A 126,227-nucleotide genomic window follows, 5' to 3' on the forward strand; every position below is an offset into this window, starting at 1 on the left:
TGGTTCAGCTATGAAACCAGCTGCCAGTTTTAAAAAGCAGGGATCAAGAAGATCGGGACATGCAGGCTTTCTCTGATCTAAGGATTTCAGGGCTTTATGTACCTCCTGCACTGAGAATGGCAAAAAGCTCAAAGTTTGACCAGCTCTCACTGGTTCCTCCACACAGGGTTGTACAGAGACAGAGGATACTGAATCAAACAGCCTACCAGATTATACAAAGTGCTCATATGCCTACCTTCAGTCTGTATAATGAGTTTACACACTCAGTTCAATGTGTTTCCATATACCAGTTACTGAAAAGAGACATTTGCACAGAAAGTCACACACAACTTCTCAGGGATACAGAAAAATTATGCAACCCTTCCTACCCATTCTAGATCATGTGTAAAACCTAAGGTAAGTCTCACGTTTCAGTAACATACAGGTTTTGTCACTGAACCCACTGCTTGTTTGTGTTGGGGATTAAAGTCTGTAGTCGGCCCTGGCAGCTACCTCACTGACCTGGAACCAGATTTAAGCCCAATGCAAACACAAAATGCTAATGTTCTCAGAGAAAAGTTTCAAAACAAGGCAAGATTACATTAGACATTTCTCTTTGGTTTAGCTCACAGGCTACCTGTACATCAGCGTACACAGCCATGAGGAATCGGCCCCAAAGTGTCCCTCTTCCGGGTGGCCGGAATTTATTGAATTGGCCCGGAATCGAGTGTCTGACTCGGCCTGGAATCAAAATGAATGACTGCCCAGAATCGGACCAAGTACATCGGGCCGTTTCCGTCTACATCGGGCCGTTTCCGTCTACCGGAATTCAGCCGACTTTGCCGGCATCTTACTAGAACCCCCCCAGAAGCGGCCCGATGCAAATTTAAATAAATGTATACAAATTGTCAAATGTTTGTAATTTTAAATATTACTATTATACCCATCCACAAAAAAATAGTTTTGTGTCAGAGGAAACACCATACAGTCGTGGCCAAAAGTTTTGAGAATGACACAAATATTAATTTCCACAAAGTTTGCTGCTTCAGTGTCTTTAGATATTTTTGTCAGATGTTACTATGGAATACTGAAGTATAATTACAAGCATTTCATAAGTGTCAAAGGCTTTTATTGACAATTACATGAAGCTGATGCAAAGAGTCAATATTTGCAGTGTTGACCCTTCTTTTTCAAGACCTCTGCAATCCACCCTGGCATGCTGTCAATTAACTTCTGGGCCACATCCTGACTGATGGCAACCCATTCTTGCATAATCAATGCTTAGAGTTTGTCAGAATTTGTGGGTTTTTGTTTGTCTACACGCCTCTTGAGGATTGACCACAAGTTCTCAATGGGATTAAGGTCTGGGGAGTTTCCTGGCCATGGACCCAAAATATTGATGTTTTGTTCCCCGAGCCACTTAGTTATCACTTTTGCCTTATGGCAAGGTGCTCCATCATGCTGGAAAAGGCATTGTTCGTCACCAAACTGTTCCTGGATGGTTGGGAGAAGTTGCTCTCTGAGGATGTGTTGGTACCGTTCTTTATTCACGGCTGTGTTCTTAGACAAAATTGTGAGTGAGCCCACTCCTTTGGCTGAGAAGCAACCCCACACATGAATGGTCTCAGGATGCTTTACTGTTGGCATGACACAGGACTGATGGTAGCACTCACCTTGTCTTCTCTGGACAAGCTTTTTTCCGGATGCCCCAAACAATCGGAAAGGGGACTTTACCCCAGTCCTCAGCAGTCTAATCCCTGTACCTTTTGCACAATATCAGTCTGTCCCTGATGTTTTTCCTGGAGAGAAGTACCTTGTTTCCTGCCCTTCTTGACACCAGGCCATCCTCCAAAACTCTTCACTTCACTGTGCGTGCAGATGCACTCACACCTGCCTGCTGCCATTCCTGAGCAAGCTCTGTACTGGTGATGCACCGATCCCACAGCTGAATCAACTTTAGGAGATGGTCCTGGCGCTTGCTGGACTTTCTTGGACGCCCTGAAGCCTTCTTCACTCGGGAGGCTCCATCCACAAAGTTTTTAATGCTTATCATTTGTCTTGCACAATGTATCAAAATACTAAAATACTACACAGGACTCTTAAAGAATTTAATTTAAATGTTAATTGTATTTTTTCACAGAAACAATGAGAAAATATGGAAAAAATAATAAAGAAATGTTAATTATACAAAGCAGCCCATGTAATCATCTGCCAGAGAGTAGTCTCAATCTGCCCGAGCCCCAAGTAATACATTTGGGCCAGATAACTCACACCGGTATCGGCCCGAGCTCAATCCCCGCATCCTAGCCATAAGTAATACTGCCGGAAGCGGCCAAGTCTCGGGCCACATGACGTCGGCTGAGTCTGATTCTCAGCCAAATCCCCCGTCTCTCAGCCGAAATCGCCCCAGATCCACTGTGCTAGCTGGGAGGAGATGCTGTTATGTTAGCTCACAGGCTACCTGTACATCAGCGTAAACAGGAGAGGCTGTTATGTTAGCTCACAGGCTACCTGTACATCAGCGTAAACAGGAGAGGCTGTTATGTTAGCTCACAGGCTACCTGTACATCAGCGCAAACAGGAGAGGCTGTTATGTTAGCTCACAGGCTACCTGTACATCAGCGTACACAGGAGAGGCTGTTATGTTAGCTCACAGGCTACCTGTACATCAGCGCAAACAGGAGAGGCTGTTATGTTAGCTCACAGGCTACCTGTACATCAGCGTACACAGGAGAGGCTGTTATGTTAGCTCACAGGCTACCTGTACATCAGCGTACACAGGAGAGGCTGTTATGTTAGCTCACAGGCTACCTGTACATCAGCGTACACAGGAGAGGCTGTTATGTTAGCTCACAGGCTACCTGTACATCAGCGTACACAGGAGAGGCTGTCATGTAATACGGTAGCATGTTAGTGTTAGCATGTAGCCTAGCAGAGATATCTGGCTGAACAGGCTCTCTGTATCCTGTGTGTGTGTCTCTCTCTCGCTCCGCCCCGCCTATACAACGGTAGGGGAAACATTGAGTGAACCTGTGGTTCATTGTCTGTCTGTGTTCCTACAGGACGCATGAGAAGGGCTTCTGCCAGCCCTACCTGGGCATCGCTTGTGCCCGCTTCATCGGCAACCGCAGCATCTACGTGGAATCTCTGCAGATGCAAGGAGAGAGTGAGAACCGCATCACAGGTGAGATCACACCCCCTCGACCACCGTTATGCTCTGGGGGGAAAGTTCCCACTAGGTACAGATCTAGGATCAGCTTCCCCTCCCCAAATGCTAACCTTCACTATTGGCGGGGGAAACTTCAAATCTGAACCAAGATCAGGGCCATCTAGGGGCAAATTCAGTACACTGTGTTTTGTCTCTATTACTACCAGAGAGATACAATGTTGTGTTGTCTTATTTTGATTTAAATCATAGTGCATTGATCAAGAATACCCTGACGACATCCATAATGTTGCATTCCAAGGCTAGTCCATTATTAGACAATAATGCATGCATTTATTAGCCATAATGTAAATGTTCCATATTTAGTTCAACACCTAGAATTGAAAAGCCGGACACTGGAATAAAAATGATCCCATGTCATTCAGATTTGACTTTGTCTGCTTGGTCGGTTTAGTAGTGATGTGCCTTGAATTTATCTCTCAATCATTTATTGTTCGCCAATTTGCTGCCGACTTATATTAATTATCATGTTCTGACCCACCGTACAGCGCTTCTTTATTTTCACTGTGACTCATATGTCCTGGGTATGGTTCCAGAATTCCAGGAACTTTCAATAAATTCCCTGGTTTTTCCTAAATTCCAGAGGGAATAAGAAGGAAATCCGGATTCCTCCGACCAAGATTTCGGTTTAAACCAGGGAATTTGTTGAAAGTTCCTGGAATTTTGCAACCCTAGACCCGGGAATGCCGATGAGAAGGTATGTCCCTGGGCAGCCCGTGGGGAGGCACGTCCCTGGGGCTGCCCGTGGGGAGGCACGTCCCCGGGGCTGCCCGTGGGGAGGCACGTCCCGGGGCTGCCCGTGGGAAGGCACGTCCCCGGGGCTGCCCGTGGGGAGGCACGTCCCCGGGGCTGCCCGTGGGGAGGCACGTCCCGGGGCTGCCCGTGGGGAGGCACGTCCCGGGGCTGCCCGTGGGGAGGCACGTCCCGGGGCTGCCCGTGGGGAGGCACGTCCCCGGGGCTGCCCGTGGGGAGGCACGTCCCGGGGCTGCCCGTGGGAAGGCACGTCCCCGGGGCTGCCCGTGGGGAGGCACGTCCCCGGGGCTGCCCGTGGGGAGGCACGTCCCGGGGCTGCCCGTGGGGAGGCACGTCCCTGGGCTGCCCGTGGGGAGGCACGTCCCGGGGCTGCCCGTGGGGAGGCACGTCCCCGGGGCTGCCCGTGGGGAGGTATGCCAAAATACAGAGTCACAAGCTCTGCTGGAGTAAAACACTGTCTGTTTCTCTCGCTCTCTTGCTTATTCACACCCGCACACAAAAATGCATAATCACTTCGCACAGGCATGATGTGTGTTTTGAACGTTTCCATGTTTTCCACGTGATGTAGATGAAGGGTCGTTTTGTAGGATGCATAAGGAAAGGATTGTTTTTACTTGAGTTGTGTATAGATCTGGAGGCTATTAAAGTATGTATGGCAACCAAATCTGACTGGTGAAAATTGCCCTGGCAGATCGTGGTACATATCAGATCTGTAAAATTGGGGGTTCTGGGGGGGGGGGGGGGGCATTTTAAACCTTCGGAATGCACGGGTTTTTACACAAAACAGATGCCAAGTACAGTTACCCAACTCGAGTTTAAGATACCATAAGGACATAGAAAATATGACTAAGAAGTATAATCTTATCGTTAAGCCCCTCAAATGAAATACATTTGAAGCAATAACTCTGTCGGAGAAGATATTGCCCCATGATTCCTCTGTCCCAAACTCGGCCTGCATCACAAACGGCACCCTATTCCCTTTTGACCATAGGGCTCTGGTCAAAAGTAGTGCCCTACATGAGGAATAGGGGGTGCCGTTTTTAGGACGTACCCTGTTCTGTTTGGCATGGGTTCTCTCAGGAAATGAGGGTATTTTCTTTCATTACTTTCACTCCTCTATGTAATAATATCTTATAGTGAGGACATGGTGTCCCTACCTCAAGTAGAAGACCAACCCCCCCAAAACAGAAAAAGGCTTATGGGAAGAGTTTCCCGTTCACTTTGCTTACTTTGCATTGATGGCATACCAAAGTTGATATAAAGACAATAGTGCTTCAGAATGGACCCCAGGAAGAGTAGATGCTACCTGTGCTGCAGCTAATGGAGATCCTAATGAAAGGCTAAATACTAGAATCAGAATATACTCTTTGAATGGCATCTCTAAATTTGGCCAAACTCATCACCATCATATATTCTTGCGAATTCATGGGGCAGTTTGACCAGGGCCCATATTCAATCAAATGTCTCAGAGTAGCAGTGCTGATCTAGTCAATTCTGCCTTTTAGGTCATAATGAATAAGATTTACATAGACAGTGGGCACCTAATCCTGAATCAGCACTCTTACTCTGAGACACATAATGGATAGGAGCCCGGAACAATCAGGGTCCATTAAGAGTTCTGAACCTCTTGATGAGGTCACTAGGTGTTGAACTCAAGTCTCTATAATGACTCACTGCTCGTGCTCTCCCCCCACAGCTGCGTTCACCATGATCGGCACTTCCACGCAGCTCTCGGACCAGTGCTCCAAGTTCGCCATCCCCTCCTTCTGCCACTACGTGTTCCCGCTGTGCGACGAGGGGGCTCGGGGCCCGCGGCGCCGCCAGCTGTGCCGTGATGAGTGCGAGGCACTAGAGAACGAGTTGTGCTACTCCGAGTACACCATCGCCCGCTCCAACCCTCTCATCCTTATGCAGCTGGAACTGCCCAGCTGCCACCTGCTGCCCCACCCGAGCTCGCCCGACGCTGCCAACTGCATGAGGATCGGGGTGCCCCTGGACAAGCTGGGCACATGTAAGTGGACAATAGACATAGACACATAGACATGAACATGTAAGACAAGGACATGTAGGTGGACACCTGAACACAAGCATGCAGGCAGAGGTGGACAGACGGATAGACAGACACACGTTGTCGCCTATATTTTGTAATATGCACATTTTTGAATTACATTTCATTACATCATCAGGTCAAGGAACTATGGTTGTTTGTATTGTGTATCTAGGGGGCCCTCTTGTGGCATTTCTGGAAATTGTTACTTTGGCACATTTAGGTAGGGAGAACAACATTTGAAGAAACTCAACACAACTTCAAACTTCCTTCTTCTTCCTTATTTGATTTCCTGGCAGTTATAATTCAAACATTGTAAAAACATAGATGAAGTCATCCAAAACTAACTTTTAATCTTCGTGAAAGATTCGCCAACAGATCACAGCTGCTACAATGGCAGCGGAGCCAACTACAAGGGCACGGTGAGCGTCTCCAAGTCGGGCTACCCCTGCCAGTCGTGGAGTGCCCAGTACCCCCACAGCCACCACCTGTCCCCTGTGGAGTATCCTGAGCTGCGAGGGGGCCACAACTTCTGCCGTAACCCCGGGGGCCAGATGGAGGGTCCCTGGTGCTTCACCCTTGACCAGCAGGTCAGAGTGGACCTGTGCGACGTCCGCCCCTGCAGTGAGTACTGAACCCTCATGGCTGGCCATTGATTTCCATGGAAAATACTCCTGGGCTACAGCACCCAAATACTTATTTACTAAACTTAATAAGAGCTGAGCATGTCTTTTTAGAATTTTGTCACCGATTTGCCCCCCCCCCCCCCCCCCCCCCACACACACACACACTTCACATAAAAGGTGTGAGATCTAAGAGTCCCAGTCTGGTGGAAAATGTTAGGATGAGTAGTAAAAAAGTAATGTGTTTGTTTGTGATGCCAGTGGTACCATATGTGCATAATGATAGTGTTACCTTTTACTACATGCCATGCCATTCCTCTTACATGAGTACACTTGGACGTTTCTACATTGCATTATATGTACACACATAATAGGCCGGTTTTTCCGGACCCAGATAAAACCTTTAATGAACTAAAATCTAGGCTCAGTTAAGAATCTCCATTGAAAGTGCTTTTCAGTCCAAGAATCTGAATCTGGAAAATCTGCATTTAATCAATAAAAACACTAAAGTAGTTAGGCCCAGTTCAAGGTAGAGTCAGCAATGCACAAAGTAAAACCGCAATATTGGGTCAATTTCCAAACAAATAAATTCCTCTGTTTTGGTCCCATAGCTACCACATTGCAGCGTGAAGTGTGTCTGTGTAGATGTGCAGATACACTGTGTGAGAGCAAAGTCTTTCAACGTGTTCACTACCTATATGTGTGAGGTGCTGCTTGCGGCGACATTATACTGCTGACTGTCAGTTTAAGGCTGACTAAAGACATACCCTGTTTGACCTTTGCCCTCCAGCACCGCCAGAGAACCTGAAGAAGGAGATCCTGTACATCTTGATCCCCAGCATCGCCATCCCACTGGTCATCGCCTGCCTTTTCTTCCTGGTCTGCATGTGCCGCAACAAGCAGAAGGAGCCCACTGACACTCCCCCTCGCCGTCAGCTCACTGCCTCACCCAGCCAGGACATGGAGCTGCCACTGCTCAACCAGCACAAGCACCAGGTGGGCTAACTACTGTAATGTATGCTAACTACTGTCATATGGGGCTAGCTACCGTCATATGGGGTTGGCTAGCTACTGTCATATGGGGTTGGCTAGCTACTGTCATATGGGCTAGCTACTGTCATATGGGCTAGCTACTGTCATATGGTGTTGGCTAGCTACTGTCATATGGTGTTGGCTAGCTACTGTCATATGGGGTTGGCTAGCTACTGTCATATGGGGTTGGCTAGCTACTGTCATATGGGGTTGGCTAGCTACTGTCATGGTGTTGGCTAGCTACTGTCATATGGTGTTGGCTAGCTACTGTCACATGGGGTTAACTACTGTCATATGGGGTTAACTACTGTCAAATGGGCTAGCTACTGTCAAGGGGTTGGTTAGCTACTGTCATATAGGCTAGCTACTGTCATATGGGCTAGCTACTGTCAAGGGGTTGGCTAGCTACTGTCATATGGGGTAGCTACTGTCATGGGGTTGGCTAGCTACTGTCATATGGGGTTGGCTAGCTACTGTCATATGGGGTTGGCTAGCTACTGTCATATGGGGTTGGCTAGCTACTGTCATATGGGGCTAGCTACCGTCATATAGGGCTAGCTACTGTCATATGGGGTTGGCTAGCTACTGTCATATGGGCTAGCTACTGTCTTGGGGTTGGCTAGCTATTGTCATATGGTGTTGGCTAGCTACTGTCACATGGGGTTAACTACTGTCATATGGGGTTAACTAGTGTCACATGGGGGTAACTACTGTCACATGGGGTTAACTACTGTCGTATGGGGGTAACTACTGTCGTATGGGGGTAACTACTGTCATATGGGGGTAACTACTGTCGTATGGGGGTAACTACTGTTGTATGGGGGCAACTAGTGCCATATGGGGGCAACTAGTGCCATATGGGGGCAACTAGTGCCATATGGGGGCAACTAGTGCCATATGGGGTTAACTAGTGCCATATGGGGTTAACTAGTGCCATATGGGGTTAACTAGTGTCATATGGGGTTAACTGGTGTCATATGGGGTTAACTGGTGTCATATGGGCTAGATAGTGAACTCTAATGACCTTATCCTTTGCAGCAGAGTTAACTCTGATCTTCCTTTCCTGTGGTGGTCCTCATACCATCATATTGGTTTTTGTGACTGCACTTGTTCCAGATTGACTGACTGTCATGTCTTAAAGTAGTGATGGACTGTCATTTCTCTTTGCTTATTTGAGCTGTTCTTGCCATGATATGGACTTGGTCTTTTACCAAATAGTGCTATCTTCTGTATACCACCCCTTCCTTGTAACACAACTGATTGGCTCAAATGCATTAAGAAGGAAAGATATTCCACAAATTAACTTTTAAGTTAATTAACTTTTAAGTCACACCTGTTAATTGAAATGCATTCCAGGTGACTACCTCATGAAGCTGGTTGAGAGAATGCCAAGAGTGTGAAAAGCTGTCATCAAGGCAAATGGTGGTTACTTTGAAGAATCAAAAATGTTACATATATTTTGATTGTTTACCACTTTTGGTTACTACATGATTACATATGTCTTTTTTCATAGTTTTGATGTCTTCACTATTATTCTACAATGTAGAAAATACTAAAAACAAAGAAAAACCCTTGAATGAGTAGGTGTGTCCAAACTTTTGACTGTTATTGTATGTGTTATTTTAACATCAGCATGAATCAGTGTCAGTTTAAAAAAAAACTCTAATTCTCTCTCTGTTTTCCCCTTGTGACCCAGGCAAAGCTGCGGGAGATCAACCTCTCAGCAGTGCGCTTCATGGAGGAGCTGGGCGAGGACCGCTTCGGCAAGGTCTACAAGGGCCACCTATACGGCACGGCGCCCGGCGAGCAGACCCAGGTGGTGGCCATCAAGACGGTCAAGGACAAGGACGAGGGCACTCTCCGCGAGGAGTTCCGCCACGAGGCCATGTTGCGCTCGCGCCTCCAGCACCCCAACATCGTGTGCCTGCTGGGCGTGGTGACCAAAGAGCAACCCATCAGCATGATCTTCAGCTACTCGGGCCTGGGCGATCTACACGAGTTTCTGGTCATGCGCTCGCCACACTCAGATGTGGGCAGCTCGGATGACGACAAGACGGTGAAGTCCACGCTGGAGCAGGCCGACTTCCTGCACGTGGTGACACAGGTGGCCGCCGGCATGGAGTATCTGTCCAGCCACCACGTGGTACACAAGGATCTGGCTACCCGCAACATCTTGGTCTGCGACAAGCTCAACGTCAAGATCCTGGACCTGGGCCTCTTCCGGGAGGTCTACTCAGCCGACTACTACAAGCTGATGGGCACCAGCCCCTTCCCCATCCGCTGGATGTCCCCGGAGGCAATCATGTACGGGAAGTTTTCTACCGACTCGGACATCTGGTCCTACGGTGTGGTGCTGTGGGAGATCTTCAGCTACGGCCTGCAGCCCTACTGCGGCTACTCCAACCAGGACGTCATCGAGATGGTGCGCAACCGTCAGGTGCTGGCCTGTCCCGACGACTGCCCCGCCTGGATCTACACACTCATGCTAGAGTGCTGGAGCGAGTTCCCGGCACGCCGCCCACGCTTTAAGGACATCCACACTCGCCTGCGCACCTGGGAGAGCCTGTCCAACTACAACAGCTCGGCTCAGACCTCGGGCACCAGCAACACCACCCAGACCAGCTCCCTGAGCACCAGCCCCATCAGTAACATCAGCATGAGTGCAACCAATGCCGCGCGCTACGCCAACCCCAAGAAGAACTCGCCCTTCCCCCAGCCCCAGTTCATGCCCATGAAGGGCCAGATGCACCGGCCCATGCTGCAGCAGCACCCGCAGCAGCTCTACATCCCGGTCAACGGCTATCAGCCCATGCCCGCGTACCCATACATGCAGAACTTCTACCCCATGCAGATGTCCATGCACCAAATGGCGCACCAGCAGATGGCGCACCACCCGCCGCAGATGGTGGCCAAGGCAGGATCGCACCACAGCGGCAGCGGCTCCACCTCCACGGGTTACGTCACCACGGCGCCCTCCAACGCCTCAGGTACGGAGCGAGCTGCCTTGCTCAGCGATAGCCCCAAGGCAAACATGGAGGACATGGCGGACGGTGCGTCCCAGAATGGGCTGGGGCATGGAGAGGACACAACAGTCCCCGAAACTGAATTACTGGGTGATAATGACCTGCCACAGACTGACGACATGGAGATGCACTCGGAGGCATAGGGGGACCGAAAGTCTGGAGGACTGGGGAACAAACTAGAGCTGAAATGCTCTGTGAACTTAATTTGTTTGAGTTCAATTGAGCGCCATGAATAAGTGAAGGGAACGCATTGGAAAAACAGTGACTGAATGTTATTTATGGGTTGTTTAGTTGTCACTGGTGCATCCGAATGATATCAGTGATCTCAGGTTCTTCCCTGCAGGACCCCTTTAGCGAAGTGTCATAAAACGAACCCTGAACCCTGAAAGCCGCTCGACAGAAAACGTCAATGAAGAGAACCATTTTCACCATTTGGGCTGCGGGTGCGACCGGCATGGACAGTGTTCTCACTTTGTTGCAAAGCCATTCAGAAGAATTTAGGTTCTTACTGTTTCTGTGCAACACAAAGTCTTTTCTTTTCGACAAAGGATTCCTGAAGTTGCCTTGTGTTAATGTTTTCAAAATGTTCAATTGTATAGTAGTAGGCCTACTCCAGAGACGATTTTTACTGTGGTTTTACGTGAGACAGGAGTGTGTCAATTTGGCAGAATGTATGATGATGAATGGACAGAAACATTTATTGGGAGTTTACAGGGCAATTCCACCACTTTTCAACCTCCATTTTCATTGTCTTAATATGTCTATATATATGTTAAAATGGCACATGACATCATCAAAAGTTCAAATGTTTAAAAAGTGATTTTTAGAAACTCGTTGCCGATTTTGAAAATCGACGTCTTACTTTTAATCAAAAAAAAAAATCGTACTTTTAATCCATACCATGTTATGTCACAGAGAAGCATTTGTTAGGACCACAGATCATAGAAATGCATGCAGTATGGAGATACTGGTAATGTGCTGGATATAATGAATATGAGGTTGAAAAGTGGCAGAATTTCCCTATTAAAACCTTCCTTAGATACAGTATTTTGGAATAAAACTTTATCAAATAATTGTTATACTCAGTAGATTGATATTGCTCATGGAACATGGATGTGTCACTACTCAACATACATCATGTGATAAGACAAGAAAGAACTGTACATGATAAGTATATTAGCGTGGGAATTGTTGATGTTTAGCCTTATTCCGTTTGAGCCTTATGCTCATATTCTCTTTCTTATGGGCTTGTATGTTACACGTTGCTCAACTTCAACTTTGATACCCTGTTTTACAGATTTGTAATTTATGTAATTATTATTTTTTTTAAACACAATTTTTGTTTTATCATGCGTTGTTGGCAAAAAAGGTGTTTAGTCTTGAGGTTAATACTTAAATGTCATTGCAACCAGATATTAGCTTTTTTTTTTTTTTTTCTCCATAAAGGTGTAATAACAAATGTTAACCATATATTGTATACATCCAGCCACATGGAGTAGCCAATAAAGTGATACATTATAAAGACATCAGCCTTGTTCCTCTCTTTATTAAAGCCCACACTTTGCATGTTTGTTGCCTAAGTTTTAGGCCTAGTGCTTATTTGATTCATTATAATTCCCTTCCTTGGTCATTACCTCCAACACCTGTTTTTGCAGAGCCATAGTTCCCTTGGTCATTGTGAGGTTTGTACCAAAAGACTTATGATGGATTTTCATGGATTTTCACATAGTTCTATAGAAGCTGATATACAGAGCATTATGGGTAATGTAGACATTATTACGTTTCCTAACTGGCCTAATTAAGTAGTATGCATTGTGACATTAGGGTTACAGACGTGCCAAAAACACAAAAACCTGAAAAAAACACATACCAAACACTGAGCGGCCTGTGGCATCTTCTTTTGAGCCTAAAATGAAAATCTGTATAAAACTAGGAGCAAGTTTGTGGTATTACAATATAGATGTACACTTGATCCTCCAAACTCCTACGGTGCATCCAAGATGGTACCCTATTCCATATATAGCGCACTTCTTTGGCCCAGAGCCCTTTAAACTTGTCCCAGGGCCGTTGAGGACCCTGTTAACCAAACCAGACCAAACTAGTTGTAACACTGCAGAGCTGTTGACAAACACAGGTAATGATTGACTATCACACACTTGCACAGGCTACGTGTGTGTGTGGGTTACAGTGGGGCAAAAAAGTATTTAGTCAGCCACCAATTGTGCAAGTTCTCCCACTTAAAAAGATGAGAGGCCTGTAACACGGACTTTCAACTCCCTCCAAAGATTTTCTATGGGGTTGAGATCTGGAGACTGGCTAGGCCACTCCAGGACCTTGAAATGCTTCTTACGAAGCCACTCCTTCGTTGCCCGGGCAGTGTGTTTGGGATCATTGTCATGCTGAAAGACCCAGCCACGTTTCATCTTCAATGCCCTTGCTGATGGAAGGAGATTTTCACTCAAAATCTCACGATACATGTCCCTATTCATTCTTTCCTTTACACGGATCAGTTGTCCTGGTCCCTTTGCAGAAAAACAGTCCCAAAGCATGATGTTTGCACCCCCATGCTTCACAGTAGGTATGGTGTTCTTTGGATGCAACTTTCTTTGTCCTCCAAACACGACGAGTTGAGTTTTTACCAAAAATTTCTAGTTTGGTTTCATCTGACCATATGACATTCTCCCAACCTTCTTCTGGATCATCCAAATGCTCTCTAGCAAACTTCAGACAGGCCTGGACATGTACTGGCTGAAGCAGGGGGACACGTCTGGCACTGCAGGATTTGAGTCCCTGGCGGCGTAGTGTGTTACTGATGGTAGGCTTTGTTACTTTACTCCCAGCTCTCTGCAGGTCATTCACGTGTGGTTCTGGGATTTTTGCCCACCGTTCTTGTGATCATTTTGACCCCACGGGGTGAGATCTTGCATGGAGCCCCAGATCGAGGGAGATTATCAGTGGTCTTGTATGTCTTCCATTTCCTAATACTTGCTCCCAGAGTTGATTTCTTCAAACCAAGCTGCTTACCTATTGCAGATTCAGTCTTCCCAGCCTGGTGCAGGTCTACAATTTTGTTTCTGGTGTCCTTTGACAGCTCTTTGGTCTTGGCCATAGTGGAGTTTGGAGTGTGACTGTTTTGAGGTTGTGGACAGGTGTCTTTTATACTGATAACAAGTTCAAACAGGTGACATTAATACAGGTAACAAGTGGAGGACAGAGGAGCCTCTTAAAAGAAGTCACAGGTCTGTGAGAGCCAGAAATCTTGCTTGTTTGTAGGTGACCAAATACTTATTTTCCACCATAATTTGCAAATAAATTCATTAAAAATCCTACAATGTGATTTTATGGAGAAAAAAAATTCTCATTTTGTCTGTCATAGTTGAAGTGTACCTAAGATGAAAATTACAGGCCTCTCTCATCTTTTTAAGTGGGAGTACTTGCACAATTGGTGGCTGACTAAATACTTTTTTGCCCCACTGTATTTGCACCTGAATATGTATGTGTGCATATAAGGGTGATAGATATTCAGAGACTACCTCCTGTTCCATTAGAAATGTGTGTTTGTGATATGAAGATGCAAGTCTTTGTTGTTCCTCTGCTACTGCTCACTCTGTCTGGGGTAGAGGTCACGAGAGATCAACGTGAACAGTTCACTAAAGCTAAATGTGTAGAGTTCGAGACAAGAAAGGAGGTCAAAACGTCAACAGACAGACATCCGCCGAGCCGAACATCTGGGCTGAGAGCACTGGGGACCATGGTGGTGGAGCTGGGGACATGGTACCCCCAGCTCTCCATCTCATTCCCCCCAGCTCCCCATCCCATTCCCACCTCAGCACACCATCCCATTACCCCAGCTCCCCATCTCATTCCCCCCCAGCACCCCATACCATTCTCCCCAGGTCCCCATCCCATTCCCCCCCAGCACCCCATCCCATTCCCCCCAGCTCCCCATCCCATTCCCCCCAGCTCCCCATCCCATAACCCCCAGGTGTAGAGTTCGAGACAGAATATAGGTCAACAGACGGACAGACATCTGGGCTGAGCTGAGAGCACTGAGAAACATGGTTATGGATCTGGGGACCATGGTGGTGGAGCTGGGGAAATGGTACCCCCAGCTCTCCATCCCATTAACCCCAGCCGAACATCACCCCCAACTCCACATCCCATTCCCCCCAGCCCAATAGCACTCCCAATTCACCATCCCATCATCAACCTGCCCAATATCACCCCCAACACCCCATCCCATTCACCCCCAGCCAAACATCACCTCCCAACTCCACAACTCCCCATTCCATTCCCCCCATCCCAACTTGTCCATCCAAGTTGGAATGCAGGTGGAAGAGCTGAAGAGAATGCAGGTGGAAGTGCTGAGTGGAATGCAGGTGGAAGAGCTGAATGGAATGCAGGTGGAAGAGCTGAATGGAATGCAGGTGGAAGAGCTGAAGAGAATGCAGGTGGAAGAGCTGAATGGAATGCAGGTGGAAGAGCTGAAGAGAATGCAGGTGGAAGTGCTGAGTGGAATGCAGGTGGAAGAGCTGAATGGAATGCAGGTGGAAGAGCTGAATGGAATGTAGGTGGAAGAGCTGAAGAGAATGCAGGTGATGACACAGTAAACAAAATATTTTGGCAATTTTTTGGTGAATTGGATAACCTACCAATATTTTGTTACTTGTTACTTCAATCAATCAATGGTTAAACTCACTGGTTCCAGCCCAAGCCCTGGAGCTGAGGACTCTTGATGTCTGCTCCAACCACACCAAGAACCTCTTGATGTCTGCTCCAACCACTCTGAGAACCTCTTGATGTCTGCTCCAACCACACTGAGGACTCTTGATGTCTGCTCCAACCACACTGAGGACTCTTGATGTCTGCTCCAACCACGCTGAGAACCTCTTGATGTCTGCTCTAACCACACTGAGAACCTCTTGATGTCTGCTCCAACCACACTGAGAACCTCTTGATGTCTGCTCCAACCACACCGAGAACCTCTTGATGTCTGCTCCAACCACACTGAGGACTCTTGATGTCTGCTCCAACCACACTGAGGACTCTTGATGTCTGCTCCAACCACGCTGAGAACCTCTTGATGTCTGCTCTAACCACACTGAGAACCTCTTGATGTCTGCTCCAACCACACCGAGAATCTCTTGATGTCTGCTCCGACCACGCTGAGAACCTCTTGATGTCTGCTCCAACCACACTGAGAACCAGGTGGAACTCCAGGAGACTGAGGTGGAGAAGCTGAAGATAGAGAACACAGGTGAGACAAAGGTAGACTGGTCTTAGTTTACAATACGGTCTTGAGATACACCTATATAACTGGAACTGCCACATTAATCAACAACAAAATCACTTTTCTGGGTGGATCAGGCCTCTGGTAGGTATCGTTTGATTTCGAGTCTGATTTTGTGTGTGTGTGTGTGTTTCCTCTTACAGAATGGAAGGTGGCATTCCCTGTTACTTTGGGGACCAGTGGTTACCATGGATTACTTTGGGGGCTAGTAGTTACCATGGATTACTTTGGGGGACTAGTAGTTACTATGGATTACTTTGGGGGACTAGTAGTTACTATGGATTACTTTGGGGGACTAGTGGTTACCATGGATTACTTTGGGGGACTAGTAGTTACTATGGATTACTTTGGGGACTAGTAGTTACTATGGATTACTTTGGGGGACTAGTAGTTACTATGGATTACTTTGGGGACTAGTAGTTACTATGGATTACTTTTGGGGGACTAGTGGTTACCATGGATTACTTTGGGGGACTAGTAGTTACTATGGATTACTTTGGGGGACTAGTAGTTACTATGGATTACTTTTGGGGGACTAGTGGTTACCATGGATTACTTTGGGGACTAGTGGTTACCATGGATTACTTTGGGGGACTAGTGGTTACTATGGATTGCTTTGGGGGACTAGTGGTTACTATGGATTACTTTGGGGACTAGTAGTTACTATGGATTACTTTGGGGGACTAGTGGTTACTATGGATTACTTTGGGGGACTAGTAGTTACAATGGATTACTTTGGGGGACTAGTGGTTACTATGGATTACTTTGGGGACTAGTAGTTACTATGGATTACTTTGGGGGACTAGTAGTTACTATGGATTACTTTGGGGGACTAGTGGTTACCATGGATTACTTTGGGGGACTAGTGGTTACAATGGATTACTTTGGGGACTAGTGGTTACCATGGATTACTTTGGGGGACTAGTAGTTACTATGGATTACTTTGGGGGACTAGTGGTTACTATGGATTACTTTGGGGACTAGTAGTTACAATGGATTACTTTGGGGGACTAGTGGTTACTATGGATTACTTTGGGGGACTAGTGGTTACTATGGATTACTTTGGGGACTAGTAGTTACTATGGATTACTTTGGGGGACTAGTGGTTACTATGGATTACTTTGGGGGACTAGTGGTTACTATGGATTACTTTGGGGACTAGTAGTTACTATGGATTATTTTGGGGGCTAGTAGTTACTATGGATTACTTTGGGGGACTAGTAGTTACTATGGATTACTTTGGGGACTAGTGGTTACTATGGATTACTTTGGGGGACTAGTGGTTACTATGGATTACTTTGGGGGACTAGTGGTTACTATGGATTACTTTGGGGACTAGTAGTTACTATGGATTATTTTGGGGGCTAGTAGTTACTATGGATTACTTTGGGGGACTAGTAGTTACTATGGATTACTTTGGGGACTAGTGGTTACTATGGATTACTTTGGGGGACTAGTGGTTACTATGGATTACTTTGGGGGCTAGTGGTTACCATGGATTACTTTGTGGGACTAGTGGTTACTATGGATTACTTTGGGGGCTAGTGGTTACCATGGATTACTTTGGGGGACTAGTGGTTACTATGGATTACTTTGGGGGACTAGTGGTTACTATGGATTACTTTGGGGACTAGTAGTTACAATGGATTACTTTGGGGGACTAGTGGTTACTATGGATTACTTTGGGGGACTAGTGGTTACTATGGATTACTTTGGGGGACTAGTGGTTACCATGGATTACTTTGTGGGACTAGTGGTTACTATGGATTACTTTGGGGGCTAGTGGTTACTATGGATTACTTTGGGGGCTAGTGGTTACCATGGATTACTTTGTGGGACTAGTGGTTACTATGGATTACTTTGGGGACTAGTGGTTACTATGGATTACTTTGGGGCCTAGTGGTTACTATGGATTACTTTGGGGGCTAGTGGTTACTATGGACCCTTCAACAAATATAATACCCTGGTCGACAAAAACATTCTCACTATCAACAAAGGGTGAATTGTAATGTATCCTTCACTGCAGTTTTATATTTTGAGGTGGGGGGGGGGGGGGGGGGGGGGGGGGGGTGTATATGTGTTCTTATGTCTTTTCAAAGTTTTCAATGTTTCTTCACTGCACCAGTAGGGGGGTTATATGACTTCAGAATCATATTGTTTGGAGTCCTGAAAACCAGCGGCATACATTGCAATATTTGCACAAATGGCATTATATCCATGGAGGCAGGTACACTATATATACAAAAGTATGTGGACACCCCTTCAAATTAGTGGATTCGGCTATTTCAGCCACACACATTGCTGACAGGTGTATAAAAATCGAGCACACAGCCATGCAATCTCCACAGATAAACATTGGCAGTAGAATGGCCTGACTGAAGAGCTCAGTGAGTTTCAACATGGCACCGTAATAGGATGCCACCTTTCCAACAAGTCAGTTGTCAAATTTCTGCCCTGCTAGAGCTGCCCCGGTCAACTGTAAGTGCTGTTATTTTGAAGTGGAAACATCTAGGAGCATCAGCGGCTCAGCCGCTAAGTGGTAGGCCACACAAGCTCACAGAACGGGGCAGTGATGTGCTGAAGCGCATAGCATAACTTTGGGTCTTCCTTTCCTGTGGCGTCCTCATGAGAGGCAGTTTCTTCATAGCGCTTGATGGTTCTTGAAATTTTCCAGATTGACTGACCTTCATGTCTTAAAGTAATGATGGACTCCAACCACACTGAGAACCTCTTGATGTCTGCTCCAACCACACTGAGGACTCTTGATGTCTGCTCCAACCACACTGAGAACCTCTTGATGTCTGCTCCAACCACACTGAGGACTCTTGATGTCTGCTCCAACCACGCTGAGAACCTCTTGATGTCTGCTCCAACCACACTGAGAACCTCTTGATGTCTGCTCCAACCACACTGAGAACCTCTTGATGTCTGCTCCAACCACACTGAGGACTCTTGATGTCTGCTCCAACCACACTGAGAACCTCTTGATGTCTGCTCCAACCATACTGAGAACATCTTGATGTCTGCTCAAACCACACTGAGAACCTCTTGAGTGAGTTTTCGAGACCTAGTATTTGTTGTTTCCCCAGTGTTACTGTGATCCTCCTGTTATCGTTTTTCAGTCAAGTATTTACGTTTATCCTAAACCACTGATTCCTCCTCTGGTCTCTTCTCGGCTCCTGGGTGCAACCTCATCACATCACAGTTCTTGCCATAATATGGACTTGGTCTTTTACCAAATAGGGCTATCTGCTGTATACCAAACCCTACCTTGTCACAACACAACTGATTGGCTCAAATGCATTAAGAAGGAAAGAAATTCCACAAATGAACTTTTAACGAGGCACACCTGTTAATTGAAATGCATTCCAGATGACTACCTCATAAAGCTGGTTGAGAGAATGCCAAAAGTGTGCAAAGCTGTCATCACGGCAAACTGTGGCTACTTTGAAGAATATTTTTGTTTAACACATGTTTTGGTTACTATATGATTCCATGTGTGTTATTTCATAGTTTTGATGTCTTCACTATTATTCTACAATGTAGAAAGTAGTAAAAATAAAGAAAAACCCTTGGAAGTAGTAGGTGTGTCCAAACTTTTGACTGATACTGTATAAAAAACTATTTTTGCTTTGTCATTATGGGGTATTGTTTGTGGACAGGGGGGGGGGGGGGGGGGGGGGGACGATTGAATAATTTTTAGAAAAACGCTGTAATGTAACAAAATGTAAAAGGGGTCTGAATACGTTCTCGAATGCACTGTATATGTTCCCTTTAAGTTTCAACTGATCAGAGTAAACCTGAAAATAAAAGTCAAACAAAACTATTTATTATTTTTCATCATTCCACGGGAGTGTAACTGAATATGTATAATTCAATGAATACAGTGCCCTCCATAATTATTGGGACAGAGAAGCATTGTTTCTACAATTGGCAATGACTAGGAGGTTAAATTGCTGTCAGAACTTTAATTTGAGGGTATTTTCATCCATATCTGTAAGGTTCAGTATTTATATTCTTAGTCAACCTTGTGTTCTGTTTCTTTGTGTTCTTGAACGTAGCCCTGTCTTTCATTTTTGTTCATTGATTTCACCTGTGTTAGTTACTCACCTGGTCTCATCAGCTCCTTATATTAAGTTCATTGTGTTTGTGCCTTTGAGGTATTGTTCGTTTTGACTCTATTAAGCATTTTCCTATCTCGTTTGTGAGAACCAGTTATTGCCTTCAGTCCTAGTTTTTGATTCACCTGCTTGTTTGCCTGCCTGTGACCACGATTCCTGCCTTCTGCGAAGGCGAAATAAACACCTGCCGCGCTCTGCGCGTGAATCTATACCTTTTTCACTACAATATCGGGTGAACCGTTTAGACATTACAGCACTTTTTTTTTTGTACACAGTACACCCATTTTAGGGGACCAAGAGTATTGGGACAAATTCACTTATATATGTATTAAAGTAGTAACAGGTTAAGTATTTGGTCCCATATGCATAGCACGCAATGACTACATCAAACGGTTCACTCAATATGGACGAAAATACCTTCAAATTAAAGCTGACAGTCTGCTCTTTAACCTCCTAGTCATTGTTTGATTTCAAATCCAAATTTCTGGAGTATAGAGCCAAAAGAAGAAGAAATGCGTCACTGTACTAATAATTACGGAGGGTACTATATATATATATATATATATATATATTGTATGTGTTATTTATATCCACTTGAATTATTTTGTTGATAAATATCCTCTGCTGATATTGTTCTCCAAAGAAAAAAGGGGAGAAGGTCCTTTTACATAACCTTTACCATCAAAAGACAAAATATATAAATGCATTACAATGAACATAAAATCGTATTAAAGTAAGAATATTTTAAAAATATATATAATAATCTTTGCAGTGAACATACAAATTGAGTGGTTTTGATATCTCTCCCGTGCTGGCATCCCATTTTACGTTTTTGAAATGGGGGGGGGGGGGGGGGTAATGGCCTTGGTTCGGCTCAAAACGTCAAGCGCTGTTAAATGCTGCATTGTGATTAACAAAAGTGCACGAGCTGCCCGATGCTGGGCTGGCGCGTAAAAACATAACAGATACAGCTTCACTCGATTTATCCTTGTGGTTTTGCAAAGTGTAGGCGTGCCTCACTGATCCAACTGACAATGACAGCATCCTCGAATGTCACTCTGAATTCACTTAAAAGGCATGCACATAGATGGACCTCGAAGTTGTGGCCTACAGAATGGACGTTGCCCGTGCACAGAAAAAAGGTTGGATTTACGCACATAATTTATGGCAAAACAATGGATAAGTGTAGGTGGGATGCAGACTAGCCAAGATACATCGCTTTATCCAAAAGTGATGTCCACGACCACCATGTTGTCCTCTCCTTCTCAGGAGTCTGGTGACAACACCAGCAGCCCTGTGCGTCTTTACGCAAATTCCGTTTTGGGATTAAATTCGACCTTTAGTCCTAAAGGGAGACTACGAGTGCGCAGAAAGAGAGAGTTCATACCCGAGGAGCAAAAAGATGGCAATTATTGGTTCAAAAGGAAAAGAAACAACGAGGCAGCGAAAATGTCAAGGCAGCGTCGGAGAATGGAAGGGATTCTGTTAGAGGGGCGAGCAAATGAACTTCTCAGAGAGAACGAAAAACTAAGAGCGACCCTTTCAGCCGTCCAATATCGCGCCATTGGAGTGGACGGTGGTCGTGATAAACCCGTTGATGAACAACACTTCTCAACACATTGTTTTCATCCGGCCTCAACTAGTGTCCCTCGTGCGGCTCCTTGGATGCTGCCACCTGATGTGTCATTTGGCACAACGTTTAATGTTTCAAAAGATGTGTCGGACAATACATTTACTTCTGGATTCACCCATAACCCAGATTTCCCCAATGTTGGCACCTGTCGAAGAACCCATCTTAACTGTTCAGATGTTTCTCACCAATTCCATTTCCCGGACAAGGAATGTTTCTCCGGAGCTGGAGTACCCGATTCTTATCCACCTGTGCCAATTTTGAATGACTATCAGTGCTACAGAAATGTTGGTATTGCATGCAATGTTGGACATTATCCTTCTCATATATTTGAATCACCATCCAGATATAGCGCCTCTCCAAATGTCGGCATATCATACTCAGTGATTCGGACAAGCGCTCAATACTCCAATGCACGTGCGCACCATGCACGAGATGCCAACATTGAAGATTTTGCAAATGGAAACACACCTGTGGATCTCGACCGCGCAAATAAAGTAATCTCAACTGACGGTCAGAGTCACCGTACAGAACCGTGCTCTTCGGAAATAACTGAAAGTGGCGCACAAGCCCATGACAGAACAACCACCGAAGCATCTGACGGTGGGACAATGTACCTTTTACCTCACAAATTGAGGTTCAAAGCTAACAAACCTCTAAAAGAACAAACGAATTTGTTGAACAGAGCTTCTACAGATAACGACAATGAAATAAAGAACAGTGGTCAACTGTGCATCTACAATGGGACTAGGCCTATGCGCCATATGGATGAGCAAGAATTTATACAATGGGATTGCGAAAAAGAAAGTAAGCCTAATTCAAGTAGGTCTAACGTTCAACCTGAAAAAGACAAGTTGCCGCAATATTTTGCCAGCTCTTGCAGTAAACTGTTAGTGTCAAAAGAAGCAACGACGCCAGAAATAATGACAAGTTCACCTGCTACAATCGTCTCAGGTGAAATTATTGAGAATGGACATTTAAGGCATCAGTTGGCGTCGCTATGTGCCGAGGTGAAAAACCTAAAGCAAATAATTTTGTCAAAATCGCACAGATTTTTGGATTGAATCCCCATTGACTGTTCTAACCTTCTTCTTTTTTTCTTTTTTTTTATATTTTGCTGCTGTGTTGCCCTTCCAAAATCTGTTTTGGCTTAAAACTATTGAAGCCTATTATAAAATGTAAGTTAACGGTATGTTATGATTAAAATTCCCTAAATGACAATGGTCCTATTGTATGCCTAGTTCGTTTATTATTCAAACATACGTTGAACAGTAAATTACATGAGACTTTGCCGCCAGGTGATGTCGCACTTTCTTTATAAAGAGCATGAGTCTGTAAACCCTACCTACACATTAGTACTGCTCATACTAATTCGTTTTTCATCCTTCATCCCATAATTTAGCAATTTGGATAACTGATCTTACTTGTGTTAATAAGTTAGTCTAGTCATTGTTGAGGGCAGGTGTAAATAGTCATTGTTGAGGGCAGGTGTAAAATAAATAGGCACGGTTATATGCTCATGTTCCATTACTCCAAGTCTTTTTCTTGAGTAGCCTAGAAACTAAACTGCACAATTCGATTCATATTAACTTGGCCTAAGTTATGGTCATTAAAAAAAAAAATATATATATATATATATATATATATATATATATATATATATATATATATATATATATATATATATATATATATATATATATATATATTGTAACCAAAATTATTTAAACGGCCTCTAAATATGGCATCAAATATGGCATCATATCTAGTTTTGATATATTTTAGTCAATAGAGGACACTCTTGTTTTGCAGGGTCACGTCATTGTTATAAATGTACAATATATGGTGGTGTATGTTAGCTCACTAAAGAGTTGACTTTGATTACTTTAATGCAAAAATCTTTAACATTAATGTTTTTTTTTTCTAGAATCATATTTGTACTCGAAATGTTTCCATCTAATTAAAATATTAAAAATGGCCATCAATCAAAATTCACAATGTTTTAAATTCTTCCATTGATATGAATATCTCATTGTTACTGTGTTCCCCGAAAAAGATTTGCGACTTCAGGAGCATCAGACTTGATATGTCTACTGGAATAAAGAATCATTGGCTCAAAACAGAAAATGCTGGGTTTCAATTGGCTGCGTGGGCTTTCACTCACTGCACGCCGCCAATACACTTCTCCACTGACCTACTAACACAAATTCACGAGGCAGCGGTCACTTCGATTACTGTTCTCCTGGCAACAGGATATTATGCTCGAAGCACGATTGCAGATTTTTTTTTTTTCCTAAGTAGGGTTGGGAATATTCAGTAGGGTCTGTAGAATCTATATATGGGTTTTGTTTTGTGGGTTTTGTGGTCTAAACACCCAGCATCACTTTCTACTCCACCCATTCCATTGGTCCAATTCCAACACACTGTAGGGCCTATCAATTACATATTGGCTTATAGAGAAATACAATTGGCTAAAGTGTTATATTTTTTTTTTATTACCTCATTTTTTTCTTTATAAGCCAATGTGTTATTTATAGGCATTACAGTGAATGGAATGGTTGGAGTATATACTGCTGCTGGGTATATAGACCTAAGTATCCCCCAAAACACCATCTATAGATTCTACAGAGCCTATTGAGTACACCCAACCACACTTTAACAAAAGGCATATAGAATCGTTTTTTCTCTATAAGCCAATATGTAATGTATAGGCCCTACAGTGCATTGCATTGGGACCAATGGAATGGGTGGAGTGGAAAGCCCAATATTGTGAACATTGTCTGAACATTGTATTTTTTCGATATGGTTGTCTTAAAAAATGTTTTTAGAAGCATATGTGTAATTGTTTCCATAAAGTCCTTATTTCATTCGCTTCTAATCACAATAACATGTCCATTGATTAAAATCTAATATCTTAAATGAATTAGTTAACCACATTGCAATGTTTTGAAATGCGGGCTTTTATTTTGAAGAATTCTTCATTAGCATACGTCACTGTTTGTGCTGTTGGCAGAATACTAGTGTCACTCCGAAAGGAAAAGCGAAGCAGACAAGGAACGTTTCTCCAAATTTACTGGATTTTTACCTCCGGCAAAACTATTTGTTTTTGTAAATCAGAAACTCAGCCTATACTCTTTTACACGGTATACATCGGAAAACAATACTTTTTTTATCAACCTGATGCTTGAAAAGGTAATTTTTTATTTTAGTTAAGCGTTGGAAAGCCAGCCATACTGGTGGAAATTATGTTTACGCAGTCTAGTTGGCCGCCCTAACTATTTAGTCTCTATAGACAAAATCTCTAGCTATTGTATTGCACCATATTCATTCATTTTAAAAGTTTACCTGTTATTTTTTTAAAAAACGTATTACATTAACTCATAACAAGTGTATTACTGTGTAATTAGCTAGTCGGATAGCTGTGGTATCACGCATGATGTAACGTATGAGGTTCGCCTGCTTGGTTAGCTGTAACCGCTGGAGACTTCACATGTTGCTACAGGAGCGAGCGTGCGGGTTAGTTTGATATTTTGTATCATTTTAGGCTCGATAACTACCAGTAAACATTACGCGCAGACGGAACATGGCACAGTGACCTGGAATTCGATGTGGGTGGATTTGCTGCTGTCTCTCTGCGGATGGAAATAAGTACAAAAATGTTTAAAAAAATCTTATATATATAATAGCCTAATATGCCCGTGTTGGTAGCTGATCCAAGTACTGCTTTACATCACACCGTTGCAGTTTAAAATGGGCATTAGCCTACATACCCATACAGCAAGCAAAACATGCATGGGACTACCTATGTGTGATGCTTTCCATTGAGGAAATAGGCTTGGATAATGTACTTCAAGTAGACATGTATTTGTTCTTAGTGTTAGATAGTTTTTCTTTAAACCAATTTATCAGTCCTGTATAGGCTAACATTGCATAACCTCCTCAGCCTCAGAATTTGCTGGGGAGGGATGGAGTTGATCGCGCTTATTTTATAATCCTGACACAATGAAGTAATCAGGGGCAATGGGACATGACGGTGAACGAGCACCTCATTCTTTCGGGTCCTGTTCTGACTGACAATCAGAACATTCCGTCTCTGTTTAACGATTGAGGAACTTTGCACGCTACACCTATAGACTGTCTAGAGTTGTTGCCCATAGGCTAAAATGACTCACAAATCGAGCATGGTATCAAAAAAAGAGCGGGGAATCAATATTTGCGGAGTGTATTGTTCAATTTGGTACGCGTTTGGCGACATTGTAAGCAACCGTAGTATAAAACGTTATTGTACCGTTGTTGCCTACACTATTGCCGCGATATTGACTCAAGTTCATTCCAAAAAACAACTCCATTATAAATATATAGAAAAACATCGCAGACTCATTCGCACGTGTTTCGGGCCTTTAGTTAGCATAGTGTCAATTGTGAGAGTCTGACGTCATTGTTCCCTGATTTTGTTTTTATTTTGTTGTTTCTGTCCGACCACGTGTGATGATTATGACTGGACGCATTCCTTTGTTCCTTGTTTTTGGGAGTTATAGGAGCACGGTGTAGGCTTCAATATAGGAACACAATGTAACTACAGTATAGCTGTGTAGTTTTTTTTATTCCATTGCTGCTTAATCTGACTATAAGCCTAGGCGGTGGTTACTAAAGGACCACGCCTTTTGTAAAGCCCACGCATTTGGCTCCGAGTTGTTTATCTCATTCGATTTGAACGCACCGCCGAGTTTGACCATTGAAGGTCATTGTCAGGCAGTCTCTCAGCTCTTTTACGACTGGAGCTAAACATCTATGTTTAGGGTAGTGGGTTTACGGCACTAATAGATCTTGCTGTTCAACTGACTTGCCGCAAGAAAATAGCAAATAGCTTTTCCTCCTAGACTGTTTTGAAACGGGCATTGTTTCAGTGTGCATGACTTAATGCTTAGACCTCTGGCGATGACATCATTTGTAGAGCCTGAATGGGGTCGTGCGCGCTCAAAAATCGCATAATTTTCGTCACTCTCTGACCAATGGATTTCGCAGTTGTGTCATCCTATAATGTCAGAGTAGTCTTGTCCTCCATTCGTCCTGGAAAACGTTGTACTTGTTACACGCATCTACTTTGTCTGTAGATACAGATGGACAGTCTAATGTATTTATGATCATGTTTTTACCTAATTCCTACACTGTACTTTTAGAAGGAGAAAGAGAGAGAGGGAGAGAAAGAGATCAAGAAAGACTTGCTTTGGCCATGTAAACATGTTTCCCATGCCAATAAACCCATTTGAATTAGAATTTGAGAGGGAGAGAGAGAATGGGACCCAACTAATGGTAATAGTTAATAAAACATTGAATCCACTGTAATACATTTTCTCTAGTGAAGAATGAAGATAGGGCATCTGATTGGTCTGTTATAATAGGGAAATGGAGACCTGATTCAGCAAGCATATCCCTCTTGATATTGTGATCTCAAGAGGTTGCAAAGTTTAACAGTTTATGTCCCCTCTTAGGATGAGTATCATCAATCAATCAAATGTATTTATAAAGTCTTTTTTAACATCAGCAGATGTCACAAAGTGCTTATACAGAAATACAGCCTAAAAACCCCAAACACCAAGAAATGCAGATGTAGAAGCACAGTGGCTAAAGAAAAACTCCCTAGAAAGGAGAGGACCTAGGAAGAAACCTAGAGAGGAACCAGGCTCTGAGGGGTGGCCAGTCCTCTTCTGGCTGTGCTGGATGGAGATTATAAGAGTAGATGGCCATTGAGGCAAGATTGTTCTTCAAGATGTTCAAACGTTCATAGATGACCAGCAGGCTCAGAATTGTAAGATGTGTGGCCAAGGGCCACCCTCAGTGGTGTAACCTGCTCACAGGCACCCTGTCAGTAAACAATACAGAATTAAGCAATAAGGCCCGAGGGGGTGTGGTATATTGCCATTATATCACAGCTAAAAACTTTTCTTACGCATGAGCCTGGATACAGCAATATTGGCCAAATACCACAAGCCCCTGAGGTGCCTTATTGCTATTATAAACTGGTTGCCAACATAATTAGAGCAATACAAATAAAGGTTTTTGTCATACCCATGGTATACGGTATCTGATATACCACAGCTGTCAGCCAATCAGTATTCAGGGTTCGAACCACCCAGTGTATAATAAAGAATGATACATACCTATACCTAAACAGTGTATTGGACATGGACTGGTGTAAATCTACTGTTAAGCAGGAGGTGAATGTTAAAAGACATTACATAAGCTTACTATGCAGACATTCCGTCATTTGTTACAAAGCTCAACTGAGCTCAGACATTAATTTTCCTCTGCTGTAAAAGTCGCTTTACATTATGGTGTAATAATACAAGATGTCCAAAGTCTAGATTACAAAATGGGTTTTAAATAATGGCGTGGAGGATATTTCACATCTCAAAACCGCTGAGGATTTCAGCTACTTTGAGAGTCAGTTATACTAAACGTTATGAGATTATTATGGCATCACGAACTCCAGATCCAGTTTTTCAAGTTCATCCACCTATGAGCTATAAGTTTGAAGACAAAACCATATTATGGTGCCTGGCTACTCCTTTTCGGGTATATATGATATGTTCTGCACAAAAAAATCCCCGTCAAACACAATACGTGCCCTTTATTACGCAGTATGTAGAAAAGGTCAGCGTGCACATAATCTTCAAGAATGTGTTTCTTACAGTACTCTATGAGTACTAAGCAACATCTATGTTTACTCAGCCGAAAGATTCATGTGATAGTGATGTACACTGTGACCAAGCACATGAAATGGAAGCCAAAGACAAATGTGAAAAGCCATCTGATCTTAAACTTTGATATCTAAAACTTCCCTTTTTCTTTTCTCAACAGCTTTGGTGAATTCTAAAGGACCATTCCCCTGTTGGAACTACCATTGTTGGACACAAATGTCATTGGTACCTTTTGGTTTAAGATAACGAGATGTCCAGTCAAAAGGACTAAGGACCTATGAGTTTCTTGAACACAAATATCCCAATCGTTGAAATATGCAGACCATCAAGAGTGAGCCACTGTCAAATGGCTCCTACAGCGGAGAGGACGCCCTGGTTCTGGCTGTGGCCCTTCAAGGGGCCGACAGGGATCTGATGGACCACAAGCTCTCCACCATGCCCTTCAAGGCCAAAGGCACCTCCTGCCGCAGGAAACGGGAGTTCATCCCCGACGAGAAGAAAGACAATCTCTACTGGGAGAGGCGACGCAAGAACAACGAGGCGGCCAAGCGTTCGCGGGAGAAGCGGCGCCTCAACGACATGGTGCTGGAGAACAAGCTGCTGGCCCTGGGCGAGGAGAACGCTTCCCTCAAAGGAGAGCTGCTGGCCCTGAAACTCAAATTCGGCCTGGTCAGCTCTGCGGCCTACACGCAGGAAGTGCAGAAGATCTCTGTTACAACGGCCGCCCTCTACCACGACTTTGTCTCGCCGGGCGAAGCCCGAGGCTCTTGCATCAGGGACCTAGAGTCCCCTCACCTGGGCAGCAGCTGCATATCGGTCATCAAGCACTCCCCTCACAGCACGCTGTCTGACATGGCCGAAATCTCTGCAGCGACCAAGGGTAGCATGTGCAGGACCCCCGAGATCATCAAGCAAGAGCCAGCGGAGCACAGAAGCTACGTGCGTGAGAGGAGCAGTCCATACGAACTGTACAGGAACTACATTACCAGCCCTTTCCCCGGGGTTTACTCCCAACCCTCCCCGTTCCTGCCGCTCACCAGGTCGATCAGCAACTCCCCGAGGACCTCGGACGACGGGGCCGTGAGTAAGTCCTCGGACGGCGAGGATGAGCAGCAGGTCCCCAAAGGCCCCATGCCACATGCCGCTGACCCGAAGAGCGTCATCGTATCCCGCCTCAAAGTGCCAGATGCTTGTTCGTCGGCTCTGCCCCACAAACTGCGGCTCAAGAACAGGGCCATTCCAATCAAAGTGGAGGCCATCGACCCCGACTACGACTCTTCTGGAAAGTCCTCCTCTCCCATCGACATGTCGGCCAGAGAAGACTACCAGAGGGGCCAGGGTGCTGTGGCAGACTACATGCAGTCGCCCCTCAGCCCCTTGTCACTCCAAGTGACCAACATCCGGGATTGGACCCACCGACCAGAGCACTGGCACAAAGACAGCTCAGAGAAGCCACAAAATGGCTACCAGAACAGGCTCTCCCCGGTCCCTGTCTCCAAAAAACTCACTCTGGACCTTGAAGACGGCTCCTACGCCCACTCAGACTCTGAGAACTTGTACTTAAAACGAGGCATAGCTGACCTGTCTGCAGAAGTTTTGTCTCTGAAAAGACTGATAACATCGAGGCAAGGGTCCGTGATAGAATCAACCAAAAGCACTACTGATCATGAGTCATTATCGAAAGGATGTTACTCAAAATGAGTTCTGTTTGCACAATGCCTTGTTTTCCACTGTATTTACTATTGCACTGTGCGGTTGATATGGTGTATAAACGCAGTACATTTAAAATGAATGGTGTGTTGTGCACTTGCTGTTGTAGTTCGGCGTATCTTCTCCATAACTCCACCTGTAACCCAAAGCCAAATGTCAGGCTGAGGCTACTGTACATGCACATTTTATGTCAACTTTTGAACGTTTTGTTGTAAATGGTGACTTTTTTTGTTGACAATAAATATGTGTAAGCACTGAACCGTGTGCGTGTGTGTCTTTTAGCAGTGTTATTTTCAGTTGATCTGTTAAGTATTTCAACAAACAGTTCACGACAAGGATGCAAATAAATCGTTGTCTCTGACACTGGTAGGATTAATGCAATACACTCATCGGAAACGGTTCATGTCCATTACAATCTCTGAAGAGTTTAGCAGGGGAAGCAGGGGAAAAACTACAGGTGAGACATGTACATGAAGGGAGCTCTGCAGATGCCCGCTTTTGTGTTCCCAACCCAGACAAGTTAAAGAAACACTACGTGAGTTAAATTGCTTATTGTTTACATACAATTTTGGATAGACTCTTTGCTGATTGGTTCCTAGTCATATACATTTATGATAATTATCAATTTCTTACAGTATATCATGAAACCAGACAAAGTATTAGGCCAACAATAGCCTATATGCTTTTTGCTGATAAGTGTGGGGAGGTGTTGCCCTTTCTATCCATTGAGGTCATTTATGGGCAATATTTCTGTCCATTTAAGGGGACCCTTTTTGGCCCAAGAGCACCCCTAAGCAAAACAATAGTCTTTTTAACCATGAAAATCAGCTGACTAACATACAACTAACTATACAACCTTACCTTGAAATTAGAACATTACATTTACATATACAGTAAATTAATAATTATGAATAAATTAGTGCCATCTGAAGCCAACAAATATATCCCATTGAGAACTTGTTTTCTCACAGCAACCAGCCTAACTTGCATTTTGTCAATTATTTTTTTTTTGATTTCGGTCACATGGCCACAACTATAACAAAGTAAAGCATTGAAGACCATGTTGGCTCTGTCCCCAGTATCTTGGTCAAATCAAATAATCAAATCACATTTTATTAGTCACATGTGCGGAATACAACAGGTGTAGCCCTTACAGTGAAATGCTTACTTACGAGCCCCTAACCAAAAAAGCAGTACAAATAAGAATAAGAAATAAAAGTAACAAGTAATTAAAGAGCAGCAGTAAAATAACAATAGTGAGACTATATACAGGGGTGTACCAGCGCAGAGTCAATGTGCGGGGGCACCGGTTAGTGGAGGTAATTTGGGTAATATGTACAAGTAGAGTTATTAAAGTGACTATGCATAGATGATAACAACAGAGAGTAGCAGCGGTGTAAAAGAGGTGTGTGTGTGGGGGGGGCGGGGGCAATGCAAATAGTCTGGGTAGCCATTTGATTAGATGTTCAGGAGTCTTATGGCTTGTGGGTAGAAGCTGTTAAGAAGCCTCTTGGACCTAGACTTGGTGCTCCGGTACCGCTTGCCGTGCGGTAGCAGAGAGAACAGTCTATGACTAGGGCGGCTGGAGTCTTTGAAATGTTTTGGGCCTTCCTCTGATACCGCCTGGTGTAGAGGTCCTGGATGGCAGGAAGCTGTGCCCCAGTGATGTACTGGGCCGTACGCACTACTCTCTGTAGTGCCTTATGGTTGGGGGCCGAGCAGTTGTCATACCAGGCGATGCAACCAGATACCATGCAACCAGATGCTCTCGATGGTGCAGCTGTAGAACCTTTTCTAGATCTGAGGACCCACCTGAGGAACCATGCCAAATATTTTCAGTCTCCTCAATTACATTATAAGATAATGCCTGGGATGTAAGTCTACAGACACGTAATAATAACAATATCTCATTAAATCTGGGTCAGTAATCCAGCCTCATCACAGCAAAAACTACTATACAGTCGGCATTCCTTCACTGGCTGACTAAGGTACTACTGAAATTATTGGTTTAAAGACTACAGTCTCAGTCATTTAAATTATTGAAATACCACATCATTTTCATGAATAGCCTACCTTAATGAGATTAATACAACTGTCTTTCTTAATCCATTATAACCATAAAACTAAGCCACAGGAGAACAATGGTGTCATGCAAAGTCATGTTTGCTAATAGCAAACTGCTTAATTTCATTGAATGTCATTCCTTGAGTACTGCACACAGGATCAAAGGGCAGTTACGATGTAAAGAGATACAGCACACTGCAGTGTTTACATTTTGTTGGTGGTTTCACTCTTTGATGGACAACCTGAGACCAATGCATCTTGAGTGCAGGCAACAATTCAAGTTGCTTCGTTTTTGTCCCATCTAATGCATGTTTGGTCAAAAAATGCGTTTGTGCCATAGCTCAGAATTTCACTGTAGTGTTTATTACGGCCTCGACGAAGATACACAGGTCAAAGTGATGGATTTCGATGGCGAGTTTTTTGTTTGTTTAAACAATTATGGAGAGAGCATTGTTTTATGGCTGTAACTAGCAGAGGGAATCCTATTCTGCGGCTGGTCACGTGGTCAACCCCACGTCACACTCGGTTCAAAGTTGAAAGTCAAAACAACACTGCAGCACGACAGTATGGCGGTTCTTGTGGGTTGCCGAGTACTTCTGCAAGCTATTCGACCCCAAACGGGTACCATCGAGGGAGTGCGCAGATTGCAGGAGCATACGAAGTCTTTGCACAATGTCCTCAACAACAAACTACAGTACATTCGTCCGACAAGCAATGGAGCGACCCGTCATTACAGCTCCGATATTAAGGATGACTTGAGCATTAGATATCTGGACGGAGAAGATTCAGGTAGCTAGCCATTGCCATTAGTGTATAAAACAATCCCAAATCGTGTTGTTGGTGTAAGACGACTTTGTTTCAGGAAGTGTGTTGCCAAATCAAAAAGCTATAACAACTCAACGCGACACGCTTGAGTTGCCTGCAGATAAAGCTGCTCTGTTAGCTGCTACGCTATCTATCGCTCAACGTCTTAACTGTCAAAAACAATGTTGCAGTGACTAATCCTTGAAAGAGAAACATTGTTTCTTAAAATATGTTACAATGTCCTATGCTAATTACCAAACGTTGAAAGAAAACGTATAGAACGAATCCTATTTCACTAGTGTAGACTGTAAAGTGAATGCTGTGGTGAAACCACTAATCATATCACTTGGTCCAAGCTTCCTGACATCTAGGCTCTTTATACCAGCCGGTGTCAGAGGAAGGCCCCCATAAATGGTCAGGTTACCCTAGTCCTAGACTGTTCTCTCTGCTACCGCACGGCAAGCGGTACCGGAGCGCCAAGTCTAGGACCAAAAAGCTCCAAAAACAGCTTCTACCCTAAAGCTAGAAGACTGAACAATTCATAAAATCGCCAACCGGACAGTTTACATTGACCCCCCCTCCATTTTGTACACTGCTACTACTCTCTGTTTGTTTGTTACCTATGCATAGTCACTTCACCCCCAACTACATGTACAGATTACCTCACCTAGAACAACTAATCAAATGGCCACCCGCCTTTGTTTTTACACTGCTGTTACAAGCTGTTTGTTATCTATGCAAAGTCACTTTACAAATTACCTCGACTAACTTGTATCCCGCACATTGACTCGGTACCGGTACCCGCTCTCTATAGCCTCGTTATTGTTATGTCCTTTTCTTGGTACTTGTTAATTTAATTTAATTATTTTACCTTAGTTTATTTCTTGAACTGCATTGTTGGTTAAGGGCTTGTAAGTAAGCATTTCACGGTAAGGTGTCTACCTACGCCTGTTGTACATGACCTATTGCCTACATAGCGGATTTGAATGACTGACACATAACACTAAAGAAAGCTTAAATTGCCAATATTTTCTTTATTTTAGTATTTTTTGGTGGGGACTATTTTGGTAAAACGATTCCCAACTGATCCAATTGTAAAACTAGATAAATCATCTCCAAAAAAGATTTGTCACATTTTCTCTAGCTATGTCAGAGATAACTATCCAGAAGTCAACTACGTACAACATCCATGTTCAAACTGACTGCAAGGTATTTGTCAGTGTCAATTACTTGACTGCAAAATCTCACCACTTCCCAACTTTGTGATCTTGTCCTAATGTCAATATAAAGGATGATGAGTTTGGTGTTATCCCTTCAATCCCCAGTCCAGGACTTGCCAGTTAATGTCAAAAGTATTTTGCTCAATTCCTCGCCTGCTTATCGAAATGTCAGAGAGAGTACTGCTTCCCTCTGACGTCTTTCATGACCCCCCCCCCGCCTTTTCATGAACCCCCCCCCCCTCGCCTTTTCATTACCCCCCCCCCCCCCCCCCCCCCCCCCCGCCAATTTCTGCTGCTGCTAATCGCTGTTATCAATGCGTAGTCACTTACCCCCTACCTACATGTAAATATTACCACAATTACTTAACTATCCTGTACCGTGCACATTGACTCGGTACCGTTACCTGTGTGTGTATATATATATATATATATATATATATATATATATATATATATATATTATTTAACCTTTAACTAGGCAAGTCAGTTAAGAACTAATTCTTATCTACAATGACGGCCTACCGGGAACAGTGAATTAACTGCCTTGTTCAGGGGCAGAATGACAGATATTTACCTTGTCAGCTCGGGGATGATTCAATCCAGCAACCTTTCGGTTACTGGCCCAAACCTCTAACCACTAGGCTATAGCCTCATTATTGTTATTTTGTGTTACTTTAAGATTTAAAAAACTACTTGAGTTTATTTAGTTTATTTTTCTTAAAACTACATTGTTTGTTAAGGGCTTGTAAGCATGCATTTCACTGTGAGGTCCAGGATTTTCCTTGCCGCCTCAATCAAAACAAATCAAATGTTATGTCACAGGTGTAGGTCACACCTGTTGTATTCGGCGCATGTGACATAACATTTGATTTGTTTTGATTGAGGAGGCTAGGAAAATCCTGGAGGATTCTAGAAAAACACTTTTGAGATTCACCCAATGGTCATTGGCCTCTGTCTGGAGACGTGGAACCAAGAATACATTCCCACAACCCTCTGTGGGCTCAGTGCCATAGTGTTATTGATGGTATTCAGTATGATCACAGACGTAGTATGTCATGGTGATGTCTCATTATTCTATAGGACACATTTATACAATAAGGGATCATATCGATTTATGGCGCACCAGATTATATAATTTCCATGTTATATCATAGTACTATGGGTGTACTATATTCAATCATAGTGCTGTGGTACTGTACTATATTATATCATAGTGCTATGGCACTATACTATATCATGCTACTATACTATATCATAGTACTATGGTGCTGTACTATATTATATAGTACTATGGGTGTCTATATTATATCGTAGTACTATGGTACTGTACTGTAGTATAGTACTGTACTATATTATAATATTATGGTACTGTACTCTATTTTATCATCGTACTATGTTACTGTACTATATTATATAGTACTATGGGTGTACTATATTATATCATAGTACTATGGTACTGTACTATATTATATAGTACTAAGGGTGTACTATATTATTTCATAGTACTATGGTACTGTACTATATTATAGTACTATGGTACTGTACTATATTATAGTACTATGGTACTGTACTATATTTTATCACGGTACTATGGTACTATATAATATCATATATCATGTTTGTTATTCATGGCCCCCACTCTGTCTGCTATTCATGGCCCCCCACTCTGTCTGCTATTCATGGCCCCCCACTCTGTCTGCTATTCATGGCCCCCCACTCTGTCTGCTATTCATGGCCCCCCACTCTGTCTGTTATTCATGGCCCCCCACTCTGTCTGCTATTCATGGCCCCCCACTCCGCCTGCTATTCATGGCCCCCCACTCCGTCTGCTATTCATGGCCCCCCACTCCGTCTGCTATTCATGGCCCCCTCTCCGTCTGCTATTCATGGCCCCCACTCTGTCTGCTATTCATGGCCCCCCACTCTGTCTGTTATTCATGGCCCCCCACTCTGTCTGCTATTCATGGCCCCCCACTCCGCCTGCTATTCATGGCCCCCCACTCTGTCTGCTATTCATGGCCCCCCACTCCGCCTGCTATTCATGGCCCCCCACTCTGTCTGCTATTCATGGCCCCCCACTCTGTCTGCTATTCATGGCCCCCCACTCTGTCTGTTATTCATGGCCCCCCACTCTGTCTGCTATTCATGGCCCCCCACTCCGCCTGCTATTCATGGCCCCCCACTCCGTCTGCTATTCATGGCCCCCTCTCCGTCTGCTATTCATGGCCCCCACTCTGTCTGCTATTCATGGCCCCCCACTCTGTCTGTTATTCATGGCCCCCCACTCTGTCTGCTATTCATGGCCCCCCACTCCGCCTGCTATTCATGGCCCCCCACTCCGTCTGCTATTCATGGCCCCCTCTCCGTCTGCTATTCATGGCCCCCACTCTGTCTGCTATTCATGGCCCCCCACTCTGTCTGCTATTCATGGCCCCCCACTCTCTGATATTCATGGCCCCCACTCCGTAGTCCTAACGTTTCATCTATCTTTTAGGGATTGTCGTCTTTGGGATCAATCGACCAAAGCAAAAAAATGCCATCAGCAAAAACCTTGTCATTCAGGTATGTATGGACATCCGTGAGGTAGCCTACACATAGTGTGGCTGTCATTAGCTCCCGTTTTGATTGTGTTCTCCGTTAGATGACTGAGGCTGTGGAGAGTGTAAAAAAGAACAGCAAAGTGAGGACTGTCATCATTTGTAGCCTGGTGCCTGGGATATTCTGTGCAGGTACACAACAACTTTATATATCTTGGGTGACAATAGGGGTCAGACAGTTGGAACTATACCCATGATGCATTTACTGTGTAAGTGATAGTCTTAAAAATAAATACAAATCTATGGGTATGTTGTTAATTTAAAGGCTGACATTTATTTGTGTACATTTGAAAATATCCTGCATGTATTTATAACTCACTGGGGTGTGGAATCAGTTACCGCTAGCCGTAATCTGTGTACATTTTTGTTGCTTTTATGGTGTCTGTAACTGTAGCGAAGATGCTGGCGGAAAAGCTGGGGGGGCGGGAGAGAGCACATTTTCATTCTATTACATGATTTATTGGATGACAATGACATGTTGTTTTCTCTGTACAGGTGCGGACCTTAAAGAGAGGGCCAAAATGCACCAAAGTGAAGTTGGACCCTTTGTGTCCAAGGCAAGGGCACTAATCTCAGAACTCGGTGAGGGAATTGTTGACGACTTATTTTATAGGGACGGTACCAGTATCGCAATATTTTTTTCCCAATACAAAAACAAAAAAAAAATGGAAACACGAAGCAGACCAAACTCTTTGCTACTTTAAACAGACATATGTTTTGTATTATAGAAATTAGATTTCCGCAGGGGCGTGGACATCGACTCATAAGGGGTTAAAAAAACTGCTGTATGTAAAATATTGTGTGCTATGGCTTGGAAAATCAGGTAATGTGACTCTGGATGAAAACATAATGATGTTTGTTTTTCTTCCAACATTAGGGACGTTTTTCCTAAAGAAGTTAAATCCGCTTCGTGTTTTGTTTCCTTTCCACGATACTAACTAGTATCGCGATACTGGTATTGTCGCGGCCCTGTTGTCGCGGCCCTAGTATTTCGCAGAAATTAGTCTGGACATTATGTCCCAAATTGTTTCATGTTCACAAAGCAGCACATGAATCATTTCATCATCCTCAAATCCATTCGAGTCATTGATGATAATTGCTCATTTCCTGTGGTTATAAATTCATGCCAGGTGGACTGGAATGAGATGACTCATTCCATTCCATTTTTAGAGTCTTGTTATTCACTAGGCCAGGGGTATTCAACTCTTACCCCACGAGGTCCGGAGCCTGCTGGTTTTCTCCTCTACCTGATAATTAATTGCACCCACCTGGTGTCCCAGGTCTAAATCAGTCCATGATTAAAAGGGAACAATGAAAAAAAAGGTCCAGAGTTTAGTTTGAGGGCACCTAGCCTATATGGGATAAACACTGAGCTGCCACACTGCACCTACAGTGCATTCGGAAAGTACACAGTCCCCTTGTCTTTTCCCACATTTTCCCCTTCTAAAATTGATTAAATAGTTTTTTCCCCTCTTCCACCTACACACTATACCCTCTAATGACAAAGCAGAAAAAGGCTTTTAAATAACAAAATGGAAATATTACATTTACATAAGTATTCACCCCCTTTACTCAGTACTTTGTTGAAGCACCTTTGGCAGAAATTATAGCCTTGAGTCTTCTTGGGTATGACGCTACAAGCTCGGCACACTTCTATTTGGGGAGATTCTCCCATTCTTCTCTGCAGAACCTGATGGTCACTTCCCTGACAAGGGCCCTTCTCCCCCAATTGCTCAGTTTGGCCAGGCAGCCAGCTCTAGGAAGAGTCTTGGTGCTTCCAAACTTCTTCCATTGAAGAATGATGGAGGACACTGTGTTCTTGGGGACCTTCAATTGTGCAGAAATTTGTTGTGACACAATCCTGTCTCGGAGCTCTACAGACAATTCCTTCGACCTCGTAGCTTGGTTTTTGCTCTGATGTGCTCTTCCAACTGTGGTACCTTTATATAGACCGGTGTGTGCCTTTCCAAATCATGTCCAATCAATTGAATTTACCACAGGTGGGACTCCCAAGTTGTAGAAACATCTCAAAGGTGATCAATGGAAACAGGATGCACCTGAGCTCAATTTCGAGTCTCATAGCAAAGGGCCTGAATGCTTATGTAAATAAGGTATTTCTGTTTTTTATTTCTTATACCTGTTTTTTCTTTTTCATTATTCGGTATTGTAATGTCATTATTGGGGTATTGTGATGTCATTATTGGGGTATTGTGATGTCATTATTGGGGTATTGTGTGTAGATTTGATGAGGGGGGAAAAAAACAATTTGAATCCATTTTAGAATAAGGCTGTAACGTAACAATATGTGGAAAAAGTTAAAGGGTCTGAATACTTTCCCGAATGCGCTGTATGTATTTACACAAGGTTCAGTTCTTCAGGGAAATGTGTTCATATTGTCTGTACACATTTTACTCTGTTGTGATTGAGGGCTAAGGACTCATTGCTAATTCATAGAGTCATTTATACATATTTCATTTTGTTATTGTTTTATGTTGTGGATGTGTGTGACACATGACTGTCTTCAGAGAGATGATCGATGGCATGTCTTCTTATTTGTGTCTACTGGAGGAAAAATGCTTTCCATCCATACTCCATTTTGACAAATACCTTCGTTTCTGTGTAGGCAATCTGCCCATGCCAACGATCGCAGCTATCGATGGAGCCGCCCTTGGTGGTGGTCTGGAGATTGCGCTGTCCTGTGACATCAGAATTGCCTGTAAGTAACCCATTGTGCTAAAATGGGTGTGCCGGTGCTTGTATGTAAACAGGTACATATAGGTAAGCAGGTAGCCTAGTGGTTAAGGGTTTTGGGCCAGTAACCGAAAGGTCACTGGATCGAATCCCAGAGCAGACTAGGTGAAAAATCTGTCGATGTGCCCTTGAGCAAGGCACTTAAACCCTAAATTGTTCCTGCAAGTCGCTCTGGATAAGAGAGTCTGCTAAATGACTAATATATAGGGGTGTAGCATAGACATTACAGTACACACAGCTAGAATTTCTCTAGAGCCTCCAAAGATTCATACTAGCAAAACAAAGTGTTGACACAGTGTCTTTGTGCTGGGTCGATTATAAGACATGATAACATTCCTGTTCAACAGAGTTAATGTACATGTTTTTTCAAATACTGTACTTCTCTAGTTGACAAAGGATCACGAGCAAATATAAGAGAGTGCACATGCCCCCACATGCCCTGATGAATGAATAGACTGTACAGAACAGATTTAGTAGAATTTACCTGACCTATATTTTGTTTCCCCACATTGAGAGATTAGACTATGGCAGTTGGTTGATTCATTTACTGATGAAATTAGTATAATTTGATTTAGCGTTATGATATTTGTAAGATGAATGCCTATCTAAAACATCACTGTATTTGATCAAATTGTTGTTGAACGTACATGTTGTTGTCCTCGTCAAGCGTTTACAAGTCCCTTCTATTGAGATGCACACGGCTTCCATTCGCTGGAGCGAATCAACGCTCCATCTTCAAAAATTACCAAGTAACAGCTGTCAGCATGTGCAATGTTTTTCCTCAGCCTCAGAATTAAATCTGTTCCTTGTTTCTAGCACGTCACTCCCCTCCCCGTACGAGAGAGCTGCGATATTCCCTATTCTTTCACACATGTTCTCTGATGAGTTTATTAGCATCTATTTTAAGCATCGGATTGGATGGGGGGAGGGGGATGTGTTCGCAGATGAAAGTGGCTTTAAAGTTTCATGGCATCATAGCACCACAGATTGGATGTGATCATCATGATGATTGGATGTGATCATGATGATTGGATGCGATCATGATGATTGGATGCGATCATGATGATTGGATGCGATCATGATGATTGGATGTGATCATGATGATTGGATGTGATCATGATGATTGGATGTGATCATGATGATTGGATGTGATCATGATGATTGGATGTGATCATGATGATTGGATGTGATCATGATGATTGGATGTGATCATGCATGTCAGACTTGAGTGACTGAAGAGTCCTCTCTGAATGAATCAACTGTCGACAGCCATAGTGGTTGTCATTGTTGTTAGTGAGGGATGAAACTAAAGTATTTTGTGAGGGCCGACTCAGTAGCTGTGTGGTTCTTGGTGCCTGGGTGGGTGCAGAAAACATTTTACAACCTAGAATGTATAAGTCCCTCCTTTATTTACATTAAAGATACCTGCAGCAGTTCTGTGGCCTGTAAGCCAAAAGGTAAACACCAAAAATAAGGGTGCATCAACGGCATGGTAGTTATGTTTTTAACCATTGCCGTCTGTTACCGATATGAATATATTGTGCATCCTTACAACAAAAAAAAAGTCACTCACATTTCACACCCTATGTAGGGATGGAGAGCAACTTACACCCTCTCTCTTGTTTCCCTTGTTTTCGCAAACAACCAACTAGACTTAAAATCTTTCCATATTTCCCTTGTTTTTAAACAACACCTGCAATGGTAAGAAAGCATACCCAAACACGCTTCAGCCCAGCTTGAAACTAAAAGGGGAATCGGGTGCTCGACCCAGGGACTCCCCAAAATATTCTTTACCCCAGGACACGTCAACTGGTGAAATAAAGAAAACAGAGCACTTTGTTTCTGCATTATTCATTCAATATTTATTGGCAGGACATGAACAGGCTTACCTTCCTGCAATGGATTCACTTTATAAGTTACTGACTATTCAAAACTGGGTGGTTCGAGCCCTGGATGCTGATTGGCCGACAGCCATGGTATATCAGACCATATACCACGGGTATGACAAAACATGTATTTTTACTGCTCTAATTATGTTAGTAACCAGTTTATTATGGCAATAAGCCATACCACGCGTTGCGTAGCGCCGAAGAACAGCCCTTAGCCGTGGTATATTGGCCATATACCACACCCCCTCAGGCCTTATTGCTTAAGGATAAGTCCCTCTAAATATACATATTCAAGCCAAGACATGTTGGATTTGTTAGTTTGCTCTGAGCCGATGCTGGAATTCCCTTTCTATTGAAAGGAAATGGATCAAAGATGTTTGTCTAGAACTGATTGATTCCAGATATTCTGACTGTCACATTTCCCTTTTTCTGTAGCTAACAATGCAAAGCTCGGCCTGACTGAAACAAAACTCGCCATCATTCCAGGAGCAGGTAAGGTTTAATTTCCTAGAGTGCTGTTGGGCCTTTGTGTGCTAAGACTACAATTCGTGAAATTGACAATCAAACCAAAAATGCTTACCTTTCAAATTTGATCACAAGCGATATGGTGAATATACAACCACTTTCTAAATTACACAGTTTTGTATTTCTAAGAAATGTCAATCTCAAGTGCATGTTGTTGTTTGAAATAAATTGCGGCATTTGTCCAGGCGTGACGTGTGGCGACATTCTCTCTCTTGGCTGTTAACACGTCCTACGTCGATGGGCCACATGGCCTTTTTCTTTCCCAGAATCCCTGAGGGTTCTTTATTTAGTATCCCTGGTGTACCAACTCTCAAATGTTGACCAGATATGAGGTTGACTGGGTCAATTTGGATAAAATGGTGCAGCGCATGACAATGTACACAGAGATATATTTTGGTTGCAGAATTGTTTAATGTGGCAAGAAAATCAAAGCTTAAGACAGTGTCTGTGTCTCTGTCTAACCTAAAAGAAAAGCTGCTCCGATATGTAAGCAAGGGAGAGAGATGTATCCTTGTGTCCTAGCCATGTATGTGGAAAAATGCCTGTTTGTTTCCTGCCTTTTTATCATCAATTGTAACCAGGAAGGAACACACTTCTCATTTGTTCGCCTACAAATGTACACAACCTTGACCTGCTGTGGGTCAGCCTTTTATTAGGAGAAGCTTACACTGACTCATTCTAGCACATATTCCTCAACAGTTTTTATGGCACATACAGTATGCTACCCAAACTCTTTGGACATCACTTAACCAATATAAGTGTGCCATATTTGCAACATGAATTGATGAGTAGTTATAAGGGAGGTCACAGTAGGGAACTAGGTCAATCCATGTCTGATTGAGCTACACTGGTGTTGAACCCCCTCCAATGATTGTTTAATAAAACCAGCTTACTTCTCTCCAGTCTTAAGAGTTGAGAGGCATCTACAGAGGTCTTGTGTCTGTTTATAGCTATTAGCTGCACAGCCACCCAAAGGGGAATGGAGAGAATTCTGAAGATGTGTAGACTGCTAAACCTGTCGAGCATAATGAAACGTAGCTCTCTATGGGAGACTGCATCTAACGGCTTTAATGAAGTGACAGCTGCGTTCATATAGATGATGTCGCCGTAGTCTAGGACCAGTACGAAAGTCGACTGAATGATCCTCGTTCTACTATTGAGCGAGAGGCTTGACCTGTTTCTATCTTTCTTGTTTTTATAGAAGTCCCTTTTTATTCTCAGATTAATAGTTAACTCATCAATGTGTTTTTTTTTTAAAAAGACAACTTGTTGTCTATCCAGATACCCCCCCCCCCCCACCACCAATGTGCCACCAATGACATTTCTCTCACTCAAATGTATGGAGCACCATGTTGGACCTATCTGTCACAGAGATGTACATTTGTCTGTCGGTGTGAATTCTGTTCGGACAGGTGTTCTGACAGGTGTTCTACATTACATAGAGTATGTCAGTCATTTCTGAGGCACCACCAGCCCATTGCTGTACGATTCATCAGGGTTGATGTCAGACCTTTGTCCGTCTCTGTTCAGTCTCATCCAGGGATTCAGGTGCCCTTTGTCTTCGTCTCTCGCAAGGCCTAAGGGATTTAGCTCTTGACATTTCGCTGGCTGCCTCTCCGAAAAACAATTTCTCTCTCTGCTGATCCTCTCCTCACACTTTTTTTATTTTTGTGGGATATTTGACAGCCACAGTTGTCACACGTTTCATTATTTTTAAAGTCAAATTTGACTATTGAGGATTGACCTAATGAACTGTCAATGGTTCTAAAATGTATCATTGAAGTTTTACTAGTGATTTGTTTTCATTACAGTATCAATCGTGTCCACGGATAAGCTCTTGCAGCATCGAATGTTTCCCAAAATAACAGATTTGATGTCGACGGATTCAAACCCAAATGAACTTTAGGAAGACAGCTGGTGATTTGCATCTCATTGTTGCACTATTTACTTAAACCTCGTGTAAATAACCTCTGCCTTCTCGCTGGGCATCGTTTAACATTTTACCTATCACTTCCCCTTAAAAATAATGTTCTAAGGATTATTTGGGGATTCTTTTTTGGAGTGTGGGGGGGGATGAAAGGTCCTCTAAATTAAGAGCTCTTGAGGTTCTCCAGTATCCACAGCTGAGAAACTGAAGGAAGTCAGTCCAAGGGTGTGTCCCAATCATATCTCCTTTCTCCTGAAGTGTGCACTTGCGTTGGATTGGTGTAGCCAGAGGCTAGTGGGAGTGTTTCCACCGTATTTCTGACACATGTCATTTCCTTTAAATTCAGTGAAGGGAATGGAACAAGTGCACACTCATGGAGGAAGGAGAGATAATTGGGACATTATTAAACACTATCCTCCCTCCCTCTCCATCAGGCTGAAAGGAGATTCTAGAGCCCTGTAGAAGCTGTCATTTTATTATTTACCACCAACATTTTCACAAAAGTAGTTTTTTCCATTTAGTTTTTCCAGGTTTCAGTTTTCCATTTTTTCTCTCCAGATTTTTGCTTTCAAAATCACACTTTTTGAAATAGAAAAACAACAAAAATGTATTTTTTAAGTCCACAACATTAACCCACTTCAGTAGACCACTTTTTTTTAACTCCGGGGAAAAAAATCTAAGAAATGTAGATTTTTTAAAAACATTTTAGTAATTTAGCAGAGGCTCTTATGCATACATCCAGAGTGATTTTACAATTAGTGCATTCATTTTAAAATTGCTAGGTGAGATAACAACACATCACAATCGTATCAAGTACATTTTCTCTGAATTTTGGGGGGTAGTTACCTTTTTAATGCAAGTGCAGACCAACCATTGTTTTGGTGGTGTTTCTTTAGTGCTCATGGGATTGCAGAGTTTGCAAAACAAATGTCCACTGGAAGGATGCCAATACTCATAATTTAATTCTGCAAGGTAAGGCATAGGCTACTTTGTAGTTAACATTTAATTGAAAAGGTTTTTGGGAAAGCCTTTCCATCTACTAGCAGACAGTTATCGTTAGCATTATTGCTAATGGCTACACAAAGTGTAGACTAGACATACCTGCGCCTCGCAACACACACTGACGGGAATTCCTGTGCCCTTTAAGAAAGTTGCAGGAAAATACCAATCACTGATGCAAATTTGTTCATGTCTTATGATTAACTTGGCCAAATTAAATAATTGTCTATGAAGTTCAATACATTTAGTTGAGTTCCTTCTAAATTCAATACATTTTGTTGATATCAACACATTTTTGTAAATTGTTGAATTCCATTTTAATGTCTGGATTCTGTGATTCCGTTCGTGTTTTCCGCAACATAGATTTTATACGGGCCCAAAGCTTCACTACAACAGCTGAATAGACCCGTGACCAAGCTGCGGATCAGAGAAGACTGCCTGTCTTCTAATGAGGTTTCACTAATGCACCCAAATGCCTTTATTTATTTATTTTTAAATCTGTTCGGTCTCTATTGAAATTTGAGCGCGAGATATTCTTATCTAGGCCGGAGAGAAGGAGAGGGGGAGAGAGAGAGAGGATGGGAGGGAGAGAGAGGGGGGAGAGAGAGAGGGAAAGAGAGAGAGAGAGGGGGGGGAAGAGAGAGAGAGAAGAGGGGGGGGGAAGAGAGAGAGAGAAGAGGGGGGGGGAAGAGAGAGAGAGAGGGGGGGGGGGGAGAGAGAGAGAGGGGGGGGGGGGAGAGAGAGAGAGGGGGGGGGAGAGAGAGAGAGGGGGGGAAGGGGGGGGGGAGAGAGAGAGAGGGGGGGAAGAGAGAGGGAGAGAGAGAGGGGGGGGGAAGAGAGAGGGGAGAGAGAGAGAGGGGGAGAGAGAGGGGGGGAAGAGAGAGAGAGAGAGAGGGGGAAGAGAGAGAGGGGGGGGGAGAGAGAGAGAGAGAAAGACAGACAGAGAGAGAGAGAGAGCGCTCCACCTGGTTGAAAATAGGTCACCAAATCCTTGGCACCCGTCCAAGTCTTTGGAGATTTATTCACCGCTGCCGCCGCACTCCCTGGAAATGTGGGGGTGGGGTGGCAGGGGAGACGTCAGCAGGATACAGTTTTTGTCTGGCAGGCGTGTCGTCCTGTGCCCTGGAAGACATTTACTCACTGGCCTGTTATTAAGCGGCGTCTATCTGAAGGGCTGTTGCAGTTACCCACGGAAATGTCTGGCCCCCTATGTCTGACCACTGGCCCTCCAACCTGTCCGTCTGGGAGTGCGCTGTCTCTCTCTTTGTGTGTGAGCTGTCTGTGTGTTGTGTGAGAATTTCCATGAGAAAAATGTGGGGGAAGATTTTAATTTACTGGCTGTTTTCAGAAATGTACCGGTGCGTAAATAATTAGCATTCATCTTAACATACCATGCAACTCCTGTAATCAAATAAAACATCATTTTCAAACGTTTGCCAAAATGTAGTTTTGCGAGATAACAACATTCTAAACACTGCACCTGATGTGAACGGTACGTAACAGAGAGGAAAATCTCCCTCATAGGTACACTTCAACTGTGAGAGACGGAATCTAAAACAAAAATCCAGAAAATCACATTGTATGATTTTTAAGTAATTCATTTTCATTTTATTGCATGACATAAGTATTTGATACATCAGAAAAGCAGAACTTAATATTTGGTACAGAAACCTTTGTTTGCAATTACAGAGATCATTCGTTTCCTGTAGTTCTTGACCAGGTTTGCATACACTGCAGCAGGGATTTTGGCCCACTCCTCCATACAGACCTTCTCCAGATCCTTCAGGTTTCGGGGCTGTCGCTGGGCAATACGGACTTTCAGCTCCCTCCAAAGATTTTCTATTGGGTTCATGTCTGGAGACTGGCTAGGCCACTCCAGGACCTTGAGATGCTTCTTACGGAGCCACTCCTTAGTTGCCCTGGCTGTGTGTTTGTCATGCTGGAAGACCCAGCCACGACCCATCTTCAATGCTCTTACTGAGGGAAGGAGGTTGTTGGCCAAGATCTCGCGATACATGGCCCCATCCATCCTTCCCTCACTACGGTGCAGTCGTCCTGTCCCTTTTGCGGAAAAGCCTCCCCAAAGAATGATGTTTCCACCTCCATGCTTCACGGTTGGGATGGTGTTCTTGGGGTTGTACTCATCCTTCTTCTTCCTCCAAACACGGCGAGTGGAGTTTATAACAAAAAGCTCTATTTTTGTCTCATCAGACTACATGACCGTCTACTATTCCTCCTCTGGATCATCCAGATGGTCATTGGCAAACTTCAGACGGGCCTGGACATGCACTGGCTTGAGCAGGGGGACCTTGCGTGTGCTGTAGGATTTTAATCCATGACGGCGTAGTGTGTTACTAATGGTTTTCTTTGATACTGTGGTCCAAGCTCTCTTCAGGTCATTGACCAGGTCCTGCCGTGTAGTTCTGGGCTGATCCCTCACCTTCCTCATGATCATTGATGCCCCACGAGAGGAGATCTTGCATGGAGCCCCAGACTGAGGGTGATTGACCGTCATCTTGAACTTCTTCCATTTTCTAATAATTGCGCCAACAGTTGTTGCCTTCTCACCAAGCTGCTTGCCTATTGTCCTGTAGCCCATCTCAGCCTTGTGCAGGTCTACAATTTTATCCCTGATGTCCTTACACAGCTCTCTGGTCTTGGCCATTGTGGAGAGGTTGGAGTCTGTTTGATTGAGTGTGTGGACAGGTGTCTTTTATACAGGTAATGAGTTGAACCGGTGCAGTTAACACAGGTAATGAGTGGAGAACAGGAGGGCTTCTTAAAGAAAAACTAACAGGTCTGTGAGAGCCGGATTTCTTACTGGTTGGTAGGTGATCAAATACTTATGTCATACAATAAAATGCAAATTAATTACTTAAAAATCCTTACAATGTGATTTTCTGGGTTTTGTTTTAGATTCCGTCTCTCACAGTTGAAGTGTACCTATGATAAAAATGACAGACCGCTACATGCTTTGTAAGTAGGAAAACCTGCAAAATCCGCAGTGTGTCAAATTCTTGTTCTCCCCACTGTATGTGAGAATGCTATTCATTAACTACAGCTCAGCGTTCAACACCATATTGCCCTTTTTAGCTCGTCAATAAGCTAACAACCCTGGGACTAAACACCTCCCTCTGCAACTGAATCCTGAACTTCCTGACGGGCCACCCCCAGGTGGTAAGGGTAGGTAACAACACATCCGCCACACTGATCCTCAACACGGGGGCCCCTCAGGGGTGCGTGCTCAGTCCCCTCGTGTACTCCTTGTTCACTCTTGACTATACAGCCAGGCACGACTCCAACACCACCATTAAATTTGCAGATGACACAATAGTGGTAGGCCTGATCACCGACAATGACGAGACAGCCTATAGGGAGGTGGTCAGAGACCTGGCCATGTGATGCCAGGACAACAATCTCTCCCTCAACGTGATCAAGACAAAGGAGATGATTGTGGACTACAGGAAAAAGTGGACCAAGCACGCCCCCAATCTCATCGACGGGGCTGCAGTGGAGCAGGTTGAGAGCTTCAAGTTCCTCGGTGTCCACATTACCAACAAACTAACATGGTCCAAGCACACCAAGACAGTCGTGAAGAGGGCACGACAAAACCTATTCCCCTTCAGGAGACTGAAAAGATTTGGCATGCGTCCTCAGATCCTCAAAAGGTTCTACAGCTGCACCATCGAGAGCATCCTGACCGGTTGCATCACTGCCTGGTATGGCAACTGCTCGGCCTCCAACCACAAGGCACTAAAGAGGGTAGTGCGAATGGCCCAGTACATCACTTGGGCCAAGCTTCCTGCCATCTAGGACCTCTATACCAGGCGGTATCAGAGGAAGGCCCAAAAAATTGTCAAAGACTCTAGCCACTCTAGTCATAGACTGTTCTCTGTGCTACCGCACGGCAAGCGGTACCGCAGCGCCAAGTCTAGGTCCAAGAGGCCTCTAAACAGCGTCTATCCCCAAGCCATAAGACTCCTGAACATCTAATGGCAAACCAGACTATTTGCATTGCCCCCCCCCCCCCCATCCCCCCCATCCCTTTTCACCGCTGCTACTCTCTGTTGTTTTCATCTATGCATACATTGAGGGGGAAAAGTATTTGATCCCCTGCTGATTTTGTACGTTTGCCCACTGACAAAGAAATGATCAGTCTATAATTTTAATGGTAGGTTTATTTGAACAGTGAGAGACAGGATAACAACAACAAAAATCCAGAAAACGCATGTCAAAAATTTTATAAATTGATTGGCATTTTAATGAGGGAAATAAGTGTACGTACGTACCCCTGCTTAAGAAAGCACATGTACATGCCCGTCTGAATTGTTCACTTTTTTTTAAATGCAAATTGTCTGGGTAACCATTTGACGATATGTTCAGGAGTCTTATGGCTTGTGTGTAATGATCGTGGGTCAGGTTTGTCTGTTAAAGTTGAGGGTGCGTGCACACCTGAGCACATATAGACATAGCCTACCTGACCTGCTGCTCATAAATGTAAGGAAGTGTCCATTGGGGATGTCTGATTGTCTTAACTCACCTCGTCCACCACTAATAAGCTCTGCTTCTCAGTCATTTTTTTTCCTTCACCTCACACAGTAAGTCAACAACGTATCTATTGCGAATGATAGCCTTATAGTTCCTCACAATAGTCCTATTTGAAAAGTATTTTCAACAATCTCCCCCTCGATAATCACCAAGCCTCATGTAAAAGAGCAAAATATCATTATCTGATGATTCCATATATCCAGTAGAAACATCTTAAAATATATTTTCCTTGCTCAAAAATAGCTGTCTGTCCCTAAGCTCACTGGCAAATATACCTCTGGAATAGACTAGTTTATACAATGTTGCAAGTTCGCTAGAGACAGCTTTTGGCTGGATCCAGTTGATTGATTTGATACAATGTTGCGCTTCACTAGCAGTAGCTCAAGTCAAGACAGATAGAAGGGCAGACAGACAGGCTTGTAGAGAGATTCATGTGATTGAATGAACCTGCATTTTAATCAGTATATTTTCTACTGTTTTTATTTGTCGGCTTTATGTCTTTTTACTTGGTTGACAATGGAAGTTATAGGTCAACGGCTGCATTGGCCATCTCAGAGTTCCATGTGCTCGTTTAGGCTATTTATCTGCCAATGATCACGGTTTATCACTGTGTCCATATAGCAGAGGCCAATGATCACTGTGTCCATATAGCAGAGGCCAATGATCACTGTGTATCACTGTGTCTATATAGCAGAGGCCAATGATCACGGTGTATCACTGTGTCTATATAGCAGAGGCCAATGATCACTGTGTATCACTGTGTCCATATAGCAGAGGCCAATGATCACGGTGTATCACTGTGTCCATATAGCAGAGGCCAATGATGACGGTGTATCACTGTGTCCATATAGCAGAGGCCAATGATCACTGTGTCCATATAGCAGAGGCCAATGATCACTGTGTATCACTGTGTCCATATAGCAGAGGCCAATGATCACTGTGTATCACTGTGTCCATATAGCAGAGGCCAATGATCACGGTGTATCACTGTGTCCATATAGCAGAGGCCAATGATCACGGTGTATCACTGTGTCCATATAGCAGAGGCCAATGATCACGGTGTATCACTGTGTCCATATAGCAGAGGCCAATGATCACAGTGTATCACTGTGTCCATATAGCAGAGGCCAATGATCACGGTGTATCACTGTGTCCATAAAGCAGAGGCCAATGATCACGGTGTATCACTGTGTCCATATAGCAGAGGCCAATGATCACGGTGTATCACTGTGTCCATATAGCAGAGGCCAATGATCACGGTGTATCACTGTGTCCATATAGCAGAGGCCAATGATCACAGTGTATCACTGTGTCCATATAGCAGAGGCCAATGATCACGGTGTATCACTGTGTCCATAAAGCAGAGGCCAATGATCACGGTGTATCACTGTGTCCATATAGCAGAGGCCAATGATGACGGTGTATCACTGTGTCCATATAGCAGAGGCCAATGATCACGGTGTCCATATAGCAGAGGCCAATGATCACGGTGTATCACTGTGTCCATATAGCAGAGGCCAATGATCACAGTGTATCACTGTGTCCATATAGCAGAGGCCAATGATCACGGTGTATCACTGTGTCCATATAGCAGAGGCCAATGATCACTGTGTATCACTGTGTCCATATAGCAGAGGCCAATGATCACTGTGTATCACTGTGTCCATAAAGCAGAGGCCAATGATCACTGTGTATCACTGTGTCCATATAGCAGAGGCCAATGATCACGGTGTATCACTGTGTCCATATAGCAGAGGCCAATGATCACGGTGTCCATATAGCAGAGGCCAATGATCACGGTGTATCACTGTGTCCATATAGCAGAGGCCAATGATCACGGTGTATCACTGTGTCCATATAGCAGAGGCCAATGATCACTGTGTCCATATAGCAGAGGCCAATGATCACGGTGTCCATATAGCAGAGGCCAATGATCACGGTGTATCACTGTGTCCATATAGCAGAGGCCAATGATCACAGTGTATCACTGTGTCCATATAGCAGAGGCCAATGATCACAGTGTATCACTGTGTCCATATAGCAGAGGCCAATGATCACAGTGTATCACTGTGTCCATATAGCAGAGGCCAATGATCACGGTGTCCATATAGCAGAGGCCAATGATCACGGTGTATCACTGTGTCCATATAGCAGAGGCCAATGATCACAGTGTATCACTGTGTCCATATAGCAGAGGCCAATGATCACGGTGTATCACTGTGTCCATTTGCTGGTGTTCTCGATTTAGTTGAGTTTTTACTTTTATATTTGTACCGTTTTCATTAAGATTTATACAGTATGATTAACCACGTGATTTTGAGAAACAAAAACATAATTATTGAAATTAAACTGTTCCACATGTGCACATGAAAATCATAACTGGCACGTAAATCGCTAGAAATCGTAGCTAGAATACATTATATGCTTCCCCAAACTTTGAAGTCTTTATAATGCTTCTATGGTTGGATTTTCAAGGTAAAACCTGAAGTAAGACATTCAGGTTTCAAACAGGTTTTCAGATTTTTTTGTTGTTGATAAAAGCCGTTGATTACCGGCTAACGGAAACCCTGGTGTGGGTGGGTGTGTGTGTGGGTGGGTGGGTGGTTGTGGGTGTGCGCTGTCTGTAAATAGTCATTAAGGATGTAACCATATTTTGTGTCTTCATTTTTAGCCCCAGTCAGAGTGTAGCCCCAGTCAGAGTGTAGCCCCAGTCAGAGTGTAGCCCCAGTCAGAGTGTAGCCCCAGTCAGAGTGTAGCCCCAGTCAGAGTGTAGCCCCAGTCAGAGTGTAGCCCCAGTCAGAGTCTAGCCCCAGTCAGAGTGTAGCCCCGGTCAGAGTGTAGCCCCGGTCAGAGTGTAGCCCCGGTCAGAGTGTAGCCCCGGTCAGAGTGTAGCCCCGGTCAGAGTGTAGCCCCGGTCAGAGTGTAGCCCCGGTCAGAGTGTAGCCCCGGTCAGAGTGTAGCCCCGGTCAGAGTGTAACCCCAGTCAGAGTGTAGCCCCAGTCAGAGTGTAGCCCCAGTCAGAGTGTAGCCCCAGTCAGAGTGTAGCCCAGTTACTTCCTCACTAAGGAAATGGAGCACACTTGAATGCGAGATGAGTTAGAGCTATTTTCATTGCTCTCTGTTTTGTGTGTTTTATTATAAAAATGAACGAGTTGTAGTCTCTATTTATAATCAGCTGAAGCTTAATAACGGAAGAAGATATACACTGACACACAGATCTAGATTTAGGACATGAGAAAACACCGGCCCAGAGGCCACCACCAGTTAGGTTAGAACCACCTATTAGAACCACTGATTAGAATCACCAGTTAGAACCACCGATTAGAATCACCAGTTAGAACCACCGATTAGAATCACCAGTTAGAACCACCGATTAGAATCACCAGTTAGAATCACCAGTTAGAACCACCAGTTAGATAGCTAACTTTTGAATCCATTAGACTTTTGACTCCATTGGCACCCAGCAAGCACATTCACTGCCATCTTCTGAGGGCTTTGTATGTCTTAAAAACAAAGGGACCTTTGACTGATGCCGCTCTCTCTCCTCAGCGAGTGACAGAAGCCAAAAATCAACAGGCTAGTCCAGTGGTCACCAACCTTTTCTGAGTCAGGATCACTTTCTCAGTCAAAAAGCAAGCTGAGATCTACAGCTCAGATTATTTTTTAAACTTGTAACATTAACTTAATAAAAATGAGGTTTATGTAGTGGGCCTAGTACATTACCACAGCATATTGGCTACATGCCTGGCCTGCCATTCTTTTCTTTTCTTCTCAGGCGATATTATATTTAAAACGCTAGCTTTGATAACAAAATATATCAGTTGGTGTAGCACTTGTGAGGTACAGCTGAGCATACATTGAAATAATTTGCAAATAATTAGCTTTTCTATTTTACTGGCCTGATGGCACCTACATCTGATAGTCATGGTGCTTTCAAGACAACTAGGAATTCGGACAAAACAAGATCAAAACATGACGTCAATGATCTAATGGTCAGAAAGTCAGAGCTCTAGAAAAATATAAAAAAAGTTTCCGAGTTGGATGACCATTCGAAACTATTTTTCCCAGTCAGATCTCTATTTTTATTTTCTTCCAGAGGTCCCAGTTGTCTCGAACGCACTGAAGTCGGAAGTCAGAGATTTCCCAGTTGTTTTTAACACGGCATTCGTCTCAGAGGAGGGAGGAAGCGAGCAGCAGAGGGTCTGCCTCACACGGTCCCTGCTTTCTCCTTCCTTTCCTCCGGTGAGACTGACCAGAGAGAGGAGACACCGTCTTCCACGTGATGGCGAACCCTGAATCGCACCGCATCTGCCTCGTGCACAAATTCATGTTGTTCCTATGATCAGAGAAAGTGAAATATTCCTCGATATTAAAGTAGACGAGCTGCTAATAATAATAAAAGGCAGGGCTATCGATACACTTGGCTACTCGTTTGTTGCAGGGCCAGTGGAAGTGTACGGAGGAGTTTTGTAATAGTTTTGAATAAAGACAGTCTTGACAGTGCTGAATACAAACTTAGACATGAATTCACTTGTAAAAACAGCAGCTCTTTGCTGTAATCTTTGACAGTTTCTCTCTGGTCAAGGTTTTAAGTTATGAATCTCACGTTTTTAAAAAAAATGTATTTGTCCTTTTTTTTTTTTAAACTAGGCCAGTCAGTTAAGAACAAATGAACTGCCTTGTTCAGAGGCAGAACGACAGATTTTTACCTTGTTAGCTCGGGGATTCGATCTTGCAACCTTTCGGTTACTAATCTAACACTCTAACCACGAGGCTACCTGCTACCCACGTAACTTAGTATCAAACTTTGCTTGTGGTTGTGGAAACTGTATACACAGTGATTTGAGCTATCTGATTGGCCAGAGCATTAGGCGCACCACAGATCTCCCGGTCTACCGGGTAGGCGGAGTATGTCTGAATCAAGTGCATCTACATAAACACAAAAAAATCAGTTCAAACCTTTATCGTTGGCTTTTCTACTGAAATGTTTGATCGCCATCGATTGTTATTGAAAGAAAATACAGGTAGGCTATAACCCCATCTTCTCATAAAATTTGCTCATGAAACAGTAGTTTCACATCAGTAGATCTGCGTATTCCCACAAAACTGATTGTGATCAGATGGGTTGGTATGCGCAGATGCAGCTCACGTAAAACGTGAATAAATATAATTCACGATTGACAGTGATGATGGACTATTTTGAAATTAGATCTAATTTAAATGGTATTAAAAATAGAAACATTTCCGTGAGCCGATATGTGTATGTATAGACAGACATTGCATTGCAACTTTGATTGAGAAATGATGTCATTTTTTAAAAACCGCTTGGCACCTGAAGAAATGGCACTACACCACTGGTCCCTCTACGTTTTGGCCTGTTGGCTTCCATTTAGTTCCTATTGAACACAACCCCAGTCCTCTGAACTGTTGTTGTTTACAGTAACCAAGGCTTGTCATTATCTCTCTATGTGATCCTAATGGGAATAGTGTTTCACTTAGTGCCTGACTGTGGTTCCCTATGTGAGGAGACACCCAATTGTAGTATAACAAATGTGATATTTTACTACTAACGACTACCGGTAAGTACCAACATAAAGTGTCTTAATAGGGTGTTAGGCCACCATGAGCCAGAACTGCTTCTATGCGTCTTTACATAGATTCTACAAGTGTCTGGAACTCTATGGGAGGGATGTGACATCATTCTTCCACGAGAAATTCCATCATTTGGTGTTTTGATGATGGTGCTTGGACAACTACAACTGTCTTAGGCACCGCTCCAGAATCTGACATAAGTGTTCAATTGGGTTGAGATCTGGTGTCTGAGACATACGTGCACACACACACACACACACACACACACACACACACACACACACACACACACACACACACACACACACACACACACACAACACCTATGTAGAAGCACCTGCTTTCAATATACTTTGTACCCTGCATTTACTCAAGTGTGTCCTTTATCTTGGCAGTAGCTGTATATAAGTGTTTGAACACCTACCTGTATAGCCAGAACATAGAACAAAGAGTGGTTGTTTCACCTGCTAACCTGTGATGTTTGGTATTTGGAAAGTAAGTGGTTAACCCGTGAACTGAATTACTGTTGTATACAATGAAATAACAGCTAGAATGTAAAACCTCGCTGTGTAGGCCATTGCTATTGTAGAGAGTATTCCAAGCCTTAAATGCACGTCACTTTCAGTCATTTGCTAATCCGCTCACTCAGTTGTTACGAACGGGATATAATCAAAATAATGTTTCTCTCCAACTATAAACACGAAACAAAACCTTAAAAGGTCATGTGCATGCCATTCTCCCTTTGCCCTTCCAAAGTTCCCTACGTTGAAACCCTTAGCTCCCTGGCAAACCCTTTGGCAGCCGACTGAGTCATTTTCAGTGATTCAGCATTCAACGCCAAGGCCAGAGAGCGGTCTGTACAGAGACCTTGTTTTCACACTCAGACCTGACCTATCAGGTGACAGCGTGTCTTAGAGGTTGATGGTTGATGGATGCCTTGACATGTGAGGTGCAGTTCCTGGAAGGGGTCAGGAAGGGGTCAGGGAGCTCCAGGCATCCCAGGGGGATCTTAAAGGTGATGTGTTATCCGAGCTCAGGTGGATTATGCTGGGGTTAAAAGTCGAGGGCTGTCCAAGCTGTTTGGATTGAATAACGCTCCTTGAACAATACAGAAGTTGTATTCTTTCCACATTGTTGTATTGGAAATGTGTATTGTTGTAGTTTATAATGCCCCCATCTAAAGTATATTCCCCATGTATTGTTTTGTATTTGAGGGAATCTATAAGGAAGGAAGGTGAATTAACACATTAAGTGCAACTGAGCACTCCGTGGGTCTGTCTGTATAATGAAAGAATTTCAGATATTGCTTGTTTTCTTTGTACTTTATTTTTAATGATGTCGATATGCCTGGGAGCTGTTGTTATCAGGGGTTATCTGCCTTGCTACCACACTGGGAGCTGTTGTTATCAGGGGTTATCTGCCTTGCTACCACACTGGGAGCTGTTGTTATCAGGGGTTATCTGCCTTGCTACCACACTGGGAGCTGTTGTTATCAGGGGTTAACTGCCTTGCTACCACACGGGGAGCTGTTGTTACCAGGGGTTATCTGCCTTGCTACCACACTGGGAGCTGTTGTTATCAGGGGGTTATCTGCCTTGCTACCACACTGGGAGCTGTTGTTATCAGGGGTTATCTGCCTTGCTACCACACTGGGAGCTGTTGTTATCAGGGGTTATCTGCCTTGCTACCACACTGGGAGCTGTTGTTATCAGGGGGTTATCTGCCTTGCTACCACACTGGGAGCTGTTGTTGTGGGGGTTTAACTGCCTTGCTACCACACTGGGAGCTGTTGTTGTGGGGGGTTAACTGCCTTGCTACCACACTGGGAGCTGTTGTTATCAGGGGTTATCTGCCTTGCTACCACACTGGGAGCTGTTGTTGTGGGGGTTTAACTGCCTTGCTACCACACTGGGAGCTGTTGTTGTGGGGGGTTAACTGCCTTGCTACCACACTGGGAGCTGTTGTTGTGGGGGTTTAACTGCCTTGCTACCACACTGGGAGCTGTTGTTGTGGGGGTTTAACTGCCTTGCTACCACACTGGGAGCTGTTGTTGTGGGGGTTTAACTGCCTTGCTACCACACTGGGAGCTGTTGTTGTGGGGGTTTAACTGCCTTGCTACCACACTGGGAGCTGTTGTTATCGGGGGTTATCTGCCTTGCTACCACACTGGGAGCTGTTGTTGTGGGGGGTTAACTGCCTTGCTACCACACTGGGAGCTGTTGTTGTGGGGGTTTAACTGCCTTGCTACCACACTGGGAGCTGTTGTTGTGGGGGTTTAACTGCCTTGCTACCACACTGGGAGCTGTTGTTATCGGGGGTTATCTGCCTTGCTACCACACTGGGAGCTGTTGTTGTGGGGGGTTAACTGCCTTGCTACCACACTGGGAGCTGTTGTTGTGGGGGGTTAACTGCCTTGCTACCACACTGGGAGCTGTTGCTGTGGGGGGTTAACTGCCTTGCTACCACACTGGGAGCTGTTGTTGTGGGGGTTTAACTGCCTTGCTACCACACTGGGAGCTGTTGTTGTGGGGGTTTAACTGCCTTGCTACCACACTGGGAGTTGTTGTTGTGGGGGTTTAACTGCCTTGCTACCACACTGGGAGCTATTGTTGTGGGGGTTTAACTGCCTTGCTACCACACTGGGAGCTATTGTTGTGGGGGGTTAACTGCTTTGCTCAAGGGCAGAACGACCGATTTTTCACCTTGTTAGGTTGAGGATTCAAACGGGCAACCAGTAGGCCACCTGCCGACGTTGATAATAAAGACATTGATATTAAAGATGTTGATGATATAGACATAATTAATAAGATGCTGAAAATAGACATAATTAATAAGATGTTGATGATATAGACATAATTAATAAGATGACGATGATATAGACATAATTAATAAGATGTCGATGATATAGACATAATTAATAAGATGTTGATAATATAGACATAATTAATAAGATGTTGATAATATAGACATAATTAATAAGATGCTGATAATATAGACATAATTAATAAGATGTTGATAATATAGACATAATTAATAAGATGTTGATAATATAGACATTGGTAATGAGATAAGACGTTGTTAATAAAGACGATAATAAGATGTTGATAATAAGACGTTAAGACGTGGGTAATAAGACGTTAATACGTGGATAATAAAGAGGTGGATAATAAGACACGGACAATAAAGACGTGGATAATAAGACACAGACAATAAAGCCACAGATAATAAGACGCGCATAATAAGACGCGCATAATAAGACGCGCATAATAAGACACGCATAATAAGACGTGGTTAATAAGACGTGGTTAATACGACGTGGTTAATACGACGTGGTTAATACGACGTGGTTAATACGACGTGGTTAATACGACGTGGATAATACGACGTGGATAATACGACGTGGATAATAAGACGTTATAATTAATAAGATGTTGATAATATAGACATAATTAATAAGATGTTGATAATATAGACATTGGTAATGAGATAAGACGTTGTTAATAAAGACGATAATAAGATGTTGATAATAAGACGTTAAGACGTGGGTAATAAGACGTTAATACGTGGATAATAAAGAGGTGGATAATAAGACACGGACAATAAAGACGTGGATAATAAGACACAGACAATAAAGCCATGGATAATAAGACGTGGTTAATAATACGCGCATAATAAGACGCGCATAATAAGACACGCATAATACGACGTGGTTAATAAGACGTGGTTAATAAGACGTGGTTAATAAGACGTGGTTAATACGACGTGGTTAATACGACGTGGTTAATACGACGTGGTTAATACGACGTGGATAATACCACGTGGATAATACCACGTGGATAATACCACGTGGATAATACGACGTGGTTAATACGACGTGGTTAATACGACGTGGATAATACGACGTGGATAACTACGACGTGGATAATACGACGTGGATAAGACGACGTGGATAATACGACGTGGATAATACGACGTGGATAATACGATGTGGATAATAAGACGTTATAATTAATAAGATGTTGATAATATAGACATAATTAATAAGATGTTGATAATATAGACATTGGTAATGAGATAATAAGACGTTAATAAAGACGTTGCTAATATAGACGATAATAAGACGCTGTTAATAATACGCGGGTAATAAGACATGGGTAATAAGACGCGGTTTAATAAGACACGGTTAAAAAAAGACACGGTTAATAAGACGCTGTTAATAATACGTTGATAATAAAGACATTGATAATGAGAGGGTAAAGATATTGATAATGAGATAATAAAGACATTGATAATGAGATGGTAAAGATATTGATAATGAGATAATAAAGACATTGATATTAAAATAATAAGTGCCCTTGTCATCTGAGGGGATTTCCGAAATACTCAGGGAAGTGTGGTTCCTGTGCACTATTTGGCACCCTTTTCCCTATATAGTGCCTTACTTTTGACCAGAGCCCTATTAGAGTAAAAGTGTTGGTCACCAGTATGTTGGAAATATGGTGTCTTTTGGGATGCAGCCGTGTCCCGGGCAAACTTTTACCAACTATGACACACCTAAATTCTAAGAATACAGTATCCTTACACAGAATCTTGGCATGTTCTTTAATGAGAAAACCAGTTAGGATTTACGGGAAAAGAAATGAAAGCTCATTTGTTTGGCATGGCCATGACTAGGGATTTTCCAAATTTGTTTGCCTCATAGTCTGCTGGTTTCCAAGTGAGCTCTACGTGGATCAATGCATACCGTGCTTTGACTAAAGTCTGGACTGCAATGCCATCATTTTATGATTTCAATTAGTTTACAGCCTAGTAAACTAATTGACATTTTCGTTATGTGTCAGACTACCTGTCGCCATTGGCGTCGGCTAATTGGGATCCTGACAAATCTAATAACAAATAATAATAGAAAGTATTAATGCCTTCTTATTGTTTGGTAAGTATGTTGTGTCATACCAGAATTAGGCCTAATTCTGAAAGACTTTGATGCGTAATGAAGGTGTAATGAATCTTACGTAGTCCTTCTGTTTAAGTATTACTCAACTGTGAATGTTACAATCTTCATTTTATATCAACAGTGATTTCCTGTGATGATGGTGTTTGCATCAGCTCTGATTCTAAGAATTCAGGATGTGCTTTACTCCTCTCAGGATGTAGTGGTTGCCAGGATGCAAATTGGACAGAAAACATTCTACCTTGTTATTAATTTCTTGACATTGCCAAAGAAGCTTTTCTTTTATTTCAAAAAAAGGTAATTCACCATTTCTGAGAAATCTGAATTTCCTCTGTACTAATGACAACCTCATCCCCATTTAGTTTATTTTAGAAAGGGTGACCAAAAGGTTAGAGCGAGCAGCGAAAAATTGCTGCAGTGAAATATTTTAATACAGCTAGTTGTTCAAAGGGTTGTCTATTCAATTTGCCTTTCACACAGTTCCAATTTCGCTTTTTTGAAAGCACACTTAGTAACCGGGTTCAAAGTTTTCTGTAGAGATTTTTAAAAAGTGCACTTGGAAGTATTGTTCAAACCTGAGAATACTTATTCCCTTTTTCATTCCTTGTCATCTGGTACCTCTATGAAGACTGTGGTTGAATCCCAAATGGTCCCTATATAGTGCACTGCTTTTGACCCAGGAATAGAGTGCCATTTGGGATGCATATTTAATATATAAATACCAGACACCAATACTGAGAACATGGTGTTATGACATGTTTTGCTCCCAATCATAAAGTGTGCCAACATGTACCACGTGCTGTGAAGTGCAACATACTGTATCTGTGAAGTACCACATACTGTATCTATAAAGTACAACATACTGTATCTGTGAAGTACAACATACTGTATCTGTGAAGTACAACATACTGTATCTGTGAAGTACAACATACTGTATCTGTGAAGTACAACATACTGTATCTGTGAAGTACCACATACTGTATCTGTGAAGTACCACATACTGTATCTGTGAAGTACCACATAGTGTATCTGCATGACTCCACTGACCCAGTTCCAGGTCTCCTCATAACAGTCAGTGCTTGGCCCAGATCCTTTTAAAAGAGCCTCTTTGTCTCAGAAGTAGGCGTTTTTAATATCACAGGCCCATTATTAATGTCCAGCAACCCTGTGGGGATAACAGACAGGACATTATATAAGCATATCTAAAAGCACTGTATCAGGTAACTCAGTAGCATAGTGGCATGGGGTTTGCTCCCCCCCCCCCCCCCCCTCCTCTTTGACCTACAGTAAACAGAGAGACAGTGTAGGAATATAAGTATTTGTTTGGTGCAGATAATAAAAAATGTTTCTCTTGTTTGTGAGCACGCTTCGGAACCATAGTTACGCATTTGCCACGGTCAGAGTTCAAAACTGGGCCAACTGAGATAGAACTCAATTGATGAACTGGATAATGGCAAATGTTGTCAACAGCAGTGTGAGCAGAAATGTTAACAAACCCAGGTTGAATGGAGCGCCTTGAAATAGGCTAGCACAGTAGAGCCCTGTTGCCTAGTGATGAGCAACGGTAACACAAGAAGTAGATCCCTGCCTGTAACTATATATATATATATATATATATCTCCCTATTTTTCCCCTGAACAAAGTTCCAAGCATGCGCCAAGGTACATGTTCGTGACATTGCTGCCAAGTCTCTCGCAAAGCATCCTGCTACAGTAAAGTAAGTTTTGTTTAGTAAGTTTTGTTTTAGTTCCACAGTTGCTGTCAACAAAAACATGGCCCCATGTAGGCAACACTTTATGTAGGCCACAAAGGAGGAATTCAGAGGTGAAATGTAGCCTAGATGTGTAAGTTTGTATTGCTCACTTTTAAATTATTATTATTATTTTATTTTTTTTACAGATTATGCTCATGAAAGTGATGGGTTATTGAAACCATTAATAAAGCATTAATCAAAGGAGTTACCGGAAGTTACCATGTGTTGTACCATGCTCTGTACAATTTGGAGTGTATTTTGTAATTTATTTAGAATGGTTTGCTTTCCAAAGCCATGTGGTTTTTGTTTTGTGTCTAATGAAATAGAGATCGCATTCTATTTACTTTTCAAGATTGCAATACAGCGATGTTTCTTGGGGGGGGGGGGGGGGGGGGGGGGGGGGGGTCAAAGTGGGGCTTGGGTGGTGGGCGTAGGGGGGACTTGGCTGTGGGTGTGAGCATGTGGAGAGAGCATTTTGAAGTTTTAAAGCCAAAAATTTAACACATTTTGCTTTTGGGCTTAGATTAAAAAAATATATATATAAAAAAATATATATTCTTCAATTCTACACATTTTGGCTGGGCTTGTGCTATCTGAGTGACTGAAACATTCTAACAAAATCACTGGGGGCCCCATGCCATGTCAAAAATACTTATTGTTAGTTTTCAAAGATCTTATTTAAAAATACACTGAGTGTACAAAACATTAAGAACACCTTCCTAATATTGAGTTGCACCCACTTTTGCTCAGAACAACCTCAATCTGTTGTGGCATGGACTCTACAAGCTGTCAAGCTTTCCACAGGGATGCTGGTCCATGTTGACCCCAATGCTTCCCACAAGTTGGCTGGATGTCCTTTGGATGGTGGACCATTGTTGATACACACAGGAAACTTTTAAGTGTGAAAAACTCAGCAGTGTTGCAGTTATTGACACACTCAAACTGGAGCGCCTGGCACCTACTACCATACCCCGTTCAAAGCCACTTAAATATTTAATCTTGCCCATTCACCCTCTGAATGGAACACGTACAGTGCATTCAGAAAGTATTCAGACCCCTTGACTTTTTCCACATTTTGATACTTTAGAGCCTTGTTCTAAAATGGATTAAATAGTTTTTTTCCCTCATCAATCTACACTCAATAGACCATAATGACAAAATAAAAACAACAGGTTTACATTTTGTTTTGCAAATGAATAAAAAAAAAAAAAATGAAATCACATTTACATAAGTATTCAGACCCCTTTACTCAGTACTTTGTTGAAGCACATTTGGCAGCGATTACAGCCTTGTGTCTTGTTGGGTATGACGCTGCAAGCTTGGCACACTTGTATTTGGCAATGTCGTTGAGTGGCCCAGCCAGAGCCCGGCCTTGAACCCGATCGATCATCTCTGGAGAGATCTGAAAATAGCTGTGCAGCGATGCTCCCCATCCCAAATTATTTTCAATGTTTTCTTGTTTTACCGTGTGGATATAGGCAGCTGAAAAAACACCCTTTTCTATGCAGAAAACCCACTGTCCGTGTACAAGAGGTTGACATTTATCCATGTCATGTGAATATGACTTTGTAATTTGTAGAGGCCCATCCTTTTATTTAACCGGGCAAGTCAGTTAAGAACAAATTCTTATTTACAATGACGGCCTTCCCTTTGCTAAACCCGTACGACGCTGGGCCAATTGTGCACCGTTCCTATGGGACTCCCAATCACGGCCGGATGTGATACAGCCTGGATTCGACTACAGGGACTGTAGTGACGCCTCGTGCACTGAGATGCAGTGACTTAGACCGCTGCGCCACTCGCAAGCTCTAATTGATTTATTATTCATTTTGATCTTGCTCAAATGCTAGCATACCCTTGCATCACTACTATGATATTTGAGACTACTACACCATTTGCTACAGTAACTTCCTGATTGATGGATTAACCTAGATATCTACTTTTACATTTCTGTGCTGTTTTTATGGTAACTCTTTACATTAAGGTCATCTTTAATGAGGGTTGTAAAGTCATTGTAAGTCATTTTATTAGACAGTTATATTTTAGTTAATAGTATAGGCTAGTATATAAATCATTAACAAACAGTTACGATTTAAGTCTTTGGTTCGAACTGTGTGATTTTGGTGCTTGCAAAATAAACTAATAAATCCTTCACAACCCCCTTAAAGGTTATCTTAATGCAAAATGTTAATGGTTTTTATTCGTTCATTAAACAGTTTGGTTTTGTTAATCCTGTCACATGACCTGGATTTGAACCTTTTTATTTAAAGCTTTTTCATCAAACTGTCCCATTTTTGTCTTTTTATGGTAGATGGTCCAGCACCATTATCCAGCACCAATATCCAGCACCCATATCCAGCACCATTATCCAGCACCAAACCTTCCAGCACCATTCTCAGATCATTTGCTTTCATTTTTGGTCTAATTCTCATTTCTGGAAAAGGCTGAAAACAACAATATTCCCATTGCATTTGGATAAATGAATCAAATAAAATGACGTACAACACTGTATTAACCTAATTGTGGTACCTTTTGTATCGAAAGGGACATCTATCATAACCCAGCTGTATTGTAATAGCCTTCCATACTACACACTGGTATCCTGAATGTATTCAAATCAAACTTTGTCACATGCGCCGAATACAACAAGTGTAGACTTTACCGTGAAATGCTTTACTGACAAGCCCTTAACCAACAGTGCTGTTCAAGAAGAAGAAAATATTTACCAAGTAGACTAAAATAAAAAATAACAATAACAAGGCTATATACAGGGGGCACCGGTGGTACAGGCTAGTTGAGGTAATCTGTACATGTAGTTGGGGTTGACTATGCATAGGTAACAAACAAACAGAGAGTAGTAGCAGTGTACAAAATGGAGGGGGGGGGGGTCAATGTAAACTGTCCGGTTGGCGATTTTATGAATTGTTCAGTCTTCTAGCTTTAGGGTAGAAGCTGTTGAGGAGCCTTTTGGTCCTAGACTTGGCGCTCCGGTACTGCTTGCCGTGTGGTAGCAGAGAGAACAGTCTATAATTTGGGTGACTGGAGTCTCTGACAATTTTATGGGCTTTATTATACCTCATTGTACCTTTTTTCATCTTGTTACACATACACACACCGCTTGCCTGTGGGGTCCACGTGAGTGACAGCAGAGCATACTGTGGTGACATCACTAGTCCACCCGCCCAGGTTGTTATTGTGGGTTAACTCGGTGTGTGTGAGTGTATAAAAGAAACGTCCCTTTTTCAGGACCCTGTCTTTCAAATAACTTCACAGATCTTCATTGTAAAGGGGTTTAAACACTGTTTCCCATGCTTGTTCAATGAACCATGAACAATTAATGTACATGCACCTGTGGAACTGTCGTTAAGACACTAACAGCTTACAGACGGTAGGCAATTAACGTCACAGTTATGAAAACTTAGGACATTAAAGAGGTCTTTCTACTGACTCTGAAAAACACCAAAAGAAAGATGCCCAGGGTCCCTGCTCATCTGTGTGAACGTGCCTTAGGCATGTGGCCAGGGCAATACATTGCATTGTCCTTACTGTGAGATACCTAAGAAAGCGCTACAGGGAGACAGGACGGACAGCTGATCGTCCTCGCAGTGACAGACCACCTGTAACAACACCTGCACAGGATCGGTACATCTGAACATCACACCTGCGGGACAGGTACAGGATGGCAACAACAACTGCCCGAGTTACACCAGGAATGCACAATCCCTCCATCAGTGCTTAGACTGTCCGCAATAGGCTGAGAGAGGCTGGACTGAGGGCTGTAGGCCTGTTGTAAGGCGTGTAGGTCTGAAGAGCCTGGATCTCAATCCCATTGAGCACATCTGGGACCTGTTGGATCGGAGGGTGAGGGCTAGGGCCATTCCCCCCGAAAATGTCCGGGAACTTGCAGGTGCCTTGGTGGAAGAGTGGGGTAACATCTCACAGCAAGAATGGGCAAATCTGGTGCAGTCCATGAGAAGGAGATGCACTGCAGCACTTAATGCAGCTGGTGGCCACACCAGATACTGACTGTTACTTTTGATTTTGACCCCCCCCCCCCCCCCCCCCCCCCCCCCCCCCTTGTTCAGCGACACATTATTTCATTTCTGTTAGTCACATGTCTGTTTATGTCTCAGTTGTTGAATCTTGTTATGTTTTTACAAATATTTACACATGTTAAGTTTGCTGGAAAATAAACACAGTTGACAGTGAGAGGACATGTATTTTTTTGCTGAGTTTTTATATAGTGCGTGTTGTTCCCAGGGTGTCAGCCAGCCGACACCACTTCTGCCAGCTCCTCCTATAGCCTAGTTTATGTCTAAGGCTGTGTCTGTTTCCATAAGATACAACATTTTGATTAAGATTCATTTTTAAATAAGACTCTCGAGTGTCTCAGTGGTCTAAGCCACTGCATCTCAGTGCTAGAGGGGTCAGTACAGACCCTGGTTCAAACCGGCCGTGATTGAGAGTCCCATAGGGGCGGCACACAATTGGTCTGGGTTTGGCCGGGGTTGGCCGTCATTGTATATAAGAATTTGTTCTTAACTGACTTTCCTGGTTAAATAAATAAATACAAATAATACATCTAAATTTAATTTAGCATTTGACATTTGATTAAAAAAGTACTTTTGATATAGATATTGAAAAATGTCTTCTGTTATAGTATATATAGTATGTGATAAATCACATTAAGTCAATGTTGTTCTAACGTACTTTGTCAAGTATTGTGACGTGGAATCTATGTGGAAAATACATTGGATTTGCAAAAAAGTTTACAAATTATATCTCCAATTTAACCAAAAATGAAAGTTAAGGAATAGGATTAATTTGTATTTATTTTTTATTTTTATTTCAGCTTTATTTAACCAGGTAGGCTAGTTGAGAACAAGTTCTCATTTGCAACTGCGACTTGGCCAAGATAAAGCATAGCAGTGTGAACAGACAACACAGAGTTACACATGGAGTAAACAATTAACAAGTCAATAACACAGTAGAAAAAAAAGAGTCTATATACATTGTGTGCAAAAGGCATGAGGAGGTAGGCGAATAATTACAATTTTGCAGATTAACACTGGAGTGATAAATGATCAGATGGTCACGTACAGGTAGAGATATTGGTGTGCAAAAGAGCAGAAAAGTAAATAAATATAAACAGTATGGGGAGGTAGGTAAAATTGGGTGGGCTATTTACCGATAAACTATGTACAGCTGCAGCGATCGGTTAGCTGCTCAGATAGCAGATGTTTGAAGTTGGTGAGGGAGATAAAAGTCTCCAACTTCAGCGATTTTTGCAATTCGTTCCAGTCACAGGCAGTAGAGAACTAGAACGAAAGGCGGCCAAATGAGGTGTTGGCTTTAGGGATGATCAGTGAGATACACCTGCTGGAGCGCGTGCTACGGGTGGGTGTTGCCATCGTGACCAGTGAACTGAGATAAGGCGGAGCTTTACCTAGCATGGAATTGTAGATGACCTGGAGCCAGTGGGTCTGGCGACGAATATGTAGCGAGGGCCAGCCGACTAGAGCATACAGGTCGCAGTGGTGGGTGGTATAAGGTGCTTTAGTAACAAAACGGATGGCACTGTGATAAACTGCATCCAGTTTGCTGAGTAGAGTGTTGGAAGCTATTTTGTAGATTACATCGCCGAAGTCGAGGATCGGTAGGATAGTCAGTTTTACTAGGGTAAGTTTGGCGGCGTGAGTGAAGGAGGCTTTGTTGCGGAATAGAAAGCAGACTCTAGATTTGATTTTAGATTGGAGATGTTTGATATGAGTCTGGAAGGAGAGTTTACAGTCTAGCCAGACACCTAGGTACTTATAGATGTCCACATATTCTAGGTCGGAACCATCCAGGGTGGTGATGCTAGTCGGGCGTGCGGGTGCAGGCAGCGAACGGTTGAAAAGCATGCATTTGGTTTTACTAGCATTTAAGAGCAGTTGGAGGCCACGGAAGAAGTGTTGTATGGCATTGAAGCTCGTTTGGAGGTTAGATAGCACTGTGTCCAAGGACGGGCCGGAAGTATACAGAATGGTGTCGTCTGCGTAGAGGTGGATCAGGGAATCGCCCGCAGCAAGAGCAACATCATTGATATATACAGAGAAAAGAGTCTGCCCGAGAATTGAACCCTGTGGCACCCCCATAGAGACTGCCAGAGGACCGGACAGCATGCCCTCCGATTTGACACACTGAACTCTGTCTGCAAAGTAGTTGGTGAACCAGGCAAGGCAGTCATCAGAAAAACCGAGGCTACTGAGTCTGCCGATAAGAATATGGTGATTGACAGAGTCGAAAGCCTTGGCAAGGTCGATGAAGACGGCTGCACAGTACTGTCTTTTATCGATGGCGGTTATGATATCGTTTATTACCTTGAGCGTGGCTGAGGTGCACCCGTGACCGGCTCGGAAACCAGATTGCACAGCGGAGAAGGTACGGTGGGATTCGAGATGGTCAGTGACCTGTTTGTTGACTTGGCTTTCGAAGACCTTAGATAGGCAGGGCAGGATGGATATAGGTCTGTAACAGTTTGGGTCCAGGGTGTCTCCCCCTTTGAAGAGGGGCAGCTTTCCAATCCTTGGGGATCTCAGACGATATGAAAGAGAGGTTGAACAGGCTGGTAATAGGGGTTGCCACAATGGCGGCGGATAGTTTCAGAAATAGAGGGTCCAGATTGTCAAGCCCAGCTGATTTGTACGGGTCCAGGTTTTGCAGCTCTTTCAGAACATCTGCTATCTGGATTTGGGTAAAGGAGAACCAACCTGGAGAGGCTTGGGCGAGTAGCTGCGGGGGTGGGGGGGCGGAGCTGTTGGCCGAGGTTAAGCCAGTAGCTCTGATGAAACTATCCGAGGAGTTTTGTTATTCAACCCCAAAATGTGTAACTCATCCATGGCCACATTTTGAGGTTATTGTAACTACAAGAGTTTTATTATGTAATCATACAAAGTCTTCACAATGTTGATAATCTGTGGAGAATCTCACTTGCACAATATACATTTAAAGTAACCCGAACTATAATCCAGGTCATTTGGTTCTGCTGTTATATGTGGTAACACATTATGTTGTTTTTTAAAAACAGACATTGTATTTCACATTTTAACTTTGTTTTGCTTTTAAATGGATGAATACGCAGTGATAACACCTTAAGATGACAACTAAACCAAAACCATTGTTTTTCTATTGGAATTTGGTTGTGCTTTTAGATGGTTGAAAGCATAGTGATAACACATTGGGAATTCAACAAACTTTTTGTAATTCGGTACTCAGCAGAGCTAAGGTCCGTTCCAGCAAGATTTCAGTTATTGAGGTATTTCACTATGTTACACTTGACGAATTGTCTGGTCATTTCAATCCTGAATTGACCCCAACCTTCTGTGGTAAACAGCAACATTGTACTAGACATAAGTCTATAGTGCTGGCTATTGGGAAGGGTTAATGTTGCGATTCTAGGAGCCTCATTTCTGCAGAAAGTGTCTTGACTCCTCACAAAGCTGTCACGAGTCCTCTTCAGCACCGACCTTGAACCTTTCTTTGAAGCCAAAATGCATTTTCACTTCACTTCGTTTGCTGTCCGGCTCACTGATTTCAAACACACGCCCCTAAAGGCAGCTCCTTGACATGATAGCACTGTGCAACACTATTTGCACTACATCATACTTTCTCAAGGCATGTCAAGACACTAACTGTAGCTTTTCCCCATTGTGCAATGTTTACGGTTCAGGCAATGGTTAAGCAATGAGAAAATTGACCAACCGCCATGAGGAAAATGGCATTGTGACAATGATTTCTCAGAAGTTGTTGCACCATTTTCCCCCTGGTGTATTTAAACTTAGTTACACAATGTTATGCAACGCTACGAGGTCAAGCCACAGAAGTTACCAGAATTGTGTGGTTAATAATGTAAGTGACGAGTGACACAACGATTCCATGTAACATCTTATCTCTCATCTGCCTTTTTCTTCACTTGTGTGTTTGTCAAGGATGTCTTGAATATGTTGTCTGAGAATTTGCAGTGCACTATCTTGCACTCTGTAGAATGGGTAAACAATAGCTACATTTTTTGGGCTAATCAAAATGTTTAGCCTTCAAAGTTCTGTTATTATGTTATGTTGTGCTATTTTAAGCTAACTGTTATGAGTTGATGAAGCAAGTAAGAAATTAGGCAATCCAAAGCAAAGAGATGGAGACAGAGACACAGAGAAAACAGTCCAAAGAGATGTAGACAGAGACACAGTCCAAAGAGATGTAGACAGAGACACAGAGAACACAGTCCAAAGAGATGTAGACAGAGACACAGAGAACACAGTCCAAAGAGATGTAGACAGAGACACAGAGAACACAGTCCAAAGAGATGGAGACAGAGACACAGAGAAAACAGTCCAAAGAGATGTAGACAGAGACACAGAGAACACAGTCCAAAGAGATGTAGACAGAGACACAGAGAAAACAGTCCAAAGAGATGGAGACAGAGACACAGAGAACACAGTCCAAAGAGATGTAGACAGAGACACAGAGAAAACAGTCCAAAGAGATGTAGACAGAGACACAGAGAAAACAGTCCAAAGAGATGTAGACAGAGACACAGAGAACACAGTCCAAAGAGATGTAGACAGAGACACAGAGAACACAGTCCAAAGAGATGTAGACAGAGACACAGAGAAAACAGCAATTGGCAACAAATGAGTGTTTGTCATTGCGCCATCAGGGTTCTGTGATAATTCATGCAGGCTCCTCCACGGGTAAACACTTTCCCATCCAAGTTCTTGTGTAAGAGTTGAGCAACAAGGACCGCTTCAAACCAACAAAAACAGATGGCATTTATTTACATACGAATGTCTGGAACAGCTACATTCTACATTCTACCTTGTGTATAGTTTACCTGTAATTTATAGAAATATACAATAATAATAATAATATGTAACTTTTTAGTGATGTCCCTTATTTTTTCCGCGTTATCATTTTGTCTTAGTCGACACAACGTGGGCTGTAGCAGCTGTCAGAATGATAACACAACTAACAGAGAATACTGTTGTCACCACCACTCCTCTGCCCTGTTCGATCAGCTCAACCTGATCAATTCAGAATGACTGAATACGTGTGAGCATCCTGTCCGGGAGGTGAGAATGTGTCTGTGATCACTGTCAACATACTGATAATACACGCTGCTAATTAAGTGACTGACCCATATTCACTCTAAGCCCTATATTACCAAGGAATTACACTGCCGTTTGTTTAAAAGGTCTTGTTTTATTTTCCTCCGGACTATGTGCATTGCATTGTTTGTATGTAAATGTTTCATTTCCTGTAGAAATGCATCCGGACTGAGGTTATTACCTTGGTGAGCAATGCCAAGAGCAATATAATCACCATTCTAGTCTGATAGGGAAGTTAGTCATAGTGTTAGTGTTAACTAACCTCCAGACGAGCTTCAATGCCATACAACACTCCTTCCGTGGCCTCCAACTGCCTTTTAAATGCTAGTAAAACTAAATGCATGCTCTTCAACCGATTGTTGCCCGCACCTGCCCGCCCGACTAGCATCAGTACTCTGGATGGAGAATTTGTGGACATCTACAAATACCTAGGTGTCTGGTTAGACTGTAAACTCTCCTTTCAAACTCACATCTCCAATCCAAAATTAAATCTAGAATCGGCTTCCTATTTCGCAACAAAACCTCCTTCACTCATGCTGCCAAACATACCCTCGTAAAACTGACCATCCTACCGATCCTTTTCTTTGGCGATGTCATTTACAAAATAGCCTCCAACACTCTACTCAGCAAACTGGATGTAGTCTATCACAGTGCCATCCATTTTGTCACCAAAGCCCCATATACTAACCACCACTGCGACCTGTATGCTCTCGTTGGCTGGCCCTCGCTTCATATTCGTCGCCAAACACACTGGCTCCAGGTCATCTATAAGTCTTTGCTAGGTAAAGCCCCGCCTGATCTCAGCTCACTGGTCACCATAGCAACACCCACCCATAGCACGAGCTCCAGCAGGTATATTTCACTGGTCATCCCCAAAGCCAACACTTAATTTGGCCGCCTTTCCTTCCAGTTCTCTGCTGCCAATGACTCAAAGGAATTGCAAAAATCACTGAAGTTGGAGTCTTATATCTCCCTCACTAACTTTAAGCATCAGCTGTCAGAGCAGCTCACCGTACCTGTACACAGCCAATCTGTAAATAGCCCACCCAAACTACCTCATCCCCATATTGTTATTTATCTTCTTGCTCTTTTGCCCACCAGTATCTCTACTTGCACATCATCTTCTGCACATCTATTACTACAGTGTTAATGCTAAATTGTAATCATTTTTGCCTCTATGGACTATTTATTGTCTTACCTCCCTACTCTTCTACATTTGCACACACTGTACATAGATTTTTATATTGTGTTATTGACTGTACATTTGTTTATGTGTAACTCCGTGTTGTTGTTGCTTTGCTTTGCTTTATCTTGGCCAGGTCACAGTTGTAATTGATAACTTGTTCTCTACTGGCCTACCTGGTTAAATAAAGGTGAAATAAATAAATACACATTTCAGGAAAGCTATCTACTTTAGCATTTTTAAGAGAAGCCCAATAAAAAGCACATTGCTGTTTATCTCAAATTTCTCCCTTTTTTTGTACCCCTCATTTAGTTCACCTGCTAGATATTTGATGCATCTAGATCTAGGCTTGACATAACTGCTGCCAAGTGCATCACAGCTCCTGCAAGATGAGGTTACTGTATATTCAGGTGGTGAAAAGCCAAGACCTTCTTTGTCTTTGTATTTCACCTTCCAGATATGTGACTTCCACAGACGGAGTGAGGTAATTGCTTGCCCTGAATGAGAAAGGTCAGGATTTACAGTGTCCTTTCAACAAGGAAGAAATTTAGTCACTACTGTACATGTTTTCCACCCCAAAAGATACAGAGAAGTGGAGTATTATAGAATGTTTAACCACGATCCACAGTCCAGTACATCACAGTCCAGTACATCACAGTCCAGTACATTACAGTCCAGTACATCACAGTCCAGTACATCACAGTCCAGTACATTACAGTCCAGTACATTACAGTCCAGTACATTACAGTCCAGTACATTACAGTCCAGTACATTACAGTCCAGTACATCACAGTCCAGTACGTCACAGCCCAGGAGGTCACAGCCCGGGAGGAACGTGCTATGACCCACAGCATTGTTCAAACACTGCTTTTCATCCTTATGTCATTTGTGGGGAATATTCCTTGTCAAATCATCACAATAAACTCAACTGAAAACTTCAACAAAGATGCACTGTAGACCAGGGGTCTCCTCTCCAGCTCCAAAGGTCCTGGACAGCTTCACAGAGTGCGCAGGCTTTCATTCTATGATTGGTTAATGTTTTAAATCAGGTGTGTTAGTGTTGTAGACTGTCTTTGGTTGTTATAAACCATGAATAATCCTACATGTATGAATAAAAACAGCCAGCTCTCACAAATAGAATTATAGCTCATATTTTGTTCTGTTTCAGCAGGCTAGCCATATTTATTCATTAACATAATGTTACTCACTGTAGTGTTTGATCTCTTCTCTTATTTCACCTCCTCTTCCTTCTCCTCCCCCTCCACCCCCCCTTCCTCCTCCACAACCTCCTCTTCTTTCTCTTCCTCCTCCACTTCCTTCTCCTCCACCCCCTCTTCTTCCTCCACTTCCTTCTCCTCCACCTCCTCTTCTTCCTTCTCCTCCTCCTCCACCCCCTCCTCCACTTCCTTCTCCTCCACCCCCTCTTTTTCCTCCACTTCATTCTCCTCCACCCCCTCTTCTTCCTTCTCCTCCTCCTCCACCCCCTCCTCCACTTCCTTCTCCTCCACCCCCTCTTCTTCCTTCTCCTCACCCCCTCTTCTTCCTTCTCCTCCACCCCCTCCTCTTCCTTCTCCTTCACCTCCTCCACTTCCTCCTCCTCCACTTCCTTCTCCTCCACCCCCTCCTCTTCCTTCTCCTTCACCTCCTCCATCCAGGTGGTACCCAGCGACTACCCAGGGCCATCGGGGTAGCCCTGGCTAAGGAGCTGATCTTTGCGGCGCGGGCGATTGACGGAACGGAGGCGAAGAGACTGGGCCTGGTCAGCCATGCCGTGGAGCAGAACAAGAGCGGAGATGCCGCCTACCTCAGAGCGCTGGACCTGGCCCGCGAGTTCAACCCAAATGTGAGTATATGATAAAGCATGTACGTACAGTGCATTCAGAAAGTATTCAAACCCCTTGACATTTTCCACATTTCGTTAACTTACAGCCTTATTCTAAAATTGATTAAAAAAATGTTTTTCTTCCTCCTCAATCTACACACAATACACCATAATGACAAAGCAAAAAACAGCTTTTTAGAAATGTTTGCAAATGTATTAAAAATACTACATTTAAATATCACATTTACATAAGTATTCAGACCCTTTACTCAGTACTTTGTTGAAGCACCTTTAGCTTCTTGGGTATGACACTACAAGCTTGGCACACCTGTATTTGGGGAGTTTCTTCCATTCTTCTCTGCAGATCCTCTCAAGCTCTGTCAGGTTGGATGGGGAGCGTCACTGCACAGCTATTTTCAGGTCTCTCCAGAGATGTTCGATCAGGTTCAAGTCCAGCCTCTGGCTGGGCCACTCAAGGACATTCAGAGACTTGTCCCGAAGCCACTACGACGTAGTCTTGGCTGTGTACTTAGGGTTGTTGTCCTGTTGGAAGGTGAACATTCGCACCAGTCTAAGGTCCTGGGGGCTCCGGATTAGGTTTTCATCAAGGATCTCTCTGTACTTTGCTCCGTTCATCTTTCCCTCGATCCTGACTAGTCTCCCAGTCCCTGCTGCTGAAAACATCCCCACAGCATGATGCTGCCACCACCATGCTTCACTGTAGGGTTTCCTCCAGACGTGACGCTTGGCATTCAGGCCATAGAGTTCAATCTTGGTTTCATCAGACCAGATTGTATCTCATGTTCTAAGAGTCCTTTAGGTGCCTTTTGGCAACCTCCAAGCGGGCTGTCATGTGCCTTTTACTGAGGACTGGCTTCCGTCTGACCACTCTACCATAAAGGCCTGATTGGTGGAGTGCTGCAAAGATGGTTGGCCTTCTGGAAGGTTCTCCCATCTCCACAGAGGAACTCTGGAGCTCTGTCAGAGTGACCATCGGGTTCTTGGTCACCTCCCTTACCGAGGCTCTTCTCCCCCCGATTGCTCCACCGGTCAGCCAGCTCTAGGAAGTGTCTTGGTGTTTCCAAACTTCCATTTAATAAGAATGATAAAGGTGACTGTGTGTTCTTGGGGACCTTCAATGCTGCAGAAATGTTTGGTACCCGTCCCCAGATCTGTGGCTTGACACAATCCTGTCTCGGAGCTCTACAGACAATTCCTTCAACCTCATGGCTTGCTTTTTGCTCTGACATGCACTGTCAACTGTGGAACCTTATATAGACAGGTGTGTGGCTTTACAAATCATGTCCAATCAATTGAATTTACACAGGTGGACTCCAATCAAGTTGTAGAAACATCTCAAGGATGATCAATGGAAACAGGATGCACCTGAGCTAAATTTTGAGTCTCATAGCAAAGGGTCTGAATACTTATGTAAATAAGGTATCAGTTTTTTATTTTGTATAAATTTGCACAAAAAAATGTAAACCTTTTATCACTAGGTCATTATGGGGTACTGTGTGTAGATTGATGAGGGGGAAAGTATTTGATCCATTTTAGAATAAGGCTGTAACGTAACAAAATGTGGGGAAAGTCAAGGGGTCTGAATACTTGACGAATGCTCTGTACATTGTACACTGTACAAACCAGAGTAAGCAGGGATGTTATTACACATTGGCTGTGTCTGAAATCGTGTCCCCTTACTTGATTATCAGCTGTGTCTAAAAATGTAATTTTCTTTCTCAATTTGTGCAGCGAATTCATACTAGATTTAAAAAATGAAATTACTTTTACATCCTGGCATATAAAGTGTACTAAATGTTTGGAAATTTCACATAATATAAAACGTTTTATTTTTGCATACCCAATCAGCGTACTCTTTACGAGTATGGGTGTTCCGACATGGCCGTTGACTCTGTGGTTTCCCTGAAATCAAACCTGTTCTCAGATTCTCCGAATAGGCTGCTACACTGAATGATTTGGAGTGTAGCACACAGTCGTGATGTATCAACTTCTTAGAAATAACACCTGAGCGAATGCAGATGTTGTACCTTTTATGTACGGATTAGATTTCTAGTGACCTGCAAAATTATACCGGGGAACCACCTGTTATATAGACTCAGGGTAGACACAACAACCATTGTTATCTTGTTATGGCTGAAATCCCGTTAACGGGATCGATTTGACAACAGCCAGTGAAAGTGCATGTCGCCAAATTCAAACAACAGAAATCTCATAATTAAAATTCCTCAAACATACAAGTATTATACACCGTTTTAAAGATAAACTTGTTGTTAATCCCACACAGTGTCCGATTTCAAAAAGGCTTTACGACGAAAGCATACCATGCGATTATGTTAAGTCAACGCCTAGTCACAAAAATCACAGCCATTTTTCCAGCCAAAGAGAGAAGTCACAAAAAGCAGAAATAGAGATACAATTAATCACTAACCTTTGATGATCTTCATCAGATGGCACTCATAGGACTTCATGTTACACAATACATGTATGTTTTGTTCGATAAAGTTCATATTTATATCCAAAAATCTAAGTTTACATTGGCGCGTTATGTTCAGTAATGTTTTGCTTCCAAAACACCCAGTGATTTTGCAGAAAGCCACATCAATTTACAGAAATACTCATCATAAACGTTGATGAAAGATACACATGTTATGCATATAATTAAAGATATACTTCTCCTTAATGCAATCGCTGTGTCAGATTTCAAAAAAGTTTTACGGCAAAAGTACACCATGCAATAATCTGAGTACAGCGCTCAGCCACAAAAACAAGCCATACAGATACCCGCCATGTTGTGGAGTCAGTAAAAGTCAGAAATAGCATTATAAATATTAACTTACCTTTGATGATCTTCATTGGAATGCACTCCCAGGAATTCCAGTTCCACAAAAAAAATTGTTTTGTTCGTTAAAGTCCATTATTTATGTCCAAATACCTCCTTTTTGTTTGCGCGTTTAGTCCAGTAATCCAAAATGCACAAGGCGCGAGCACTAGGTCCAGACGAAAAGTATAAAAAGTTCTATTACAGTTCGTAGAAACATGTCAAACGATGTATAGAATAAATCTTTAGATGTTTTTATCATAAATCATCAATAATGTTTCAACCTGACAATTCCTTTGTCTTTAGAAATGAAAAGGAGCGGAGCTCTTACTCACGCGTGACTAAACTAATGGCTTTCTTCCAGACCCCTCATTCAAACAACTCTTATTCGCTCCCCCTTCATAGTAGAAGCCTGAAACAATGTTCTAAAGACCAAAACTACAAACCTCAGATTTCCCACATCCTGGTTGGATTTTTCTCAGGTTTTTACCTACCATTTGAGCTCTGTTATACTCACAGACAGACTGTCTCACTCACAGACTGTCATTCAGACAGTTTTAGAAACTTCAGAGTGTTTTCTATCCAAATCTACTAATAATATGCATATCTTAGCTTCTGGGCATGAGTAGCAGGCAGTTTACTCTGGGCACGCTTTTCATCCGAAGGTGGAAATGGCGCCTCCCAGCCATAAGAAGTTATTTACATGTACTTTTGACCCTAAACAAACTATTGTTTTGCTTTGATCTCTTCAGGGTCCCATTGCAATTAGGATGGCAAAGTTGGCAATCAACCAGGGCATAGAGGTAAGACTCATACATACCGGTACTTCTTCCATCTCTGTAATAAGTGATCAAATGTCCCCAAATTCAGTTTTCAGTCAACATACTGGTCTCAAGTACAGTATTTTATAATTTGACCAAATCTGTTCATATGTTTATTATTGAATGGTTAGAGCACAGGTTAAGTCATTTTGATGTTCTAAGCAGACCTGGGTTCAAATCATATTTGAAATTGACCCCTTAGGAATTACCTTTTAAGGATGACCTCTTGTGTCTAGTAATAGTATTTGGGAATGACCTCAGGTCTAAGTAATAGTATTTGGGAATGATCTCCTAGGTCTAGTAATAGTATTTGGGTATGGCCTCAGGTCTAAGTAATAGTATTTGGGAATGATCTCCTAGGTCTAGTAATAGTATTTGGGAATGATCTCCTAGGTCTAGTAATAGTATTTGGGAATGATCTCCTAGGTCTAGTAATAGTATTTGGGAATGATCTCCTAGGTCTAGTAATAGTATTTGGGAATGATCTCCTAGGTCTAGTAATAGTATTTGGGAATGAGCTCCTAGGTCTAGTAATAGTATTTGGGAATGACCTCAGGTCTAAGTAATAGTATTTGGGAATGATCTCCTAGGTCTAGTAATAGTATTTGGGAATGATCTCCTAGGTCTAGTAATAGTATTTGGGAATGATCTCCTAGGTCTAGTAATAGTATTTGGGAATGATCTCCTAGGTCTAGTAATAGTATTTGGGTATGGCCTCAGGTCTAAGTAATAGTATTTGGGAATGATCTCCTAGGTCTAGTAATAGTATTTGGGAATGATCTCCTAGGTCTAGTAATAGTATTTGGGAATGATCTCCTAGGTCTAGTAATAGTATTTGGGAATGATCTCCTAGGTCTAGTAATAGTATTTGGGAATGATCTCCTAGGTCTAGTAATAGTATTTGGGAATGATCTCCTAGGTCTAGTAATAGTATTTGGGAATGATCTCCTAGGTCTAGTAATAGTATTTGGGAATGATCTCCTAGGTCTAGTAATAGTATTTGGGAATGAGCTCCTAGGTCTAGTAATAGTATTTGGGTATGGCCTCAGGTCTAAGTAATAGTATTTGGGAATGATCTCCTAGGTCTAAGTAATAGTATTTGGGAATGATCTCCTAGGTCTAGTAATAGTATTTGGGAATGATCTCCTAGGTCTAGTAATAGTATTTGGGAAAGATCTCCTAGGTCTAGTAATAGTATTTGGGAATGAGCTCCTAGGTCTAGTAATAGTATTTGGGCCTCTTGGGTCTTGCTGCATTTAGGGATCGGTGCCACAAAGCATGGTGGAGGATTGAAGTAAGCATCTGATTCAGTATTCAGTGAGTCAGCTCACTTGCCAAAGGGATCCATGTCACATCTGAAGGCCGTCAGAGAAACCTGAGAGAATCTGTTGAGTGACTTCGTTATCCCAGAGGCCAATGGTCACAACTGACACATAAATCGCACTTTCTGACAGGTGCTGTGTCATTTGTAGACAGCCTGTTCTACCATGTTAATGTATCATAGGCTACACAAACTGCAAATATCCATATTGGGGCCAACTTTGACAAATGGTCAAATCACACGCAAGATCAGCCTGGTTTCATGTAGTTTTCTCGGGTTATATGAATACAGGTCAACAGCTGGCCCACTTGAAAGATGCACATTTTTAAACAGAGAGAAATTCTTCTGTGCATTCCTTTATAAAATTGCTCAACAACGATCTCTTTAAATGTAGGTTATTTTCTAAAGGAGAGTATGTTACAGGAGATATTTCTGGTTCAGTTAAATGTCAAGGTAACCAATGAAAGTAGGTTTCTCCTCTCTCTGTGCCGTCAAGGAAAATAAATGCTGCCCCTAATTCTGTATAATTCAACCTTTTAAGGTGTGAATTTGGAATGGGTCTTGATCTAGGTAGGTTTGTTAAAGTTGGTGAACATTTTACCAATGCACAGACATATGCTCAATACAGATATAGGATCGTCATTTGAGCCAGTTTGCGACGGCTAGAAAAGAATCCTACAGCAACAGGAAATGTCAATTATTATGTGGATTATACACTGAACAAAACTATTAACACAACTTCAAACATTTTACTGAGTTACAGTTCATAAAAGGAAATCAGTCAATTTAAATAAATTCATTAGGCTCTAATCTATGGATTTCACATAAATGGGAATACAGATATGCATCTGTTGGTCACAGATACCTTTTTAAAAAGTAGGGGCGTTGATGAAAAAAAACATTCAGCACCTGGTGTGACCACCATTTGCCTCCTGCAGCGCGACATGTCTCTTTCGCATACAGTTGATCAGGCTGTTGATTGTGGCCTGTGGAATACTGTCCCACTCCTCTTCAATGGCTGTGCAAAGTTACTGGATATTTGCGGGAACTGGTACACGCTGTCGTACATGTCGATCCAGAGCATCCCAAACATGCTCAATGGGTGACATGTCTGGTGAATATACAGGCCATGGAAGAACTGGTACATTTTCAGCTTCCAGGAATTGTGTACAGATTCTTGCGACATGGGGCTCTGCATTATCATGCTGCAACATGAAGTGATGGCGGTGGATGAATGGCACAACAATGGGCCTCAGGATCTCGTCATGGTATCTCTCTGCATTCAAATTGCAAGCGATAAAATGCAATTGTGTTCATTGTCCATAGCTTATGCCTGCCCATACCATAACCCCACCATGGGGCACTCTCTTCACAACATTGACATCAGCAAACCGCTCACCCACACGACACCGTACACGCGGTCTGCCATCTGTGCGGTACAATTGAAACCTCCAATCATCCGTGTAGAGAACACTTCTCCAGTGTGCCAGTGGCCATCATAGATGAGCATTTGGTGATGTCGACGAGCTCGCAGATGAGTTTCCTTGACAATTTGTGCAGTAATTATTCGGTTGTGCAAACCCACAGTTTCATCAGCTGTCCGGGTGACTGGTCTGAGACGATTCCGCAGGTGAAGAAGCCGGATGTGGAGGTCCTGGGCTGGCGTGGTTACACGTGGTCTGCGTTTGCGAGACTGGTTGGACGTACTGCCAAATGATCTAATACGACGTTGGAGGCGGCTTATGGTAGAGAAATTAACATTAAATTCTCTGGCAACAGCTCTGGTGGATATTCCTGCAGTCAGCATGCCAATTGCACACTCCCTCAAAACTTCTGTGGCATTGTGTTGTTTGACAAAACCGCACATTTTAGTGGCCTTTTATTGTCCCCAGCACAAGGTGCACCTGTGTAGTGATCATGCTTTTTAATCAGCTTCTTGATATGCCACACCTGTCAGGTGGATGGATTATCTTGGCAAAGGGGAAATGCTCACTAACAGGGATGTAAACAAATTTGAGAGAAATAAGCTTTTTATGCGTATGGAAAATTTCAGGGATCTTTTATTTCAGCTCATGAAACATATGACCAAGGCTTTACCATTTGCGTTTATGTTTTTGTTCAGTTTAATTAATGAACATTTTTGTAGGTGTTGATGCATTTTCCATAAGGGAAAATCAAGTCTGAAATTTCAGTGGAAATTACAAACGAGAGAAGCCTTTTTAAAACTCAAATAATACACTACAAGTTTTACATTTCCATTGCAGGAATGTTCTTCTGCAACAGGGTGATAAAATTAAGATGCTACATCTGTAGTTTCGATCCTGTAGGAATGACAGGAAACGATGAAACAAGGAAACCACATAGCTGGTCAAGAATAAAGATGGTAGAAAATAGCTATTTTATACGGTTTATATTGCTGCATATGTTTGTTATTTTCTCTAATATCTTGATATTTTTCAGGTGGATTTAAATACGGGATTAGCAATTGAAGAAGCATGCTATGCCCAGGTACGTCTAGTCATGAACAAGAACTTCAATTCCACAACCCTTCTGTTAAATAGCCCAAATACTGTTAAATAGCCTATATTCTGTTAAATAGTCCATATTCTGTTAAATAGCCTATATTCTGTTAAATAGCCCAGATGCTGTAGATTTATGACGCTTATTTTTCTGCTAGAACTATTTAGAATGTACACTTCTTTTTATATGCAGTTCACATACAACGATGCCACGATTTTGTCAAGGTTAGATAGTGTCTATTGACATAGTGTACCTCTTCCACCTGCTGCATATCTACGCTCACTTTGGACACCACTTTGAACAGTCTTCAGTTGTACATCAAACAACTCACACAGTATGACGCATAAAACAACAACCACCATCGCTCGCAGGATCACTCAAAATAGAACATATATGTTGTTGTCTTTCGTTTCCAAGGTGATTCCGACGAAAGACAGGCTGGAGGGACTGGCTGCGTTCAAGGAGAAGAGGCCTCCTCGCTTCAAGGGAGAGTAAACGCCACCCTGGGCCAATCAAGGTGGAGTAAACGTTCACCCTGGGCCAATCAAGGGAGAGTAAACGTTCACCCTGGGCCTATCAAGGTGGAGTAAACGCCACCCTGGGCCAATCAAGAGCAATCGCAAATGGCTACCTTCAGTTCTCCTCCTTTCACTGCTTCTGTCAGATTCCCATAAGATGGCAATATAGGCAGTACCATCCTCTCTATAACTGGAGTGGGGTGTCCTAACCGAGACGTGAGATGTCACATAAAAGTACTGTATCCGGACAGAGATAGAAGTTAGGGAGAGAACAACTTTACAGCTGATTTAATAACCAGAACTGCTAATCTGCATGATGACTTTATTTTTTTCAGTTTCTAATGTCATGAGTTGCCTTTCCTTGTTGTCGTGCCCAACATGTGGTCTGTCTGCTGTATGTTAACATCATCGAGTGTTTGTTCCTCAGTGATTCAGAAGATCAGAATAATTAAGAATTTGCAAATATGATGAGATGAGATTGGATCCTTAATATTACGCAGAAAAGAATAGTCCCCGAAATTCCCTATTTATTTGACGAGCGTGTGGTCGTCAGCGCATCCAATCCATTTTCTAATTACATTTCATGATATCAGGCAGGCTAACAGCAAATCACATGATAAAAGCCATGCACTTCCCAAGTTCGCTGTGTTTTCTAATGTTTGAATGTTAGAGAAAAAGGATCTGTTCCTAGATCACAGAGGAAACCTTTGTAGAGCTATCACAATAAAGTTCTGTCTCAAACTCTGTCACCTGTCTATGCTTCTCGTCTCATGTTTTGAAGCTACACATGACATACTGTAGTGTAAAAAGACCTTCTGCCAACCTTGGATCTAAACCCAGTTTCTTGACACCAAATGATTATCAATGTATTGATGTTTCATGACCTTTCACCCTAAGAGAAACTCTCTCATGAGAACAAGTCAGTAGTTTATGAAATGTACTGTTTAAATGCTTTCGGCCTTTTCCATGAAAAATTATCGGAGAATGGCTTTTCATAATATATATTTTTTTAACTAGGCAACTAAGTTAACTAAGAACAAATTCTTATTTTCAATGACGGCCTAGGAACTGCCTGTTCAGGGGCAGAACAACAGATTTGTACCTTGTCAGCTCAGGGGTTTGAACTTGCAACCTTCCGGTTACTAGTCCAACGCTCTAACCACTAGGCTACCCTGCCGCCCCATAAATTTCACTCTGAATGCATTTCAAAGGAAGTGGCTAAGTGGTTAAACATTAGTAGACCTTTCCTGAGATTATTTTATTTTTCTTGTGGGAAGGTTAATCTCATACTTCTAACAGTCAGTTGCAAAAACATTAGCATTTGGGCTGAAGGTTAGCCAATTTGTCTGCTTGAGGACATAGTTTCCTCAGGGCTGAAGGTTAGCCAATTTGTCTGCTTGAGGACATAGTTTCCTCAGGGCTGAAGGTTAGCCAATTTGTCTGCTTGAGGACATAGTTTCCTCTTGGCTGAAGGTTAGGCAATTTGTCTGCTTGAGGACATAGTTTCCTCAGGGCTGAAGGTTAGCCAATTTGTCTGCTTGAGGACATAGTTTCCTCAGGGCTGAAGGTTAGCCAATTTGTCTGCTTGAGGACATAGTTTCCTCAGGGCTGAAGGTTAGCCAATTTGTCTGCTTGAGGACATAGTTTCCTCAGGGCTGAAGTTAGCCAATTTGTCTGCTTGAGGACATAGTTTCCTCAGGGCTGAAGGTTAGCCAATTTGTCTGCTTGAGGACATAGTTTCCTCAGGGCTGAAGGTTAGCCAATTTGTCTGCTTGAGGACATAGTTTCCTCAGGGCTGAAGGTTAGCCAATTTGTCTGCTTGAGGACATAGTTTCCTCAGGGCTGAAGGTTAGCCAATTTGTCTGCTTGAGGACATAGTTTCCTCAGGGCTGAAGGTTAGCCAATTTGTCTGCTTGAGGACATAGTTTCCTCAGGGCTGAAGGTTAGCCAATTTGTCTGCTTGAGGACATAGTTTCCTCAGGGCTGAAGGTTAGCCAATTTGTCTGCTTTAGGACATAGTTTCCTCAGGGCTGAAGGTTAGCCAATTTGTCTGCTTGAGGACATAGTTTCCTCAGGGCTGAAGGTTAGCCAATTTGTCTGCTTGAGGACATAGTTTCCTCAGGGCTGAAGGTTAGCCAATTTGTCTGCTTGAGGACATAGTTTCCTCAGGGCTGAAGGTTAGCCAATTTGTTTGCCTTCAAAAAGTATTCACACCCCTTGACCTTTTCCACATTTTGTTATTACAGCCTGAATTTAAATTGGATTCAATTGAGATTTTGAGTCACTGATCTACACAAAATACCCCATGTCATTTTTTATACTAGTATTCAACCCCTTTGTTAAGCCTAAATAACTTCAGGAGTAAAAATCTGCTTAAAACGTAATATAATGAGTTGCGTGGACTAGCTCTGGGTGCAATAATGGTGTTTAACGTGATTTATAAAGGTCCCTCAGTTGAGCAGTGCATTTCAAGCACAGATTCAATGACAAAGACGAGGGAGGTTTTCCAGTACCTTGCAAAGAAAGGCACCTATTGGTAGATGGGGGGGGAAAAATACAGCAGACATTGAAGATCCCTTTGAGCATGGTGAAGTTATTAATTACACTTTGGATGGTGTATCAATACACCCACCCAGTCACTACAAAATACAGGTGTCCTTCCTAACTCAGCAGTTTCCTTCCTCTCCATCTACTAAGGGAATTTCACCATGAGGCCAATGGTGATTTTTAAACCAGTTACAGAGTTAAATGATAACGATAGGAGAAAACTGAGAATGGATCAACAACATTGTAGTTACTCTTCAATACTGACCTAAATGACAGAGTGAAATGAAGGAAGCCTGTACAGAATAAAAAACATTCCAAAACATGCATCCTGTTTGCAATAAGTTTGTAATACTACAACAAATGTCAGAAGAAAATTCACTTTTTGTCTTGAATACAAAGCATTATGTTTTGGGTAAATCCAACACAACACATCACTGAGTACCACTTCATATTTTCAAGCATGGTGTTGGCTGCATCATGTTATGGGTATGCTTGTCATCGGCAAGGGACTAGGGAGTGTTAGCCACTTTGTCTGCTTAAGGACGTATAGTTTCCCTCAGAAATGTTCTATTTATATTTTATTTAACCTTTATTTAACTAGGCAAGTCAGTGAAGAACATATTCTTATTTACAATGATGGCCTACCAAAAGGCAAAAGGCCAGGATTAAATAAACATTTAGGACAAAACACACATCACGACAAGAGAGACAACACTACATAAAGAGAGACCTAAGACAACAACATAGCATGGCAGTAACACATGACAACAAAGCATGGCAGCAACACAACATGACAACCACATGGTAGCAACACAACATGGCAGCAGCACAACATGACAACCACATGGTAGCAACACAACATGACAACCACATGGTAGCAAATCAACATGATAACCACATGGTAGCAACACAACATGACAACCACATGGTAGCTACACAACATGACAACCACATGAGAACAACACAACATGGCAGCAGCACAATATGGTAGTAGCACAAAACAGGGTACAAACATTATTGAGCACAGAAAACAGCACAAAGGGCACGAAGGTAGAGACAACAATACATCACACAAAGCAGCCACAACTGTCAGTAAGAGGAACTGTCGGGAACTAGAAGCACAAGCATTTCGCTACACCCGCAATAACATCTACTAAACACGTGTATGTGACCAATAACATCTACTAAACACGTGTATGTGACCAATAACATCTACTAAACACGTGTATGTGACCAATAACATCTACTAAACACGTGTATGTGACCAATAACATCTACTAAACACGTGTATGTGACCAATAACATATACTAAACACGTGTATGTGACCAATAACATCTACTAAACACGTGTATGTGACCAATAACATCTACTAAACACGTGTATGTGACCAATAACATCTACTAAACACGTGTATGTGACCAATAACATCTACTAAACACATGTATGTGACCAATTCATTTTGATTTGAAGTACTGTTTATTAACTGAGCTGGAACTGTGCTCCAAGGGGTCATGGGGGTGGGGGTGTCACCTTTTACTGCGGCATTTTGGGATTGATTAGCCAACATGATGTAATGCTTATCTTATAAACACAGAGGGAACAGGGAAATAATTTGCATTGTTTTTCCTCACGATCCACATTCGGCACATAAAGCTAATTTCTTTCATATAAATCTAGCCGCTTATCAAGGAAGTTAACACAGAAGTTGTACAGACGCAAGATCAATCTGTACACAATCTGTTTAAATTATTTTTTTGCTCTTGTTTCAGCAGTTTGTGTACATAGTTTTGTCTTTGACTTAACGATCATAAAAAAGGTTTTAAAGTAGTGATGGGATGGGTTAGTCGGAAATATTAAGCAAACATGCCCCGTTACGGGGCGGCAGGTAGCCTGGTGGTTAGAGTGTTGGGCCAGTAAAAGAAAGGTTGCTAGATCAAATACCCGAGCCGACAAGGTAAAAATCTGTCGTTCTTCCCCCGAAGAAGGCAGTTCCTATGCCGTCATTATAAATAAGAATTTGTTCTTGACTAGATTGCCTAGTTAAATATTCTATTTTACAAAAGAGCAATAAAACTTCAACAGGGTATGAACTGTGTAGGCGTTTGAACAGGTTGGAGCCTGATAACGTCTCATGATGCAACAATAATACAGTTGGAGTCGGAAGTTTACATACACTTAGGTTGGAGTCATTAAAACTCGTTTGTCAACCACTCCACCAATGTATTGTTTTATAGTTTTGGCAAGTCGGTTAGGACATTTACTTTGTGCATGACACAAGTCATTTTTCCAACAATTGTTAACAGACAGATTATTTAACTTATAAATTCACTGTATCACAATTCCAGTGGGTCAGAAGTGTACATACACTAAGTTGACTGTGCCTTTAAACAGCTTGGAAAATCCCAGAAAATTATGTCATGGCTTTAGACGCTTCTGATAGGCTAATTGACATAATTTGAGTCAATTGGAGGTGTACCTGTGGATGTGTACCTTCAAACTCAGTGCCTCTTTGCTTGACATCATGGGGAAATCAAAAGATATCAGCCAAGACCTCAGAAAAAGGATTATAGACCTCCACAAGTCTGGTTCATCCTTGGGAGAAAGGTACCACATTCATTTGCTAACACATGAGAATGCAGGGCATGTTTCATTTCATATCATGTCAAGTTTCTTTGTTTGGGCCAACCGAGTGCCGCATCGGTCTAAGGCACAGCATTGAGTGCTAGCTGCGTTACTACAGATCCTGGTTCGATACCGGGCTGTGTCGCAGCCGGCCACAACCAGGAGACCCATGAGGCAATGCACAATTGACCCAGCGTCATCCGGGTTAGGGGGCGGTTTGGCCGGCCCGGTTGTCCTTGTCCCATCGCGCTCTAGCGACTCCTGTGGCGGGCCAGGTGCATGCATCCTGACCCGGTTGCCAGTTGTACGGCGTTTTCTCCAACACATTGGTGCAGCTGGCTTCCGGGTTAAGCGAGCATTGTGTCAAGGAGCAGTGCGGCTTGGCGGGGTTGTGTTTCGGAGGATGCACGGCTCCCGACCTTCGCCTCTCCCGAGTCCGTACAGAAGTTGTAGCGATGGGACAAGACTGTAACTACCAATTGGATACCACGAAAAGGGGTCAAAAAAAATATCAGGTAAACCGATTCAAAGCCGTTTCATCGCAGCACATGACGTGCTGTTTTGTCTGAAAGCTCGTAGAAACTCTTCTCAATGATAAGAGCCTCTATTATGGTTAGTGAGCCTGCAGGGAAAACAGTGACTGCATGGGCAAATCATGAACTTAACCCATTTCCCCCTGTCACAGTGAACAGAAACCCAGAGTATTGTTCTTATCACAAACAGAGCCTCTACCCTTATTGAACAATTCTCCCGACCCTTTTCCAGGTGTTGTCAACCAAACTTGAGAGACATTTCACCACTGTAGACCATTTCACCACTGTAGACCATTTCACCACTTTCACCACTGTAGACCATTTCACCACTGTAGACCTCACCACCAGGCTACTGTCCCCCTTAGTCAGTGTGACAGCACTGGCTCTCCCAACTGTCCCCCTTAGTCAGTGAGAGCACTGGCTCCCCCAACTGTCCCCCCTAGTCAGTGACAGCACTGCCTCCCCCAACTGTCCCCCCTAGTCAGTGAGAGCACTGGCTCCCCCAACTGTCCCCCTTAGTCAGTGAGAGCACTGGCTCCCCCAACTGTCCTCCTTAGTCAGTGAGAGCACTGGCTCCCCCAACTGTCCCCCTTAGTCAGTGAGAGCACTGGCTCCCTCAACTGTCCCCCTTAGTCAGTGAGAGCACTGGCTCCCCCAACTTTCCCCCTTAGTCAGTGAGAGCACTGGCTCCCCCAACTGTCCCCCCTAGTCAGTGAGAGCACTGGCTCCTCCAACTGTCCCCCTTAGTCAGTGAGAGCACTGGCTCCCCCAACTGTCCCCCCTAGTCAGTGAGAGCACTGGCTCCCCCAACTGTCCCCCTTAGTCAGTGTAACAGCACTGGCTCTCCCAACTGTCCCCCCTAGTCAGTGAGAGCACTGGCTCCCCCAACTGTCCCCCTTAGTCAGTGAGAGCACTGGCTCCCCCAACTGTCCCCCTTAGTCAGTGAGAGCACTGGCTCCCCCAACTGTCCCCCTTAGTCAGTGAGAGCACTGGCTCCCCCAACTGTCCCCCTTAGTCAGTGTAACAGCACTGGCTCCCCCAACTGTCCCCCTTAGTCAGTGAGAGCACTGGCTCCCCCAACTGTCCCCCTTAGTCAGTGAGAGCACTGGCTCCCCCAACTGCCCCCCTTAGTCAGTGAGAGCACTGGCTCCCACTCTCCTATGCTCTAAAGTTAAACAACCGAGGGCGACACACACACACACACACACACACACACACATGAGGAAGCACAGTTGACCACCACACAAAGAGACCCAGCTGCCAGCTCATAGCCTGTGTGTTTATAGGCCCCGGGGTCCAGGCCTACGTGTTCCTCCACCCCCTTTCAGCTGTGCTGACGAAATACCTTGCATTCCTTCCTGGAATAGAGAGGCCACAGAAGCAGGCTGCCACAGCCCTGCGGGGCTTTGCCCGGTTGAAGGCAACGCAGTCGTAATAGTCATCAGTGGAGGCAGGGTTGACAGGCATGGCTGCATTTAACAAGGATTTGTTTGTTTTAGAGTGATATACAGGTAACTGCCAAAATAAAGGAAACACATTATGTCACCTTGGCATCGGTTCTACAAGTGTCTGGAACTGATTCTTCCATCATTTGTTGTTTTGTTAATGGTGGTGCAAAACTCTGCCTCGGGTGCAGCTCCAGAATCTCCCAGAAGTTTTCAATTTGGTTGAGATCTGGTGACTGAGACGGCCATGGCATGTTTACCTAATTTTCATGCTCATCAAACCATTCAGGGCCCAGCTAGCAATGAGGAACTGGCCCAGAAGTGGCACTGTTCCAGGGGGCCGGAACTGATTGAATCGGGACGGAATCGGGTGTCGGACTCGCCCCGGAATCAAAATGAATGACTGCCCAGAATCATCGGGCCGTTTCCGTCTACATCGGGCCGTTTCCGTCTACACCGGGCCGTTTCCGTCTACACCGGGCCGTTTCCGTCTACATCGGGCTGTTTCCGTCTACACCGGGCCGTTTCCGTCTACATCTGGCCGTTTCCGTCTACACCGGGACGTTTCCGTCTACACCAGGCCGTTTCCGTCTACACCGGGCCGTTTCCGTCTACACCGGGCCGTTTCCGTCTACACCGGGCCGTTTCGGTCTACCAGAATTCAGCCGACTTTGCCGGCATCTTACTAGAACCCCCCAGAAGCGGCCCGATGCAAATTTAAATAAATTTATACAAATTGCTCGATTTAGTCATTTTAAATATTACTGTTACACATTTTATGCATACAAATTATACCCATTCACCCCCCAAAAATTATGTCGGAGGAATCACCATACACCTGGTGACCGTGTCAGTGTGCATGCGCCTGGCCTGTCACAGGAGTTGCTACAGCACGATGGGACAAGGACATCCCGGCCAGGCCAAAACCTCCCCTAACTTGGATGACGCTGGGCCAATTGTGAGTCACCTCATGGGTCTCCCGGTTGCTGGGCTAGCATCGAACCAGCATCTGTAGCCACACAGTTTGCATTGTTTTTAAGACCGCTGCGCCACTCGGAGAGGATCCATCAACAAAGTTTTTAATGCTTATCAATTGCATTGCACAAAGTATCAAAATACTAAAATACAACTTAAACAGGACTCTTAAAGAATGTAATTTAAATGTTAATTGTGTTTTATGATCACAGAAAAAAATATGGATAAATAAAGAAATAATGAAATGTTAATTATACAAAGCAGCCCATGTAATCATCTGCCAGAGAGTAGCCCCAATCGGCCCGGCCCCAAGTAATACATTTGGGCCAGATAACTCACACCGGAATCGGCCCAAGCCCCAAGTAATACATTTGGGCCAGATAACTCACACCGGAATCGGCCCGAGCTCAATCCCCGCATCCTAGCCTTAAGTAATACTGCCGAAGGCGGCCAAGACTCTGGCCACATGACGTCGGTCGAGTCTGACTCTCAGCCGAGTGCCCCGACTCTCAGCCGGAATCGGCCCAGATCCAGTGTGCTAGCTGGGGGACTAGTCGTACCCTGTGGATGAGGGCATTATCATCCAATAGGTGCATAGCCATGGTTGCCAAAATAATGGCTACCATAATATAATAATGGCCTACCCAGCATTTTTATACAGTGCATTCTGAAAGTATTCAGACCCCTTGACTTTTTCCACATTTTTTTTAATGTTACAGCCTTATTCTATAATGGGTTAAATAAAACAAATTGCTCATCAATCTATAAACAATGTAGGTTTTGTGGTGGTGCTGGAGGTGATTCATTTCATATAGGGGTGGTGCTGGAGTTGATTCATTTGATATAGGGGTGGTGCTGGAGATGATTCATTTGATATAGGGGTGGTGCTGGAGATGATTATTTTGATGTTGGAGTGGTGCTGGAGATGATTCATTTGATATAGGTTTGGTGCTGGAGATGATTCATTTGATATAGGGGTGGTGCTGGATATGATTCATTTGATATAGGAGTGGTGCTGCAGATGATTCATTTGATGTTGTGTGTAGGAGAACAGCTGTTTATGGTGGTAAAGTGCTTTTTATCTGCAAAGAATGGTGAGCATTTCTCACTTTAGATCTGATGGAAAGTGATTTGGTTTTCCCAAGGAATAGATTATAGTCCTAGTAAGGAATAGATTATAGTCCTAGTAAGGAATAGATTCTAGTCCTAGTAAGGAATAGATTCTAGTCCCAGTAAGGAATAGATTATAGTCCTAGTAAGGAATAGATTCTAGTCCCAGTAAGGAATAGATTCTAGTCCTAGTAAGGAATAGATTATAGTCCTAGTAAGGAATAGATTATGGTCCTAGTAAGGAATAGATTATAGTCCCAGTAAGGAATAGATTATAGTCCTAGTAAGGAATAGATTATAGTCCTAGTAAGGAATAGATTATAGTCCTAGTAAGGAATAGATTATAGTCCTAGTAAGGAATAGATTCTAGTCCTAGTAAGGAATAGATTCTAGTCCTAGCAAGGAATAGATTATAGTCCTAGTAAGGAATAGATTATAGTCCTAGTAAGGAATAGATTCTAGTCCTAGTAAGGAATAGATTCTAGTCCTAGCAAGGAATAGATTATAGTCCTAGTAAGGAATAGATTATAGTCCTAGTAAGGAATATATTATAGTCCTAGTAAGGAATATATTATAGTCCTAGTATAAACTCACCCAGCTATCCAATGATGTCGTCTTCCACGTGTAATGTTAGCCACTTGACATGTCTTTGGTAGCTTTTATGTGTGTGAATGTACTGAATGTGTCGTGTGTGTGTGTTTTCGTGCGTGCGTGCATGAGTGTATATCCATGTCAGCTCTAGTTTAATAATAATCCTCTCCATTGGTGTCAGTGATTTTGAAACCCTAGCTGCTGTTAAGACTGGGTGGTGAAAGGCCATGAAAGGCCCCATCAAGGAAGAACACATCATGAAAGGCCCCCATCAATGAAGAACACATCATGAAAGGCCCCCATCAATGAAGAACACATCATGAATGGCCCCCATCAATGAAGAACACATCATGAAAGGCCCCCATCAATGAAGAACACATCATGAAAGGCCCCCATCAATGAAGAACACATCATGAATGGCCCCCATCAATGAAGAACACATCATGAATGGCCCCCATCAATGAAGAACACATCATGAAAGGCCCCCATCAATGAAGAACACATCATGAAAGGCCCCCATCAATGAAGAACACATCATGAATGGCCCCCATCAATGAAGAACACATCATGAAAGGCCCCCATCAAGGAACAACACATCCCTTTATCAATGTCCCTCCTTCCTGCTGTCACATTCCTGTCCACTTCCCAAATGGCATTTTGTTTCTTATGGGCCCTGGTCAAATGTAGTGCACTACATAGGGAATAGAGAGCCATTTGGGGGCAGCCCTGCTGGGCTCCTACAGTCCAGCTCTCCCTCCCAGGACAGCTGCTCTCTCTCTCTTCACATGTGTGCTATTCCGGGGGAAGATCTTTAAATAGACTCTCTGTTTCACAGTCTGTGCCCCCCCCCCTTACCAACAAGTGCCGTCAGCTCTTCAAGCCAAGGGCTTGGAGTGCTTGCGAGTCAGCAACTGTCCCACTGTTTATTCCTATCCCTCTCTCTCTGTCTCTCTCTCTCCCACTCCCTATCTCCCTCTCTCTCACTCTCTCCCACTCCATATCTCTCTCTCTCCCTCTCTCTCTCACTCTCTCCCACTCCATATCTCTCTATCTTTCTCTCGCTCTATCCCACTCCATATCTTTCTCTCTTTCTTTTTCTCCCTCTCTCTCTCTCGCTCCCAATCCCACTCCCTCTCTCTCTCCCTCTCTTTCTCTCTCTCTTACTCTCTCCCACTCCCTATCTCCCTCTCTCTGTCTCACTCTCTCCCACTCCATATCTCTCTCTCTCCCTCTCTCTCTCGCTCTCTCCCACTCCCTCTCTCTCTTTCTCTCACTCTCTCCCACTCCATATCTTTCTCTCTTTCTTTTTCTCTCTTGCTCTCTCTCCCACTCCATATCTCTCTCTCCCTCTCTTTCTCTCTCTCTTACTCTCTCCCACTCCCTATCTCCCTCTCTCTGTCTCACTCTCTCTCCCACTCCCTCTCTCTCTCTCCCTCTCTCTCTTTCTCTCGCTCTCTCCCACTCCATATCTTTCTCTCTTTCTTATTCTCTCTTGCTCTCTCCCACTCCATATCTCTCTCTCTCCCTCGCTCTCTTTCTCTTGCTCTCTCTCCCACTCCCTATCTCTCTCTCTCCCTCTCTTTCTCTCTCTCTTACTCTCTCACCCTCTGTCTTTCTCACCCCCTGTTGAGTAACTGACCTCCCATATGGTTTGCAAAGACTCTATGATGCCCCCCTTTGAAATGAAACCATTTTCATAGATTGAGCCATCTAACCGTTGAATTAATTCAGCATGTCTGTTCTGTGTAACCATACTCTGAACCAAAGCACATGTACTTATATTACCAGAGCTTAGCGTAGCTTCTTGTTTCTTGTTGTTGAAACTGGAATGACATCAAATGTGTGTCAATTGGCCTATTTAATGGTCCCCAGGTCCTCATTTCAGAGTTTGGGGTCAATTCCTTTGCCATGCCTTATAGAAAACCAAAGGGCCCGTTTCAATTACAAAATTACATTTGAAATCATTTACGCCTGCCGACTTGAACCAGAAGTATTTTTATTTTGTCCTCAACAGAAAGAAATGAATAAGAAGGGGGATGAAACAAGCAGAGTGTCCTTGTCCTTTCATCCGTGTGTCCTTGTTTGTGTTCCACCCTCTATTCAGGGTCAGTCTCACCCTTGTCTCCCCATGCTCTCAACCCTCTTTCAGTTGAAGGCCTTCAGTTGTTCACCTGACTAGATATCCCCATTTACCATTTCCCTTCTTCCCCATACCCCATTCTATGTTCGGTGTGTTACCTTACGTTCACGTGTTTCGAACATCTGAGATGAACTCCAGTTGCTCGGCAACCCAGCAAAGAGAAAAATATTTAGCGCAGGCCTAATAACTACGGTGAATGACGCAACCGACACTTATAATCGTCTTTTAAGGGCTCTATTCAGTCTGTATCGCTGAAGTGGTACAGGTTTGCGTGACAGAAATGTAAAAGTCATTTTAGATTGAGCTGACATATGCACCGTTTATCGTGAATGCGGTCTCCGCCAACGCGGGAATGTTGCCTTTAAATTTCAATGGGGCTTCAGCTCTGAACTTCTGCTTTACGGATTGAATAGAGCCCAAAGTCTTCCTTTAGTGGTCTAGCTAGATCTTCTTAACATTTAGCTCTGAAAATACTTGTCAGTGCATCAGATCCTAGCCATACCTCCAAATGAATAGCAGCCATACCTCCGTATGAATAACAGCCATACCCCCATATGAGTAACAGCCATACCTCCATATGAATAACAGCCATACCTCCATATGAATAACAGCCATACCTCCATATGAATAACAGCCATACCTCCATATGAATAACAGCCATACCTCCATATGAATAACAGCCATACCTCCTGTGAAGATAGGATTGTGATTGGGTCTAGTGGGTCTTGATGTCGCCATGGAAACTACCACCTTGCTGAAAACCATTAATTAATTACAGTGATCTGTGTGCAGAGACTAGGCCTTGTCTGATTCATTCAGCCTTTCCATGTTGCCACGGTGAAAAGTTGTTGCTCGTGCTGTTTTTAGAAAAAAAACCGTTGATTGCACTACGCTAATTTAAGTCATATGACTATATCAGACTATATCAGACTTCTTTGGTGTTGTTTTGATCACACATAAAACTTTTCCATACTTGACTTCGGCCTCCATTTAATGAAAAGATACACTATTAAAAATGTAATTTACGGCCTCCCGGGTGGCGCAGTGGTTAAGGGCGCTGTACTGCAGCGCCAGCTGTGCCATCAGAGTCCCTGGGTTGCGCCCAGGCTCTGTCGTAACCGGTCGCGACCGGGAGGTCCGTGGGGCGACGCACAATTGGCCTAGCGTCGCCCGGGTTAGGGGAGGGCTTGGTCGGTAGGGGTGTCCTTGTCTCATCGCGCACCAGCGACTCCTGTGGCGGGCCGGGCGCAGTGCGCGCTAACCAAGGTTGCCACGTGCACGGTGTTTCCTCCGACACATTGGTGCGGCTGGCTTCCGGGTTGGATGCGCGCTGTGTTAAGAAGCAGTGCGGCTTGGTTGGGTTGTGTATCGGAGGACGCATGACTTTCAACCTTCGTCTCTCCCGAGCCCGTACGGGAGTTGTAGCGATGAGACAAGATAGTAGCTACTACAACAATTGGATACTACGAAAAAGGGGTAAAATAAATAAATAATAATAATAATAAAAAAATATATGTACACACTCAGGGGCGCAACTTTGGTTATAGTAGGGGGACACCTGGGGAACAGTGGGTTAATTGCCTTGCTCAGGGGCAGAACAACAGCTTTTCACCTTGTCAGTTTAGGGATTCGATCCAGCAATCTTTCGGTTACTGGCCCAACGCTCTAACCACTAGGCTACCTGACCCCCCCTCTAACCACTAGGCTACCTGCGTATGGGGTACACCAGTTATCACTCTGTGAGCTGAGCTATCTTGTCTTACATATAGTTGAACACTTCACACACCTTTAAGAATGTTACATTAACGACTGTGTTTAACTCAATCACAGTTTCACGATAATGTTACTGCAGAAAATGAGCTTTCAAAAACTCAGAGAAGGTTTCTATTGGGCAATTTTCAGGCTCTACATACACCACCCAGAGGGGACTACATTCACCACCCAGTGGGGACTACATTCACCACCCAGAGGGGACTACATTCACCACCCAGAGGGGACTACATTTACCACCCAGAGGGGACTACATTCACCACCCAGTGGGGACTACATTCACCACCCAGAGGGGACTACATTCACCACCCAGAGGGGACTACATTTACCACCCAGAGGGGACTACATTCACCACCCAGTGGGGACTACATTCACCACCCAGAGGGGACTACATTCACCACCCAGAGGGGACTACATTCACTACCCAGAGGGGACTACATTTACCACCCAGAGGGGACTACATTCACTACCCAGAGGGGACTACATGCACCACCCAGAGGGGACTACATACACCACCCAGAGGGGACTACATTCACCACCCAGAGGGGACTACATTCACCACCCAGAGGGGACTACATTCACCACCCAGAGGGGACTACATTCACCACCCAGAGGGTACTACTTTCACCACCCAGAGGGGACTACATTTACCACCCAGAGGGGACTACATTCACCACCCAGAGGGTACTACTTTCACCACCCAGAGGGGACTACATTCACCACCCAGTGGGGACTATTATTTGAAAATAGAAACATAGACAGAAGATAGACAGTGCTTTCCATCCGCAAATATGAGATCTCAGTTTTGTCAGTAACTTACCTTACAGTGGGGATTATGTTGCATTGATAAAGCCTTAAATGACATAAAGAGTCATAATGAAGATATCACTTCTCCTCTTGAGTTCAGAGTAGGAAGCTGGGAAAGTGGAGGCATAGAACCAACAGACAAGACAAGCTATTGTAAGGGAGTGTGTATATTGCATACCTCGTTCTCTACAGTAAGCTCCTGTTTGCCATCCACAGCTGATTGTGGATCAGTGTGGAAGTGGACGTGTGGAATGTGACATGGGCCTGACATGGCGTAAGCACAGCTGTTGTTTCCCCCTGGACACACACTGGACACCACACTGGACACCCCACTGAACACCCCACTGGACACCACACTGGACACACACTGGACACCACACTGGACACCCCACTGGACACCCCACTGGACACCACACTGGACACCACACTGGACACACACTGGACACACACTGGACACCACACTGGACACCCCACTGGACACACACTGGACAGCACACTGGACACACACTGGACACCCCACTGGAAACACACTGGACACACACTGGACACCCCACTGTACACACACTGGACACCCCACTGTACACCACACTGGACACCACACTGGACACACACTGGACACCACACTGGACACCACACTGGACACACACTGGACACACACTGGATACCACACTGGACACACACTGGACACCCCGCTGGACACCACACTGGATACACACTGGACACCCCACTGTACACCACACTGGACAAACACTGGACACACACTGGACACACACTGGACACCACACTGTACACCACACTGGACACCACACTGGACACCACACTGGACACACACTGTACACCACACTGGACACCACACTGGACACACACTGGACACACACTTGACACCCCATTGGACACCACACTGGATACACACTGGACACCACACTGGATACCACACTGGACACACACTGGACACCCCACTGGACACCACACTGGACACCCCACTGGACACCACACTGGACACACCCTGGACACCACACTGGACACCCCACTGGACACACTGGACACACACTGGACACCCCACTGGACACACACTGGACACCACACTGGACACCACACTGGACACCCCACTGGACCCACACTGTACACACACTGGACACCACACTGGACACCACACTGGACACCCCACTGGACACCACACTGGACACCCCACTGGACACCCCACTGGACACCACACTGGACACCACACTGGACAGCACACTGGACACACACTGGACACCACACTGGACACCACACTGGACACCCCACTGGACACCCCACTGGACACCACACTGGACACCACACTGGACACCACACTGGACACACACTGGACACACACTTGACACCCCATTGGACACCACACTGGACACCACACTGGACAAACACTGGACACCCCACTGGACACACACTGGACACCACACTGGACACACACTGGACACCACACTGGACACCACACTGGACACACACTGTACACACACTGGACACCCCACTGGACACACACTGGACACCACACTGGACACACACTGGACACCCCATTGGACACCACACTGGACACACACTGGACACACACTGGACACCACACTGGACACACACTGGAAAACACACTGGACACACACGACACCACACTGGACACCACACTGGACACACACTGGACACCCCACTGGACACACACTGGACACCCCACTGGACACCCCACTGGACACCCCACTGGACACACACTGGACAGCACACTGGACACCCCACTGGAAACACACTGGACACACACTGGACACCCCACTGGACACCCCACTGGACACACACTGGACACCCCACTGTACACACACTGGACACCCCCCTGTACACCACACTGGGCACCATACTGGACACACTGGACACCACACTGGACACCACACTGGACACACTGCCAACTGGCCTCTTGTCCATTGGGTTATGTAACCCGTCTGACCACTATCTGGACTCACAAACACAGTATGTCTCCCTACATGGTGACACTTTGCATCTTGAAAGTCCAATAACTTAAACACCTGACTGCTGACATGCAAAACATCAGTGGGCTAATGAAAAAATACCAACAGATAGTTTTAATAAATCTCTCTGTTTGTCTAAGGCTATGTCCCCTCTGTCTAAGGCCATGTCCCCTCTGTCTAAGGCCATGTCCCCTCTGTCTAAGGCTATGTCCCTTCTGTCTAGAGCTATGTCCCCTCTGTCTAAGGCTATGTTCCTTCTGTCTAGAGCTATGTCCCCTTTGTCTAAGGCTATGTCCCTTCTGTCTAAGGCTATGTCCCTTCTGTCTAAGGCTATGTCCCCTTTGTCTAAAGCTATGTCCCTTCTGTCTAAGGCTATGTCCCTTCTGCCTTGAGCTATGTCTCCTATGCATAGGGCTATGTCTCCTCTGTCAGTAAATGATGTCAGTAATAAACAAAGTAATCAGTTCACTAGTACTCATTACCAACCGGCCTGAAACAGCCTTATCTCTGCTTCATTACCAACAGGCCTGAAACAGCCTTATCTCTACTTCGTTACCAACCGGCCTGAAACAGCCTTATCTCTACTTCGTTACCAACCGGCCTGAAACAGCCTTATCTCTGCTTCATTACCAACCGGCCTGAAACAGCCCTATCTCTGCTTCTTTACCAACCGGCCTGAAACAGCCTTATCTCTGCTTCATTACCAACCGGCCTGAAACAGCCCTATCTCTGCTTCTTTACCAACCGGCCTGAAACAGCCCTATCTCTGCTTCTTTACCAACCGGCCTGAAACAGCCCTATCTCTGCTTCATTACCAACAGGCCTGAAACAGCCTTATCTCTGCTTCTTTACCAACCGGCCTGAAACAGCCTTATCTCTGCTTCTTTACCAACAGGCCTGAAACAGCCTTATCTCTGCTTCATTACCAACCGGCCTGAAACAGCCTTATCTCTGCTTCATTACCAACCGGCCTGAAACAGCCCTATCTCTGCTTCGTTACCAACCGGCCTGAAACAGCCTTATCTCTGCTTCATTACCAACCGGCCTGAAACAGCCTTATCTCTGCTTCATTACCAACCGGCCTGAAACAGCCCTATCTCTGCTTCTTTACCAACCGGCCTGAAACAGCCTTATCTCTGCTTCATTACCAACCGGCCTGAAACAGCCTTATCTCTGCTTCATTACCAACCGGCCTGAAACAGCCCTATCTCTGCTTCGTTACCAACCGGCCTGAAACAGCCCTATCTCTGCTTCATTACCAACATGCCTGAAACAGCCTTATCTCTACTTCGTTACCAACCGGCCTGAAACAGCCTTATCTCTGCTTCATTACCAACAGGCCTGAAACAGCCTTATCTCTGCTTCATTACCAACCGGCCTGAAACAGCCTTATCTCTGCTTCATTACCAACCGGCCTGAAACAGCCCTATCTCTGCTTCGTTACCAACCGGCCTGAAACAGCCTTATCTCTGCTTCATTACCAACCGGCCTGAAACAGCCTTATCTCTGCTTCATTACCAACCGGCCTGAAACAGCCCTATCTCTGCTTCTTTACCAACCGGCCTGAAACAGCCTTATCTCTGCTTCATTACCAACCGGCCTGAAACAGCCCTATCTCTGCTTCATTACCAACAGGCCTGAAACAGCCTTTTCTCTGCTTCTTTACCAACCGGCCTGAAACAGCCCTATCTCTGCTTCATTACCAACAGGCCTGAAACAATATAGATTTACAGCAGCTGCTGTAGCCACAGCCGAAGAGCCCATCCCCTTTTAGTTAATTTCTATTTAATTTTCTATCTCTTTTGACTTTCTTCTAGATTACTGTTGAGCAGTATTGTCTCTTGGTCTAAGTGTAGTATATGAGATGTATCTAAATTTAGTAGGCCTATATAGATAGGCCTGCACTTGCAGTAGATAGTTACAAATACACAGTTACCGAAGACACAAGCCAAACATGCTTTGAAGTCCAAAGTCCAGTTTGTTTTAGCCCCGGCACAGCTGCTTTTGTAGGCCGACAGCTGACCCAATTTTAGCTGCTTATCAGTGACTAGCTGTATGCCGCAATTCTGATATAATGTTGGTCCACGATTATGAACTAGCTCGATGTGCTGAATGCAGCTGGAATGTTGAACGGTGAGCCATGCCCACTGCACTCATTCCAGAAGCCAATTGCTAGCTAGCCAGCGCTTGTGTATCGTCCCTCTCACGTGGCCCAGTCAGAAAGGCATGTTTGCCTCCGGGGGGTCAACAAGTTCGGCCGTGGTGTATTATGAATAAGGGTGGGGGTGGGGGGGGGGGGGGGGGGGGGGGTGTTTCTGTTTGTGTGTGTGTGTGTGTCTGAATTTCTATGTGAATGTGTGTTTCTATCCGTTGTGTGTGTTTCCAAGCTACAAGAAGTCACCCCATTGAGTGTGATGATGTCATAGTGCTGAATGTACTGTAGCGGCTTTGATTAAGCATAGAACCAAGTAAGACGAGTGGCCTTTTCACGTGGTCTGTAGACTCGCAAACAGCCCACTGCCGCACACACTTTCTACTGGCTGGGGGGACCCCTCTATTAAACAGTGGAGTATATTGGTTCAGAACCCCTCCAGTTGAGCCTTACTGACATGTGGGTGGAATAAACATTGGAGTGTATTGGTTCAGCTAGAGGTGAGATATGTTGTATATTCTACCTATCTGACATTTTAGTCGTTTAGCGGATGTTCTTATGCAGAGCAGTTAGGGTTGAGTTACCGGCCTAACCGAAGTTTCACATGTACACAGCCTTCAGAAAGTATTCACACCCCTTGACTATTTCCACATTTTGTTGTGTTACAAAGTGGGATTAAAATGGATTTGTCATTTTGATTTCATGTCACTGATCTACACATTATACCCCATAATATCAAAGTGGAATTATGTTTTTAAAAATGTTTATAAATTAATAAAACACGAAAAGCTTGAAATGTCTTGAGTCAATAAGTATTCAACCCCTTTGTGATGCCTAAATAACTTCAGGAGTAAACATGTACTTTAAAAGTCAGATAATAAGTTGCATGGACTCACTTTGTGTTCAATAATTGTGTTTTTGAATGACTACCTCATCTCTGTACCCCCATACATACAATTATCTGTAAGGTCCCTCAGCCGAGCAATGAATTCCAAGCACAGATTCAACCACAAAGACCATGGAGGTTTTCCAGTGCCTTGCAAAGAAGGGCACCTATTGGTAGATGGATAAAAAAGTAGACATTGAATATCCCTTTGAGCATGGTGAGGTTATTAATTACACTTTGGATGATGTATCAATACACCCAGTCACTACAAAAAACAGGTGTCCTTCCTAACTCAGTTGACGGAGAGGAAGGAAACCGCTAAGGGAATTTCACCATGAGGCCAATGATGATTTTTAAACCAGTTACAGAGTTAAATGGTTGTGATAGGAGAAAACTGAGGATGGGATCAACAACATTGTAGTTACTCTTCAAAACTAACCTAAATTACAGAGTGAAAAGACTGTACAGAATACAATTATTCCAAAACATGCATCCTGTTTGCAATAAGGCACTAAAGTAATACTGCAAAAAAAAATGTGGCAAAGAAATAAACTTTTTGTTCTGAATAGAAGTGTTATTTTTGCGGCAAATTCAACATAACTGAGTACCATGCTTCATTATTTTCAAGCATGGTGTTGGCTGCATCATGTTATGGGTATGCTTGTCATCGGCAAGGACTGTGAAGGTATAGAGGTAAGCACAGGTAAAGTCCTAGAAGAAAACCAGGTCCAGTCTGCTTTCCCACATACAAATGTACCTTTCAGCAGGACAATAACCTAAAACGCTGGAGTTTCTTACCAAGATGACGTTGAATGTTCCTGAGTGGCCTTAGTTACAGTTTTAACTTAAATCAGATTGAAAATCTATGGCAAGACTTAAAAATGGCTATCTAGCAATAATCAACAACTAATTTGACAGAGCTTGAAGAATTGTTTTAATAATAATGGACAAATATTGTACAATTCATTAATATAATTGTTATCATATTTATTTATCTTCCACTTTGACATTATAAAGTGCTTTGTGTAGATTGCTGACAAAAAAAATGACAAATCCATTTTAATCCCGTTTTGTAACACATGACCTTAGAGATCCTTTTTATGTCTCTATTTTGGTTTTGTCAGGGCGTGAGTTGGGGTGGGCATTCTATGTTTTGTGTTCTATGTTTTCTATTTCTTTGTGTTTGGCCGGGTATGGTTCTCAATTAGGGACAGTTGTCTATCGTTGTCTCTGATTGGGAACCATACTTAGGTGTCCCTTTTCCCCACCTGTATTTGTGGGTAGTTGTCCATGTATAGTTAGTTGCCTGTGAGCACAACGTTGGCGTCACGGTTTAGTTTTTGATGTTTATTGTTTTGTTGGCGACATCTTATAATGAAGAATTATGTACGCTGCACCTTGGTCCACAGTTTCCACCTTAGACGATCGCGACAACACAACGACATGGAGAAAAAGTAAAGTGGTGGGGATACTTTCTGAGGTCACTGCATCTATTCAAACTGAGTGGACCTATCCCTTTGTTTTCATCCTGAATGTAGATGAAAATAGTTGGTTTTGCATTACAATGTCTAGAAATAGGCTATATTAAATGTAACCATCAGCTCCCTTAGAAAGGTAAGCACTCCTCTCTATCGACGGTTGAACTGTACAAATTTGGCCTTGACTAAGGCACCACCCACAGGGCAAAAGCTGGTTGAAATCAACATCGTTTCCACATCATTTCAACCAAAAAAGAGAGAAATGTGATGACATTGAATCAATGCGGAAAACTGATTGGATTTGAAACAAGTAATCAAGGGGATTTCAGCTTGTTTTCACCCAACTTTGAACCTAAATCCAATGAATGGTGAAATGTTTGGTTCATTTCACACTGAATTCACGTTAGTTGACAACTCAACCAAATGTAAATCAATGCTAGAACCTTAAATAGAAACACTGCATAATGACAAATATAACAGTCAACTGGAAATGACGCAAATTAAGATGTAATTCTAGAAAGATTCCGTCTACAGTTTACTGTGATGGTTTTGTAATTTATCTACTGTAGATAAATTACTCTGCTGTAAAAAAAAGTACTCTACTGTAGTTAAAGTACTGTACAGGAGATAAAATCACTCTACTGTCGATAAAATACTCTACTGTAGATAAAATCACTCTACTGTAGATAAAATCACTCTTTTGTAGATAAAAATCACTCTTCTGTAGATAAAGTACTCTACTGTAGATAAAGTACTCTACTGTAGATAAAATACTCTACTGTAGATAAAATACTCTACTGTAGAAAAAAGCACTCTACTGTAGATAAAATCACTCTTCTGTAGATAAAGTACTCTACTGTAGATAAAATACTCTACTGTAGATAAAATACTCTACTGTAGATAAAATACTCTACTGTAGTTTAAGTACTCTACTGTAGATAAAGTACTCTACTGTAGATAAAATACTCTACTGTAGATAAAGTACTCTACTGTAGATAAAGTACTCTACATTAAAAAACAGATCTGTAAAGAAAAACACAACAAGAATGTTTAGTTCTTAACACACCTCTACACCTGCTTGTGGTGTGGTTAATGCACCCACATGCCCATTCATGGAATTATGCAACAGGACCTTGATCAGGACCATGATTACTGTAAAATGTTTGAGTGACGGGCACAAATACAAATCAGGCAAAACAGGCCCTTTACTTCCTGTGACTGCCCCTATTGGCCTGTTGGCCCGGGAGCATTAGGGAGGCTGCTTTTGCAAGATTGTTTTTGGTCCACGTTCACAATCATTTATTTTGATTTCCAGACCTTGTTGATTATTTGTTTAGACTTGTTTCTTCTCTACACATATAGAGTTGGTCTCAATTAGGAGGCTGTGATAAAACCAGCATCAAGGTCATTTATCTCATACTAGACTGAACACTTCATCAGCGCTGTTATTTCTAGCTCTCAAGTAGGAAGTAGTTGATGCCTCTGTCGAAATGTCTTGTAACATCTGTCAGAAGCATGTATGGGCATTTACAATGTCTTATTACAAGGCTTATAATGTATTATGTCTATCCATCTAGCAAATGTTCAACTGATTTAAAATGGCTACCATATAAGACATTATAAGGAGGTCATACATGCTGATGTTACAATGCATTACAACCACATCATAATGCATTATAACTGTTGGCTGTAAGTAGTGCTACCAAATGTCCGTAAGTTGAGTAAATGGTAAAGGTATTTCGCCTTGAGTTTGTGACAGAGACTTATTTCCATTGAGTCAGTCTGTCCACTATGTCAGTGGATCACAACTGCTTGCCTAGCACGCCTGACCGTGGGGCATTTTCAACTGGGTGTGGCTCTACCAAAACCTGATGTCACCACCAGCCAGTAGAAACAGAAGCCAAGAGGTAGTCCATTGTATTTGTTTAAGGTCCTTGCTATTCGAGATCCTTGTTACGTCCCTACCCCGTTGAAGTTGAAAAGTAAAATGGTTAATGGCACCAAACCTGATCACCAAGGTACAGGGAGCAAATATGATCAACTTCAAGTTTAATCCTGTACCAAACACCTTTAACTTCCAAATGAGACACTCTCAAGTCACAATAAAGGAAGTTAAATTTACATAAGCCCACAAAAATGTTTCTTAAGTCAGGCCAAGCCGTGAATAGCCCTATTGCGTCTGCATGTCATAGTCCTGAATTGAGTTTGTGACAGAGACTTATTTCCATTGAGTCAGTCTGTCCACTATGTCAGTGGATCACAACTGCTTGCCTAGCACGCCTGACCGTGGGGCATTTTCAACTGGGTGTGGCTCTACCAAAACCTGATGTCACCACCAGCCAGTAGAAACAGAAGCCAAGAGGTAGTCCATTGTATTTGTTTAAGGTCCTTGCTATTCGAGATCCTTGTTACGTCCCTACCCCGTTGAAGTTGAAAAGTAAAATGGTTAATGGCACCAAACCTGATCACCAAGGTACAGGGAGCAAATATGATCAACTTCAAGTTTAATCCTGTACCAAACACCTTTAACTTCCAAATGAGACACTCTCAAGTCACAATAAAGGAAGTTAAATTTACATAAGCCCACAAAAATGTTTCTTAAGTCAGGCCAAGCCGTGAATAGCCCTATTGCGTCTGCATGTCATAGTCCTGAATCACCAGCGTGGGCTGGACTATGTCAACATCCACTTCCTGTGGATGAAGGTATGAGGTCTTTGGCACAACATGTGTGAAGCATGTGTACATGATGATATAACATGCAGAGGTTGTTATAGCTATTCAGTGGATTTCCAACTGGCACGCCACAGTTGATTTTATTTGTCCCCTCCCCCAAGTCTTATTATTTTTGGACATAAAAACTGCAAAAACACCAGCCAATCAGCACCAAGTGATTTTTTAAATTATGTAAATTTGTTCCAAAGTATTCCGCACCCCTGACCAACTGCTCAGGAAAGAATCGTCCCACTGCTGAATAGTTGATGATACCTGCTGTAGAGGACGCAATAGACAAGCAGTTGTTGGTTGGGACAGTTTGTGACACTGGTAAGACAAGGCCCTGAGACGGTGGTAAGACAAGGAAGGCCCTGAGACGGTGGTAAGACAAGGCCCTGAGACGGTGGTAAGACAAGGCCCTGAGACGGTGGTAAGACAAGGCCCTGAGACGGTGGTAAGACAAGGCCCTGAGACGGTGGTAAGACAAGGCCCTGAGACGGTGGTAAGACAAGGCCCTGAGACGGTGGTAAGACAAGGCCCTGAGACGGTGGTAAGACAAGGCCCTGAGACGGTGGTAAGACAAGGCCCTGAGACGGTGGTAAGACAAGGCCCTGAGACGGTGGTAAAACAAGGCGCTGAGACGGTGGAAAGACAAGGCCCTGAGACGGTGGTAAAACAAGGCCCTGAGACGGTGGTAAGACAAGGCCCTGAGACGGTGGTAAGACAAGGCCCTGAGACGGTGGAAAGACAAGGCCCTGAGACGGTGGTAAGACAAGGCCCTGAGACGGTGGTAAGACAAGGCCCTGAGACGGTGGTAAGACAAGGCCCTGAGACGGTGGTAAAACAAGGCGCTGAGACGGTGGTAAGACAAGGCCCTGAGACGGTGGTAAGACAAGGCCCTGAGACGGTGGTAAGACAAGGCCCTGAGACGGTGGTAAAACAAGGCCCTGAGACGGTGGTAAGACAAGGCCCTGAGACGGTGGTAATACAAGGCCCTGAGACGGTGGTAAGACAAGGCGCTGAGACGGTGGTAAAACAAGGCGCTGAGACGGTGGTAAGACAAGGCCCTGAGACGGTGGTAAGACAAGGCCCTGAGACGGTGGTAAGACAAGGCCCTGAGACGGTGGTAAGACAAGACCCTGAGACGGTGGTAAGACAAGGCCCTGAGACGGTGGAAAGACAAGGCCCTGAGACGGTGGTAAGACAAGGCCCTGAGACAGTCAGTCTTCCTCTGTGCACGGGCCTCCTCTAGTGGTTGATAAAGGGACTAAGCATGTGTTCAGTGACTCACTTGGTACATGAGCTCCCACTGTACTCCAAATCCATTTTTAACATCCCTTTCTCATGTTTTATGTAGTGTATATTCAACTTGTCGACAAGTCGGCTGTTCTGCAGCTGAATGATGATATTCAACTGGTTGACGAGGCGACTGTTCTGCAGCTGAACGATGACGAAGAAGATTTAAAACTAGTTAACTGTTCTGGTCGACTAGTTCAGGGGTTCACAAAAATGTTTGGGGCCCCCCTTCCAGCATTGCCCCCCACTTCCAGCATTGCTCCCTTTCCAGCATTGCCCCCCTTCCAACATTGCTCCCCTTCCAGCATGGCTCCCTTTCCAGCATGGCTCCCCTTCCAGCATTGCTCCCCTTCCAGCATTGCCCCCCTTCCAGCATTGCCCCCTTCCAACATTGTCCCCTTCCAGCATTGCCCCCTTCCAGCATTGCCCCCTTCCAGCATTGCCCCCCTTCCAGCATTGTCCTCCTTCCAGCATTGCCCCCCTTCCAGCATTGCTCCCCTTCCAGCATTGTTCCCCTTCCAGCATGGCCCCTTCTAGCATTGCCCCCCTTCCAGCATTGCACCCTTCCAGCATTGCCCCCCTTCCAGCATTGCCCCCCTTCCAGCATTTCCCCCCTTCCAGCGTTGCTCCCCTTCCAGCATTGCCCCCCGAACTAGCATTGCTCCCCTTCCAACATTGCTCCCCTTCCAGCATTGCCCCCCTTCCAGCATTGTCCTCCTTCCAGCATTGCCCCCATTCCAGCATTGCCCCCCTTCCAGCATTGCTCCCCTTCCAACATTGCTCCCCTTCCAACATTGCTCCCCTTCCAGCATTGCTCCCCTTCCAGCATTGCCCTCCTTCCAGCATTGCTCCCCTTCCAGCATTGCCCCTTCCAGCATTGCCCCCCTTCCAGCATTGCCCCCCTTCCAGCGTTTCCCCCCTTCCAGCGTTGCTCCCCTTCCAGCATTGCCCCCTCCCAGCATTGCTCCCCTTCCAGCATTGCTCCCCTTCCAGCATTGCCCCCCTTCCAGCATTGCCCCCCTTCCAGCATTGCCCCCTTCCAGCATTGCCCCCCATCCAGCATTGCACCCTTCCAACATTGCCCCCTTTCAGCATTGCTCCCCTTCCAGCATTGCCCCCCTTCCAGCATTGTCCCCCTCCCAGCATTGTCCGCCTTCCAGCATTGCTCCCCTTCCAGCATTGCCCGCTTCCATTATTGCCCGCTTCCATTATTGCCCTCTTCCAGCATTGCCCCCCTTCCAGCATTGCCCCCTTCAGCATTGCCCCCTTCCAGCATTGCCCCCCTTCCAGCATTGCCCCCCTTCCAGCATTGCCCCCTTCCAACATTGTCCCCTTCCAGCATTGCCCCCTTCCAGCATTGCCCCCTTCCAGCATTGCTCCCCTTCCAGCATTGCTCCCCTTCCAGCATTGCCCCCTTCCAACATTGTCCCCTTCCAGCATTGCCCCCTTCCAGCATTGCCCCCTTCCAGCATTGCCCCCCTTCCAGCATTGTCCTCCTTCCAGCATTGCCCCCATTCCAGCATTGCCCCCCTTCCAGCATTGCTCCCCTTCCAACATTGCTCCCCTTCCAGCATTGCTCCCCTTCCAGCATTGCCCTCCTTCCAGCATTGCTCCCCTTCCAGCATTGTTCCCCTTCCAGCATTGCCCCTTCCAACATTGCTCCCCTTCCAGCATTGTGAAACATCCCGCGCTCCCCCTATGCGCCCCTGCACATGCCACGTCTATTTCTATGGGCACAAGCATTGTTCACGACACAAACGGTTCACACCCCTCTTGTTGCATGTTTCAAGCATATTTCCTTAAATTCTACACATTCTGTCATGGGGTGCAGAGAACATTTTGCACCTTTAAAGCTCCAATTCTATACATTATGCCTTACGTGTGTAATGTGTATTCCCTACCGTTTGGGAACCAATGGACTAGTCGACTGTTCTGCAGCTGAACGATGATGACGATGATGATATTCAACTAGCAGATTTTGTTTGGCGGCAGATGGCAGTCCGCTAACACAATGTTAACTTTTAAGCCTTTCTCTAACCCTAACCTTACTGAAACTAAACCTAACCTTAACCCTAACCTTACTGAAACTAAACCTAATCTTAACCTTAACTCTTGTCCCTAAACCTAATCTTAATCCTAACCTTAATTCAGTTAGACCCTTATGCTTAATCTTCATTTTTTGTTTGTCCTGCCAGTGTAATATACTCTTTATATGTTTCATAGCTAAGGGTTAATCAATTCTGTTGAGATTCAGAGTGACATTAAATAACACACAACCCATGATTTAGCATATATTTGACCTGTGAAGTCACAGCAGAATAAACAGATCATATCGATGTAGATTATTGGACCAAAAACGCCTGTGTGCTAAAGCAACCTACAAGAACCTACAGGAGTCCACAGGAACCTAAAGGAACCTACAAGAACCTACAGGAGTCCACAGGAACCTAAAGGAACCTACATGAACCTACAGGAGCCCCCAGGAACCTAAAGGAACCTACGTAAACCTACAGGAGCCCACAAGAACCTACAGGAACCTACAGGAGTCCACAGGAACCTAAAGGAACCTACATGAACCTACAGGAGCCCACAAGAACCTACAGGAACCTACAGGAGTCCACAGGAACCTAAAGGAACCTACATGAACCTACAGCAGCCCACAGGAACCTAAAGGAACCTACATGAACCTACAGGAGCACTCAGGAACCTAAAGGAACCTACATGAACCTACAGGAGCCCTCAGGAACCTAAAGGAACCTACATGAACCTATAGGAGCCCACAGGAACCTAAAGGAACCTACATGAACCTACAGTACCCCACAGGAACCTAAAGGAACCTACATGAACCTACAAGAGCCCACAGGAACCTAAAGGAACCTATATGATCCCAAAGGAACCTAAAGGAACCTACATGAACCTACAGGAGCCCCCAGGAACCTAAAGGAACCTACATGAACCTACAGGAGCCCTCAGGAACATAAAGGAACCTATATGATCCTAAAGGAACCCTCAGGAACCTAAAGGAACCTACAGGAGTCCACAGGAACCCAAAGGAACCTACAGGAGTCCACAGGAACCTAAAGGAACCTATATGATCCTAAAGGAACCTAAAGGAAGTAAGAAGATATTGCTTTAGATATAAAACACAATTCTGGTCTTGGGGACAGACAGGGTGTGCAGGCATTTGTTCCAGCCCTGCACTAACACACCTGATTCACCCCAGGCTTTATGATGATTTGATTAGTTTAGTTAGATTGTGGTTCCCCAGGATCAGGCTCAAAGATCCCTGCTTTACAGACCAGAAAGGACAACCAAATATGATTCAAAGTAAGTTACATGTTCTCTATAGAAAGAACACCCACAAAATATTTTAACCTTTTCAAAGATATATGTTTTTGATAGCAAAATACAAAAAAAATGGTCAAGTTGGTCAAGTTGATACATTTGGCAATTTCTGACTATATATAACTTAATTTCAGATTTGTATACCTTTATACAATATGTTCCATTACACATCAATGCTTTTCATCCACTTTCATGGGATTTTTTATAGAATTTCACAGTTGTCTTTCCACAAAAGTTTCCAACCATTGAAGCCCAACGTAGCATATTTCCAAATTGTTTAAATATTTTTTTTATAAACAGAGGCCTATTACAAGTATTCCTGAGGAGTAGTGAAAATGTTTCCTCGTTTGGATCTATGCTTGGGGTCTCACAGGGTTGTTAAGGATTCTACACACCTATCCAACTTTAGTCACAGGGTTGTTAAGGATTCAACACACCTATCCAACTTTCGTCACAGGTTTGTTAAGGATTCTACACATCTATCCAACTTTAGTCACAGGGTTGTTAAGGATTCTACACACCTATCCAACTTTCGTCACAGGGTTGTTAAGGATTCTACACACCTATCCAACTTTAGTCACAGGGTTGTTAAGGATTCTACACATCTATCCAACTTTAGTCACAGGGTTGTTAAGGATTCTACACACCTATCCAACTTTAGTCACAGGGTTGTTAAGGATTCTACACACCTATCCAACTTTAGTCACAGGTTTGTTAAGGATTCTACACACCTATCCAACTTTAGTCACAGGGTTGTTAAGGATTCTACACACCTATCCAACTTTAGTCACAGGTTTGTTAAGGATTCTACACACCTATCCAACTTTAGTCACAGGGTTGTTAAGGATTCTACACATCTATCCAACTTTAGTCACAGGGTTGTTAAGGATTCTACACACCTATCCAACTTTAGTCACAGGTTTGTTAAGGATTCTACACACCTATCCAACTTTAGTCACAGGTTTGTTAAGGATTCTACACACCTATCCAACTTTAGTCACAGGGTTGTTAAGGATTCTACACACCTATCCAACTATAGCCAACCCAACCACCTATGGACAGTTGTTGAAAGAATCTGCTCGGTGTGTAGTCCGTGGATCTGCTAGTTTGCTGTAGTGAGATAGCCTCTGGGCATTAGCTTAGCATTAGCTCCCAGCTAGTGGCTCTGCAATACAGTTACTGGCAAAGGTCTACCGCAGGTCAACCACACAGGACCCAGGGAAGATTCAGTCTGACTGTATAGACTTCTAATGGATATCCGGTGGTTTGAAACTGGCAGCCGCTTCCACTGCACACAGTGTAATAAATTAAACTTCACACCACATAGGACCTTTATCACTGTCTCCTCATACGGGGGTTATTCAATACTGTAGTTGAGCACCTAGTAACCACACGTCAGTATGACATACAAGTGACTGTTGGGATTAGAGATATTGTTGGTCGACTGTGATTACATTTGTTTAGTTCACTCTTCGTTGACTTTAGAGAGGGCACAGTTTTATTTACACAATATGTACAGTGAGCTCCAAAAGTATTGGGACAGTGACACATTCTTTGTTGTTTTGGCTCTGTAATCCAACACTTTGGATATGACATTTTACAATGACTATGAGGTTGAAGTGGAGACTGTCAGCTTTAATTTGAGGGTACTTTCATCCATGTCGGGGGAACCGTTTAGAAATTACAGCACTTGTTGTACATAGTCCCCCCCCCCCCCCCCATTTTACTGTGTATTAAAGTAGTAAATAGTATTTGGTCCCATATTCTTAGCACTCAATGACTACATCGTGACTCTACACATTTGTTGGATGCATTGGCTGTTCGTTTTGGTTGTGTTTCAGATCATTTTATGGCCAATAGAAATGAATGGTCAAATCCAAAGTGCTGGAATACAGAGCCAAAACAACAACATAAAATGCACCATCCCAATGCTTTTGGAGATCACCGTTGGTGTAATACGGATGTAGATGGAAGGGGTTAGGGAGCACTGTCGCAGAAGTTCACAAATGCTGTGAAGGAATGGATGTAGTCCTTTGACAATATGCCCAGCTATTTACTTTTTTACTACGCTAGTAGTTTGCGGATGCTTGCCTTTCTAATACATGTTTTGTTACTTGGTGTTAACCAGGACACAGACACTTGGCGATAATCAGAGCAGGCCTTTTTTTTCAGTTGATGTAAACACTCATTTTCTTCCCTTGTGGCAAGGAAGAATGGATTTCAGTCCTGCTTTGCTCTTTGAATTTAACTAATTGCGCTGTTGTAGAATAATATAGAGTAGAAAATATATATATATCTGCACACTGTTATGCTGCTCCCAAAGTGTTTAAGAAGAAAAGTACAACTAGGTCTTTGTCAGGACCTGACGTGATATTATTGTAGAACCATAACAGGTGAAAATGAACAGGGAGCATAGAGGTGAATTTAGCGCAGAGTTCTGCAAGTCCGCTTGCGTTTAGAAGTGCAAACTGTGCCTTTAACTCAAATTGACAGTTGAACCGCTCCAAAGACCAAAATACCTCAGAACCAGGAGTAACAGGTGCCACTTTCCACTAGAACCCAGTCTACCACAAGCAGACACAATGCCTCTCAGAACTATTCTTAATTTTGTCAGAAATAATATCTGGTTTACCAGCCCAGTGTTTCTCATGTCATTGTGTGTGTGTGTGTGTGTGTGTGTGTGTGTGTGTGTGTGTGTGTGTGTGTGTGTGTGTGTGTGTGTGTGTGTGTGTGTGCGTGTGCGTGTGTGTGTAGAAGTCTTCAGGGGGCCTCTGGCTATCTATCACACCCTTGCAGACAGGCAGACAGACTGTTAGGGCCCTGACCAGAGCTGCTGTTTCAGGCCTGTGAAGCCTGAGACAAGGCTGCATGCACATCCCCACTGTGGCTGCCCTGTTTCCGGCAGATGCCCCAGCACTGAGCCGAGGGGGATCCCACCACAAAGTGAAGGTTGCGTAAAAAAACAACAAAAGAATTTTAAAAAAAGAAAAAGAGAGGCTCCCTCCTTCAACCTGAGGGCCGACTCTTTCCGCTGGCCGGGCTCGTGGGAGACATCCTAGGTGCACTGTGGTCGACATCCACTCCGAGCAGATGTTTGAGAAAGTCAACCTTTTTTTTGTTGAGTTGTCACCGCAGCCCAACCAGCGTAACGGATTTGTCTTCCTCCTCATTTCGAGTAACCGTTTCTCTTCTACTGTACGTCTAAACAAAGCTGGAGAATGTGGTTCATCTGGAGCATTCTTCAGCAACACACCATTTCAATATATATATTGTAGCATTAGCAAATTCTTTAGGAGATAAGTGTCTCAGTTGTTTATTCATAGTGTAAAACATGTACTCCACGTCACAGTCATGTCGGTATTATATCAATAGACTGAATTAACTTAGATGTACTGTATGTGCATGTGGAACGGCTGGTAGTGTGTCCTAGTTCTGTCAGACTCCTAGTTCTGTCAGACTCCTAGTTCTGTCAGACTCCTAGTTTTGTCAGACTCCTAGTTTCGTCAGACTCCTAGTTTTGTCACACTCCTAGTTCTGTCTGACTCCTAGTTCTGTCTGACTCCTAGTTCTGTCAGACTCCTAGTTCTGTCAGACTCCTAGTTTTGTCAGACTCCTAGTTCTGTCAGACTCCTAGTTCTGTCAGACTCCTAGTTTTGTCAGACTCCTAGTTTTGTCAGACTCCTAGTTGTGTCAGACTCCTAGTTTTGTCAGACTCCTAGTTGTGTCAACTCAAGGGCCTGTATCAACTAAGGGTCAAGAGTTTGTCATTCACCAGCTCAGATGCCTTTAGTGCACAGTACACCACGTCCACTGTATTAATAAAATACAACAATCTTATGTCATGTGAGGTTGACAGTTAATGCACGAGGTGAAACTGCGTCCACCACTGGTCTCCCCAGGCGCATTTTGTTATTGTTTGGTTTATGACATGGAGCAGAGGATCATTCCGCACCGTGGTAAAACCAAATGATGTACTACCTAGTCTGCTGTTCTATCGCACTGGCAATGATGTCAGAGGGTATAAAACAGTATATGTTGTTGTAATGTCGCAAACGGACGAGGCACTTTCACCTCTACGGATTACGGCTTTAAAGGAAACCCAAACTTAACCGTTATGTTAGTTAGCAACTGATTCTCATCTCCATGATTTTAAACATTTAAAACAGTGGAATATTAACCTGAAATTTAAAATGTATTATACCCATATTCTTAAAGGGCATGAGGTGTGGCAATACCAAATTTACAAATTACTGGAGTAGTTTGAGGTAAATGTGTACATGTAGGCAAGGATTAGGAGAAAGTGACTGGTAGCAGGATGAATAATTATAATAATAGTAAACAGTATGGCAGCAGCATAAGTGGTATAAGAATAATGAGAATAGTTTCATTTTACTTAAAATATGGAAATTATTGTTATTATATGAGGAGTAATATATAATTTAATAAAACAAATACAAATAATGGAACAGCAGAGACTGGGAAGAGACACACAGGCACAAACACATGTATACACACACACACACACGATAACATGCGCACTATACACACACGTACACATTCATTTTGTGTTATAGATATGTGGTAGTAGAGTAGTGGCATGAGGGAACACAATGTGTTTTGAAATCTGTTGTGAAATGTATTGTGATGTTTAAAAAAACTGTTTTTTGCTGGACCCCAGGAAGAGGAGCTGCTGCCTTGGCAGGAACTAATGGGAATCCTTAAGGCCAGGCTCCACAGGCTAATATGGATTTATTTGTTCTTCTTTACTCTCATCAGACTGAAACTTTACCAGTTGAAAGTATACATAAATTCAATATATTATTGTATTACAAGTTTTATTTATTTGTAAATGTAAATATGCAAATTAGGCAACCCAGCCTTAAATATGCGCTAATTTGCATATGACAATAATCTGTTTTTCAACACATTGCTTCAATGCAGAATGTTACATTTTTTTGTTTGGTTACAGATCAGTTCATCAAAATATTGTCATTTCATGGAATTATTTAAAAAACACTATTCACATGTATGACGGATGCATATTTAGCATATATTTACACATAAAATGACACTTAAAATCAAAATGACACAAGATATTTAAAAAAAGCCTCTGTAAAAGTCTGACTATAAGACCTAAGAACCTGTGTGTGGAATAATGGGAATGTGTGTCGTTTGAAGACTGAGAAACATGAATTGGCACACCGGGAACATGTCATTTTGAGAAAATGGCCGATAAAGACAGGCTAATGCAATTAAAATGTACTTTCCATAAATATGACCATTTATGTCACATTAATTAAACTCTTATTCATATATCACTTCTAAACTGACAAATGAACATCAAATATATATTTTACACATGCATTAGCACATTGAATATGTTTGTTTCAAGCAGTAGAGCATATGCTTTGAATACTGGTCTGTTGGGCAAATATGCAGTTTTGGGCAAATTCTCATATCACTTTGCTCAATTTGTCACATGTAAGGATTTTGTATGGCTGTTGAAATGTGCAGAACATTAATCAGCTATGCCTGCCCCATATGTAAGGCCCTCTTTGAGTTGTTGCTGGTGACGATTTACTTTCTTGACTGTACTTACGCTTGGCACACTCCATTGAAGAAGCATCAACTCTCACAACTCCTCTCTGATTGCTCCAGTGTCACCAAAGTGCTGTCAAGCCATAATTTGTTAATCACATTTGCTATAGCAGTGGCTCCCTCATTGAACGTGGCTACTGCCATACTGGATGCTCCGTCAATGTGGCTTTTGCCCACGAAGACAGTTTTGTGTCATCGCGACTATATTACAGAGTTCAGACATTCCTTTGCATTCTGGGTACCTCCGTGCTACATTCTTCGGAGGACGTTATCATTTGACATCCTATGATATACAGCTACCATTTTCTGTGCAACCTCTCTATTAAAAATCTTAAGCCTCTTAAGGTTTTTGTGACAGGTTGGATCTTCCCCATTTTCTATGGCTCGCTGGTACCAGAACCAATGCACACACATATCCCGTAGTTGGAAGTGAATCCTCTCTTGTGCCATTGAAGGATACATTCATGTCTATGATGTCATCCTCATCCTCCTTCAGCATATCTGCTATGTCTGGGTCTATATCTGCTCTTCTAATTATCTTTGCAGCACTCTCCATTGACTGTAGCCCTCTCTGAATCTCTGTGGGGGTGGAAAAGTACTTATTACCTACCGTACCTTGAAAAAGTTTTCATCCCACTTGGCGTTTTTCCTATTTTGTTGCATTTTTTCTTTGGATTTCATGTAATGGACATACACAAAATAGTCCAAATTGGTGAATGGAAATGTAAAAAAATTAATAATGGAAAAGTGGTGCATGTATATGTATTTACCCCCTTTGCTATGAAGCCCCCAAATAAGATCTGGTGCAACCAATTACCTTCAGAAGTGACATAGTTAGTTAAATAAAGTTCACTGTGTGCAATCTAAGTGTCACATGATCTGTCACGTGAACAGGTGTATATCTACACCTGTTCTGAAAGGCCTCAGAGTCTGCAACACCACCAAGCAAGCGGCACCATGAAGACCAAAGAGCTCGCAAAACAGGCCAGGAACCTTAAAAAATATCCTAAACTTTGAACATCCCATTATTAAAGAATGGAAAGAATATGGCACCACAACAAACCTGCCAAGAGAGGGCTGCCCACCAAAAGTCACGGACCAGGCAAGGAGGGCATTAATCAGAGAGGCAACAAAGAGACCAAAGATAACCCTGAAGGAGCTGCAAAGCTCCACAGCGGAGATTAGAGTATCTGTCCATAGGACCCCTTTAAGCAGTACACTCCACAGAGCTGGGCTTTACGGAAGAGTGTCCAGAAAAAAAGCCATTGCTTAAAGAAATAAATAAGCAAACATGTTTGGTGTTCGCCAAAACGCATGTGGGAGACTCCCCAAACATATGGAAGGTACTCTGGTCAGATGAGACTAAAACTGAGCTTTTTGGCCATCAGGAAAACGCTATGTCTGGCACAAACCCAACACCTCTCATCACCCTGAGAACACCATCCCCACAGTAAAGCATGGTGGTGCCAACATCATGCTGTGTTTTTCATTTGCAGGGACTGGGAAACTGGTCAGAATTGAAGGAATGATGGATGGGGCTAAATACAGGGAAATTCTTGAGGGAAACCTGTTTCAGTCTTCCAGACATTTGAGACTGGGAAGGAGGTTCACCTTCCAGCAGGACAATGAACCTAAGGATACTGCTAAAGCAACACTCAAGTTGTTTAAGGGGAAACATTTAAATGTATTGGAATGGCCTAGTCAAAGCCCAGACCTCATTCCAATTGAGAATCTGTGGTATGACTTAGATTGCTGTACATCAGAGGAACCCATCCAACTTGAAGGAGTTGGAGCAGTTTTGCCATGAAGAATGGGCAAAAATCTCAGTGGCAAGATGTGCCAAGCTTATAGAGACATACCCCAATGGACTTGCAGCTGTAATTACTGCAAAAGGTGGCTCTACAAAGTATTGTCTTAGGGGGGAATAATAGTTATGCACGTGTAACAGTATAGACTTTACGTCCGTCCCCTCGCCCCGACCTGGGCTCGAACCAGCTACGCTCTGCACACGTCAACAGTTACCCTCGAAGCATCGTTACCCATCGCTCCATGTTGGCATGTTGGCATGTTGTGTAGTTGTAAAGCCAACAAAATAGGAAAAATGCCAAGGGGGGGGGGGTGAATACTTTCACAAGCCACTGTATGGCTTGTGAAACGTCTGTCGACGTTACAGACATAACTGCAGGACGAAATATCAGCATGTTACCCTATGTAAATATTAGCATATCAGCATGTTACCCTATGTAAATATTAGCATATCAGCATGTTACCCTATGTAAATATTAGCATATCAGCATGTTACCCTATGTAAATATTAGCATATCAGCATGCATTTACGTTATGTAATGCTAATTTCTCACTAATCACCTTTGGCTACAGCCCTATGACACTGTAAGGCCTATGTGACAGTCTCATTGTATAGTTGTTTTCCTGTCACTCTGTTTTGTTAACGTTGAATACATTTGCTGGAGCAAGGAAATAAATATTATTTATCCATAGCAAGTCACCTGACAATAATGGGCTACTCTCCCTTTTCATTTACCTGGCATGTCTCTGATATGAGCTGAGAAGCAAGGAAGGAATCCCTAAGACTGACTGCATGACCAAGTCCAAGTTCATGGGCTAGAAGAATAATCAAATGCCACATCTCCCCTGGAGTTGTCCTGCAGCATGGAGGAAGTGTAAACACTCATCTTAAATGCACCATGATCGCCTTCACAGTCTGCACATTCTATCATGACAGAATGACGGAATCACTGGTTGGTGAAGTCTATGGTGATTTTCAGTCCAGTGTTTAGACAATTAGGGAAAATCAAATAATGTACCGTTTGGTTTATTTGAGACATGTGGAATAAAAGCAACTGTTGGCTGGCTACTGTCTGCTTGATCGCTGCTTGTTGTCATCTTCATTTCAACTAATTTGTGTCTCAACGCGCTGCTGCGGGCTACCTCCTTTTCCTCCTCTACCTATAGTGCCACTGCCTCGACCGGCGGATCAGGAAAATGTTTTCTTTCATTCACTGCTTTTCTCGCATTGGCTAACTGAGATCGCCTATTTTTATTCACATACCGTAGGTATATTCTTTGACATTTTCTCATTTGGTCTCTCTTTACATTTGATTTTTCGCGGGAGATATTTTCAAACAAGGAAGCGCTTTGCCGGAAAGGGCCTTTAAATGCCAGTAACCAATCGGATGTCAGGAAATGACTAATCTTTCAGCACTAGGCACTACGTCTACAAATGATATAGCCATGTATGGACAAGCTAGCGATATGCGCCGGAAAACAAGCGTTTGAATGATATATGATTCAATATATGATTCTATTTTAAAATAGTGGTTGAAGTTCTACATGAAACATGCTATCAAGAACGGCATTTATGTTAGGTGAAGTTGAGACATAAAATTATACAAATAAAGTATTTATATACATTATTGCCGATATATTTTTGTACATTTTATAAAAGTATTAGTTGCAAAATATCCCAAAATCTGAAAATGGACAGATGGAAGCAAAATCGATTTTTTTTGCCTGTGGTGCCTTAATATATACAAATGTCTCTGTTTTACTCGTGTCAATATAGTGGACTGTATGCTTAACACTATCCGGTTCGATCTAAAAATAAATGTTTGTGAAATTAGCAAGCCTAGTGGTGGTCTTTAATTAAATTCAATTCAAGGGGCTTTATTGGCATGGGAAACATGTGTTAACATTGCCAAAGCAAGTGAGGTAGATAATATACAAAAGTGAAATAAACCATAAAAAGTAACAGTAAACATTACACATACAGAAGTTTCAAAACAATAAAGACATTACAAATTTCAAATGTCATATTATGTATATATACAGTGTTGTATATATAAATAAAGAAGCATAAATATGGGTTGTATTTACAATGGTGTTTGTTCGTCACTGGTTGCCCTTTTCTTGTGGCAACAGGTCACAAATCCTGCTGCTGTGATGGCACACTGTGGAATTTCACCCAGTAGATATAGGAGTTTATCAAAATTGGATTTGTTTTCGAATTCTTTGTGGATCTGTGTAATCTGAGGGAAATATGTCTCTCTAATATGGTCATACATCTTTATCAGAAGTGGGTCACTTGAGAAATGCGGGTCTGTCTGTCTTGAGCCGACATCGAAATGAATCAATACTGCCATCTAGTGTTAATGGATAATATAATAACACATATTTTAAAAATATATTTATATAATTAGTGGATGGATGGATGGGTTGAAGTCTTTTCTAGTTGGTTTAGGACTATAATGGAGTTCAATGTCTAGACGGTCTAGGTCTGTAATCGAGTTGGATGTCTAGTCTATGAAATCAGTTCTATAGTGGAGTACAATATCTAGTCTGTCTAGTCTGTCTAGGTCTATAGTGGAGTTGGAGGTGTTGGATGTCTAGTCTAGTTCTGGTCCATCTATATTCATAGAGTTGAATATCTAGGCTGAGTAAACGCTGCAGCTGTAGGCTCAAGCTGAAATTACATTTAAATGTAAAGCACTGTGCTTTTGTAGACAACAGGCCTTTGATTGAATCCTGGCCCTATACTCTAGATAAGGGGCGTCAAACACAATCAGTACAAAAAGCCATATTGAAACAACACAAGGGACTCCAGGGCCATATTGAAAAAAACACAAGGGATTCCAGGGCCATATTGAAAAAAACACAAGGGATTTGCGGGCCTTATTGAAAAAACAAGGATTTCACGGGCCATATTGAAAAAACACAATGGATTAACGGGCCATACATAGACTGCTATGGTATGATTGTTTTACATATGATAAAATATGTCCCTTTATAATGAATATAGCCGTATTAACATATTGAAACAAAAGAAGATATCAATATTTGTCCAGCCTTTACTGCTATTCTGGCAGATGTGCATAATATGCTGCGATTCTAATCAAAAGGTATTTAACTCCAAATTTATTTATTTTTTTATTTCACCTTTATTTAACCAGGTAGGCTAGTTGAGAACACCTTTATTTAACCAGGTAGGCAAGTTGAGAACAAGTTCTCATTTACAATTGCGACCTGGCCAAGATAAAGCAAAGCAGTTCGACACATACAACAACACAGAGTTACACATGGAGTAAAACAAACATACAGTCAATAATACAGTATAAACAAGTCTATATACGATGTGAGCAAATGAGGTGAGATAAGGGAGGTAAAGGCAAAAAGACCATGGTGGCAAAGTAAATACAATATAGCAAGTAAAACACTGGAATGGTAGATTTGCAATGGGAGAATGTGCAAAGTAGAAATAAAAATAATGATAAATACCAAAAACTTGGTAGTGAAATAGTCTACTTTTGCTCTACTAACCTTAGTTACATAATATCTTCACAGAACATACTGAGTGTTTACATTTCGCTCCTCTGTTTGCTGACATTTGATCAATGCAGGCAAATTCATAATAAATCAGTTGTCCCTGCCCCCCTGCCTGGTGCCAGGCCCAACAGATGCAGCTTCAGGCTCAGCAGCCCTGTCTCCCCATCCCCATACCCCTGAACCAGCCCTGTCTCCCCATACCCATGAACCAGCCCTGTCTCCCCATACCCATGAACCAGCCCTGTCTCCCCATCCCCATACCCCTGAACCAGCCCTGTCTCCCCATACCCATGAACCAGCCCTGTCTCCCCATCCCCATACCCCTGAACCAGCCCTGTCTCCCCATCCCCATACCCCTGAACCAGCCCTGTCTCCCCATCCCCATACCCCTGAACCAGCCCTGTCTCCCCATACCCCTGAACCAGCCCTGTCTCTCCATCCCCATACCCCTGAACCAACCCTGTCTCCACATCCCCATACCCCTGAACCAGCCCTACTTCCACCTGAAGGAGGTGAGCAGCATTGTGTTGAATGACATGTCAGTTGGCATAATTGCAGGTACAGTAATGCATTGACGACAGGAATGTGATTCTCCAGTCAGGAAAAATCTCACTTGACACAGAGGCAGCCAATACCAGAGCCTTAAAGGAAGAGATGCAGGCTCTTAGAGATGGATGATAGTCTCTCCTGTCTGAGGCAACACTGATTGCTACACAAATGGATGTTGCACCTCAATTTAGTAAGGAACACAGCCGCCAGAGGAAAAGGAAGAGATTCCATGATGAGACCTCTCAAGAGGAGACAGCTCAGGACAGTGCAACAACGGTGTTTTGGAACACAGTGTTTTTTTTTACTGCATAAGTGACTTGGACACACGGTTCCACATCACTGCAAAAATTGTTGAAGAATTTTCTGCTGTTTTGGCAGATTAGTGAGGATAAAGTCCTTTCTGTGTGCCAACCACTGATCATGAACTATTCCAGAGATCTTACACCTGAGTTTCATAATGAAGTAAGACACCTGGACACTGTATATGCTGCCACTTTCCCCCCTAACTTGTCCCCTCTTGGTCTCCTGAATGCAATTTGTAAGATGCAGCTGCAAAGCATTTTTTGTAGAAGTGTGCATTGCTTTACGTATATTTTGCACACTACCTGTAAACTGTTGCTGGTGGCGAGAGAGCTTTCAGTAAGCTGAAACTGATAAAAAAAACTATTTGAGGTCCACTATGTCCCAGGACATGCAGTCTTGCCATGCTGTCCATTGAAAGTCAGTTAGCTAGAAAGCTGGACTTCAAAGATTGGATCAGTGACTTTGTGTAACCGATGTGAAATGGCTTGTGAGTTGGTGGTGGCTAATACTGTTTCAATCGGTGACGTCACTAGCTCTGAGACCTTGAAGTAGTGGTTCCCCTTGCTCTGCAAGGGCTGCGGCTTTTGTGGAGCGATGGGTAATGATGCTTCGTGGGTGGCTGTTGTTGATGTGTGCAGAGGGTCCCTGGATCGAGCCCAGGTAGGGGCGAGGAGAGGGACGGAAGCCATACTGTTGCATTTGCTAGCTGGGCTCTTGGTGAGTAAGGCTGAGCAAGGGCCAATGATAACTGTTAAATGGCATGGCTATGGATATTGGATCACTACACATGATGACTACAGGCTGAGAACAAGATGTATCTCAAAGTAATGGCTGGATTGCCGTAACATTTGTTGTGCACAATCAAGACCCCAAGTGGAAGAAACCTATTGATTTGGTGACCTTTTGACCTTTCGTCTAGCGCCACCATCAGGCCTTTTCATTTCCATTTTGTTTTCCATTTTCCATTTCCACTTTTACAGCTGCTTATTGTCTAGTTGGTATGTAAACTTAGTTCAAAAATCTGCTTCTGATTTTATTATTTTGTTATATCATTCTATAGATGATAATGTTAATTGATTTTAATTGAAGAGGTTAATGTATATTTAAGATATATTTATTTTAACTTGAATGTTAAGAGAATTTTCCCATTAAAATTACATTTAGACTCTAAAAGATGGCATGTTTCTTATAGAGGGTATCAGTCTTGCATAAAATAGTGAATTCCACTGCTTGCAGAATGTTGCATGCATGTCTGCACAGTGTTATATTTTCACAGCTCACTGTCAGTAAATATCTTACAGTAAATATTGGACTACAAGAGAGTTGCAAGCCTGGAAAGGTAGAGTTATTTAAAGCTTCGAATGGGTCGATTGGGTTCTGGAGGTGTGGGGTTACAGCAATTGCGCAGGGTTGGTGTGGCCCGTGGTGGTGGGGCCCAATGTGATGTCTTTTCATGGGGCCCAAAATCCCTGGCGGTGCCCCTGGCCTAACCTAGAACACTTTTAAACTTCTCGGTACAGTAGAATACTCAGTCATTGCTATTAGTTATGATATTATACTGGCTGGCTGGCTGGCTCATGTGTGGGTCTGGGATGAGAGGTGTGTGTGTGTGTGGCAATGCACTGTTGTTTGGCGTACTGCACATTGGCAGTGCATAGAAATGTGTCACAGCCCTCGAGCCTTGTTTATTTAATTAACCTTTGTTTGACTAGGCAAGTCAGTTAAGAACAAATTCTTATTTACAATGACAGCCTAGGAACAATGGGTTAACTGCCTTGTTCAGGGGCAGAACGACAGATTTTTACCTTGTCAGCTCAGAGATTCAATCTAGCAAACTTTCGGTTACTGGTCCAACGCTCTAACCACTAGGCTATCTGCCGCCCTAGGCGGTGTTTTTGACACATCAAATAAAATGTTATTTGTCACATGCGCTGAATACAACAGGTGTTACAAATGTTTAGACATGCTGTAGATCTACGGTTGTCCAGGTCAGCTTTGCCTTAGGGCTAGATTAAATCCGTATCACATAAGTTCAGCGCTATAGTGCAATTGAGATTTAAAAGTAAATTCCTATGGAGCTGACATACAGTGCCTTTGGAAAGTATTCAGACCCCTTGACTTTTCCCACATTTTGTTATGTTACAGCCTTATTCTAAAATGGATTACATTGATTTTTCCCCTCCTCAATCTACACACAATACCCCATAATGACAAAGCAAAAACAGTTTTTTTGAAAATGTTACTAATTTAGTACAAATACAAAACAGAAATATCACATTTACATATTCACACCCTTTACTCAGTACTTTGTTGAAGAAACCTTTGGCAGCGATTACAGCATCAAGTCTTCTTGGGTATGACGCTACAAGCTTGGCACACCTGTCTTTGGGGAGTTTCTCCCATTCTTCTCTGCAGATCCTCTCAAGATCTGTCAGGTTGGATGGTGAGCGTTGCTGCACAGCTATTTTCAGGTCTCTCTAGAGATGAACGATCGGGTTCAAGTCCGGGCTCTGGCTGGGCCACTGAAGTATATTTAGAGACTTGTCCCATAGCCACTCCTCCGTTGTCTTAGCTGTGTGCTTAGGGTCGTTGTCCTGCTGGAAGGTGAACCTTCGTCCCAGTCTGAGGTCCTGAACGCTCTAGAGCAGATTTTCAACAAGGATCTCTCTGTACTTTGCTCTGTTCATCTTTGCCTCGATCCGGACTAGTCTCCCAGTCCCTGCCACTGAAAAACATCCCCACAGCATGATGCTGCCACCACCATGCTTCACCGTAGGCATGCCAGGTTTCCTCCAGATGTGATGCTTGGTATTTACGCCAAATAAATCTTGGTTTCATCAGACCAGAGGTGCTTTAGGTGCCTTTTGGCAAACTAGAAGCGGGCTGTCCTGTGCCTTTTACTGAGGAGTGGCTGCCGTCTGACCACTCTACTATAATGGCCTGATTGGTGGAGTGCTGCAGAGATGGATGTCCTTCTGGAAATAAAACAGAGCTCTACGGACAATTCCTTCAACCTCATGGCTTGGGTTTTGCTCTGACATGCACTTTCAACTGTGGGACCTTATATAGACAGGTGTGTGCCTTTCTAAATCATGTCCAATCAATTGAATTTACCACAGGTGGACTCCAAGTTGTAGAAAAATCTCAAGAATGATCAATGGAAACAGGATGGACCTGATCTCAATTTCAAGTCTCATAGCAAAGGGTCTGAATACTTATGTAAATAATGTATTTCTGTTAATTTATTTTTTATCAGCAAACGTTTTGCTTTGTCATTATTAGAGGTCGACCGATTATGATTTTTTAAATCTGATACCGATACCGATTATTGGAGGACCAATTAAAGCCAATACCAATTAATAGGCTGATTTTTAAAATGTATTTGTAATAAAGACAATTACAACAATACTGAATGAACACTTATTTTAACTTAATATAACTTAATATAATACATCAATAAAATCAATTTAGCCTCAAATAAATAATGAAACATGTTCAATTTGGTTTAAATAATGCAAAAACAAAGTGTTGGAGAAGAAAGTAAAAGTGCAATATGTGCCATGTAAGAAAGCTAACGTTTCAGTTCCTTGCTCAGAACATGAGAACATATGAAAGCTGGTGGTTCCTTTTAACATGAGTCTTCAATATTCACAGGTAAGAAGTTTTAGGTTGTAGTTATTGTAGGAATTATAGGACTATTAGGCCATTTCACATTGGTTACACCAGCCTAATCTCGGGAGTTGATAGGCTTGAAGTCATAAACAGCGCAATGCTAGAAGTATGAGAAGTGACACATTTTCCCAAGTTAAAAGAAATTCATGTTAGCAGGCAATATTAACTAAATATAGCAGGTTTAAAAATATATACTTGTGTATTGATTTTAAGAAAGGCATGGATGTTTATGGTTAGGTACACGTTGGAGCAACGGCAGTCCTTTTTCCCGAATGCGCACCGCATCGATTATATGCAACGCAAGACACGCTAGATAAACTAGTAATATCATCAACCATGTGTAGTTAACTAGTGATTATGATTGATTGATTGATTGTTTTTTTATAAGATCGGTTTAATGCTAGCTAGCAACTTACCCTTGGCTTCTTACTGCCTTCGTGTAACAGGC

General features: G+C 43.4%; 3 protein-coding genes across 5 annotated transcripts in view; all 3 read left to right on the forward strand.

Annotated features, from left to right (window-relative positions):
- Positions 1 to 12,209, forward strand: part of ror2 (receptor tyrosine kinase-like orphan receptor 2) — a 127,789-nt gene extending 115,580 nt beyond the window's left edge. The window contains exons 5-9 of one of the 2 annotated variants that reach the window (XM_036976705.1): positions 3,042 to 3,163; positions 5,655 to 5,969; positions 6,372 to 6,629; positions 7,419 to 7,624; positions 9,357 to 12,209. In XM_036976705.1, the coding sequence (XP_036832600.1) occupies positions 3,042 to 3,163; positions 5,655 to 5,969; positions 6,372 to 6,629; positions 7,419 to 7,624; positions 9,357 to 10,826 (2,371 nt within the window). In that variant the 3' untranslated portion in view covers positions 10,827 to 12,209. The remainder of the gene's footprint in view (positions 1 to 3,041; positions 3,164 to 5,654; positions 5,970 to 6,371; positions 6,630 to 7,418; positions 7,625 to 9,356) is intronic. The other variant, XM_036976706.1, reaches the window with a different exon arrangement.
- Positions 12,210 to 24,717: 12,508 nt separating this feature from the next.
- On the forward strand, positions 24,718 to 30,394 carry nfil3 (nuclear factor, interleukin 3 regulated). 2 transcript variants are annotated; one of them, XM_021601577.2, is made up of 3 exons: positions 24,734 to 24,916; positions 25,269 to 25,372; positions 28,586 to 30,394. In XM_021601577.2, exon 3 carries the CDS (start codon positions 28,741 to 28,743, stop codon positions 30,124 to 30,126), a length of 1,386 nt encoding a protein of 461 aa, XP_021457252.2. In that variant the 5' UTR covers positions 24,734 to 24,916; positions 25,269 to 25,372; positions 28,586 to 28,740; the 3' UTR covers positions 30,127 to 30,394. The 2 variants fall into 2 exon arrangements, with proteins under 2 accessions (XP_021457250.2, XP_021457252.2); XM_021601575.2 differs by lacking the exon at positions 25,269 to 25,372 and having other exon boundaries at positions 24,718 to 24,916.
- Positions 30,395 to 32,392: 1,998 nt separating this feature from the next.
- Positions 32,393 to 82,671, forward strand: auh (AU RNA binding protein/enoyl-CoA hydratase). Its single transcript, XM_036976707.1, has 10 exons — positions 32,393 to 32,988; positions 36,718 to 36,785; positions 36,865 to 36,952; positions 37,316 to 37,402; positions 39,444 to 39,536; positions 41,896 to 41,952; positions 73,737 to 73,924; positions 77,495 to 77,545; positions 81,345 to 81,392; positions 81,822 to 82,671. The coding sequence occupies exons 1-10, from the start codon at positions 32,766 to 32,768 to the stop codon at positions 81,897 to 81,899; spliced, it is 981 nt and encodes a 326-aa protein (XP_036832602.1). The 5' UTR covers positions 32,393 to 32,765; the 3' UTR covers positions 81,900 to 82,671.
- Positions 82,672 to 126,227: the final 43,556 nt, after the last annotated feature.

The sequence above is a fragment of the Oncorhynchus mykiss genome, chromosome 5 (genome assembly GCF_013265735.2).
Source record: "Oncorhynchus mykiss isolate Arlee chromosome 5, USDA_OmykA_1.1, whole genome shotgun sequence".
Lineage (NCBI taxonomy): Eukaryota > Metazoa > Chordata > Actinopteri > Salmoniformes > Salmonidae > Oncorhynchus > Oncorhynchus mykiss.

Excerpts from the sequence above, each read along its gene's own strand:
- nfil3 (XM_021601575.2), top strand. The coding sequence starts at position 28,741 with ATGCAGACCATCAAGAGTGAGCCACTGTCAAATGGCTCCTACAGCGGA.
- auh (XM_036976707.1), top strand. The coding sequence starts at position 32,766 with ATGGCGGTTCTTGTGGGTTGCCGAGTACTTCTGCAAGCTATTCGACCC. Across the intron at positions 36,953-37,315 it reads GCCTGGGATATTCTGTGCAG|GTGCGGACCTTAAAGAGAGG; the intron begins GTACACAACAAC and ends TTCTCTGTACAG. Across the intron at positions 73,925-77,494 it reads CCCGCGAGTTCAACCCAAAT|GGTCCCATTGCAATTAGGAT; the intron begins GTGAGTATATGA and ends TGATCTCTTCAG.